The sequence below is a fragment of the Ixodes scapularis genome, unplaced genomic scaffold (genome assembly GCF_016920785.2).
Source record: "Ixodes scapularis isolate PalLabHiFi unplaced genomic scaffold, ASM1692078v2 PGA_scaffold3__209_contigs__length_174095766, whole genome shotgun sequence".
Taxonomy (NCBI): Eukaryota; Metazoa; Arthropoda; class Arachnida; order Ixodida; family Ixodidae; genus Ixodes; species Ixodes scapularis.
In genome coordinates this window covers 31,606,281-31,749,230 of record NW_024609868.1, presented here as the reverse complement: position 1 = coordinate 31,749,230, position 142,950 = coordinate 31,606,281, and the positions used below count along the sequence as shown (strand labels likewise).

At 45.3% G+C, this 142,950-nt stretch overlaps 5 protein-coding genes and 1 non-coding gene across 9 annotated transcripts; 3 read left to right on the top strand and 3 right to left on the bottom strand.

Annotated features, from left to right (window-relative positions):
* The first annotated feature begins 25,339 nt into the window (after nt 1–25,339).
* LOC8025468 (breast cancer anti-estrogen resistance protein 3 homolog) lies at nt 25,340–48,575 on the top strand. Of its 4 annotated transcripts, XM_042292369.1 has the most exons (9): nt 25,340–25,456; nt 25,952–26,067; nt 27,868–27,945; nt 38,413–38,548; nt 38,672–38,917; nt 40,782–41,033; nt 42,467–43,329; nt 44,115–44,283; nt 47,861–48,398. In XM_042292369.1, the coding sequence occupies exons 1-9, from the start codon at nt 25,349–25,351 to the stop codon at nt 48,389–48,391; spliced, it is 2,499 nt and encodes an 832-aa protein (XP_042148303.1). In that variant the 5' UTR covers nt 25,340–25,348; the 3' UTR covers nt 48,392–48,398. The 4 variants fall into 4 exon arrangements, with proteins under 4 accessions (XP_042148303.1, XP_040078534.2, XP_040354437.2 ...); XM_040222600.3 differs by lacking the exons at nt 25,340–25,456; nt 25,952–26,067 and having other exon boundaries at nt 27,872–27,945; nt 42,464–43,329; XM_040498503.2 differs by lacking the exons at nt 25,340–25,456; nt 25,952–26,067; nt 27,868–27,945 and adding an exon at nt 28,971–29,023 and having other exon boundaries at nt 42,464–43,329; nt 47,861–48,575.
* A 2,660-nt stretch (nt 48,576–51,235) lies between these two features.
* LOC8025469 (ubiquitin carboxyl-terminal hydrolase isozyme L5) lies at nt 51,236–66,552 on the bottom strand. The gene is made up of 11 exons (XM_029972807.4): nt 66,034–66,552; nt 65,739–65,802; nt 65,552–65,657; nt 61,420–61,545; nt 60,880–60,941; nt 57,206–57,336; nt 56,483–56,549; nt 55,722–55,821; nt 54,052–54,144; nt 53,841–53,939; nt 51,236–51,428 (listed from the first exon to the last, which is right to left on the bottom strand). Exons 1-11 carry the CDS (start codon nt 66,116–66,118, stop codon nt 51,378–51,380), a joined length of 984 nt encoding a protein of 327 aa, XP_029828667.3. The 5' UTR covers nt 66,119–66,552; the 3' UTR covers nt 51,236–51,377.
* Nucleotides 53,233–53,314, top strand: Trnas-aga. The gene has a single exon. It is a non-coding gene; the product is annotated as a tRNA-Ser (tRNA).
* A 3,751-nt stretch (nt 66,553–70,303) lies between the features above and the next one.
* Nucleotides 70,304–80,263, bottom strand: LOC8025480 (heparan sulfate 2-O-sulfotransferase 1). Its single transcript, XM_002409152.5, has 7 exons — nt 79,792–80,263; nt 79,262–79,533; nt 74,364–74,449; nt 74,000–74,138; nt 72,714–72,811; nt 72,172–72,329; nt 70,304–71,615 (listed from the first exon to the last, which is right to left on the bottom strand). Exons 1-7 carry the CDS (start codon nt 79,913–79,915, stop codon nt 71,392–71,394), a joined length of 1,101 nt encoding a protein of 366 aa, XP_002409196.2. The 5' UTR covers nt 79,916–80,263; the 3' UTR covers nt 70,304–71,391.
* A 237-nt stretch (nt 80,264–80,500) lies between these two features.
* Nucleotides 80,501–99,325, top strand: LOC8025471 (isovaleryl-CoA dehydrogenase, mitochondrial). The gene is made up of 12 exons (XM_002409153.5): nt 80,501–80,693; nt 80,978–81,067; nt 81,535–81,586; nt 88,022–88,191; nt 89,920–90,013; nt 91,192–91,328; nt 92,367–92,463; nt 93,665–93,758; nt 95,188–95,269; nt 95,865–95,969; nt 97,289–97,361; nt 98,511–99,325. The coding sequence occupies exons 1-12, from the start codon at nt 80,550–80,552 to the stop codon at nt 98,642–98,644; spliced, it is 1,272 nt and encodes a 423-aa protein (XP_002409197.4). The 5' UTR covers nt 80,501–80,549; the 3' UTR covers nt 98,645–99,325.
* Nucleotides 99,326–99,578: 253 nt separating this feature from the next.
* LOC8025472 lies at nt 99,579–119,955 on the bottom strand (the record flags this gene model as incomplete). Its single annotated transcript, XM_042292691.1, has 5 exons — nt 99,579–100,819; nt 104,187–104,392; nt 106,061–106,210; nt 116,156–116,450; nt 119,786–119,955. Coding segments are annotated over 5 exons (1,131 nt in total), but the record flags the coding sequence as incomplete, so codon positions are not given.
* Nucleotides 119,956–142,950: the final 22,995 nt, after the last annotated feature.

Genomic DNA, 142,950 nt, shown 5'->3' with positions numbered 1-142,950 from the left:
TTGATTTGGTATCTTCCGCGTTCTCGATTGTTGTCCGGTTCCGTCGAGATAAATTTGTGTTTGTTCGGTGCTCGTATTTGTCGACGGCTTTGTTTCTTTTATTTGTTTCCAACTTGTTTCGACAAGGCACATAAAATACTTACGTAGCACGCACACACACGCGCACGCACGCACTCAAGCACAAAGATCAGACAAACGTAAAGACTGCACGCTCGATAGACACGAGAAACACACATCGCAAGCTTGTCTATTTTTGTTGGCGAACAAGCGAAATAAAAACGGCGTTTGTCGCGCTAGAGACGGTTTCATAACGAATCCGTTTGCTGTATACTTTGTTATTAATTGTACGCTATCCACGAACGTACCTCTCTTGTTGAAGCCCGCAACAAGACTGCGTTCGGTCCTGTATCACTACTATGTGGTGCACGTTAAAGACCCCAGGCTAGCGGTTGTACTGCACTGGCGAAATTGCTCATCTACAACGAATGACTCGTCGCACCTTTGAAATGGCTCACATGCTGTATAAATATCCACACAGCCCCAATTACTATTGTTGCAGCCCGTGTAAATATAGAGCGTGCCCCCCCCCCCCCCCTTTTTTTTTTTACTTCAAATTTATATTACACATTGCCGTACACTCATTTTTCAAATGGGGTGCTAGCGGTCCGCACCAGATGCCTGGGCCGGCTTGCCATAAACAGCGTCTTAGCTGAAACTGAGCAGAGATGGCGAAATTACTTTCGATAAGTAATTAAATTACATTACTAATTAATTTTTGGAAAACGGCGAAGACGTAATTAAACTACGTTACAAATTACCGCAAACTAAAAGTAATGACATTGCATTACAATTACTTTCCAAAAGTAATGAAATTACTTTGACGTTACTTTTCAATACCTTGGCGCAGTAATTCGTGCTTATTTTATTCGCAGGATATGTACTAGAACACACCGTAACAGTCTCATGCGCTTCAAAGTGAAGCATACTCAACAGTCGTGCAGCTGGCTCAAGGGATGGAAGTGTTAAACATTTAGAACAGCTTCTTTCGATGTGACTCAAATACAGTCGACTCGCCGGTTTCGCTCTTCATTCAACGGTGAAGGTCCCTATGTTAAAGGATGATGATTCCGGCTTCCCTTTCGACTCGAACGAAGTCTGATCCTTTTCTCCCAAGAACGCTAGTTGACGGATACTCGCTCATCCTCTCGAGGAGTATCGTTCCAAGAAACCCGAAGAGCCACAGTTCTTGCGCGTTGTCACACTATGGACGTTTGTTGGGCAGAAGCGTCGCAAGTTGTGGAAAGGGATGGCGCGCGCTTCCTACAATTGGTACTTTTCCCGAGGAAAGGTAGAGATGCATACCGCGAGCGGCGCTTCAGCTTTGCTCGTTTGCCATCTTTTCTGACCAAAAGCATCCTTACTTGCCAAGGCTACGCACGAAACGTTCTGCGGCCTCGACGAGACATTTGGGAGGTATGATTTATTCCGGGCGTTTGTTTTTCGCGATGGCTTACCGTTTGACTTTGCTCGATAAAAGAGCAAGAAGGCTGGGGATCTACGTGCTGCCCTCTCAGGTCTTATTGACCTCACTCGTGATATGCCCGTCGCTCGCATTGTAGCGTACGAGCCATTCACCCGTATGTCGACAGTGCGGTGGAAGCTACGCGCTCGTTGAACCCGTCACACGTCTACATTTCGCCACGTAACGTCGCTCTCGTTTCTGCCCAGGCGCAGAGAAGGGGGATGAAAGGAAGGTGGTTGATTGGTTCCGGTGAGCTCGTAGCTCCCACCGCACGGTCAGCTTAAAGGGGCCCTGCAATGTTATTTAAGCGTCTACCCTTTTTGCGGTTTCCATGTCTCTTAGGGGTCGGGCAAGCCAGCGGGCATGGAGAGAGTAACTAAATATCAGTGCGTCATATTTGAACATGACGACATGGAAACCTCCTCCACCGACGAGGGCGACCCGCGGTACCGAAAGCGCGCAAAATGTGACGTCTTTGGTCCTGGACCTACTACTGGTCAGAGCCGCTAAAAGCTTCTTTTTAGTCGAAATACAAATTATAAGTGGCGCGAACCGTTTCAATTATTTATAAAAGTAGTTTTTGTTCAGTATTTTAGATCAAAAAAGAAACAAATGCAGTTTATAAAGTACGAAAACAAGAAAAGACCCGTCGACAAACCCGCCACCAAGCGGCGGAAAAGGCGGCGCATACTAGAAAATAGTAGTGGGATCAGGCGCCGACACGGAAAGGTCCCGGATGTACGCAGCGGCGCTGCGGTCGTATGGGCAGCAGGATCCGACCGGCTCCGAGCGTTCCGAAGGCCTTCGGCGAGAAGCTTTGTCTTGCGGATTGGCCGTTTTGCGGTATGGCAGCGCAAAGTAGCTCCCATTCTGAACTGATCTTTAGCGCGTGTTTGCTGTCGTTTGTGGCCATTGAGGTGCCATGCCGACTTAGTGTTTAACCGCGCAGCAAATGCAATGAGAGCCGCTCTGGCTGCCCGCTGCATACATCCTATCCAGAACACGCTTTAGTGGCGCCCTCTCGCGCCGTCAACACGGAGTGCGGTAGCCGTGAGCGCTCGATGAGCTCACTACTTCTTCTCTAGTTCACGGCCACTCTCGAGCAACCAAGGACGTCATGAGGGAGGTTATTTTTTGCTTGTTTTTGTAATTTTAATTTGCCTATAACTTTTAAAATAAAGGGAATTTCAAGAAAAGAAAAGTTTCACTAAGTTACTACGTTCAGTGCGCTCAGGTTCGGTGCAAATTAAAAATCCACAAAGTATAGTATAGTATCCAGAGAGACGGACCTATGGCGCTACGCCATAGGTCTGTCTCTCTGGAGTTCGTAAGTGGCCTTCCAGCGATGTCTTCACACGAAAGCTTTTCTCCGTCGCCTCTCGAGCCCGCCTGTGTGCGTCTGGCGTGTTCCTCGTACGAGGCTTTGCTTACAGATGACCTTCCTTTATTTGCTTTGATGTCTCTTTCAGGGCAATTCGCCATGCAAAATATGTTTTTGATATTTTTTTTTTAAAGCTTACTCGCGAACTGTTTCATTTGGAACAGAAGTCATTTCAAGAGTAATGAGTCATTTTCTCGAAATTACTGCCTGAAAGTAATTCATTACATTACTAAATTATTAAGCTAGAAAATTAATTCATTAGATTGCTTATTGCCACAGAAAGTAATTTAATGACTGTAATTTCATTACAGTAATATCGTTCCTGGCCTCCGTGGAGACTGGGTGAAGGAAGCCTGCCAAGGCTGGGGCGCTCGAGCGCTTCAGGCTCGATTTGAGACGCCACTCCGGTCGTGTGCTAGCTTTGGTAGTGCTTTCTTTCTCCCTGTCTTGGCTGAGACGCTGCTTCTAGAAAGCCGGTCATGTTTCAGAACGTACCGTTCGTTACCTTACTCATGTATGTAAGTGATTTTCTGAAAGCTTCAATGTTTCCCGGTATAGCTGGGGCTATTCATCTCCATGCATCCATGGGCCTCGTCGGCCGTCCATTGAAATATTTTCGACAATCGCCTATAAATAACGTTTGGAGGAGATAACTGAAAGCCTTTAAAACTTTGGCTTCTGGACCGTTCGGCGATGCGCATGCATAGTTTTGGACTAAAAGAAAAAAATACTATATATATATAGAGAGAGAGAATCTTTTTTTTTTTTTTTTCGGGGACACCTTGTGCGTAACAACAACGCTCCGCGATGGCCACACTCGAATCTCGGAACGGTCAAAAGTTGGATTTGAAAAGCTTTTTCGATTGTTTTGTTTAGATGCGCTGAACCGACGCCGCGCGAGTACGTGTAAGTAGCGGGTCGGCATGCAAATGCCAGTGCGCGTCTTATGTAGATGAAGTCGTGTGTGTGTTGCACTCCAATTCGAAGCGTGCCTGTGCGTTAAGACACGCGCCACATACGGACAAAGAAAATAAGAAGAAAAAAGCGAAAAAGAAAAAAACGCTGGTGGCGGCAAACCAGGACGGGCGGTTCACAGCAAAGGAAGACGCCTGCCTTTTTTAAATAAATAGTAAAAAAAATAAATTCAAATCCAGCTATTTTATGGAGTTTCCAGACCAGTAATGCGCCTTTCGGTCTTGGCCTGTGTGGTGCCGTCTGCGAAGGTCGGACACGTTTCGCGGCGCTGCATTCCTTCTACTTTTCTTGCGTCTTTCTTTTTTTGTATAGCTTTTTTTTGCGTCTCCTTTTAGTTTTAAGCTCTGTGGTGACTTATCCTACTTAGTAGCAAACCTTATTTCAGTCCATAGCTTGAACGCGGGTGAAGTCGTTGGAGAATCGGCCCTAGTTTATTAGGTTGTTGTCAATTCCTGCTTACCGATCGTGTTTCCTTACGGCTTAGCGGTACAGTAACTTTTTTTTCTGTGTGATGTCTTTTCCAACGAAACCGTCCCGTAACCAGCAGGAAATGCAGTAAATTTTGTTTGGAAGAGCGCTGGACGCCATATTTGAGCGGGTTGTTCACAACAGCGCAGGTTCAGAACGAGAACTGACTTACCGTCTGCAAAAGAAGGACAGCCTACTTGACGGTGTCGAATGCGCATGTTGGGGGATTTTGCATCAGCGCACGCTGAGCAACGTACAAACCTGATTCAGCCATAGGTGCCAAAAAAAAAAAAAAAAACCTGCAAATAACTTCTGGTCGGCGTCGTTTCAGTGTTTGCGCTTATGGCGCGTGCTAATTGCTCTCTTTCCAATGCGATGGACAAGCGCGCGCATCTGCTGTGGAGATCGCACGCTGGGCTGTGTATTCGTAAATATTCTGAAAAGCCTATGGTGCACTATTTCTCAAATATATTCATGGGAGTGGGATTTTTATAGACTGTTCCCAAGTTTTTCTTTCTGGTCTGCCATATCGACCTTTTTATTGTAACCTGGAAAAAGTACAGAACAATATGTACGAGATGTCGGCACCCCCCCCCCCCTTTTTTTTTCCCCTAATTTTTTTTTTGTAATTATTTATTTACGTATTTTGGAATCTGTTTCCGCCCAAATCATAGGCCAACACGTTTGCCCGCACCAGGTGTGGGCACTGCGCGTACGCACGAACCAGATTAGAGAGGAGTGAAGCGTCTGCGCATGCGCAGTACCGGCAGCGGCGCCACCGGTGTGCCGTGGCGTCACAGAGTTAAATCGGTGTATGGAACTAGCGGTATGATCCGGAGTTTCAGAACGAACCGCATTGTCGTATTCAAAAAGTTAAAGCGATTTTCGGAAAAGTTTAAAAGGTAAAATGGTGACCGATAAATCCCCGAATAAAACATGGGGCTGAATGGCGCTAACTACGGGAACGAGCCCCATTTTCCCATTGAAAATATCAGAAAAATCACTCGTAACCTTTATTATTATTATTATTATTATTATTATTACGAGATAACGGTTATTTTTGAAAATTTGGCATCGGGTCACGACCGTTAGCGCTACGTTGGGGCTGTAACTGACCGCTCAATAAAGCATAACTTATTTTTGAAAAAAAAAAAAAAAAAAGAAACAAGGTTGTGAGGGTTAGACGGGTTCTGTCTTCACCACGTATTTCTCAGGCATTTATGTCATAAATAAATTATGGCCTTTTATGCCATAATTTATGACATAAAATTATATCTAACACAAGTGATCACCAACGAAACCAGGTAAACTATCGTCACAAAAACCAGGTTCTATATTAAAAAAAAAAAAAAATTTTTTTTTTTATTAACATGTGTTAATTTTAATATTGTATTAAATGTTTCTTTTTTTTCTTTTTTTTTTTTTGCGAAGGGTATTGAAGTATATTAAACGTTTTTGAGAAGTGATTCTTTGCTCCTGCGCTATTTGAAATGAAACCACCCTAATATCTGTTACTGTTCGGCTGGCAGGTAAAGAAGGCAATGGTGCTACTTTCGCAGGACCTGTAGTGACTTTAGCAGCGTGGAATGCCAGCGATAAATGGGAACCCGTTCTGGCCATGTGCAACCCGAGAAAAACGCAATCAAATATTGGGCTCACTGGTAACGTAAAAATAATCAAATAAAAAAAAATGGCTAGGAGGTCAGTGAGAACTAAAAGCTGGTGTCGTGCAAGCGATGTCGTGTGGAGAAGCAACGTCAGGGCATGGATGGGGGTCGGCGTGTCGCCCTTTGAGGTCGCCATTTTTCACCCCTTGTCGTGAAGGCTGCTGCTGCTGCTGCCACGCTGAGTAGTTTCCTCGTTGCGGGTGCACCGCGTCAACTGCCGACGCTTGGAGCGAGAGCCGTGTCGAGTCATCGAGGTCTTTGCGGGGACGATAGTTCGGGCTGGCTTATGTACTACGTCGAGTCGTCGACGGGGAAAACGGGCTTTGATCGATCTGCCTTCGTGAGCTTCCTTTTTTTGTTCTTTTTGGGAACACCGCCTTTACAGAGGAGCCGACCGTTGTCACTGACAGAATGAGAACAACGGGGAGGAGTTTCACTCGTCCCGCCTCCAGCACGCGCTCGCTACCTTCGATCGCGCCTCGGCGTCCTCGAGAGCTTCGAGCGTGCACGCGCAGCCAAAGCGCGACGGAAGGCAACGAACGCGTGCTCTGGAGGCCGGACCTTCCAAAAAGCCGCCCTCACCTTTTCAGCGACAGAATGAGAACTCCGCCGTCCTGTCTGGCCGTCATGGCACGTCGCGTCAATGTCACATTCGCGCTTTGTACGAATTCCTCTTGATGACGCGGAGTTCATCGCTCAATTTATTGTCACGAGCCGATTTTTTTTTTTTTTTTTTCGAATGAGCACGAAGGGGTTAAGGTCGTCTGCTGCTTCTGAAAGAGCGGGACGTTCAAATAGGCCGATCAGGGGCCCCGCATTTACCCCGTGGTTTTGACTCCGTGCAGAAATGCCTATTCGCTCCCGGGAATTTCCGAGTTCCGCAGGGCGAGCCTCCGCTCCATCTGAAACCAGGAGTTACGGCGCGCTAATAACCCCACACACAGCCACGGATCCCCCAGAGAACATATATTTTTCACCAAATACTTTATTTTGCTTTTACAATCGGATAAAAATGTTTCGAGACACGGGAGCCCATTAGTGTGGTGGCTCCCGCCGAACGGAATCGCACGGTATGGCCATAAAACGAGGGCTATGAATTCGTACGGCGGTCTGGTTCGCTTCAAGACGGCCGATAAGGCGCTCGCTCCCACGCTCATTTATAGACGCGGCGGGCGTCGGCCCTCGTGACGCCACGGCGGCAGCTGCGTTCACTTGGGCCCGGAGAATATTCACCCGCCGAGGCGTTCGTTCAACCGCCCCGACAAAGGACAGCAGCCACGGCGGAACACGACGAAGGCCTCGTCCGTATAGGTCCATGTGGTTCGCAGAACCTAGAAATTCCGTCCCGATTAGGGTCTTCGGTGCACGGACGCATACACTAGGAATATGGAACTTTTCGCCCGCGCAAGACCTCGTGGGGACAATGTATCGACACAATTTACCACGTGAACTAGAGGCGGATTTATTGGTCAGGCTAAGGGAGACGGAGGGGGGCGGGCGGGGAGTCTGGGCTTTGGGTCTTGCTCTGCAAAGAGGTGTAACCCCACGGACAGATTTAATATCGCGGACAAATGTGACATGCCGGACAAAGATAGCTGCCATCTCACCTAGACAGAGCATTCCCCTTCCCTCCCCCCACAGATACAATTGTTTTTATGTAAAATAGTCGCCTTTGGGTCTGGGATGAAAAAGGCGGAGGGGGGGGCGAGGCGGTTGCCCCCCCCCCCCCCCCTCCCCCAATCCTGCCCTTGACATGGACGGAAGTAAAACGATATGATTGGTTGAATCCCTTTATTGTTATTGGAGGCTCGATGTGCTGATTATTGGGGGGAGAAAGAGGGGTGATTAAACTTAACCTGAAGTAGGGCAGGGCAATCGAACCTATTTCTGTATGTCGCGTCGTCTTTCTCGCCTCAGTGTCGTCGTTTGCAATCCTTCGCAGCGCACTTTAATCAAAGCACGGAAAATCCAACTATATAGCCCAACCCCTCCGCCCGGGGAAGACTCCAGGCAGTCTATACACTGCACTGGCCAAATTGTACAGCGTGTTCTGTTGCCGTTGTATATTACGCCAACAAACCATCTTAAAGGCCGACGACCGGACTCGAGATTCTGCAAGGCAGAACGGTGGACAGGGTAGAAGGGGAAGAGGTGGAAGCGAGGGAAAAGGGGAAAGCGCGAACTGGTCGTCGGTTTTAAAGCAAACCGTAAAAAACAAAATGGAACAAGTGCAGCAGAAACATTAATTGATTCTCAATTCGGAAGCGTCACGCGTGCCGCGGCAATGCCAGCGAAAATACCGCATTATCATAACACAGCGCAGCAGCAACTCATAATGCAAACCTAAATTCACGCTGTCTGAAATGTCGACACGCCCAATATTTCAGCTTTCGTCACCGTTCGTCACCTTTTTTGCCACATAATAGGGATTTTTGGTAGATCGCTTGGATACTTCCGATAACAATACCTGATAACGATATGATGCATGCGCAAAGGCGCCGTCGGGGTATCGGGTATCGTTATCGGAGGTATCGAAACGATCTACGAACATTCTACAATCGTCTATTTTCCCAATTTGTGCCATGCTCGCGTGCTGTCAGGAACAACATTCGGGCACTCTAGAGGGGTTCCCTGATCGCCTTTCAGCATGATCAGTAGTCAATATATTCCATAATACTCCCGGTCAGTTAATCGCTCACCCTAAGGTCCCCACAACGCGTCGCGCATGCGCGATGAAGCCCGCGTCATCGAAGCGCGTGAAACGATCTGATCAAGCTATTAGGGAGTTTTAGTATATCATTTCTCTAACTCTTATAAGGGTGCCCGCTACACCGTCGACACATTTGCGTGTGCATGGTATCGCTCTCGGATATCGTTATCGGAACAATCTACTAAGATTCCCCATTCACGCGCGTCGTGTCGTGGAGGCGTCTTCGGTATACAAAGACCGCAGCCGCTTCCGTTTCTCCGTTTGCTCGCGGACAAAACAAACGAGACAAGGACGAAGGGGGGAGACTGATTGTTGTTTGCGTCTGCGCTTGCGCGGCCAGTGTTTACGTAACGGGCCAACGCAACTCTCCTCAAGGGTAGACGACCTACGTCGACGTGCGCTAACCGCTGCATAAAGAAAAAGAAAAGAAAAGAAAAAAAAAAAAAACAAAAAAAAACAGACGGATTGTTTTTGGGTTCGTCTCCAATTCGATTTACGGCCGCAATCCCTCTCTCCCTCTCTCTATGCTTGTATTAAAGTTTTCTTCGTCCATGCATATGTTAAGCACAACTTATCCGGTTGCGCTTCTTTTCTTTCTCGCTTGGCTGTCTTCTTACAATGGCGGATCGATGTGTTTCGAAACTTGGCGTCGCTTTGGCCGGAAACCGTCGACGGGGGTCGTTTGGACCTGCGATTCGAGTGCGGTCGAGCAGTTGTGGTTTTATTTGGCCACGTTCCCGGAAAGCGTGTTTTGGTTTGAGCGAAAAATGTTGAGAACCGCGTCTATACACCGTGCTTGCAAGTCGCAAAGACTTAGCTACGTCCACATCCTCGCGGAAGCGGCTCTCGGCGCCTGTCCTGCCTGCGTCACACCAATAACATACGAAAAACTTTTGTCGAAACTCGAGGTTTCGGCTGGCTCGGCGCACATACGAACTTTTGGCAAAATTCGCCGAATTTCGACCTCTTAAACAACGTTGTCCGTCGTCTGCACAAAAATGTGACAATTGAAAAGATTGAACAATAGTCTGTTTTAAATATTAGGGAGTAATAACCAACCATATTAATAATTTATCTAATCTTTTTTTTTTCTTATTTTACGTGCAACAATATATTTGATGAGCTTGAAACCCGGTCAGGCGCCGCGCCAGCTCGAACGTCGGTCGAACGTCTCGTTAAATGTTTTGACAAGTCGAACCGGGTCGAACTCGAAGCACTACAGTTTCCATATGTGCGACTTCGGAATTGCTGCGTGTTTAACGTTAGCGTGATAGGGCACGGAGCCCGGATACGAATGTCGGTCGACGGATTGATCTGCATATGTATACTCGCGGACCCGCGCCGAGTGCTAGCGCAGTGCTTGTGAACAGTCTGTGACATCAATTCAACTAATTGTGTCTACGAGTGGCTATGTCGTTGTCAGTGTTGGATAAGCTTCCAGATGAAAACAGCACCGCTATAGTGCGTTTAAGTTTATATTAAATGCACACTGCCATCTGTGGCACACCGCATGTTTGACAATCAGGTTAGGGAGAGCTTAAGTTGAGGTGAAAGAAAAAGAACAATAAATTTGACCACTTTTTTTTTCTTCTTAATTTGTGTATTACTTGGCGGAAACGTCTCTTTTGAAAATAAAACCCTGCGCCATCCTTAGTGTTGTGCAAATATTCGAAATTTTGAATAGTAGTTTTGAAGAATGCACTATTCGATATTCGCTTCGAGATGAACTGCGATATTCGTATTTTTCGAGGTTTTGATTACAGCGGGTTAGCCCCGTTGAGGGCGCTTCTTGACGGACACCGGTGCACTGCGGAGAAGCAACACCCGCGGAGCTCACTTCCGCGAGTGTTGCTTCTCCGCAGTGCACCGGTGCTCGGTAAGAAGCGCACTCAACGGTGTAATCCGCCACTATCAAAACTTGGAAAAGTATGAACGTCGCAATTGAGTGCTTGGGAGAAACGCACACTTTCAAAGCGGGGCCGTGCACGCGCACGCCTTGTGTATTTAAAAAAGAAATGGAAATTTTGTGAATGTTGATATCTAGATTGCAGCATGCGTGTCGGTGGCTTGTTTAGTCACCATGCAGCCGGGTGTCAGGTGAGACCGACTGGGGAGGTCTTTCACTTGTTCCACCCCCAGTGTGCACTTCCTACCTTCGGTATTGCTTCGGCACCTCGTGCGTCTAGAACGCGCACGCGCTGCCAAAGCGCCACGGAAGGCGACGGGCGTTTGTTGGTGGGCGTGCATCCGAAAGAACTACGCCCCGCCGTTCTCATTCCTTAGGTGACCATACAGGGTCGTCGAGATAAATCCGGAAAATTCACCATATTCAGGAAAACACACGGAGGTAAAGATCAAATGAATATCGACAGTTTTCTGCGCTTTGCTCGTTCTGCCGTAGCGTCTTCCTGGCTGGCAGAGTATCTGAACGTCTCGGGAATGTTGTAAACTTCGTGTCCTCTTGTAGCCATACCACGCAATGATTGGCTGAGGCGACTTTCCGACGCAAAGCGATTGAAGGATTGCTGCCCTCCGGTCGTATATTCCCCGCTCATTTTTCAGCAAGTCGAGAGTTGTTTGTCGTGCGATGGTCCGCTGTCCAATCACGTGACCGCAGAAGCGCAATACGACCGGTTAACTTCACTGTATTGTTGAAAGACGAAATCTGAAGAAAAAGAAAAAGTTTGAATTTATCTCGACGACCCTCGACGACAGCATTTTCGCGCAAGTCAACCGTATGCAAGTATGCATGACCGTGAAACACTGAATCCTCTCCTCGTCCCTTTTCTCTTTCGCTCGGTCGTAATCTTTGCAAAACGTCACTTGTTGGGTGCTTAATGCTAACGCACTAGAAGTCTCGGACTACTTCACAGCCGAGAGGGGGAGAGAGAGACATCGAGAGAACACAGAGCTGCCCATTTCGTCCTTCGTCGCCGGCATTTCAAAAGAGACCGCGCTTTTTGTGCCCCCCCCCCCCCCCCCCCCCCTTCTTTTTATTGTTTCCGCTTCGCTTAGATTTGCCTTGTAAATTTGAACACTTAACCCCGCGCGCTTTCTTACTTATCGGTTCCTTTTACCTTTCACTCCCTGGAGCCGGAAAAAGGAAAGAAGAGGGAGAAAAAAAAAAGATAAAAAGAAAACTCAACACGGCGTTTGGGTTGGGATGAATTTCTTCCGCTTGCAGGTCAGAAAAGAAGAAGGAAAAAAAAAAAACGAATACTGTAAAAAAGAAAAGGAAAGAAATAAGAGACCTATAAAGTTTAGCCGCACTTTGGGGCTCCGTATTGGCACAAAACGGCTCGTAAAACTCTCGGTCGTCGTCGGGAGAGTCAAGGGCCCCTGGTTTCTTCTAAGGAAGACGTCTGACCGACCGTCGATAAACGCGGAAAAGAAAATTAGTCTCAAAGACACGCCTCAAAAACATAAAAAAAAAAAAAAAAAAAAAAACTTGGTTGTCAAGATCGGGTGTACAGGGCTGTTGGGAGAGTGTAGAGCAATTAAAGAGAGACGGAGGGGAGAGATCATTCAACCAGAAAAGAACATTCGCTGCAGGCTGTTCGCATACTCTTAAGACGTCTCCATTTTTTTTTTTTTCTTTTTCTTTCTTTTTTTGGTTTCGCAGAGATGTGAAGCTGGGAAGTCGAAATTCGCTGTCTTCGTACCCTCCTTTGTTTTTGCTTCGCGATTAATCGGAGGGCAGTGTTTGAACACGTGACCTCTGACATCCGCGGGAGAGGGAGAGTCAACATTTCGGAGATAACCTTTCGTTTTGTATACGTCTGCTTGCGTGCTCGCGTACTTGCTTGCGTGACATTCTGTTAGTTAAAACGAATGCTTATTGAGCGTCTGTTTTTTTCACGTTTAGATTTGCAGAAATGTTCAAGTATACGCTTCCGTCATTTATAACCCGTCCGACACAACAGAACCAACCGATATATATATATATATATATATATATATATATATATATATATATATATATATATATATATATATATATATAAAGATTGCCGTGTGTTTTAGCAGGAAATATCGCTCGCAGTTGTATAGTAGTTTCGAAACATCACGCGGCTAGCTAAACCCGATGGCGACTGCTTCGCATTAAAGCACATACGTATACATACAGAGACCCGCTCACACACGAACAACCTGACAGGAAGAAAGTACCTCGGAATTTATAGTCATCCTTGTGCGTCGGCACCGCACGAAACAAAACGACTCCTTGCGGCGCGCAGTAGGAAATCAATTACGACCGGATTTAAATCGGGAGGATCTACCTCCAGAAAACCCGACTTGAGCAGAAATAATTTTTTTTTTTTTTTTAGCTCTGATTTTTTTTTTTTTTTTTTTTTTTTTGCGCTTTTGCTTTCCGCAGCCCGCTGTAGCAGTATAGTGCGTATACCTAGAAATCTTCAAGTGTGCCCTTCGGTCATTTTCTGGTCTAACCCGTTTGCCGCTAAGAGAGAGGAAGAAAAAAAAAAAGAGCTTGGATGGGAAAATTTTGCGCGGGCAGCACGGGTGGTTGAGAGAGCTGGTGCTTCAGTGACAGCGGAGAGTATGACAGAAGCCACGGTTCGACCTCGCGACAAAGCGCGATATTTTGTAAGTATACGTAGCTCGCTCGACCATTAAAGAGAGGGTCAATCCGTGTTAATTGTAGCTTCTCGCATGGTTTGCCGCCGGAGGGCAAGGGCCGTGAGCTCCGCTCAAGTATCAACAAAATTAACGGCATTCGTTGCGTAAGATGCGATTTGTAAAGCGGAAGGGGAAAGGGGCGTTTGTACGCGTTTTGTGTTCTGTGTCGCTCTTTAAATTGTCAGTTCGGGATTGACACATTCTCTTGTGCGTTTTAACCGCTTAGTGAGGTGCCGCTGGAAACTAAATGTCTTTCCATTAATTCCGTACTGGAATTTTTACTCTTTTTGTGTGTGTGTGTGTTTTCTTTTTAGGAGAGTATTTACGCTTTGATTTTTTGTGGTACTTTCTCAATCATACCTCGTTCCAAACATTATCACGCAAGGCAGTTTTGCGGTAGTGTGAAACTTGCATAAATAAGGTTTTTTCCACGCGACGAGCGTCGTCTGACAAGTCGCTTGCGAAATAGCGCGTCGTCTGCAACTGCCCACGGCTGCCAAAGCCGTCTGTACTGTGAGTCGTCTGCTGCCATGCGTCTTCTGTTACTGAGCGTCGTCTTCGTCTGCTCTTGAGCGTTGTGTGCTACTGAGAGTCGTTTGCTGCTGAGCGTCGTCTGCTACTAAGCGTCGTTGACTAATCAGCGTCGTCTGCTGAAAAATAGGAACGCTTCGCTTTTCCGCGAGTAATTTTACACAAGCGGTGGGCACAATTGTTGTTGTGGAGTCAGTGGTTGTTCAAGTGGTCATAGTTTTCTATCACCTAAAGAGTTGCCCAACACGGAAAGGGGGCCACAACTTGCAACGCTTTCCTTAATAGAGGACTGACCGTGTAGGTATGCGCGCACACAAACACAAACACGCACCCTAGGAATGCCTATCGCCCATGCGCTGTCTCGCGTGGGTAGTTTTCGATCTTGTTCGAACGCGCGCTTATTATTAAGGCGAGTTCCCGGCTGCTGCCCGCCATTTTATCGCTTTATCACACTGGCGGCCTCTCCGGAAGCGGTAACCACGTCAGGAATGCCTACCTCTTGGTCGCGGCTTTCTCGGGGAGCGGCCGGTTTTTGTTTATTTTGTTTTGGAATTCATTTCGAGTTTTCTATCTGGTTGACTGCCCGTCTGTCCGATGCGATTTCCTGTCTGTTTTTGGTTCTTTTTCATTCGCCAAACTCGACCTTGGTTTTCAGAGAAGAAAAAGAAGGGGGTTATGTGTTGTGTAGCAACGAAATGGCTGTCAAGGTCTTCTTGGAAGTAGCAGCGGTGGTCACTAACAGTGGGCGTGGTGTGTCGTTTTTCATTCATGCGGAAGGGAAAGAAGCAGCTCGGCCTCCGTCCAATGCGCGGAGGCACTCAACATATATAGAGCAGGTCGCGAAATAGAACAGTGCGTCAGCAAGCGAAAGTTCCACAACGTCATCACTGCGTCGTGATGCACGGTAAAGTCCCCAGTAAAGCCACTAGTTCGCACGCAGTCACACTCCAGTATACGCCATTCCAATCTTTTACAGATCCACTGTCCTGCGTGCAATCTCCACAGCAGCTTTGCCATAGTTACTGGCGTCATTTTTTTCCGTTCAAAGTGAATTAGCACGTCTGCTGTTACGCGCGGTGGCGTGGAGTTGATGCTGGGTACCTCAATGGTGCTTGCTGGCTGCGCCTTGCTATACACCTTTTCCGTCTAACCTCGACCCAGCGCGTAACGTGCGTAGCCTCGACTCGGCGACTCGGCGCATAGCGGGAATAGTTCTTCCGGTTCTAACACTTCCGGTATGCGGGAGCAGGCCTAGCCCACAGCCTAGCCGGCTGGCAAGATGCTGAAGTGGTGCACGTTAAATGGGTTTTGAAGCTCTTGACAGCGAAGTCAGTTGTAATATGGTGGGTTAATACGTCGATGTATCATGTCCGCGCATATTTGGTCATCGGACTGCCACTGCGCAGTCGTTGGCTGCAGCAGCAATTTCCGAAAACGAAAGACAGCGCGCGACAAATTGTGCACCGAACACAAGAAGTCGCAAAGCGAATGCGGCTGTAACGTATACACTTTGCATCGCTTCCCCGCTGATATCAGCGGGGAAGCGCGATGCAATATCAGCACATAAAAAAAAAAAAAAAAAAGCAAATAGGCAGCATAGAAACGGACATCTACAAGTGCAGTAATAGGCCTCGACAAGTCAAATGTAGAACGAATTTGGCAGCTTGTGCAAATGTAAGACCCTGGGTGTAATGATTGTTATTGGCTACTCAAGTTTTGTTTTTCATTCCGTTCATTCCTACGAGGATGTGCACTATACTTTTGTGTGTTGCTCGGTAGCGACGCGCGTTAGAATACGTTAATGGAAACAATACGAAAAGAGGGCGCAAAATCGTCGTCGTCCTACCCCCCCCCCCCCCCCCCTTCCCCTTTCACCCCCGTCTCCTGAATAGTTCCGACGCATCTGGGCGTCATACGAAGTAGAGATGTCCCGGTAACTAGCGATCGTACCTCGACGGTGCACCATAACAATAAACCGTTCGGCCCGCGTCGCCAACTCCCATTCTGAGTATTTCTACGATTAAACAATGATACTTCTATGCCCAGGGTCGCCCTCGCTCGCGCATAGAAACCCTCCGTTAGCCATTCGCAGAAGGCTGTCATTCTTCACAAACAACAGCACGCGAAGAGTAAACACTGGTAAACGTACTCAGGAAAAGTGAACATGCCTCCGATTTCGATTACCGCGGCGACGCTGGCGACGAACCTCTCGGCGCTGTTGGCGCAACAACGGGCATGGCGCCAACAACATTAACTGTTTATTCGCCTTCATGGCGAAGGCGAATAAACACGCCAGAACACAAGAATAATTTACACTTTGAATAACAAACCAATTAAGAACTCACTAAAGGGAAAACAATGAAGATACGATGCACGGGGTCAATGGGGACTACGCGGGAGCTAGGAACAATAGGGAGTTTTCGTAGATCGTTTTCGCCGTCCCGCAAGGCCCTCCGCAATCCGCTACGATAGCGGGAACTCCACAGTCAGGGCTATCGGCGCGCAGGCGCAGTAGCGACTTCTTCGTTGCGGAACGCTTAGCGGAGGAAGTAGCGCGGTCTACGAAAACTCCCTAATAACGCTGCTCTCCGCATACCAAAATGGGCGCACAACAACCGTACGCCAGACGGCGCGGCTGTTGCTGCAAAACGCAAGATGGCGACGACTACGCGAAAAAGGTGTATAGAGTGGCGACGTCCTTTTGGAGGGCAAGCACCCTCGTTTCCTGACTGCAGACACCATTTGGCCTCCTGACTGGCGCCGGAAACAAACGCGAACTTGACAGAACGCGTGACGTTGAGAGCCCAGGAACATGCTGCATGGGGGAGGCAAGATGGCGGCTCCGCTAGCAGACGACAGAGTTGTTCCCGCCCTAGGAAGGCCGCCAGCAGCAACATTAGCAGCATTGAGACTCTGTAGCTGATGCTTTCTCCCGAAATGTTTACAGAAATGTCTGCTCCTTCATTAGCAGACGTTAGTGGCGGAACTCCGTGAATTTGACACCGTGAGAGCGCTGCTCAAGCGACATTCGTTTTGTGACTGAAGAAATGTAAAGAGCAGTATGTCAAATCTGGGAACAAAGAGAAGGCTCGTACTAAGCGTTGTCAAATTTTTTTTTTTTTTTTTTTTTTTTGTGAGGCAACGAGAAAATTGTTTGCTAACGCGGATGTCAGGGGCGGGGTGCGGTGCCGTGCGCTTACATCCAGATGCCGCCCGTTTTTATAATGAGTCGCCGCAATTTAGGTCGTGCACTGTATATATTTATTTGTTTGCTTATAGCGTTAGCAGCAGAATGCAGCCACTTCCGCGTTGTGCACAACGTAAAAAAAAGAAGAAATAGAAACGGATCGAAACAGTTGTTTTGGTTTTAGGAAAAACGAAATACTAAAAATAATTAAAATAAAAAAAAATTGAAAACGTTGGCATTCAATGCGTAATCTGAAAATAAGTCAACGGCACACGGTACTATATATATGTGGGCATCCGGGGAAATATCACATAACAGCTGTTTTGAAAGTTCGGAACGAACATATGAGAAGAAAAACTGAATTTACGTTTTGGGGTTAACGGTGCAGAAACTATTCCATTTTTGACGGGCGCCGTCGACGAAAGCATCTATTAAAGGGAAACTAGCAATTCTGTATTTGAGAAGAAGAAAAAAAAAAAAATCTATATCGTCTATATTTGGCCTCCAGGATCACAAACATCAAAATTATTTATTTATTTTTCTAATTTGGTGCATGGAGATTGCAGAAAATCATTTTCAAAGTACCGCTGAAGCCCCTCCTCCCAGAGCGTGACGACATATCGAGTTTTCGGAATCTCCGCTCTCGCGCATTTTCAGCACCCATCAAAGCTATATATATGCACGCGCACTCTTTTTACTTTCCAAGAAGGTAAACGTAAAATAAAAATACGTCACGACTGGTGTCGGTGCGGGGGAATACACCTGGCAAAGCTTGCAATTGCACGCGCTGCCCACACGAGCGACACACGCTTGACGGCCGGAAGAACGACTGGTCGGAGGTTTTTCGTGTTTTCTAGTGTTTAGTTACATCTTTGGGGGAAAGGAACCTGACATTCACATTCCCGGGATAAAACTACGCGAGAATCAAGCTTTATCTCGTTTTGTTTCAGCTTCTTTTGAATATTCGCAGCTATTTTCACGTGTTACATTTGTATCTAAAACACGCCGTGCTCTGTCGCGCGATGCGTTTGAAGTGTGCTGTTTCTCCCAAAAGAAGTCGACAAGGTCGCAATTGGTCTCGATATATTTTCTGATCAGGAGGCGCGTAACAAAAGAAAGTTTCGAATAAAAAAGACTAGGACAGCATCGCTGAACGAATTGGGGGCATTGTTTATAAGTTACGTACAAAACGTATTTGCCCATTGGAGCTGTCTGCACAAGCGCAAAATCCCACCTAACAAAAGCCTCTTTGAGTGCCCTTCGCAGGCAGCAGCACAGTGCAGAATGAGCGCGAGAACCCAGCATGGGGGCACCTTTCCGCATTCTAGGTTACTGCCGAACACAAAAGCTTACCGGATAGGTTGACGGCTCACCATACTGGTGCCGACACATTTAGCAGAAAAGAAAACTTGCGTGCCCGCAATTTCGATCTACGATTGGTCGGGCACACGCTGGACCCGAGCCCAATGCCGAGCAAGCTCTCCATGCGCACTTGGTCTTTTCGCATGCTCTGTGTTGGAGTATACTCCGTCCGCGGAGTAGACCTATGAACTTTCGAGACCGGTTATAACTAGGGTGTGAATATTCCGGTTTTAACCGAAAAACACCGATAAACATCCGTCGGTGACGAAAATACAAAATCGGTTAAAACCGGAAAACACCGGTGGTTGGATATTTTCGCCCTGGTTAAAAGCGAAAAACACCGGTTGTTGCACGTTTCCCACCTAGCGAAACCCTTTCCCCGTAGAGGTTCGTCAATTGTGTTATCTCGTGGATCCTGCATTCTTCAAGTGTCTATACATGGTTTGCACGTGACGTCAGTCCGCCTTCCTTTCGGAAGATAAGCTCTCACACGCCTTTCCCCCATTGTGTCGCCCATGGCCCCCTTTGTGGGAGAATTAACGCAGTGGAGGGTACGTTCTCACGTGCCCTTTCCCTATTGTGTCTGGCCAAGTAATATCGGTGCAGGCCATGTATTCAGAGGTTGCTGTGGTTCCTGGAAGACACTGCCAACATCCGTGTCGTCGTACAGGGCTACTGACCTTTCAGAGCTGAGATGCGTTCCTTGTTATCTCTCTAGTTTCCATGGGCTTTTGGGGAAACGAAAAAAGGGTTTTGTTGGCGGGGGAGTTTTTCGCTGTATATAAAAGGACCGTTCTGTAAGAAAATTTGCAGACGTGTTTGAGAAGGCGCGTCGCGTCTGCGGGTTTTCTCAACGTGAGACTTGCTTCCCTTCGTCGTCACGCGGAGTAGAAGGCCACCAGGATGGGAAGTAAGCGGATCAATCGTCGTTCTGGTTCCGCGTGCAAATTGTTAATCCGTGCATAAACGTGGAGCTGCTAGGGGGATTTGTTCCTTATGAAAGTATCTATCGGCTGGTCCTCCGAGACGAGCGCAAGCTGAGTGACCTAGGATCAGAGTTTCTTTGTTACCGCCAGTATGCTGTGACTAGCACCGTTGATCCAGTGTTATTTCGGAAACTGCATTTACCTGACTGGCCACTACTGTCCCAAGCCTCGCTTGTCATTTTGGGATTTCCTGTGTCCAGCGCAAATGTGGAGCGTGCGTTTTCCAAATTGCGGGTTGTGAACCGGAAGGAACGTGCTGCCATGACGGATGCAAGCCTCTCGAAGTATGCTTGCATCTACTATAATAACCAAGTGTGAGAAATATATGCTTCCTCGAGAAGTGTATGAAATATGTGAATAAAATTGGAGCTCTCTGTCTGTGATCAATCGCATTTTTTTCCACCGATAATCACCGATTTCAGCCTCGTCGTCATACGTTCCACCGAAATACACCGGTGTTTCGAAAATAAATAAACACCGAAAAACATCCGCCGATTTTTCTCACAAATAAACACCGGAAAGTAACATCCGCCGATTTTTCTCACAAATAAACACCGGAAAGTATGTACTTTCCGGTGTTTATTTGTGAGAAAAATCGGCGGATGTTTTTCGGTGTTTATTTATTTTCAAAACACCGGTGTATTTCGGTGGAACGTGTTACGACGAGGCTAAAATCGGTGATTATCGGTGAAAAAAAAAAGCGATTGATCACAGACAAAGAGTTCCAATTTTATTCACACAGTTCATACACTTCTTTTCTAGGAAGCAACTATTTCTCACACTTGGTTATCATAGTAGATGCCAAGCATATTTTCATGCTTGCATCTACACGCAAGGAACGTGCTGCCGTCATGGCAGCACGTTCCTTGCGGTTTGCAACCCGCAATTATGAAAACGCACGCTCCTGTACGACACGGACGTTGGCAGTGTCTTCCAGAAACCAGAGCAACCTCTGAATACATGGCTTGAACCGACATCACTTGGCCAGACACAATGAGGAAAAGGCACATGAGAGCCTACCCCCCACCGCGTTGATTTTTCCACAAAAGGGGGCCATGGGAGACGCAATAGGTGAAAGGCGTATGAGAGCTTAGCTTCCACTGCGTTCACTGGACGCTTTTGACCCCCAGAAAGGAGGGCGGACTGACGCCACCTGCAAGCCCTGTATAAACACTGGAAGAATGCAGGATCCACGAGATAACACGTTTGGCGAACCTCTACGGGGAAGGGGTTTCGCTAGGTCGGAAACTAGCAACGACCGGTGTTTTTCGGTTTTAACCAGGGCGAAAATAGCCAACCACCGGTGTTTTTCGGTTTTAACCGATTTTATATTTTAGCCACCGAAGGATGTTTATCGGTGTTTTTCGGTTAAAACCGGAAAATACACATTCTAGTTATAACGAAGTCAACGGGAATCGGAAATGACTTCGCTATATCCGCTATTTCGTTATAACCGACTTCGGTTATAACGAAGCGCAAAATGGAATCGGAAATTGTGATCGCTTCGCTGTAAAGCCGCTATTTCGTTATTGCCGACTTCGTTATAACCGGTCTGGGCAGTACGTATACACTTCTGTGCGCGCGCTAGCCTGTCATTTCACGTTTTATGTGTGGTTTTCTCCTCGTGTTGTGAGACTGGGCGGCTGAGCTGCAGCTGAGCCGCGTCTCTCTCTCTCTCTCCGGAGAGGAGTCTACGACGTTTTGGAATATAGTAGTTCTGCGAAGTGCAAGTACGCGCAGCCGGGGCGAGCGACGCCGTGCGCCGCCCCAGCAGCTGTCTGCCTGCGCGTACGGTTTTTCTTTTCTTCGTGACGTTGGAAGAATAAAAACGTAGGATATACGTTGCTTCGCACGACGTAGTACGTACATGTGTTCCTGCTGCCGCCGCCGCCGTAGCTGCTTTCGCCGAAGAAATCGTGCGTGGCACCGTTCAACGAGGAGTTTTCGAGCGAGTTCTTATGCTTTGCGTTGCTTCCTCAGACGGTTTCTTTTTTAATTATCTTTTTTTTTTTTAATGATTAGGTAACGCTTTGTATGTGACCCGTTTGTCAAGGTGCACGTAACCCCTGGAAGGTCGTGTCTCCATAACGGCGATCCTGACTAGCCTCCCTTCTTCGTCATTTATTTTTAACTTCTCTCTCTTTCTCTGGGAGTTCAGTGCGTGTTATGTATGGTCGGAGGGCTCTGCTGCTGTCTACGAGCTTGCGGAAGTTAGGTGTACATATAGGGTGTATTCACCGGCGGCCATAGCTGTGTGCGCGATTGCTGAGCGCGTGCTGATGGCGAACTTCCACAGTTATTTTGGCACGTGCACTCCACACCGTCAAGGTTGCCGGTCTTAGCAGCCTATTAATGTGAGCTCATTCTGAGCATGCGCCCTAAACAGCACCCACAAATATGGCGTCCAGTGAATAGACCCTATACTATATAGGACGCCTTCTTTGTCTGCAGCTGTGGTGTACTGTATACACATTGTTCGGATGGAGTCTGAAGATATTTTTTGTTCCGATTTCGAGGTTACATATTCGCGTTTATGTGCGGTTATATTAGTTGGATTATTTGTATACGCATAGTGGTGGTACCCGAATGGGTCGTGAAATTGGCCCTTTTTTACCCCAAGTGTCCAACTCATTTGGTTTGTATAGAATTCCAACGAAACGAAAACATGCGCTTTTATTTATAATTCAATTTTTAAACGCGTTGATTCTTTTTATTATTATTATTAAACGAAGAAGGCGTCAGCTCGATGTTTTCTACTATAAAGAAGAATGAATCTATGTCCGTCCAGTTACGCGCGACACTGTTAGCGCAATTCGCGACTTGGGCGCTTTTTCGCATTTTACTTAGAAACCAAAAAATAAAGATTCGAATAAATAAATAAAGTACTGGCGGGTATAAAAATCGGCTCCTTAGGTTAGTATCCCATCTGAGCACTTTCCACCACTATGGTAGTTTTGACGACAGCTACTCGATACCGAGAGCAAAATAGAGAAAACCGGCGATGGCTCGTTCGCGCTAACGGTGTCGCGGAGTGTGTATGATTAGATGCGCGGAGACGTATATATCACGTACAGGCTGCAGCCTCGAGCTGATGATAGAAGCGGACGCCGAGGCGTGTGGAACGAGAGTCGCGTTAACCGTAGTTGAAGGAACACCGGAAGAATAAGACGCAGGTTTGCCCTCGTCCCACCCGTGTCTTCATTCTTTCGGAATTCCTCAACTCAATCAACACGATCGTCAGTCTACATTGTTTTAACTATGTGTTTCGTTGAATCATCGATGGACACTAATCGACTTCGATCCTATATACGCGCTCTCCCCACAGTGTCTAATCGATCCGTGTGTAGTACGAAAATACATTGAGGCCACGCAGACGAATAGTCCACAAAAAATAAAAAATAAAAAAATAACGTAGGAGTTCTTTCCTCTTGTCGAGGTCGGCTGACAAGGCCCATCGGTCCATACCCTCGAAAAGGTCACGCTTTTTCCTCATGCTGCGCAACGCAATGTAGCAAAAAAAAAAAAAAAAACAAAAAAAAAAACAAACAAACAGAGGTACACGTTTGTGTCTTTGTTTTTTGCAAAGAAGTTGTGCGTTGTTCACTAATGCGTTAGGTTGTGCGTGGCTCGTTCAAGAAATCCGCGGTGAGGCCACTAATACCACCATACAAAAGGCAATCTGCAGACGGTGTCCGAACCATGTTTCTTCTTTGTCATGTTGGCCATACAAAATCTGTTTGCAGAAAATTTTGGAAACATACATATACATGCACGAAGCAAACGTGCTTTCGACCATGCTCGAGACGTCTCCTCTGATGCTTCTGTTATCATGTCTGCAATGAACACTATGTCTTTGGTGTGCGATTTTCGAGCAGTGTGGCTCTAACCCAGCGCCTCCCGTTTCGCCGTACTCCTGAAAGTGTGCTATTCGCGGAGACGCCATATTGGCCGCCATTTTGGGGCATGCATGACCCCCCGCTGCTAACTAAGCTCGTTTGGAGAGTGACCTTTCCCAATTCTGTCCATCTTGATGATGCTCTTAGCAATTGGGTTTGTCACCGTGCAAGAAGAGTCCGACGAAATGGCGCTCTGACGTTCACCCGAATAGTGTATACTTCCGGTCGTGTACTGGTCGCGCACGATGCGGCAAAGAGCGGAAAACAGCGTGCCATCTTTGCGTGGCTTCCGCATCTTGTACGCGTCGATCGTGCGTGGGGCTCGCCCGAAACGCCCTGCGACTGGACCCTAACAGCGACGAACACGAGCGAAGCCTGGGTCGATGAGAAAGCGAGTAGCGTCAGTGTGCACGGTCGCCCTCGTCTCGAGTGACGACCACGAGTGACAAGATGAATCGGGCAGAATAGAAACAAACAAGCAAACAAGAAAGGCGGACATGATGACAGAATTATCTGCGGAACCGTGTTAAGCACCTTCGAAGCATCTTTGCTACTTACATATATACAGGGTGTCACAAATGAAAATTTACACGGTCTTTTTTACCGCAAAAATAAACTAGGCATCGCCGAACGCTCATTCTCCGCCCAAAGGTAGAGCTAGAGGTCACAACCAGATGCCAAAGTTTCAGCCCGATCCGATAATTTAATCAAAAGTTATAAACGATTTTCTGAAAATTTCAATGGGAAAATGGCGGCCGACGGAGTTTTCGAACACATGGGGCTCTGTGGCACCAGAAACCGAAAACGGGGAAAAATGGGCTCCATTTTCCCATTGGAATTTTCAGAAAATCAGTTATAACTTTTGATTAAATTATCGGATCGGGCTGAAACTTTGGCATCTGGTTGTGACCTCTAGCACTACCTTTGGGCGGAGAATGAGCGTTCGGCGATGCCTAGTTTATTTTTGCGGTAAAAAAGACCGTGTAAGTTTTCATTTGTGACACCCTGTATATGTGTGCTTCGAACATATCTGCAGACTGTCTTTTGTGTGATGTATTATGCCCGAGTCCCACTAGAGCCACAAACAAAAGCAAACGACAGCGACACGCGTCAAACACGTGCAGCATGCTCACAATGGTACCTTCGGCAGGCGTTTAGTAATTCGGTGCTCGTGAAGTAAGCACGAGTGATTCCAAGCCTGTCAAAGATACCCTCGCGTGCACAATGCTCGTGTTCGAGCATATAGCCTCCTTTATTCTACAAAGCCTCTCGAATCGCGAAAGACTCTGGTTTGAGGCTTGTCGCTGTCGTTTGTATCTGTTTGTCGCTCTAGTGGGACTCTGGCATTAACTGGTGTGACCGCGACTTTAAGCGCCGGGGTCACACTGCTCGCACATCGCGCAAAAGACAGTCTGCAGACAGGGGTCACCGCAGTACTCGCGGTTCGAATGCCGCGTGCCTAGATTTTCTCCTCGAACTCACGGCCATGTGGCTTTCGAAGAACGGATCTCGCAATGACCCGCATTCGAATCTGCATGCACACTGTCTTTTGCATGATGTATAGACGCGCTTTGCACACGCGCGCCACATTACAGCCGCCATTGCTGACCTTCTCTCGTCTTACCCAGAGGCCGAGCCACTGAAGCAGGCCAGCCTCCGCGAAGGCCAATGCGGGGGAGAAGGACGCAGTGTAATCTAAAGTGGCAATAACCTGCCCTGCATGTGGTAATGATGAAGTGAGCATACTAAGAGGAAACAAAAAACTGAATGTCGGTTATGGCGGCGCCCGTGCACAGCTGCTGCATAGCGTAAATAAGCAGCGTGAGCGCGGTTTAAGGTTGTCTGGTGGCAGCATGCACCGCTGAGTTTGTGGTTGCCGGATCACGGGGGCCTTCTACCCACGATGACCAAACTAAACGTTAAACGCGATTTTTTTTTTCTTCACTGTACGTGATTGTAGAACGTAGTGTAAAACGTAAAGAAACGACCGATTGTATCATCCGGATTTTCGCAGGGTTCGATCCGGTGATGTCCGTGGACACCGGCGGCAAGCCCCACCTGGACATCGACGTATGGCTCCAGAACCTGGACCTGCCCCAGTATTCCGTGCTCTTCTGCAAGTACGGGGGCGTAGAGGTGAGTCGGATATAGTATACGCGTTCTATCGCGTCGGTACTATGCAGACCTGTTCCCGCACCTTTCCTCGTAGAACGTTATGTTTCTCCTGCCCTGTGGAACAAAATCTTCTTTACAGACAAAGCGACTGCCAACCGATCGTTGCCAATACTATTCTGTTATAAAAAGAAAAAGAAGCGTCTGTAAGAAAAGGCTAAAACTCTATTGATCAATAACAATAGTACGTATTCACCTTAGTATTCACTAGACACCATGTTTGAGGGCGCTCTTCACTGCACGTTCTTGAAACCAGCCCACGGCTGCCCCAAGTGCAGCAGTCTGGATGGCGCACAGTGGTACTGCACTCGCTAAATTTCTTATCTACGGTTGAGACACCAGACGCCCATTGGGGCTGACTAACTCTCCACTGGCTAAACATACACGCAACACAATTACTTTACTGTCGCCAGTCCAGCAGACTTGGTTGTACTATAATTCAGTGGTGTTCTTTTTCAGGAGATCCTGTGGATGTCCGAGAGGGACGTGAAGGAGCTGGGCGTACGGAATGGCGCCCACCGCGCCATCTTGGTGTCCTCCCTCATTGTCCTCAAAAGGAAGTACGACAAAGGTTCGTTCCCTAATTCTCTCTCCGAGTGCGCGCGCGCACCAGAAGGCAGAGATTAATTACCCCGAGCCTCGTGCGTGTTGTCAAGGATGGGGTTCGAAAACGGAGCTGTAAAGTGTCTAATTGGAACTACTTGAAAGTACCGAGATTAGTTATCAGAAACTATATAACTGCTTCTCAGATTAATCTGAAAGTTCAGTCCTTTGCAAATTTGCATGACTACAGGAACACGGGTGTAAACTGGGGGAAAGGAGTAGACGTCAGATCACCAAGCTCTGACTGGAATTATTGGTGGGTATGCGCAATTCATCATTCCAGTCACCGCTGGGCGCCCTAGAGCCTTCCCGCGCGCTCTTGGTTACTTCTCTCCCTCAGTTTCCACCCGCATTAGAGGAACTTATAATTTACTTAAATTACAGTTACTCGAACATATAATGGCAATTGACCGATTCACAGCTAGTCATGCCATCAGAGCTACGTGCGGTTATTGTCTCACGGTCTATCGTGAAAAGAGTGCCGCATCAAAACGGAGTCTCTGCAACTCTATACCCTAATTGCTTATTTGCCAACTCTCACAGCTCCCGTGAAAAGTATAGTCGTGTATATTTGTGAAAATACGGGGTGTTAGGAATCGTGGGTTTCGCTCCAAAATGAACCGGAAAAATCGGCGCCTGTGCCTAACGAGCTCAAAATTTTCACCAAATATATGTATGAATTGGGCATTTTACCCTCTGAAATTGTAGCTCCCCTTCTTGTGGAAAATTGGGCACTTTTGACGTTGTCAATGGCGAACGCCGATGCACACGACCGAGATAACCGAGCATAGAGTAAAGCCCCTTGATAAAAGCGTTTTTTACAAGTACCGCCAACCATTGTTGTGGAAGCGCTCGAGATACGTGCCATGAGCGGGTGCTCCGCCGCCATTCGCTTCCAAGGCCCGCTCATTTCAGTGCTGCGCCGCCATTTGCTTCCAAGGGCCGCTCGAGACATGGGCCTCGTGCACTCGCGCATTTGACGCTACTTGCAAGACAAACGCAAACACATCGAGGGGCTTTAGCATAGAGCTGGCATAGAGCGCCTTTTGGTGCCATCTCCCGGCAGGCGAAGCAAGCAGATGACGGTACCTGGTCGAAAAGAGACTGCCCCGTCGTATGCTTGAGATGGTGGCGGCATAAGTGCAACCGTCGGTTAACCTGTTCGTCTGTGTTTTATAATAGGAAAATAACTACACCTTGAAATTTCATACGGTAAAATGCGCCACTGAGATGCACCTTTGGTGAAATTTTAATATCGTGCAGGCTCTCCTTTTTCCAGATTATTTTAGAGGCTCACCCCAGGATTCATGACGCCCTATGTTATGACGTGTTTTGGAACGACGAGACTGCAAGCAAAAACGTTACAACACCATCTAAGCTCTCCAAATGCTGCGGAGTTTGCATTCGACGCAGATTCTGTAAATAAGGTATTCACAATAGCGCAGGCAGCGCAATATCTTACGAATATCAAGTAGAGGCTCCAGAGGTAAATCGAAATTTATTTACGCTAAGGGAAAACAGTTGTTGTTTCTTGAACGCAAATTAGTAAAAAAGGGTAAAAACTGGAATAATCAGGTAATTTTGACGTGTGATTAATATGTACTATAGTAGAGGCCCCAACACAGTTCGCGCTGTGGTGGTTCCCTGCCTGCATTAATATATTGATAAAAAAAGCTAAAAAAACTAAAAAAAAAAAAAAACCGCTCATGTGTTGCTGCTGTGTCGCTCAGAAAGTATCCCACTTCGTTTTTTTTTTTTCCTTTTTATTACAGGCAATCGCGTAAGTCGGTCGGCACTCTGCTCTCCTCTCGATATCGAAGCAGTGGCTCCCTCGTACAAGTGAAGGAAAAGTGAGTTCCGACACTTGGCATCTTGACCTTGGTGAGACCTAGAGTAAGTCTTCTCAAGCGGATTGCATACAGTTAGGTAGACCTATTTAAACTCTAGTTAAACCGAGCCATCTTCCGTTTTCGGCGGGCCCGTCGGGTTATTTGTAAATGGCGCCATGGGAAGTGAAACGTCACTTCTAATTTCCGCGCAAAGATGGCGCCACGTATGAAATGATCAAGTGTAACCGCTTTCAAAGAGATGGCGCCACAATACAGCCACAACCTCAGTGGTGTTCAATCTAAATCATAGATGGAGCCACCAGTTCCGCAAGCTTTGCGCGAGTTTCGGTTTCGCATAGCTGCCCTGAAAAATGACAATACCATCAGAGAATGGAAAATTTGTAAGTTGTAAAGTGTCCATGATCAAACCAGCGCCTTAATTATATATTAAAAAAAAATCAAGATAAATTTATATTCAGACTTGTTTTTGCTCTTGTTTTGTGTTTTTTTCGTCCACTAAGAGTTTCTATCTTCCAACTCTAGAATCGTAAGTACGAACACATGAACGCGCTCAGAACAAGGCGTCATCTAGCGGCTAAAAATGTAAACTAATGCCTAAAAAAGAAAAAAAAAACGCAATTAATCTAAACAAACAAAAATAGCAGACGAACGCTCCCCGAGCGTGTGTGGGGGTTGGGTCGGCCGCGTTGCTCGGTGGTCTTTGCCTGTGCGCTCTGCCTTCCCGCCGCCGTTGTTTGTTCCACGATCTTGCAAGCTCTTGTCGTCGATAACCGATCCACTCGTCTCCCAAGGGCGCGTCCATGCTGTTTCTAACGGCGAACCAATGCTGCGTGAGTTCGAGCGCGTACGACCGATGTTCGCCGCCGCCTACGTTTGAAGCCATGCAGGCGAGCGCGGGAGACGACGGCCAAGCATACGGCTAACCTGCTCTTTAGGACTATCGGTGATCAAGGCCCTTTTTTTTTTTTTTTGCGATGGTTATTTTGTTTTGGCGAGTTGCGTGAGTCAGTGACCGACGACGATGAACGTGTTTTGAGGCTGGACTTTCTCTTCGTACGAACCTGATCGACGTCAACTGGTAAGCTTGCTCACGTCATTTGCTGCTGCTGCTGCGGCCGGTGCATTTTTGTGCGCGATTTTTATTTTATCGGGACGGTTGGATTGTCGTTGGCTGGTCTTCTTTTCTAGGCGTTATTTTATGGGTAGCCTAATTTTTGCGGGCCGTTCGGAATGCCGGATTGAGCCGATTGAACGAGTTTGAAACCCCGGCGCTGTGCAGGGAAGCCAGCTTTGACGAGGAGTCATGAAAGCGACTTCGCTATGTTCCTTTCTTATGTTCTGGGATTCGGTCCGTTTTCTTGTTTTTTAATCGGGTTCTTTCGCACGACTTGCGAGTAAAACATTTAATTAATTTTAGTTTAAGTTGATTGCTGCATGCTGCACGTTATTTTATGTGGTAAAGCTAGTAGTGCTGGTCTGATATTAGACGTGCGATATGTTTGCTCTTCGTAATGTGTTGTTTGTCGGCTCTTGATCTCTTGATCACGATCCCACCATTCTTCCCTTTGTGTATTTTATATATGTATATGATGGATGCAGATTATTGCACAAAAGGGCCAACAGAAGCGAGAGATGATATACTATTGAATTAAATCATGCAGAATACCCCACGGATGTCTTTTTGATTCTAAATCAATCTCGTTCGTGCCTTTTGCTATGTTTTATTTTTTTCCAACTCGACGTTTCATGTCGATATATAAAATCACGTTGGTCATAAGCTTTCGATCCTGATTGCCCACACTCTTGAACTGTCAGGTTTGGGATCGCGTTGTACGATATTTCAGGTGGACGAATAACACGATGTAAAAGACAGAACTCAGGCGATGCAGTCTTTTCCTCTTTATGTTACAGGCTCAGCCTCTGCACTGTGTCGCAGTTTACTCTCGCTCAGTTTTATATATATATATATATATTTTTTTTTTTTTTTTTTTTTAATGGAGCAGCAACACATTAACTTCGGCGTGCAGTGTTTCCAAGGAACTAAAGCGTTGGATATTAATCCATTCACCGTTACGCGATACGCCCAAAGGAATATGTTTTGAATGTAGTGAACGAAAATATAACTTTAACGAAACTGGTCGAGGGAGTCTAAAGCCACAAATATACTTACACCCACTCACGACATAAAGAGAAAAAAATTACGTTATCGCGTTGACTTTTTTTTTTTTTTAATCCTAAATCAAACTCTTTTCCCGTTCCCCCCGATTCTCTTTTTTTTTTTTTTTCAGATTTTAGTTATTTGTTTCTGTGTATCGGAAGGCTCTCCGTTTATGCTATGGTCGGTGACAGGTCAAGAAAGAAGTGGAAGCTCATCCACCCCTTTCGACTTCAGCGAAACGAACGGTGGAGAGGATGTTGCCTCCTCTCCAGCGTACGCTCTGCTAAAGTGGAAAGAGGTGGGAGGAGCTTAGCTTCGTCAAGTGTTGAGTACTCAACCAATGATGCCATAGTAATTGGAGACAATGCAAAACAATCCCCTCCTCCCTCCCCCCCCCCCCCCCTCCCCCCAGTTCTTATTCTAAGAAAAGAAAAAAAACAGTTTAGAAATTCACGAACCTAACTGAGGTATGTCGCAACACATTACGGCATAAAAATACATAGAAGCTCGCTTATCGCCCGCGAAATCTTCTACAAGTACTGCGTGGCACACGATCCCGTCTAAAAACGCGCGGTTTCGAACCCTCTCACTGCAGAGCTTTTTGCTTCTGCCACCACGCGTCGTGAGAATGTGTCGAACGCGTCGTGAGAGAACTCGAACAGCACTCCGCTCCGTTGCACGGGGTCCACGGGATCAGACTTATTCCAAAACTCGATGCGCCTCATGGCGGCGTAATGCCACGTTATGCATTGTGGGAATCAGTGGGAAGCAAAAACCACACGCGTTCCCCTCCTGGCCCACAGGTTCCCAGAATGCAACGAGCACGGTGACGGATTTATCGAAGTATAGTCTGTCTGTGTTGGCATTCGGTAGGTGACGTAGGAGATTAAGCATTACGGCCTTGCGTTCAACCCCAAGCAACGTTACTAGAACACTCAGTTGAGAAACTCGCCGTCGAAACTTGGGCCGCTTTCGTCCACCGAGACCGAGCTAAATACGACAACAGCGCCACTCTTTATCATTTGTCGGTACTGTGGTCACCTTGAGCTTTTACAAAGCATGTGTTTGCATAAAAACAAACGGAAAAGACTCTTTTTGTATGAAATTTATTGGAGTTTTGTACAAAATGAAGGGCGCGTGATGTTTTTAAAATCTTTAGTTTGCAGGGTTTTGCGGCACAGTTATTATTGTTTTAATACAACCATGCCTCAGCGGTGCTTTCAGGTAGCGCATCCTGACCTAGGTGCATTTTAACTTCGGTTGTAAGTCGCGGCGCGTCCGCTGGGGAGACGGGGGTGGCACCCCTGTAACCTCTTCTGCTGTACCTGTTTCGGCACCAAAATGGCCGATTAAAGCCAAAATGGAAGTCCCGTGCAGTTCCTCGAGTGGCCGCTGTGGGGAAGTGGCAGTGTTGTGTTTGCCATTAGCTCGGTTCTCGTGGACAGATCGGGGCCACTTTTCAAAGCAGTCTCTACGGCAGTTTCCCAACTGAGTGTTTTAGTAACGTTAACCCCAAGTTAACAGTGCGATGAGAGCTAAGTGCTCGCCCGACCAGTCAACCGCTTGCCTCTCATCACGTAGTCCCGCTCTCTGCGCGTAATTGTGGGCGAGAGCGCGCACGTGGCGAAAGATGCTGCTCCAACGAGTCCGTAGCCTCCATCGCAATGTCAGTTTTGGCTGAAGGGCTGAAGTCACGGTGCAACGTGCTCTTCTTCATCAGTGTGGCTCACGACAGGAGGCTTTGCCCGGGCCGTGGAGTGCCCGAAAATGGCCGTGGGTCACGCACGCACGCGCGGCGGCGACGGCACTTCACGCTCCGAGTAGAGCGTCCCGTGAGTGTGTACCGTTTCGGGGAAAGGGGGGAGCAGAAAGGGTCCCCCCCCCCCCCCCCCCCCCCCCGGAGGGGAGAGAACGGTTCCGGCGTGTCACGCACGCATCGAGTAGCTCCAACAATCGCCAGGTTTCCAAGGCCAGGGGGTAGCTTGGCAGAAAAACGCATCAAGGACACGCAAATTATAGGCTCACTTTCTTTTTTTCTTTTCTTTTCTCTCCAAATATTATCGCCGCAAGAGGTGGGGAGCGCTCCCCTGGAAATGGAGAGGTCCCGGGTTCGATACCCGGACCAGGTGGATTTTTTCGGTCGCGCACTAGCTGTGTTTGGAGGTTTGTGTTTGTCCTTTGTCCCTCTTGTTCCCCTTCTCGAGGGATATTTGTCATACTTGTCCAGCACGCTTGCACCTTTGCATTTAATTGCATTATAATCATGACTGAAACCTCTGCTCGTCACCTTGCCGCGCGTGCTCCAATCCCGACCGGGCAGAAAGTGCTGTTGTCAAGGTCTCTAGACCCTGTAGTGGAGAGGTGAAGTCTGGCATATGGTAGGATCTTGTAGTATTACAGAGCTCTAGTAGTAGAGAGTTCTTGTGTGTGTACTGTTGTAGGAAGTAGCCGTTGTAGTGGAGGGGTGAAGCTTAGGTTACGGTAAGCTCTTGTGGTACAAAATTCTAGCAATAGAGAACTCTCGTGAGAACCGCGTGAGAGTTGATCCTCTTGGAGTGGAAGGGCGAAGATTAGGTAGGTTTAGGCCTTTGTAGTGCAAAAACTCGTACAGTAGAAAACTCTTGTAGTGAAAAACGCTTGTAGGGGGAAAAAGCTAGTGACCTGAGTAAAACCAAGGATGTGAGTTTGCACTCACGGTCCATGCTTCCGGAGTTCGATCTTGCTTGGTGCTTCCGTCATTGGTTAGCCGGCTCGTGGCCTCATTCGGCTCGCTGGTCGACCCATTTTATCTCCCCTTTGTTTTACCCGCATGCAGCGTGAATTGTAGAGAATTCCGGGGTGACTGGCCTGGCACGAACAATGGACCTGACCTCGATTCCGTCCCTGCCATTCGTCACGACGCCTCAACACAGTCCAGGTCACACAGTCGCCCGGTTGCGGACAAGCATTGCGCATGCGCAAAAAGCCAAAGGCATCCTTTTTTTTTTTTTTAACTGCATTGGTGTGATGTCAGGAACATTACTTTTTTAAACCGATGAACACGGCTGTCTTCAAGGATCGTGAGGAGGTGATCAGAAAGGGACACTGTTCCCATGAACACACGCGGTTATGTCCTCCGTGTGATTGGCAATGGCGGACCTCGCTGAGGCGAACATTCCAGAAATTGTGCTAGCATCTTTGACAAGAACTAGTCCATGTTCCTGTCGGGCTTCGGCCTAGAAGCTCTTGCTTACCAAAAACGCTAGCGTTCGTGTTCGGTTGGTTACAGTAAACGCCTGCTCTTTCTTTTTTTTTCCTTTTTTTGGAATGGGATTTACGGTGATCAGCACGGCGTTTTTGTTTCTCCCGCGAGCAGAATTCGTTGAGAATGCTCTGTCGAGCCAGTATTCGGGGGGAAATAAACTAAACTACCATAAAACAAACGTTTCGCAGCACGCTTTCGGCTGTTGACGGCCGAGAGATATCCGCTCTTTGAGCGATGTGCAGATGTTTTTTTTTTTTTTTTTTTTTTTTAAAAGCTGGGGGGGGGGGGGGGGGGTATTAATGAACGGGTAGCCTTGAGCAATAGCCAGTGTTGCAGATTTACCTTGTTAGCGTAACGCTGCGGCTTATTAGCCGGTAGATTATTGTTCATGTGTGTGTGGAGACGGCCCTTTCTACACGCACACACAGAAGAAACTAAGAAAACTGACGCGGAGGAAGTTTTGTTTTCTACTCTCCTTCTAACTCACGGGACCCACATGTGCCTCGTCATAATATTTTGAACCCACATTGCACGCCGCCATAGTTGCGCTCCCTGGTTTTGACGTCCTTTCGAAGTCCGGACGTATCACACCTTGTGTTCCACGATTAGTAATGCCATAAGCTTTTTTAAAGCGGAAAAATAAAAGCAAATTGAAATGTTAGCGTTTGAATCACTCTAAACGGGATTTTGCGGTGCGCGAACGCAACACTGCTCTGCTTCGTGTGAGTGTTTTTAACGAGCCTTTCTGGTTGTCATAACCAGAGACGCAGAGTTTACCGCGATGTTTGTACTGCTGCTCGCGCACAAAATCCCCAAAGAAACGTCAGTAGTCGATCGATCGATTCAATTTTCGGTGCCTATTTTATGTCCTATCTATTTGGCGCTGTATATCTGCTTTTCGCTAGATACAAAGAAAAAAAAACTGTATGAACAAGTACTATATTTTCATCCTAATTTCTTTGGGTCGCTTCGAACGATTTTTTTTTTTTTAATATTTAGTTAACGGTTTCCAAAAAAAAAGTATATATATATTACAGGGATGGGCAAAATACATGCAAATATGTATCGAAATACAAATACGCAATACTTCGTCAAAAATGTATTTAATTACAAATCTAATTACATTTATAAAAAAAGCATTTAAGTACAAGATACAAATACAACCAAATGTATTTGGTCTCCTCCAAATACTTTTCCAAATACATCCCTCAAAATTTGCGTCAGCGACTTCAGGGCACCTGCACCGGGTTTCTTTGTATCTCATTTTAATTTTGCATCGCACACTCGGGAGTTAGTGTGCGATAGTAACGTAATATAAATATAATCACAAAAACATGTAATCAGCTTGGACGTAATAGGTGAAAAAAGTACACAGCTTCGAGCAGCTTTTTTTTTCGATTACATTTTGGTATAGACCAACAAAGGACCGAGACGACCAAGACGCGCAGCACTAGCTAGAGAATTTTTTTATTGTTGCAACTCGCACCAGTTACGAAAATCTGGACGACCCCCGCATTTAGAATGTTCCTAGCAAAAATATGGATTGAAATCAGGCTGGAAAGCATCACAAGTTGTCACAGGCGCTTATTTAGCCAGTCTACATGTGAACGTCGATTTCGTCACTATTCTTGTGATTACGGCGCCGTAATCACAGTCACCAAACGCTTGTGCTTCATTGAGAGACACTGCATTCGGTGCAGAACATAGTTTTCTTCCTGCTGTGGACAGTGACAATAAATTTGAGGGGTGCATTTTCGCCCACAAAATTGTATTTAATTACAATTGTATTTTAAATACCCCCATTTTAGTATTTAATTACACACGTCAAATACATTACCCGATTTGTAATTAAATACAAATGCAAAATACACAAAGTATTTGAAATACTGCCCATCCATATATATATATATATATATATATATATATATATATATACATGTGTGTGTGTGTGTGTGTGTGTGTGTGTGTGTGCGTGCGTGCGCGCGCGTAAAGAAAAAAAAAAAGGAAAAGACGAGGGAAAAAGACGCACGTGAACGAGTCCGGAAGTAACCGAACCGGATCGCAGGGAAGCAAAGGCGGGTCTTTCGCATTGTTGTTGTTATCATTGCGTTTTCCGAACGCTACGTCGCATTGCTCGATGTTGCGCCAACGGAATTCAGACGGCCCGCCTCCCACCCCTGTATTTTTTTTTTTTTTTTTTCGCAGCAGCTACGGACGAGGTAAACAACAGAAAAAGTCGACCGGATCGGAGAAGAAAGCTCGCGCTCTTCCTCGCTTGTTTCGTTAATGTTTTTTCTTTGTTTAGATACCCTCTGTGTTTTTCTTTCGCCCGTGAACGGCGGAGCGGGAAAAGTTGAAAGGATCGGCAAGAGGGAAAGGGAAAGTGGAAAGAAACGGTGGAAAATAAGACGAGCGAAGGGGGACTGGCGGGGAGTGGGAAGAGGAGACGACGCGTGGAGGGCATGGAATGATAAAATGAAGCTGAAAGAGAACTTGGGATAAACGGAGGGTGAAAGGGGGGAAGGGGAGAATTGTGTTTTTCTTTTTCTCTTTTTTTGAGGGGGAGGAGGAGTTGCGCTCGAGAATGTGCAGCGTGGCGAGTCGAAGGGGTCAGTGCGTTGTCCTCTACTAAATAAGCACTCCATGCACGCGCGCTCGTACGCGCGTTTTGTAGCTTGTGACGATTCATTTTTCTCGTCCTCTAATAACTCCACTTAGAATCAGTTGCCATTTTGGGTATGCCATTATAGTTCCCGAATCTCGGACAGATATGAGAAGAATGCATACCCAGAGCTTGAGAAGGGAGACGGCGAGTTGAAAATAAACGTGACATTGGGCCGAATTATCTTTTGGCACCCTTCTTGCACTTCTATTGAGCTTTCCCCTTGGAGAGCAAGCTTTCGGGAACCCGTGTGTGTTTTGATGATTATACGCCTTTCTTTGAATCAGTCTTGGGTAAGTTACTTTTAAAAAGTAACTATGTTACTTTTCAGATACTTTTCTATAACACGAAACATTTAGGAAAAACTAGAAAACGCCCATCACCAAGTTTTATTGCATAAAATTAAAAAAGTATGCTTTTTACTTCATATTGTAACTTAGCAGAAGCTGCTTCTCGAAATTAGTGTCTGAAAGTTTCCCTTGTTTTTGGTGGCGAACACGTCTTTGCCCTTGCTGAACAGACAACGCGCAACCAGAGCAACGAGCAAACCTCAGGCAAATAGCAGTACATTTTGCCTCGACTGATGACACCACGCCGGAAAAAAGGCGCATATCAAAATACGAAGCATGAGCAGTGCAGATTAGTGGTGCTAATGAAAATACGAAACAATCGCAATGCCCTCGGCGTGTATTGTTGTTTTACGGCTCAAAAAAAAGAACAGCGGCAACATTGATAGTGCTTCAAGATACTAAGATGTAGGGTTGTGCGAATATTCTAAATTTCGAATAGTAGTTCCGAATAATACACTATTCGATATTCGCTTCGAACTTCGAGAAGAACTGTACTATTCGCGTTTTTCAAAGTGTTGATTGCCGCGGGTTGGCCCCGTTGAGTGCGCTTCTTACCAAGCACCAGTGCGCTGCGGAGAAGCAATACCCGCGGAAGCGAGCTTCGCGGTTGTTGCTTCTCCACATCGCACTGGTGCGTGGTAAGAAGCGCACTCAACGGGGTAACCCGCCGCGATAAACTTTGAAAAGTATGAATATCGTAATTGCGTGCTTGGAAGTAAAGCATACATTCAAAGCAGGATGGTGCACCTGTGCCGACTGTATTTGAAAATAAATGCAAACTTTGTGAATGTGTATATCTACATTAAAGTAAAAGTTTTAAAATTAAACTGTTATGCAAGAGTATACTATGTTAGGCAGAGATGCCCTTACAACCTGCGTTCATCATGCACAATTCATTCTTTTTTCACTCGAGATTAAAGAAAGAATATTTTATATAGCAAGATTTGTAAATTAACTCCATGGGGATTCATTTCGTGTCAAATTCGTTGTTTACTTGCCATCCCAAGACACCAGACCTTCTGAGGTCACAGTTCATAAATATAGATAGATTAAACTTAGCTTATAAATGAACAAGTGGAACAACCTTCACAAGTTTAGCTGGGTTTTCGTCTAAGCATTATGCAATGGTAGTGAAAGTCGTGGAAAAACTATTCGATATTCGAATCGAAAATATTCGGCCAAAACCACTATTCGCTTTGAATTCGCTTCGAACTCAAAATCCACTATTCGCACAGGACTACTAAGATGTAAGTGTCCAGTCACAAAGTACAAGCGCGCGCGTGAAGATAACTAAATTTTTTTTCCATCACAACTACGCGTGACTATACTATATTTGGGTCATGACTCGCGAGAAATAACGTATTTACAAGTTTGTGCAAGGCCAACTTAACACTCGAAACGTTAGAACAGACAATTTGGAAAATGCCAGGATTAGCTAGATTGTACTCGTTCAATGATATATTATTCATAAAAAACTGAAAAGTAATGACAAAAGTAACCTCGTTACTTTTATCGTTACCTAAGAAAAAGTAATAGAACTACAGTTACAAGTTACATTTTTAAAAAGTAACTCGTTATTGTTACAAGTTACCGAAGAGTAACAAAAGTACAGTAGCGCGATACTAGTAACGCGTTACGACTCACGACTGCTTTGAATGCATGTTTTTTTGCTGTTGTTTTCATACTTCGACGCTGTGAAGTAAAAAACTACTGATATCCTGGTCATCCTAAAGGATCGGGCGAACGTGCCCGAGTGTCACCACCTTGCTTAAGGCTTACGGCCTGGAACTTTCCTGTTTGACCTTGCATCAAATGATATAACATATTCCTGTGTTGGGCCTTACAAGGTTCATCATCAAATACACGGGCAGGACGGAAGATAAATCATTATTCAACGCAGGGCATACTTTTGTTTTCAGTTGCTTCAACTGCAGTCCTTCTTCCAGCAGCCATAAACTTCAACCTCGGAAGCAGCTTTCTTTTCCTATAATATGCTGTGAAAGGTCTGGCTACTCCATTGCACACATGAACGTCCTTTGTTGATCCCCCGCAGGCCCAGCAACCTGGTGGGGAAGACGGTATCCTACCCGAGTGTCCTGGTGCACTCCGCCATCACGTCCCCCGTGGTGTCACTCAAGCGCTGCAGTTCCAGTTCCTCTAGTACCGGTTCTAGTCACAGGTCCAGCATGGTAAGCAAGACCTCCTGAAACGAGTACCATACTTATTTGGTGACTTGGATATACAATAATGTTACTGAAACAGATACACACTCTGTGCGTCACAGCCGTACACTTTGGCAAACTGTGTTGCAGGAGCATCCAGTGACGGTTGAGACGTCTCCGGAGGACCTCAAGAAGGCGCTTGAGTGGGAGCTGGGCCTGGACAGCAGGGACATGCGCAGCCACGCCTGGTACCATGGCACCATCCCACGCCAGCGAGCCGAGGAACTCATGACGGCAGACGGCGGCTTCCTTGTCCGCGATTGCGTCTCTCGTCCCGGGGACTATGTTCTCACCTGTTGTTGGAAAGGGGCACCGCTGCATTTCGTCATCAACAAGGTATGCCTGTGTGTCCATTCATGTTAGAGATGCTAGAGAGTCCACAAACTGACCATTTGTACACAAACAAAGTTATGTTAAACAAACAAGGATATGCTATTGGCAGCACCACCAACTGTCGGAAGTGGCCACGAGCAGCGCGAAGGATAGCAGGCTATTGCAAGGCTAATGCAATAATGTTACGTAGCTATGGGAAAACTGGACTTATGCTGGTATTCTACTTACTATACATACCACTTGTCAGAGGCTTGCTTACGAAAAAGCAATCAGTCTTTCCTACGAGAAGACTATAGGCAGCGCTGCAAATCTGTAACTTTCTAGAAATGTCTACGAGCTCTGCAAAAGGTAAGCAAGCTATTGAAGGGCCATAACAGACATGCTACAGAGCCACGGCAAAACCAGAACAGCCTTTACGCTGCCATTCTATTGGACAGTCAGCCACAAAGGTTTACGAACCAGGCGAGCCATGGCCGAGCTGCATTACCACGCTGCCTTGCACCACAGTGCTCGTGGTCGAGTCTCGTAGTGCGCACACGCGCGTCCTTTGCTACTCGCAGACGCATGTCAACTCTCCCACTTCTGGCGGACACCATCTTAATCTCACTAATACGGCTCCGGACGCCGCTTCACCGTTGGCAGCCGTGCCGCAGCTGTATCTCGATGGCGCAATGAGTGACAGAAGCTGAGATATCAACTCCACCTCCCGCCGTATGGCATGGTACTGTATTGTTTTTCCCTGCTCCAGGAAAACAGCCAATCTGCCTTTTCCTTTTTTTGTTTTGTTTCCTTGTCAAGCAGTCAGTGACAACAATTAATCCAGAAAGTTATATATATTGCACAGTTTATTAAATAAAATATTAAAAGAATTAAAAAAAATTTGAGAAAGAAAAAAAGGTTTTAAAAAAATACATTATGGCCATCTTCCTGGTTATTGAGCTGGGAAAAACAATTCCATGCTGGATGTCGCAAGATAGATTTGGTATCGCAGCTTCTGCCAGCGGCTACCGAAGCATCGCCTGGCGCCGTATTCGTGAGGATAAGAATTAAGGTGTCAGCCGGAAGCGGGAGAGTTGACATGAATGTGAGTACAAAAAAACACGCATGCGCGCATTATGGGTCTCAACAACAGGCGCCGTGCCACAAGGTAGCTCAGTGATGCAGCTCGGCCACGGCTCGCATGGTCTGTAAACTTCTGTGGCCGACTGTACCGCTACAGTATGACAGTGCGTCAGAAGTTTGCTTACAAGAACACAATCTATGCCGAATTTGAGGAGAGACAAAAGAATAAGGCACAGGTGGCACGACATACACTTTCTTTCAACTAACAATAGTGCAATAAAGCCACAGCTATCTCTTTAGGAATCACACCCCAGAGTTCACGGCGGCTTTGTTCTACTGTTGCAGGTTGAAAGAAAGCGTACGCCGTCCCTTGTCTTTTCTTTCAGTGTTCCTTGGCTCAGCCAACACGCTCGTCAGTCTACATTGGCCAAATTTGAAGTGGGTGGAATATCACGCTCCTCAAGGTTTTAAGTTTCTTCCGTAGATTGCTACAATTAACTCTCCATATGCTCCGCAGGATAGTAGAGGTGCAGGCCTAGTTCACAAAAATGGCCTGTGTCATTTGTACAAAAAGCGATGTTGGGCTTCCGAATCCAAACAAAGGGGTCGCCAACAACCAATCGCCACCCATTTTTCTCTTTAAATTGCAGTTTTGTAAGAGTTTTGCTGCTCCAAGTAATCAGAGCAATTGTTTTGGCATTCTTTATCAACCGACTGACCGTTGCTGCTGCTCGAATCCCCGCTCTTGGGTAGCAGGTCTCCGGCCTTGTTGACGTGTCCCCGGTGCGGGGTGGCATGCACGCAGGTGGTCCTGCAGCCCTACACAGTGTACGAGCGGATCCAGTACCAGTTCGAGGACGACTGCTTCGACACAGTGCCAGACCTGGTCACCTTCTACGTGGGCAACAAGCGCCCCATCTCCGCCGCCTCCGGTGCGGTGGTGTCGCGACCTGTCAACCGCAGCATGCCGCTCTCCTACTATGCCACGCGATACGGCATTGAAGTCCACAATGCCAACTCGCTCGATTCGGTGGTGGCACCGCCCGGCGGCAACACGGTACGTTTGCATCTCACGTTTGCTTGCTCGTACCGAACTGGCTTTTCACGTTGTTGTGGGCGGTTTCCTTTGCAGATTGAATAGTCTCGGTTTAAATTGTTGCCTTTTTGGTGATTTGTTTAGTGTTAACAGTCTTTGATCCCTGTCTGTTTCCATCCAGATTGTCATCGTACCGACATAGGTTCGTCTAATCCTTGTACTGCAAGATGTAAATGTTAACGACCTCAGGTTAGCGGTCATGCTGCGGTGGTTGAATTGCCGAGTTACTGCGATACACCATGTACCATCTTAAGGGGAGACACTACCTTGAATTGCACTTTTTTTTTTTTTTTCAAAAATATTCATAATCAGAACTGCAGAGTTTTGGCATGTATGGATAACAAGGAACACTCTCACAAAGTCTTGTCAATGTGCACTGACAAATAATGTCAAAAATAATTATCCTTTGTATGTTGGTGAGGTGTGCTGCACTGCGTAGCACTCGTCATCCACAAGTGAAAATAACTGAAGTCAATATCAGTATATCAGAAGAATTTGAGGAAGACATCACATACACTGCTGGAAAGAATTTCTGTCATTTAACACGCAAAAAGAAATTTTTAAAATCTTATCTTGAAATTTCAAGGGCATATATCTCAGCTTCACTTTTTAGTGTCAAATATCAGTTCAGGGAAGCTATCATTTAATAATCAAATTATGCGTGCAGATATATTTTGGTTTTTCTATATCGAAATTTTCTGGAGAACACGACTGTGAACTTTCTGCATTTTTCTGCTCTTTTTTATGAAAAGTTTATTCTTTTAATCAAATGTACACCAAAAACAAAATTTTTTTCCATATTTTTTTTGTGAATAAATTTTATAATTTTCTAAATTTCTTTTCATAGTCGTCTGAAGCAAGTATTCTGCTGTATGTTCCACCAAAAAAACTGGCCATTTTCATTACCCTTTCTAAACGATAGCTTTCCTCAGCAGATACACATTTTATGATGAACTTTTATGTAACTCATCGTGGGATATATTTATAGGGTTGAAAATTTCCACGGCATCTTTGTTTAGTGCTATGAGTACACCCTGCAAATTTCATGCAAATAAGACAAACGGTTCAAAAGTTAGCCTTCCGGAGTAGTGTTCCCCCTTAAGGTAGACCAACTTCCCATTCTCTACACTTCCGTACAACATAATTTGACTTGACTAGTGCCAGGTTAAATTGTAGATGCTAGCAACCTTGATGAAACTAGTACGTCGTCACACGATGCAAGTTCGGTCATAGGTGGATAAACCTCGCCGACCACTTGTTTTCCTTGGAAGAAACTAAAATGCTCTTGCACGCTCATTGTGCCTGTGTCTGCACAGTTTTTTGCGCTGGGGTCGAGCCTCCTTGTAACAAACGACTAAGCACCCTCGTTTTTTGCCCGTTTCTCGAAACAGCAGCAGCTCCCACCGGAGCCGCAGCTCCCGCAAAAGATGCACCACCCGTTCGTCGCTGGCCTGCCACCCCACTCCCCACACACCCCGGCGTTTGGCACGCTGCGCGGGGTCCAGGGTTCGAACCCGGGTTCCAACTCCCACCAGCGGAGAGGCTTCATTCGCGTCGGCAGCGACCCCATGTTGAGCCCCACAATGGAACGCCGACCGTGGGACCACCATCGGCCGCTCTCAAGCACGGCCAGCTCCGAAGGCGCCTCAGCAAACGCCGACGCCGAGGACAGACCACCACCCAAACCGAGCCGCGTCCCGTCGAGGCGTCTCCAACAACGTCCCACCGGCACGCTTGGGAGAGCAAGCCGCAGCCACGACCAACCTACGGCCGCGCAGTACGTCAACAACAGCGAGGGGCAGGGACACGTGTACTCTGAACTTGCCGAAAACGGCATCTCGACGCATGCAGACGCGCGAGAGCCACACTCGCCTTCCGAAGTGAAGAAGAAGGTTGCGACGCCGCACCGAACCCCTCGCGGTCGCGTCTGTGCCACGGTCGCCACGCGGTGTTCGGACCCCGGCAAGATTGACCGCGTCGTGACGGTGCCAGAAGCGGATCCCGTATCAACGTTTGCGCCGGATGCATTCGCCACCACTTTGTTGCCGTCGGACAACAAGCCACTGGAGAAAAGTGCTATGGAGCGCGTGCGCGGAGTGTTGTTGGAGGGGGGGCCACGCGTGCTGGCGCACCACCTGACCAGGGTGGACCTGGATCTGCTGTTGGCGGAAAAGGACCGGGGCCTCGGCGTCATGTCTGGGCTCGAACTGTTGACCCTTCCGCAAGGGTCGAGGCTACGGAAAGACCTCTTGGAAAGGTGGGTGTGGTTCTTCTTGGATGCACCTTGAAAAAAATACCCCGTGCGTCTACTTTCCCGTAGAGTGCCAAAAAAAACTGTCCACTTCCGTAAAAGAGAAAATAAAAAATTGCATGAATGACGAGGCGGAAGAGGAGGTTTTGGTCTAGAAATGAAGTTTGAATGTGAATAGGAGCATCACGCGAGCGTGCGTCGCATTGAAGTTGGCATATTTCGGTGAGGGTATTTCTGGCCTTGTCGCATGCAGAGCTCACTCCGTATTCTACAGCAATTGGCTCTCCGAGGGATTTGAAGGAAAGTAGACGCACGGGCATTTTCTAGAGTATGCACGGCGTCCTTTGACTCTCATAATCGTATTTGGTATGTCCATTAAATGTCGAAACCGGTTAAGACATTAGTGTTCGAGCTGCATCGCAGCACCTTGCATTCCACTGCTATGCCTTGCACCAACCTCGATTGCCATAGCAACCTTCTTGTTGTGTAACGCCGTCGCTCACATATGTCTGATCCAGCTTTCATGAACTTATCTGTTATTCAGTTTATTGATTTTATTACCGATTCTGTACATGTCAGCTTACTCTGCATTCCCACAAAGCTCTACGCTTGGTGTGCTGTTTCTTCTATCTTCAGCATTCCTCACTTAGGTAGTTGCTTTATTTGATGTGCTGTTGACAGTTGGGTCTATGATGTCTTCCCAGTGAAAACTGAATGACAGTGCTCCTTTACACGTGGTGACCTCCAACAGTGTTAACATTGAGCTGCTCGTCTTTCACATGCGATTGCAGGACAGAGTGCCTCAAGCTGTTTGTGGCAGCAACGGTGCTGACGTGCACCGATGAGGCAGAGCGTGTGGAGCTGCTCAACAAGTGGATCCAGGTGGCCGGCGACACCAAGACAGCCCTGGGGAACCTGTACGGCTTCACGGGCATCATGCTGGGCCTTGCCATGCCGCAGGTGTGCACTCCCACGCGCCGAATGCTTTGCTTTTTTTTTGACCGAAAGGACTTAAAAGTGAAACCTTTTAGCTTTCTTTAGATTGAATTCCAATGTTACAGTTCAGCAGGTGAAGCTACTACTAAACTACGACATTATTAGGAAAATGTCGACTCGCTACATCTTGGCACCGATTTTCTGAGGCAAGTTTGTGGCGCAAAAAGCGTTTGGCACGCCCCTTGTGTCTTTATGGGGCGTTTTTATCGACAAGAATCTTCTCTGCCATTTTACTGTTTATGTAGCGCTACAGAACCCGGGGATCCTGGGCTCAATCACCACCCCTGCCAGTTTCGATCTGGATAAGCATTGTACCGGCGTGCGGTCATGTATCACTATTGCGTGATGCATGTTAAAGACCCCAAGCTAGCGGTTGTTTTGCATTTGCTAAATTTCTCATCTACAGCTGAGAGACAAGTTGCCCATTGAGGGAGACTAAGTTTACAATGTATAAACATACCCACACCCATTTTTTTGTTGTTGGAGATATGCAAAGAGTGAGCTCCCTTTGTATTTCCTTCACATCGTCAGACTTGGAAGACAGTAAGCCGCAGCTAAGAACAAAATGGCAGATTGGTATCCTGTCAAAATGCTGCCTTTTACTTTGAAGCCGATGGAGGCCACTGAAAAGCTGCTGCTATTCGGTCTTTTTTGTGCGAGCTACAGGAAGTTGTGCATGCTTTATGCATGCTTAGCGTGCACAAAGCCAGATTCAGCAGGTTACGTCTAAATCTCAAAGAAATTGCTCGTGGATGGGGTTTGAAAGCATAAAAACTTGCAATAGAATATTTTTTTTTACCTAGATTTTGCTGCAGAATTGTTTTCACGCCTGATGGGAGTACTGAAACACCGTAATAGAGTCTGCACACTTCTAATCATGGCCCCCGAATCCCGGAGAAAAAAAAATGGCTAAAATTTAAAGGGACCAGGAAATGACCTTTTTACTTCTGCCAGATAATGTTTACATTAAACCTTCAACGTTCACTGAATGCCGAACAGGCATCCGTTTTCGTCTTGGTTTATTAACTTCTACACAAAAAATTAATGAACTATCGACGTTTTTTTCTTTCCAACTGACCGCAAAACAAGTTGCGGCGTAATTTTGACGGTTGTGACATACTCTGGCACAGGAACCGAAAATTCTCTCGGCAGTAAGAGAATGGGAGCGTTAGCGGCGGCAAGTTGGTGGTGCGCCGGTAGGTTTTACCACGCTGATGGCACTGATGTCGCCGACGTATTTTTTGAATCAGCGCCTCTCATTGCCGCGGTAGCTATGAACACATCGCAGCTGAGGGAAATTCAATGAGATATCTTGCGCTACAGCGACAGCATGGGGCTATACTCCGTTTCACCTTATGTTGTACCACAGCAAAGCCTAGAAGCGCAAGCTCATAGCGTTGGCAGCTGCCCTTGGTGCACGAGAGCTTGTGCCGCCGAGGTGTGCCATAGAGCAAGGAGCTCGCGCTTCTAGCCTTTCCTGCAATACACTACAAGGTGAAACATAGTATAGTCCCGTACGCCGGTATGCCTGTTGGGAAGTGCGGCGAGCCTTCCGGTGAAGACTCCAGAAGTCAACCCAACTGTCATTGTTGATAAAAGGCGGCCCGTGTCAGTCGTTTGCAAAGCGATGTAGATGGAAACAAATTGCCGTGGCGTTTTTCGCGGCCTCAGAGATGCAGGAGCGAGCCGACGTTAAAAAAGATACATTTGAACTACGACAGTGTCAGCAAGAGTCACATAAATACCGGTTCACACTCAGAGCGGACGCGCGCGTTTGTTGGAAGTGCTGTATTCGCGCTGTTTGTAAGCGCTGCGGGACAGATCTTTTACGATTGCAACTCGATACTGACGCGACACTCGGCAAAGGAAGGTTGGACCGGCATTGCACGTAGCTCCCACGAACTGTTATATCTCGACAGTGACGTGCAGTCTGTCAAAATAAAAATCCATACGGCATTTATTTGAGCTCTATATCACACAAAACAAGAAGATAGAATCGATGAGAGTCCCTTTTCGACGACAGTGTTCGTCAACACTGCCTCGGAAAACAAGGAGATGACAAGGGCAAGAGATTGACCTCACCTCTTATCTAAAATTGAGGTCAGCCATCAAGCTATAATACAGGAAGGGTCCACAAGGGTCGCGCAGGCATATTCCATTCAGCACGCCAGCCGGTTGTGGGCAGACTGTCTTGGCCAAGTACCGTCGAAGCAATGCTGCGCCGAGTCGGACTGCCTGCTAGGCCTATATTCTGCGCATTCGCTTGATCGGAGTCTGTGGATTCGTGACCGTCATAGCTTTCCTCGGGTGTTTGTGGATCCGGCGTTCGTGTTAGTCGTTGTCCGTTTCAAGTACTTTTTTCTTGCTGCTTGAAGTCGGGACGTGCGAGAACACATAGAAAAATAAACGTTCGTTGGTCGTCACGACCAAGCAACGCTGTCGGCCCTACGGTCTTTTCCTTGCTTCGTTTACCACACGATAGATGGCGCTTGGCTCTCAGCATTATCAAATTTGGCAATTTTTGTCACATCTTTAATTATGCTACAAAATGTGGATCTGAATATTATTTATTAAAACTTTTAGGAAACATTCGTCGGCTATTTATTGTGATTGCGGTGCTGGTAGGGTAGGCTCTTACCCAATAGGCGACGTGGATTCGGCTGACGTGCTGCGGTTCCGCGGATGCATCGCAGCAAAGAAGGCGCAAAAGAGTCCAGTTTTCTTTTAAAAGTTCTATAGGAAAAAAGTTTTTTTGGCTCCCTAGTTTTGTTTCTTTTCACACCTTTTACGACTATCGGTGGATGGAACTCAATTTCAGAATCGTTTTATGGTCCCTTTAATTTCAAAATCTTCTTTCAAAATGAGAGAGCTTCGCTGGTTACATCGTCATTCCGTGACTGGTTTAACAGAACCGGTTATGATGCAAACTGCGACACGTACAGACCCGCCACGCTTCACCCACCCCTGCAAAGGAAAAAAACACATTACAACAACATAGCAGTAGGCAAAAAAACGCCTCTCTGCCTACGACATCACCATGCACAGGGATGTCACAAGTTCTTTAGACATAAGATGATAGGCCAATCTCACCAAGTATTTGGTGCATATGTGACACCGCAATAACTTTAGTCCACGGGGGCAGGCAGCAGTGCACAGGAAGGCTCGTGCCGTTTCGTGCTCCGCTCGTGCAGTCCCGCAGTGGGGTTGTCCTAAAGTTCCTTTTGTGCCTTATGGCAGTGGCGGCGTATCAAAACTGATCAATCAGATGGGTCTATGCAGAGCGCAAGTTCGTCTGCTTCTTTTGCAGAAGTCGGGGTGATGCCAGAACGCCGAGCTCTGGTTGGAGAATAATGGGTAGACCTCAAAGCAAGCTGCTTTGAGGTCTACCCACTATCCTTCAAACAGAGTCAATTGAAGCTAGGCTTTCTGTCATCACCACAACCCCTGCAAAAGGAGCAGACAAACTTGCGCTCCGCATTGGCTTTCAAAAATAAACAAGAGCTTGCTTCTGATAGGAGTGCCTTCCCCGCCGTGTCCGCAGATCTCTCGGCTGAAGACGACGTGGCTGACGCTCCGCCAGCGTCACACGGAGACCGCCCTCGCGTACGAGACCAAGCTTCGGCCGGCCCTGAAGCACATGCAGGAGTGCAGCAACCCACAAGCACCCAACACCTGCCTGCCCTATCTACTCTCCCTACTGCTCATCCTGGAGCACGATTTCGGCGATCTCGGCTGCGCCCAGAGCCGCAGGGGCTCCGACGCCTCCTCGCTCGAGCTCTTCCCCTGGGAACAGTCGACGGCAGACTACGGACTGCTCCTGCTCGTGTCGCATCTGGAACAGGGACGCTCGCTGGCACAGCAGTTGCCTACGCTCCGGCGCAATGGCCAGATCGTGCTGGAGGGCATCAAGACGGATGACATCGCGCTGGACGTGTTTCGGACCGAGCTGCACCTCCTGTTCCTCTGGGGCGCCAAGGGTGCAGCGGTGGCGGCCGGGGAGCGCCACTCGAAGCTGGGGCAGGTGTTGGGAGTGATGTCGGTGCGGTGCGAACCCACGGGGACGCCCGTGTGAACCGTCGCACGGGTTTTTGTGAACGGGCGTGCACGTTCGTGGAATTAATCGCGCGCGTTTGTGTGAGCGATCGCCGCTCTGCTCAGGTGCAACTTTCCGTGGCAATGCGGTCAAAGGTATGGGCACGCATGCCCTGTCCCAGACCAAGCATTGATTAAAGCTGCACGCGCGCTCTCCTCAGAAATTAAACAGAAAGTTACCCCAGAGTATAGTTAGACTAAAGGCCCTTTATGGCTGACGTGCAAATTATTTTTCAACCAGGGCAAAAATTTCTCACCCTTCAGATTTCCTCCTCTCCCACTGCTATCTTGACAGTGGGGGGCTCTTTTTGTTGCTGCATCTTCGATCCCAGATGTGCCTGTAGCTTATCCTGGCTCATCCAGCACCAAGGTGCAGTAACAAAAGGAGCCCCCCCCCCCCCCCCCCCTTTTCACCTTCAAGTTAAGTGTGGGAGAGGGATATGAAGGGTGGCAGAAACATTTTCACCCTGGTTGAAAAATATTTGGCAGGTCAGCTTTAATAAATTTACACTTCACGTTTTTACAAGTTAAGTTAACCGTTGTGGTGAGCACAAGCGAAACAAGTGCCACAAGCAAGTGCTTGGCCACTGTTTGCTTCCAAGTGCTGCACGAGGCACGGACCTCGTGCTTCGACACATTTAACGCTACTTGCCAGACAAACACATCGAGGGGCTTTAGGTTGGACTGGTGGTGCCAATGTGCAGATTGCAGAACTGCTCGCTACAAGAGAGACATCGAATGGAGACGGTGGTAAGGGGCATTCCTAGCCGAGGACATGGCAGCGAGCAAACTGAAAGACATTTTAAGCGCATACGTTACGCAATGAGTACGGCCTCAAAATCTCAAAGAGGAAAAGATTTTAATACTAGATTGCCCAGCCGTCAGATTTCCAAGCATTGGCTTCTTGCGGCTTCAGTTGTCCATTTTCATTTCAAGGTAGCAGTGTGAATGCTCCCACCTTGATTTGCTCTCCCACAGTTTGGAGAAGAATCAGAGTAACAAAAAAGTGTAGTAACGGATAGGTAGTGTTTGCTCGATTGGGCTGAATTTCTGCCGGCACTTTTCTGGCAGCTCGATGTGGTGTCCTCCTCCGAGTCGTCGTGCATCAACTCGTTTTTATACATACCAACCGTGCTGGAAAATGAACAGTTTAGGACTGGGAGTTTAGCTGGCTATAGGTCGATAGACAGACACTCTTGGCTCGTTGCACCCGGGGATTTAGCACATTTAAGGCCCGTTCACACTCTTGCGACCTCTTAAAACTGGGTTCCTTGAAACCTCTTACAACGAGGACACACTGGCGCCATCTATTGAGTAGCAGTGTAAACATGGCGGTCCGGCATCTTTTCTATTTCTCTCGCGCATTATCCTTCTTGGCTCGAAAATCTTTTGTCAACGTTATAAACGAGCCTTTCTTATAGGTATTACGCACATTTGGCCTTGGAAATACCGCAAAACCTTCGCTCTTGTGAAATGCAGTTCCAGGGTCACCGCATAGATGGCACTAGCGTGTTCTCTCGTCCTAAGAAATTTTAAGAGGTATTAACAAGTCTTGTCTCTCTCGGTCGTACTCGGTTGCAAGAGTGTGAACGGGCCTTTAACCTCAGAGGGGAGTGATACTTGCATCGTGGTGCGTGCAATGCATTTCGACTGTCGCGCTCCGCATCCCGTGCTGACCGTACATTGAAAGCAGTCCCGAAACGGCAACTAAATGCGTCACAGGACCCACAGTGTCTTGCTGCTGTACGTCGCAAACTCGGTGGTTGCTTGTAGGAGTCCTGGCAAAAGAACAATGAGGAAACACAAGAGTCGCAGTCATTTGCCTGGCTGCTTGGAGAGCGACTAATAGCAAGACGGGCATCTGTCGTGGTCCTCCTCTGCGGCATGGCACCACCAAAATCTGGTGCAGGCAATAGCATGACAGAAGCGTGACATCGGGCGGGAAAAAAAAAAAAAAAAAGAGAGAGAGAGAGAGAAAGTATTTGCTGAGATACGACGTTTATGGCATTAAGGCCGAAACGTTGCACAGGTCCAATTTGTTGATCCAATATTTGATATGTCACCAAAAACTGCCAATTTTTTCATTAAAAAAGAAAAAAGTTGACATGAAAGTTTAGAAGGGGGCAATAAACTCCCCCCCCCCCCCCCCCCCCCCCCCCCCCCCAAAGCGAGAATTTTGGATATGCACCATTCAGAGGCAATTTTCCAGTCACCATACTTCTTGCACCACACATAGCAACTCGTGCTTTGTAGCAGCTTTGGCCGGCGTCGCACGTTTGCATCCTTGAGAATGTCAAGTTGTAACATTTCGATGGCAGCTACTGTTTATAATGGCGATTATCTGACGTCACCCCCGTTAATACGCCACCAGCCATCCCCAATTGGATTGAGGTCAGTGCAACTACAGAGCACATGCCATCTCGAAGGCTGTGGCTGCCAAGATGTAGATGCAGTTTCTCAAGCTTAGGTAATCTGTACAGCATCGATACACTGTAGCTGGTATTTCACTACAGTCACTAATATATTATGTGCAATTTGTATACTGAAGACCATTTTTTTATGAAGCAGCACGGCTACTATGGCTATTTTTACGAATGTGGGGCTTTGGGGGGCGTTTTCAAATGGTATTGAGAGCGTCTTGATTTATACTCCGAAGGGTCTGATGAGTTGACTGAACTCTGGCTTGAGTGCAGCTAAGCATGAAGTGTCGATTTAAACGGTCTTGACCAAATGGGATGCTTGTTTTTCATGGTTTCACTGTTCTAGTCATGTGCATAAATGTTCTCATAGTGCTGTTCGTGTAAATAATAAACAGAAGCTGATGGATGAAAAAAAGAGCTGCATTTTTTTTTCTTTCTGCATACATGGTGTGCACTTCGTACAAGCTCCAGGGTTTTCTGAAACGGTTCTTTCGTTTTGGAGCTTTCGGAGGTAGCTACCATTTCAACAAGCAAATCAATGTGCCTTTATTTAGACTTCTCTCCTTGTCGTTTCTTCTCGAGTGCTTTTTCCTTTGCCTGTGAAGAAAAGAAAAGAGGGAGCTTGTCAAAAAATTTACTGCCTTTTTTTTTATTGATTATGCTACAGGGGTGGAACGGCTGCGCCATTTGCGCCAGAGGCATTTGTCTGCGCCATGTTGCGGAAACTGCGCCAAAGCCAGTACCTCGCGCCATTATGCTCCAAATCTCAAAACGTGCGCAAAAAAAATTGTATTTTGTCTTGGTTTCGGTTTCTATCGACTCGATTGGCAACAATGAGCGCGTTTAGCTTGGTCGGCCTTGCAATCCTTTGTTCTGTTTATTCTCCCTGTGTATCCCGAATCGGAAGCGCGCGCACACACACACACACACAAAAAAAAGAAACTTTGGGGTTGCATTCTAAGCGCTACACCACCTGCGACTGGATCGTTATTCTTCAACCATAAGCGGGGTCGAGTAGTAAAGCGTCAGATTGTCTGAGGCTCTGAGGCCCGGGATCCGCACGTCAGCCAGTTGAAAACAAATGAGCAAAATATGCGTTTAGTACTTCATCGTTAGAAGTTAGAACCACATTCCCGCAAGATAAATCGTGATTTTCTAGAACTGAAACGCGGTCCGATCCGAAACCTTGTCGACCAGCAGCTCTCACGCGAGCGATAGATCTGCTCGGCGTACTTTAACCTTGCTCCTGCTTATCGCCTCAAATACGATAACTCCGTTAATCGTAGTCTGCCGTCTGGATATTGAGTTGCACAATAGGATAAACTTGAAATTGGTTGCACTGTTCCTCCGCGCAACTACTCGTCCGTTGCTTAAACACGTCACATGGTTCACACATATAGAATTACTATGTCGAACACGTGTGGGTTGTGCGATAGGCAGTGCTGGTTTGCATTTTGAGCAGCTGAAAGCCACTCAGAAAATACTAAGGACACTATATATACATCTTCAGAAACATGGTACTTGCTTTCTGGTTCTCATTAAGACTCACAAAGTTTCAAGTTTTCGAATTTTTTACACTGTTATGCCTTCCACCTAGATCCCTAACCACTCATGTTAATCTGCGCTGCAAAGCATAATTGAAATTGCTCCTGTGATTGTCTAAGACAGAACCTGAAGGCTGCAATAAAAACTGATTTGAGCTGCTCCTAGCCTGCTCCAGAATGTAGTTTTAGCTGCTCCCAAGCTGCTCCAAAACAACTGTTTCAGCTGCTCCCGTGGCTGCTCCCAAGTACATTTCATGAGTTCCACCCCTGTGCTACAGAGTTCCACTGTTCACAGTTCCGTAGTGCTCAGTCTAATACAAGCAAGTTTTCATTGCAGTCAAATCCTATAACAATAGACAAGCCATAGAGTGCTTTGCAAATCAAACAAAAAAAATGACTGCATCTCCACGTGGTGAATGATGTTGATTGGGGCGAAGCTCTGGTGGTACTGATGGTGCCGATTTTTTTTATTGCTCATAGGTAGTGCTCAGTTCCGGGTTGCGTTTCGACTTCATTATTACTGCTTTGTGGTCGGTGAAATGCAGAGCCAGTGGTTCTTCTAGCGGATCAGCTTGGATCCGCTAAAAGCCATGGGAATGCATCTCCACCGCTTAAGTCAACGGTTCATGTCAGAAAGAGAATGTGTGGTATGGAACGTGGTTATATATGCATTTGAATGTGGCGCCCTCTCGTCTATAAACGTTGAGCCAATGCATGCAAAGTTTAACGCGATTATATACGCATTTGACCGCAGCGCCCTCTCCTGTATAGACGTTGAGCGGCTACATGCAACGTTTCATCCATGACATCCCCAGCTCTTTAGTTACTACCACATCTCGGAGCTTCCTACTCATCCCGCAGTCGTGGCCAAGTGGTTAAGGCGATGGACTAGAAATCCATTGGGGTCTCCCCGCACAGGTTCGAATCCTGTCGACTGCGAAAACATTTTTTTCTTTTTATGTGGGCACGGACGCCGGCTGGACGGACGGACAAGGCTAGACCCTAGGAAGCTTCGCCCCTAAAAAGAGCAGTTGAGGGCCAACAGCTTTCTTTTCATAGATAGAGATGTGGTCCTTCTCCTCCTCATTACGAGCATCAGGTTTCAATACTGGGAAAAGAGTCTAAAGTTGTCAGTTAATAGAAAAGTAAAAATAAACTCCAATTTCTTTTTTGTTTTACTTTTTTTTAGAGATTATAGTTGAAACTTTTAAAGCATGTCCTTGTTTATGCTTTAAATGTGGGGCTTTGTATTTGAGTACACCCCTTTTTAATAAATTTATCGCCATCCCTCACTCACTGAGGTGCGAACTTCGAAAAGCGTACATACTAAGCCAAGGATTATTTATCCTCAACTTGCACATTATTGCCGCTTCACGGTTACAATCGCTGGATGAGCATGAGTAATAACTTTAAAAAAATGCTAGCGAACTACAGATAACGAAAGATCTAGGTAGTAACTATCTACCTTTTCAACCAATGGCACCAGTTTCTTCTCTTCGGACAAGATCTTGAGTATCTCCATGATGAGCGGTAGGTAGTTGTGTTTTCTCCGGATGTTTTCTACCTGAAATGCAATGCGCACGCAAATAGCTTGTTACTATAGGGCTGACTGCTTACATCCAGGAAAGCATTCATGCCAGCAACCAAAGGCGCTTCGAGTAAACCAGTTACTGTACCTTGTAGCGCTTGCTCTTATTTTCCTCCTCTTGAATAAGCATGTGAAGCTTGCTGATTTCCGAGTGCAGGTCATCTGTTTCCATGGCTCCAGCCTAGAGAAAATAATTAGCTTTAACAAAACATTTGACTAGAAAAAAAAAACCTGTTTTACTTGAGTGATTGCTGGATGCCAGGAAGGACTGCTTTGTGGAACCAAGTGGACATTATTAAACTAAGTAAGCTAAAATGCTAATTTACCGAATAAAAAATTCCGAGGACACCTAAGCACTTCTTATGAGTTGTAAATGCAAAAGCATTAATGTCCAATTGAACGTCGCTGAGTGCTGGCGTGGACAGCCACGTTTCGCTACTGCCGAGGTTGTAGCCACTGACGATATAGATGCCTCGGGCGCCGCGATGTTCCTCGGCGCCGAGAGGGTCGGAGTGTGGCATTGGGCCTAGCAGACGGAGCGGGATTCTCCCACTCCTCTTCCTCCTCCACCACTCTCCCCCCCCCCCCCCCCCGGCCCGCCCTGACACAGCGGCAGTGCGTGCTCTCCCTTTTTTACTGGCACACCGAGCACAGCGCCAGAGGAGAGGGTTCTCTGTGGGGTGGCATTGCTTGGAACTAAAACGCGTGGCAGACATTTTAACTGCTGTTATTTTTAGTTGCACGTTTTTTGCGGTCACAGACAACGCCAGCTGCGCTCCATGGGCGTCAGCCATTTCTATTGCCTTTAGTAGCCAGGTTTTTGTGGTCACTGAGAAAGCCAGCTGCGTTCCATGGGACAGGTAATGCCTTTGCATTAAAACCAATCTATGTCTCACGTCGGTGAACAGCAAGAAGCATTTGCAATAGACCCTTTGCAAAACGTACAGCGCCACGACGGTTTTGGGAACCCTCGGTACAGATAGTAACGCACTTTCTCGTTGCGCCTCCGCAACTGCGCGCACGTCCCGGCAGCTACCGCCAGCAGCCGTTGCAGCCATCCCGCCCATCCGCCGAGTCTTACGTCGTTGGCGGCGTACCGTAGCTGTGGCAGCGTAAGGTATCGTGACAGGTGAACTTATTTGAATAGGTTATTCGTCATCACTTACCATCACGTATTGAAGTGTCACCGAATTCATTTAGTTCGCACCGCAACGGTAGCAAGGCTTGACCAGGTTCGACAAAGCGTTGGTGCAGCAAACGACAGAGCCGGTACAAAGGAGAGGGATGAGAAAGGGGCAGCCGCTGTTAGCTCGTCGCTTGCTCGACTCGGCTGCACCTGCTCGCGTATGCCACATGGTCACGTGGTAGCGGGAGGAGGGGCATACCGAGGACTCCCATTATTTGATTTTTGCAAAGGGTCTATTGGAAAATTCTCATAATGACACTCAACAGTTGAAGATGTGGTGCCGTGCAACGCAGTACAGTAGTGGCTCAACAGACGAAAGAATTTCACACCACATATCTCAATTGGGCAAGTATACATATTAAAGGGATGATAAAATTGATTTTCTTTTCACTTCGGACATGTTCAGAATAAACACTTCACGTCTATAAAGGATGGAAGAGGAATCAGCTTTGGTTTAGATGCACCGGGGATGCACTGGTCATTGCACAAAGTGTGCTTATGAGGTCCCTTTCTTTTTCGTCCTCAACTCGAACATTACCAATTCCATCCAAAAGGCAAAATAAATGACTCACGGCCAGCCGACTCGTCAGTGCGTCGAGCTGCTTCTGATACACCAGCTTGCGGTCCGTGATCATCGCCATGAGGTTGAAGTGAATCTCACCTTCGTTGTACCTGAAGCAAGACAAAACCATTCAAAGGTGGCCACATCTGTTTCCCAATTGCACATTGTTTCAGTAAGAACTTGCTCTGCTGATACAACTATTCCGCACAAACGAATGGAGCCCAGAAACATATTCTTGCCCTACAAAAAGTTAGACCGCACGGGTAGTCTTGAGTTAAAACCCTTCAACTTCAGCGTGTTGCAAACAAACCTAAAAATGAGGCCAATGAGATGTGTGTGTTAAATTGAAGCAGAACGAGCTACACCCCTTTCGTTCAGCTCGTATCAAGCTCGGGTTATGAAAAGTTTAACATATTTTTTCACACTTCTAAAAGAAAACTGAAAATTGACCTAACGACGACACTGGTAACGGTGATAAGGCGTGAAATTTTTACGGGGCGTTACCGAAGTCAATAGACGGAAGACATTTTCAGAAGTTTTATGCACACATAAATTAAAGAGACCCTACTACCGATCTTGTAGACTCGTCTGCTGACAGCCCTGGGGAACCACCACCCCCTCCCGATCAATTCTTTAAGTTCTCCCACATGTGCTGCAACCTTGATATTTTATCAGTATCCTAGAGCGACTTTCCGGCAAGGTTCCTAAAGCCTCCTGCGGACTTGTTTGGGCGCCTCAGAGAGTGTGAGGACGTTTGACACTCTTACTTACTGTTTTATCCTGCCCTCAATGACCGGCCTGACCATATCGATCCAATCAGCTTGCTGGGGGATTGGCCCTAAAGGGGAGTTAAACAGAAATACAGAAGGTCACACTGGCGTCAATTCTAAGGAGAGCGCTACAAGAATGCAAGCTTTAAACTGCAGGAAATTACCGGCAATCTGTACATGGGGGTAGTAGAGAAAGTATGCATTACAACACAACTGAACTGATTAAAGAATTGCATTTTCCTACAAAGACTGTACCCCAGTTTGGTCAAGGTAGATTGGTCTGGTAGTATAGAGTTTGGGGCTAGAGTCGAATCTCGTCAATTCATACTCGAGAGGGACCAAAAATTTGTTTGAGTAAAGCGAAGTTTGAATTACCGTGAGTTTCCTCCCATACAGACACATAGGATGGGACCTGCATGTTAGTTTGAATTATCCGCAAGTTTGAATTAACGAAATTCGACTGTATTTACGCTCACGATATATTACCATATGGATTTACACAAGTAGCCCCCTGTGTTTGCGACCTAAAAATTGTAAAAACAAAATGAACGGCACTAAAGTCTCTTAGCGAAACGTTGTCTGCCACTCCGAGGCTTCGGAGAGGTTCTTTTTCGAGTGCTTCCTTCCAGCTTTGGCTGCATTCATGTTTTGTCGGCAAGGTAATCGAGTGTACCATAAATGTTTCTCGCCAGTTCGTGCAAAATGCTGGCGAGAAGGGACTCACCGAGGTCGATGGGGCCGTCCTTGAGCCCGTCCAGCTCGTAGAGGCGGCCATCGATGGGCACGTAGCCTATGAAGTGGTACACGTCGTCGTCCTTGGAGCTCTGCTTCACATCAAACTCGAACATCTGCTGCCTAAAAAAAAGGAACGCAAAAACAGAAGTAAAGAATTGTGGCACAATGTCATGTGACGTCAGTTACATGTGACACTGATGTCATCGAGGCTATAGCTACCAGTAATGCTTTTTTTCTTCTTTCGACTACATCGTGTCCAATCTTTTTTAATGCGAAAGCATTAACTGTGTCATAGAGCGAGCCGATGTCATGAGCTTTGAAACCATGCAAAATGGCTCCTTAAATAGTGATGCGATTGGTCGTAGTCATTTTAGAGCAGCTATTGAAGCAGCCAAAAATTCATTTTGGAGAAGCAAAAAGAGCTTTTGAAGCATAACCGCACACTTTATTTTTATTTATATCACTGCAAATGTGAGGCGAAGAGATGGCAAATATTAGGAGGAGAACAAACACTAGCTGTTTAGTTGCGTGGGGAAGCACCAGACTTGGTAACAAGACGACTGATGAAGGACATCGCAAACTGCCGTGAATGATTATTTTAGGTACGAAATCTCACTGAACAAACGTTAAAATACAATCATTTTGATCACCTAGATTTATGTGTGTTTCCAAGTTCTAGGGTGGGTTGTAACAAAACTGCAATTTTTAATTCAGACAAAAAACAAAGCATAAAAAATAAACCAACAAAAGAGTCCACACATACTTTCTTGCACCACGTCTCGCTCTGGAGGAGTACCTTTCCCCTTAGCACACGGGTGCGATGCGGCGAAGCAAGACACGCAACATCGCAATGCCTCGTTCCCAAATGTCGCTTCACTGCAGTACGCCAATATGCGGTGAGAAGCAAACTCAAGAAAGCTAACTAACCCACCAGAACAGACCACGAGACTTATTGCGAAGCTTCCGAGTACTGGCAGTTCTTGGTGCGAAATAGTATGTTATTTGAGACGATTATTGGAAGTCCTGACAACCCGGACAAGCCTATCCTAATCATCCAGCCCTGTAGCGAGGCCTGCGGCTGTTATATTTTCAGTATTATTTAAGTGAACTAAAGTTCTGGCGCAATGTAGGTGCAAATTCCTCACATTTTGGTCAAATGTAGCAGGGTGTAGCAAGGTAAGCACTTTGGCACAGTTCGGCGCAAATGGCGCAGCAATCACATCACTGCTTAATGAAACCATGCGCAAAGCTAGCCAACGGCATTTTTTACACTTCGGTCCCATTGGCGGGCACCGGGCACGCGTAGACGAGGCTCCCATTGGCCGCAGCGCGTCAGTTTGTCTGATGTCATCCTGACTGTGTTATCACACTGTTGTGTTATCAGTGATCACAGCATTCACTGCCTCTTATCAGTTGGTTCCCCTCTTATCAGTTGGTTTCCCTCTTATCAGTTGGTTTCCCCCTTATCAGTTCCTTTCCCCCTTATCAGTTCGTTCCTTCTGCTGGGAACTATGTTGCTGTCTGTTCCTTGCGTGGCAAGGCACACGACAATTTGAATAATTGCTCACCCGATGGCGTTGTACTCCGCAGATTAAAGAGGGGAGCAAAGAGCGGCGTGCGTGCTTTCGCATTCACAACTCATGAGAAGTGCTTAGGTCTACCTCGAGCCTCTTTTATTTACAGTGACTTTGTATTGTTTCTCCAACAAAAATTCTGCATCAATGCGATATCTTATTTGACAAATGGTGCATCCTTCCATAGGTCCACAACCTGTTTAGGAGCACCAGGAAAGTCAAATAAATAAAAATAAATAAGTAGGCCATAGCTGTGTGTGCGACTGCCAAGCGCGTGCTGACGGCGAGCTTCCGCAGTTCTTTTGCAACCTGCATTCCGCACCATCAAGATTGCCGGTCTTAGTAGGCTATTAATGTGAGCTCGTTCTGAGCGTGCACTCTAGACATTGCCCTCAAATATGGCATCCAGTGAATACCCCCTATATGCCACAGGCACAAAATCCCAGAAGCTGGCCCTATAAATGCTGCGCATAAAAAAACAAGGTTTCAGGAGGTTCCATGTTCTCAGGGTTTGGAACGTACGAAAGAAAAAGAAGCTAAACCCAGTCTTTTCTAATATAATTTCAGTCTAAGATTTTTTATTTGTCATTTCAACAAGTCTAGAACAACTGGAGTCGAGTGGAGTTAAACATGGGCATTTGATTGATGAGCCCACATTTCGCCTGGCAAGCGATTTCGGCCGTTTCTGTACGAAGAGGGAAATAAAACAAACAAACATGATTACGTGTAAATGAAAAATAGATTCTCTCTTTTTGAAAGGGGCATATGAGCTGAGAAGTTTTTCTTGCAGTGCCAACCTCGTGACATCACGGTGATGACTGATGATTATTTGTGGCTTGTCCCCTTGAATCAGGCAGTTTAGGGACCTAGCATGTTTTCTTTTATCTCCTTTGCTACACCAGCAACCGCCAATTTTCTAGCCTTCTCTCGGTAGTCTCCAGTATTCCCCTCCACCCTCCATTGGCCATCAGGGTAGAGCCGGGGGTGCAGCAGGCCCCGAATCGAGTGCTCCTGCCAGCGCACGCTCACAGACTCCTCTGCCGAGATGCCAGGCGCGTGGGCATGTCCACCATCACTCAGCCGAGGGGTGCGCTAAAATGCTTTGCCTCACATAATGCCAATGCAGTGTACGCAACTGGGAGGTCCCTGCAACAACTATCGCTGTAAAAGTCTTTAAAAAAAATTAAGAGGCCTTTGCCTAAGAAACACTTAAATACCATCTTCTCTTTCCAATAAAAGAAATTTGAAATGAACCGCATCATCTGTTCGTGAGTTATATAACCTGATGGTCTTCCATAAAGAAAGCATTAAAAGCCGGCCGCTCATATACTCTCTTAAAGCCTGACCTACAAAAAGATTTTCTGCAAGGTAGGAAACTCCTGCTCGCTACCCTTCAAATTTTCCCCACTCCCACTGCTGTCCTGACTGAGGGGGACTTCTTTAGTTGGGGCTGGACAAGCCAATATCTTATCCCGGCTTATCCAGCCCCAAGAGGCAGCAACAAAAGGATTTCCCCGCCGTCAAGATAGCAGTAGGAGGGGGGGAAAGAGGATTAATGGCAAGGATGATTTTCCTACCTTGCAGAAAAACATTTCGTACGTCAGCCTTTAAGCGCAATAGTGTCCTAGAACAAAAAAAGCTCAACAAAGTTTTACTACATACAGCAATTGCATATAAATTTTCTCACAGCCAAGAAGAAGGGCTTCTCTGACGGAAGATTGAAAACAGTGCAGACATAAAAATGCTGACCAACAAAGGATGCAAGAGACAAAGTATTCATGTATCTCTAAAACTGTCACTAAAACCAGACAGACATACACACACCAACTGAAGTTCTCAAGCAAACACTTGGGCCTAGGGTGTCCGTGTCTTTGTACCGTATATTAATATTTACATTTCATTGTGCGTCCACCAACTTCCAACCTTTTGAACCTATATATGTGGCGACACCCTCGAGCAGTCGTTGCATTGTTCATTTACCTTCCCGAGTCTTTTAAATACGTAGATGCAGCGACATCCTCGAGCACCACAGTTAGTCCGACATGTGGAAAGAGAATGAAGCAAGCGCAGCAGGTACGGTTCTTCTCACCTCGAGAAGCTGTTGTGCACTTCCCTGATGACGTCCGAGTTGCTGAGTGTTAGGCCCTTCATCTGCACAATAAAAAAAAAAAAGTATTGTGGCAGACTTGTTTGCACAAACAATGCAGCACCATTACCGTGAGACACCAGGCATGGGCCTGCGTTTCAACAAGCGCCTAGTCCCTAATTTTTAAACACTCAAAATATGTACGAGCAAGAGACGTATCAAGCGCCAACCCCTTCGAATTTCCGAGCCCTCGTAACGCCCGCTTCTGCCAGAAGCCGTGGCAAAACGAAAAAGCTTAACGCGAGAGCATCGGCAGAAGGCAGGCTCAACGAGAGTGGCGCAGCAGCTTTACAAATTAGAGGTCCTCCCAGATCTTTATACCGCTCCTACGGCGTTCCGTCGGATGAAACAAAAGCTTACCCTGCTGCTTTTTTGCTCGGGACCCAACGATCGCCCATCCACACTTTTTTGGTGATTATCTCGAACTTTTGGATGGGCACTTGCTCGGTATTTTATGGGATTCTTAAAAAAGCTTGAACTTACCGTTGCGTCGAAACTCTGGCAGAAGTCCCTGAACGAAAGCAGCGTCTCTCCTAATGAGATGTCCGGATGCTTCACGTTCAGGAGGACGCTCAGGATGGCTTGCGTGGCACATGCATTGTTGATGACCTAGCAGAAGCATTTCGAGTGGCATCAGTCCCTTGAAGCGGCCCATGCCTATACTTCTTTCGTCGAAGTATAGGCACGAAACATCAAAACACCGATGTTTCGACGCATGTCGCTGTAATACCTCTATGGTGTCGCAAGCGATACTTTCACTGACAACGATTCTGCTGCCAGTGAGCAAAAATGACAGACCCTACTACTCTAACTTACCACAGAAATTGAGTTATTTACAAGTCATAAATGTAAATTCAAGAACATTTAAGACCGCCAGAAAAGAAATGCTAACATGAATTGGAAACTGCTAAAAATTCCACCTGCCGCAAAAAATGGCAATTTTTTCCGCTTGACTCGAAAAACAACTAAAGTTAGCAGGAAAACCACTATATCGGCAACACCGATGGAGAGGTATTTACTGGTGAAAATTATCTAGGGAGAAGTGAATGACGTTCAACTAGCACAGCTGGGGGTGGGCAGGACAGGAAAATTCCGAATCCTTCCCACGTGGCTCTGGCCCCAAGTCTCAGCCCTGTCACCCAGTGATCCCGGTGATGGGCTAACACCAACTAGGTTTGACCAGAGGAAAATCGGAGACTCCCTCGCCGGGGGCAGAAGGCGGGGGGTGATGTTTTGTTTTTTTGCCCGATCCCCAAACGGTCATCCTGGCAATATCCCCACCGCCGGGCGATAGTTGCAAAGAGGAAGCAAATAGACCACATGCTAAATCCCCGAAGTGCCCTGGCCCCCACTTGAGGAATCATTGGAATGGTGTTCCCACAGTTCCCTAGCGATCGTAAATTTGACCAATTCGATGCTTACACACTTTTGAATGTAATCTGGAGTCATCCTGAATGCACGTAGTGTAGATTGCAGAGATCCGTCATATCATCTGTAAAATTTCTCGTCAATGTCGGCGTTTTTGATACTGTGCATGCAATCCACCCTTCAACCTGGCTGAGCAGCCAAAATCTCTTACATTATTATCATTCTCGTACAGCTTCAAAGACGCTGATATGCTAAAATGCTACAAACAGCCCACCGACTCGAGCTAAATCCTGGTTTTGGTTGTTGCGAGTTCTTGGCTTTTTAAGTATTTCCTGCTAAAAACAACAGACATGAGAATAATGTTGTAAGAGGCTTATGCAACTCACCCAGGTTGAAGGGTGGATTGCACGCACAGTGTGAAAAATGCTGACGTTGGTGAGAACTTTTAAGAGTGATATGACAGGTCTGTGCAAAATTCATGATGCATATTCAGATGACTACGGTTTACAGTCAAGTGTAACAACTGAATTAGTCAAAATTACTGACCACCAGGGGACGGGAAAAACACTGTTCCCCCGATTCCTTGAGTGCAGGCCGGGGCGCTTGGGGGTTTGGCAAGTGTTCTATTGTCATAGAAGGGCAAGGGGAGGAATCATACTTTTGATTTCTAGTTTTCAGGCTAAGTGACACAAGCTAATGCCCGTTATAAGGAGTACAGCCATTAGCATCCATCCATTTCATCAAGGAGTCTCATTTCTTGGTGTCTACCTTGCGCAGGCACGTAAACTAGGGGGCAAAATCACATTAAGTAAATGGCGGAATACAAAAGGGCAGCAACGTAGGACACATTCTGAAAAAGAAAGCATAACTGTGACCAGTGTCCAAATTAACATCCTCTCTACTGTAGTAAAGTTGACATTTGGGCAAGTTGGTAATCCAACATATTGAGGTATTTAGCGCACAAGGTAGAGAGAGGAAGGACAGGGCAAAAACGAATACTCTCTACTGTATCTACACGAACCCCAACCCTAAACGAGAAAACCGACGGACTTTCCCTTTTTGCCTCCCCATTCGTTTGAATAATATTTGGTGTACACAACACACGGATGCACCGAGGGAGGGGCAGCTATTCCTGTCATTTTGCCTGTAAACATACAAACGAGATTTTTGTATGGATAAATGGAAATATTTTTTATTACTCAGGCAGCACAGCGTCAAATCGCAAAAATTGTGCCGATACCATTTTGATGCAGCCGATATCGGATGGATCGTGTCGACGCCATCCTGACATACCATACTCTTTGCCGTTTTTTGTTCAGCGTGGGGAGCGTCATTTGTGAAGATCGGCTATGTTGGCCAAGTAATCGAATTTCTTGACCAACTCAAAACCGAGGTTGAAAAAATAAAAACAAACATAAGCAAAACGGAATGTCCTTACCTTTAGCCTGAGAAGGACAGACAAAGCAAGCAGAAAGCACATAGCTGCATTGTCTATCCCCTTTTGTTAAGCCTCCCCAACTTCTGTGTCGTCCAGTAGCTGTGAGCGAACGCGACGGCTGCTTCGAGCAAATCAAAGGGTTGGTGCGACATGCGACTGCCCTCCGTAGGACAAAATCACTTAGACGAACATTTGTCAGGTGACGCGCTGATGGGATCACTGGGGCCATAGTCTTCACCGCCTGCCAAGTTATGGATATCGGTATAGGGGCCATGCAGGTCTGGTTTCCGAAATCCGCTCTTCAGTGTTCTGTTGCATATGCGGCTGTGGTTTTTCGTCGAAAACGGCCGGAATACATCCATGCCAACTTTTTGGTAATGGGCGTTTTCTTCGTCGGAGTCCGTGGAATTCTTGTGCTGTGTTTCGTAAACGCGCTTCTACAAAGAACTGCACATCGGTGACAGCAAGGCTTCTGTTGAATGTGGGAGACAGTCTTCTTTCTCGACTTTGTGTTTGCATTGCCCTGTGCTGCCCTAGTCGGATATCACGGATTACATCATGTTGCTGTTTATTCGTAAGTACTGTGCTTGTTAGAGTACCGTATTTTCCGGACTATAGTCCGCACCCGGTGTATAGTCCACAGGGGGAAATTTGGGGTCAAAAATAAAAGATTTTGCTTAGATAGCCCGCACTCGGTGCATAGTCCGCACCTGGTGCTTAGTCGCCACGAAAATCTTCTCATAGACGGCACACGTTTACAGATGTCTGCTTTTTAGCTCACAATAAAGCCTATAATGTGCATAAATCATCATTAACATACACTTTCGTGCACAAAATTCGTCACGTCTCGTCATAGTAAACGATCTTGAAAAACATAACTCCTGTATAGTCCGCACGCGTAGATAGTCCGCACAGCCAGAAATTTCAACTTTTAAACATATATAGTCCGCGGACTATGGCCCGGAAAATATGGTAGTCCTGCTTCCGTCTCAATAGATAGTTTTAGTATATTGTTTCGATACCTTCGATACCCCTGATAACTATACAATGTACACGCAAGGGCGACGGCGGGGTATCGGGTATCGTTATCATCGGAACAATCTACTAGAACTCTCCAATCCTTATGGTCCTTCGTGCTTAATTTATGAACTTTGCTTGGCATGAAAACAGTGCAATCCTATTTAATAAAGAACAAGCTGTGTGTAATGGCAGTGGTTTAATAAACTTTTGCGAGACTGAAAACAATTCATTTGTCCATGTATGCAAGCAATGTGCGCCTGCAATTAACGTGCTCGCCAGTACTGCCGATACAAAGCGAGCGCATAGGCGACGTCCAGCCAATACAGAGCAGATGCATGTGCAACACCTGGCCAACAGTCCGACCTGGGCAGTTCTCGCACGATATTCCGCCGAGACTAGGAAGTGCCAATACCTGTTGGATGTCGGGACGTGGTGCAAAACCGCACATTCGGCCGATATTGGAGCCGGCTTTCGGCCAACATTGCCACGACACTGGCCAAGCATCACCATGCTGCTTGGGTATTTATTGTATCTAGCCCAGTAATAACTCAAAGCACACAATGTACCATATTATGTTATTATGACACCAATGATCCCACGTTTAAAGCCACTAATGACCACCGACACAGTGCAATGAAATAATGTGCAAATTGTATGAATCATAATCTATATAAAAAATATATACATATTTTTTATTCCATGCGTGTGTGTGTGTGCGTTTCGAAACTATCGGGCTCTGGGTGTTAAATATATCTGGTCAAGATAGGCATGCAGATGGTACTAACATACCTGCTTGGCGAAAAATATTTTGTCCAAACGGTTGTCTTGAACGACAGAACCGCTGGGCTCCTCATTCTTATACCACTTGAACAGGAATATGAGGCCATGAACGGGTCTGCGGCGAAAACAAAGATTAACAAAAACGCTTGTCATCAACAAAAATTTCGAGAAAAAAGAAAACGCACGTAATGCTTACTTTAGCTTCTCGAAGCTATCGCGATCCAAGCTCCACAATTCTTCCACCTGGACTCCTTTCACACCTGCATGTGAAACATGAGTTGGGGTTCACACACTGAGAATACGCAAAGCGTAAAACACAGACAGGTATGTTCCGAGCACACACGCAGTCTGCTGCACAGCGTGAGCGTGCAGAAAACACGGTCAGCATGCGGAGGCGTTTTTTTGGAGCAAAAAGGCAGCGTTGAATTTTGTAAAATGCTGTCGCATAAGGTAACAGTTATTATTGCAACTCAGTATAGAAGGTAACTCACCAAAACCTTTAATTAATTCCGTAAAAACGCCGGGATCGCTTTCGATGAGGCACCAGTCGCCCGCGCTGCCCGTGCCAGCCGCCATTTTCAAACTTCATGTTGTTAGCGTAAGCTGGAAGAAATGGCGATGCATTCAGAATAGGACAAAGTTGATTTTAATTTTAACTTTTAATTATATGCTATCAGCACATATTTAAATGCGTAGTTATAAAATAAATATGCCTATTTTAAAAGCTTATGTTGACTCATGTTGCCTCAGGTCTTTGGGGGTGGATAAATTGGATAAATGGACACTTATGGACACGGATAAATGGACACAAAACAAGGAGGATAGAAGCGTAGGAGAGGTCTTGACGCCAGCCGTGTAGACTCCACAAGCCATGCTCCCCATGCTCCCTTGACCACTCAGTTGGGAAACTGCCATAGATACTGCTCTGAAAAAGTGGCCCCGATCTGTCCTCGAGAATCGAGCTAATGGCGAACACAACGCCGCCATTTCTGTCATAGCGGCCACTCGAGGAACTGGACGTGACGAATAGATACAGCTGAAGAGGTTACATGCAACGTTATTTGGTTACAGGGGCGCCACCCCCGCCTCCCAGTCCCCAGCGGACGCGCAGCGTCTTACGGTCTTATTATCGAAGTTAAAATGCACCTAGGTCGGGACGCGCTACCTGAAAGCACCGCTGAGGCAAGGTTGTATAAAAACAATATTAATTGTGCCGCAAAACCTTGCAAACTAAAAATTATAAAAACATCACGCACCCTTCATTTTGTACTAAACTCGAATAAATTTCATACAAAAAGAGTCTTTTCCGTTTGTTTTTATGTAAAAACATGCTTTCTAAAAGCTCAAGGTGACCACAGGTGACAGTGCAGACAAATGATAAAGAGTGGCGCTGTTGTCGCATTTAGCTCGGTCTCGGTGGACGCCAGCGGCCCAGGTTTCGACGGCGAGTTTCCCAACTGAGGGTTCTAGTAACGTTGCTAAAATTTAACTTTTTAATTTAAACAGTAGCTTGCGCATCTTAAAAGGGGTAATTAAAGTACAAGCACGGAATTGACATATGCGGGAGGCATTTTCAGTAAGAACAGGGTGTCACAAAAGAAAATTTACAGCTTTTTTTTCACCACATAAATAAACTAGGCATCGCCGAACACTCATTCTCCACCCAAAGGTAGCTCTAGAGGTCACAACCCGATGCCAAAGTTTGAGCGCGATCTGGGACCGATACCTTAATCAAAAGTTGCAAGTGATTTTCTGAAAATTTCAATGGGAAAATGGCGCCCGACAGAGTGTTCGAATACATGGGGCTCTATTGGGGAGGAGGACAGACCGTGACGCCCCAAGCGATTAACTTTAGAACTACACGGATGGGGACAACAAATACAATGACTCAGCGCTCGGCCGACATAACCGAACGCGGCGTCAGCGTTTGGCTGGAGTTCGTGTTCTCAGGTGAGGGGGAGGAGGGGCTCTTTTGTTTCCACTACGGTCTGCATGAGCAATGCCGCATGCACGGTCCCAGCTCAGCACAAAAGCCGAAGTGGGTCAAGCTCGCATTCTCTGAGGATAGATCCGGCACCTAACGTCGTTTCGTCGATTGTTAGTATTTTTTACATTAAACTGGCACCCCGCGCTCTTTCGTAGAAGATGACATGGACATGCCCATTAGGCCTCTCGGCATGTTCACAGGCCTTGTGTTGAGTAAACACCGAGCGTGGGGAAAACAAACGGGTCAGAGCGCCCCCTATAGTTCGATCTCCTGCCCAATGGCACCAGAAACCGAAAATGGGCGAAAATGGGCTCCATGTTTCCATCGAAATTTTCAGAAAATCACTTATAACTTTTGAATAAGGTATCAGTTTGGGCTGAAATTTCTTTGGCATCTGGTAGGGAGGCTCGCATCTGGTTGTGACCTCTGGCGCTACCTTTGGACAGAGAATGAGCGTTTGGCACAACGGCACAACATTGGTTTGGTGATGCCTAGTTTATTTTTGCGGTGAAGAAAACCCTGTAAATTTTCTTTTGTGACACCCTGTATACATGTAAGGGTCTATCTCAAATTCTCGACACAGTGCCATTTATCGGAAAGTTCCGCGTACGCTCGGAGAGGCTTGATATCGCTGTCGGGTGGAATTTTTTCACAACCCAGAATGAGGATACTTCAATTTCTTCTGCCAGTACAAGCACGTGCAATGCAAAGCTTCCACGCCTTATGAAAATTAACATAACCGCGTGGGTAGCACGTGCACTAGCCAGGGTGAGGAAAATAAAAGCGCCCCTAGCGAGCTTTTCACCGTGAATATGCGGACCGCAACTTCGTCAGCGTCATTTTGCAGGGGTTGTGGAAACGTCAGAACACCGAGGTCTGATTGGTTCTGAATAAAGGATAATGGACAGACCTCGAGGCAGGTGGCTTTGAGGTCCTACCCACTATCCCAACTATCCTTCAATCGAAGCCAATCGGAGCTCAGCATCTTTCCGACATCACTGCGACTTTTGTGCAAGAAGCAGCAGACAACTTGCTCTCTGCATAGCACGAAGGTAATTGCAGCTACAAAGTCAAATACACAGTTCAGTTTTCAGACGAGTCGCACGCGACGCATAGATGACATGCTTGTGTTAAGTCGGTTAAAGCGCTGGATATCCTGACTTATTCCAAGTGCTGCCATCGTTTGATCGTGCCACGGGACGCGTCACCATTTTTGGCTCATGGCGCATCCCACATCCAGATGCGCATGCTCGTATTAGTCTGCTGTGGCTGCCTGTGACGCGCCATTGTTTGTGAGCACGCTCCTCCAGCGCTGCGCCGCCACAGGAAACTAGATTGGTGGCGACGCTTCGCCATTTTTGGCTCAAGTGCGTCCCAGCATGCACCACCTTGGCGGTACTTGTTTATAAAATCCATCCAGCGCTTTAAAGTTGGTGTCCTTATTTTAATTACGACGTCTCCTGGCTTTTGGAGTATTTTTGCATTTAAAGGGATTCTGCAATTCTGTCTAAATATCAACCACGTTCTGACCACACCACGGGGACACACATTTTTGCTCAGAGACACCGAAACATTATTTAAAAGGAATAAATGGAATGTCGCTGCATCACTATGCAGTTAAAAGCAGCGCCGCTTTGCAGAAGTACGGCGGCAAGCTGCGTGTGTGCGCGAGTCCTGTCGAACTGGATCTCCCTTTTTAGCTCGGACTATTCAACTCCTCGGAGAGGGGAGTTGCAATTAAGAACGGCCATGTTGTAATGCACATTGACAAAGCCAAGTGGCGGAGCTCATAATCACGCCAAGCCCCAAGCAGCTTTGCCTGTATTGGACCAACTGCGATGTCAATTGACTCAGCTCCCTTGATGCATTGCTGGAATCTGTCCTTTGGAACAAAAAATATTTTGTTCAAAATACAAGCGTGCGATTGTCATTAGCAGATCGAGCTGATCATGCTTAACTTATTTCTGGACGTGAGACATATATTTTAAGTTTCGATTCAGTAAACTTCGACTAAAGAACACTATTTCTGAAGCAAACTTAGAAAGTTAGGCCTGATTGGCATGATTTCGTTCTACTGTCTTAGACATTCGGTGCAATCTGAAGTGCACTTAAATATTCTTTCAGGTGGTTTGAATACTGTGCCAGTAGCTGGCTGGTGATGAACAGCATTGCTGAGGCGCAGAACCTTCTATCGACGGTGGCAATCCGTTCATCGAACGACGTTTCATTGACAGATTGTTTCATCGACACATGATGTTTCATTGACAAATTGTTTCAACGACAGCTCAGATTAGCTTTTTTTTCTGTAATAAGCTGCATGAGACTGTCGCCGCAAAGCGGCGTGAATAGAGTCCGGGGGGGGGGGGGTTAACGCGCATTCTAGTGATACACGTGTGACGGAATGTCCCTACAGCGTGCTAACAGGTGTCGACGAAATATTGTGTCGGCAAAATGTGTGCCCATGAAAAGTTGTCCACAAAACGTAATTCCATGAAATGAGTCTCGACGAAATGATAGGGACCCTTCCACCAAATGTAGTTTGTATGCTCGGCGCTTGTTGCATCTTTATCTGCAAAAGGTCCAGATCCATCTCTCAAAGTGCGCCTTCATTCTTTTTATCTTTATCTGCAAAAGGTCCAGATCCATCTCTCAAAATGTGCCTTCATTCTTTGACTATTTTTCTTCGGGTTCCTTGTTGCAGAGCTTATCAACACACAAGTCAATTCAAACGTTGAACTGTGAGGTTTTCCAGCATTCCACTCCAGACAAAATCCTCCAGGACACAAATCCATCTTCATTACAAAAATACACATCAAGAATAGAGATTCAAAAGACATAGAACTTCGTAAACAAAGATTTCAACAGCTCACAAGTCACACAAGCTTAAAACATGAGAATCTGTTTTTTTTGTTTGTTTTTTTGGAACAATGAAAATATTGGGGACTTGCACTGCAGACCAACCGAGGCTATCAACAATGCCCAAAGCCTGCAAGATGGAGAGTCCACTCAAGGTTCGAACTTTCCACTTTGAGCTTCGGAGACTGAAATGAAACCTCAATGCCACACAGGCGGGCAGCAGTGTCACTTTGTAATATTTTACACAAGTATGAAAAAAAAATTAACATATTGCCAAGCACACTTGTACATGTTGTCTATTCAAGTTATGTCAAGCTGAGCTGAAATTCTTGAAAGCCCACAGTGGCAGAGCCATTTGTTACTCCAATTTCACAATAAAAAACATCAATTGTAGTACAGCTCCTGCAGCCCTAGCATCACATTCTTATTGCAACATGCTCCACACAAATCACAACGTCCCCTCCACGACTAAGCAATAAATATCCATGGAACACTGAACTCAAACATGCCTATTAAGCAGCGTAAAGTTAGAACAAAAGCGTCAGCGATTTCTTTATTGCCATAAGATAAAAATATAAATATAAAACCTTTAACGCGACCCTGGAAATGTTAACGGAAAAAAAGCCTTTCCTCAAATGAAATCATAAATAATGTCTGAAGGAATGAAGGCAAAACTGTTTGGAGACACTAAAATGACAACAAGTAAATAGACCTTTTGCCAAACAACCGAAGCAGCCAGGGGAATGCTGGGATTGTACATGAACTTGCGTTACCTGCATAAAAGATTCGGAGTGAATATTCAGAATAAGGCATTGACGAACGGAAGTGCAAAGCAGAATTTGTTTTAGGTTTTTGCTTTAAAACCATTACTGCAGCAGGTGCCAGCAGGCACAGCATGTGTAACTACACCTGCAGCATGCTCCTTCGTGCTTAGGTAATTAAGCAAACATGAGGCTAATTAGTAGTCAAACAATGCACGCAATTAGCTAGCCTTGGGACACACAGTTCACTTGGGACGAATCTTTTCGTAGAAGAACTGCTGTCCTAGTTCAGTGGCTTCGCCACCATTTTGAGTTGCAAGCGTCCGTTTCCTCACGAAGTCAAACTGCTCGGCAGCAAACTCGTAGAATTCATTCTCCATCTGCCAAATTCGGGACTTCTTGAAGCTCTCTACGGTCTCGTCAGATGGATCTTGCTTGTTGAAGGTCTTCCGCAGATGCGCCTTCTTGCCTGCGTTCAATGGCAGAAAAGTGGTAGGCCGCGCCAAGTTTCTACCTCCGATCTGAATGATTTTGTGTCGAGATATTCAAGGGCCCAAAGAATCCCGATTCAAAGACCCAAAGAATCCCGATTTTTTGCAAAACTTGAGGAATCATGGAAAGAAGATGGTAGCCAGAAATGTCCCAACTTGAGTCTCAGATTCTTGGTACTATTTACAAAAAAAAAATTCAGCTAAATGAGTGCCTCAAATTATTTCGGTAAGTTGTTGGGCGAGTACTAAAAAGGATGCAAACTAATTTGACTTTTTTTTTTGGTAAATTTTACACACCTAAATAAAATATAAATGGGCAACAGCTGAAAAAATTTAAAACTTGTCATATGTCAACTGGTCATTAGTGTCACAGGTTCCACCACATAAATTCGCAGATGGCAGCACTCCATCTGCAGAAATGTGGGACATCTCCAATTATATAATTAAAAAAAAATACAGTTTGGCCAACAACAGCTGTTGCATTCAGATTGAAACAGCTGCTATTACTGGGAGGTAAAAATGCCAAATACATGCCTGTCAGGAATTTGGCAGTGGCTCCTTTGAATATCCGAGGAAAGGACACCTCCAGCAGTGACACAAAATCCTGCAGTTCCTCCGTAAGTCCCACAGCAAAGTAGCTATTGATCAGGTTGTGCTTTGCCTGCTCCAGTGCCCAGAGGTTTCCAGGAATCCTAGATTAAGTCAAGGAAGCAAGCGAGAACAGATGTCAGAAACGTGCCATAACACAACTTCCACACCTGTCTCGAGGTGTTTTAACAAACTTATTGACACATGCATAGCAGTTTGGAGAGGACTATAAAATGCACATAAACAAAAATTGCCAAAGATGCAAAAAGAAAGAAGAAAAAAGCAACAAATGAGCTACTGTAAAATACCGGGCAAGCACCCACTGAAAATTTAGAGATAATCACAAAAAAATGGGGGATGGGCACTTGTCTGGTCATCAATCTTACACATAAATATACTGCGCATATTTTCTCAGATCTCACAAATTTGGGTATGGGCGCTTAGTGTGGAATGGGCGGATGCGCGGCATTCTACGGTAATTATTGTACCAGCATTCAGATGCGTGACCACAGAAGAAGGGAACTTGGAGCCATAGCCTCTCTTCAGCGCAGTCGACCCCTTTCTTCAGCACGCATTCGTCGAAGGTCTGAAAGTGCAACGCCAGTTGTTACGAAGACGTGGATTTAGAAGCATTACCATTTCTAAGGAGCAGGACATACTTATGACAAAACCCATATATTTCTGGGCAAGTAAGTCAAGTTGGATGTCCAGACATAAGAATCCAACTGCCACCGCAAATTTTCGTTTATGAACAATGAGGTTGACAATAACATCTCTGGCACGCCATTCTGCCAAATGAAGGCAGTCTTAGGCCTCATTCACACAGCCGGCACCTCTCCCAACCCGGCACCGTCACGGGACCACGCCGGGGCGGGGACGCGACGGCAGGGTGTCCGAACAGGCCGCACAAGCAAAGCGACGGAGGCCGCGACGGCAGGATTGAATTGGATCGGATTGCTTATTTATTCAACTGAATTTACGAAATAAAGAGATAATTGTGCCTGAACATTAGTGTGCATGTTTCTTTTTTCATAAATTAGGGATTTGCGTCTGCTATTAGCAATTCCGCCGAAAAGGAACAAGAAATGTAACACAACAAGCGTTGGCCCAATGTTGGCGACCGAACGATAAAAAATCTGCCAAACTTAGCGAAACTTTTCTATTTTGTGATTGGTCGGTCTTCAATGGGGGCGGGACTCCGTCACTCGCAGGGACGCCGGTGCCGTAGAGCAGCTCCCTACGTCACTTTCCGGCGAAAACCGAGCCAAAAATCCTCTCCCCTGACAAGAACGCCCCTTGCGACGGTGACGGGATGGGAGAAACGCCGGCTCTGTGAATGAGGCTTCAGCATTGTCACGTTCGTGGCGGAGTTGGCAACGCAAGCAGCTGCTTGGACTTGGGTTTGGGCTAGTTGGTTGTACATAGCTAACTTTGCAGCGCAGCACAGTTAACCACGCAGCTGCCACGTGGAGGAACAGAATTCATACCCTGCTCAGCCTGGTTCCTTTCTTTTATCATCCAAAGTTCTTCTAAAAAGTTCTAGCCCATTCTAGGCTGCCATCGTGTGTCCTGGTTCAGAACATTCCTGAACCCACCGCATGTATAAGAGCACTGGTAATGCACTACTTTGGGTCGGTTGCCCCTCCGTTTCAGGCGCAAGATGTCGGTACCTTTCCCTTTCAAGCTTGAAGGCGCAAGTTGGCCTCATTAAACTATTACATATTCTTTTTAGTTGCAACGTAAGTTTTTGATTCTATCTGTGACAACATCTTACCATTTTGTTTCCCTGCCTTCTGCGAACCAGGTAAGGCCGGAAGTCGTCGCCGTGCCGCAGGAAATAGAAATATGATACTAGCCGGTCCAGGGGCTTCCTGATTATGTTGATGTAGATTGGCTTGCGTTTGACGCCGTATCTAAGAAGAAAAGATTGAACAATCCCAAAAAATTGCGCTTGCTTTTCAGCACCTTTCTCTTAGAAGGGGGTCAGTGTTTTTATCTGTAGAAGAATTTGAGCTTCTACAAGTATGGTACATAAGCTGCCCAAAAGTTCCAGCAGCTTTGCACTTACGATTAAATATTTGAATTTACGGGCATATTACGACTCGATTAACTAAAATAGAAGCAGGGAGGAGACTCACTTTGCAAAATCGAGGAACGCCACATGACCATGATAAATGGCAGGTTTCATGGCTTTCCAGAGGCTGACATTGTAAACAAACCGTATCTGAAAAAAAAAAACAAGAAAAAACAAGCAAATAATGGGCAAAATAGACTTGCATCAACCAGAATCAACAAGACATTCAATGGGCAAAGTAGACAGGCATCAACCAAAATCGGTCCAAATTTGAGAGCTTGTTTTGACAAGTCAAAGCAGTTCTGTGTAGTGTCCATTCTTTCCTTTATTTTGCTCTGTGCTCTTTTTAAATAAAGCAGTATGTGCTCCAATTTTTGTCTCGCATAATGTCGCTACTCGCAAACTCTGGGATGCTGCGAGGACAACATGCAGAAGAGATAGAATAATGTTAACATGCAGGAGATGCAGCTGCAGGTCAGTGTAAGCAACAATCCTTTGACGCGAGCAATAGAAAAAAATATTGAAAACCTGGCAATAATTTACCAAAAAATACCATCCGTACACTGATATTTAAAAAAAAACAACCTGCGGCGCTATTCAGCGGCTAAAATAGGAACTATCGATATGTTTCTGGATCTCCGTTTCTGCGGGCGAGGCAGCGTTCCCCAAGCATCATCCTGTTGTCCACAGCGTCGCAGACAAAATAAATAACCACACTTTTTTTGTTGCGTGTACGACTGTCTCAACGGCTGAACGAATAAAGCTGAGAAGCTCTTTGTGAAATTCTGGCGATTTCTGGGCAAGCTGTAGAAAGGAGCCGGCTAAGCGTCGGCGGCAAAGAATTGCAGCGGCTCCAAGGTGTAACTCGCCACATAAGCTCCATTTCTTTTTTTATTAATTTTTACTTAGTAGTTTTTACGATGCAGATTTGCTTGTAGGAGTCGCCGGCCACCGTTTTCTGGTGCAAAGCCCTGGTGGCAGTCCATGAACGGAGAAGCTAGAAGTCCATAGCACCTACTTCGTGGGGAATGAATTGAGCCTCGCCACCCTGCCTATATCGCCACAGTCTTTCTAAACGTGAAAGAAAGAAAAGGCGACCCAACGGCGTTGACAAAATTTTAAGAAATGCATGGACGGTTAGCGTGGCTGCTGTACTTGACACGAAAAATATGAGTCCCTGAAATTTGTCTTGAATCAAAGACCTTCTCTATCTTGAAACCCCCAAAATATGTAAAGTGTGTATTTCTTTTTGCCAGCTAAGGTGTTAGCATTTTTTTTTCTTTATAAATGAATTCTAAGCACTTTTTTGTGTTGTTTGCATTTGTTTATGCTTCTTGATTTGTTGTACAAATCAAAAAGCATGAAGCACAATTCAAGAAGTTTGTTAACTCTATTTGGCTCGTCGACGACAGCTGCAATGATTGTTTTACCCGGGCTCAAAGTGCAGGTCTGGACAAAATCGCCAGCGCGATTCCGCGTTGTGCCAGTCACGCACGTTGGCTTTGCGAGTGTGATTTGCGGCCAGATCAGGGAGTTACTCTATATAATTTCAGCCTCATCACTTACCACAACAAGATTCGAAACTCTGCAGACACGGCATCTTCGATGCAGAAGGTGCATTGAGGGGGGAAAATACAGTCTAGGAAAACTCAACTCACCACTAGGCTCAGGCAGCCTCAAAAGTTGCCCGGGTAAAATGTCACGCTTCAAACAAAGAAAGACGGTGCAAACGGTTGTCGAATCATCTGCACGAAACAGCCACGACTTCACCTACCCGCTGGGTAGCTGTGGTGTGAATTATCCCCTCTTCTACAGAAAACAGGTCAATGCCAGCATAAAGCTGCTTTGCTAGTCTGAAACGTTTTGCTTTAAAATATATTAGTGTCATTTATTTGGTTGAGTAACAAAAGCACGCCGCATGGCCACTCCCGCACTCCTGTAATCCGCCGCTTCCGCATGGGCAGATATCATTAGTTCCTAAACCAACCATGGGAGGTGCTGATGGCACGAGTGACAGTGGTGCCATAACGGCACACACGAAGCGTAGAAGGAATTGCATAATCCACATGCCATACGTGCCAAAAGTCAAGTCACTGCATGTGCTAAGTGCAGGAAACAAACGGATCAGCTCCCAAAAAAAGCAAGCCCGTCATGCGACCAACAGAGCTCAAGTTTTCCATATTAATCATGTCATCGAAGACACAGAAGAACTATACACATCCCAAAGAGAGGACATTCCTATAATGTATCTGGCATAAATAATAACTATTGATTCCAACGTTGGTCGCCTATGAGATACCACCCAGACTAGTAAGTTTTCTGATGCAGTAGGTCACTTGAAATATTTTTAAGAGAACATGCTATATGGTACAATGAGGAAATACAGTTTGGAATGCCTGTGGCAGTAATGATGTTCTGACACTTTCTAGTGTAAATTTTAAGACTTTTCAGGGTAATAACTTAAACAATAATATGAGTCACACAACACAATACAAGTTCAACATAAGCATTAGCCATTTGGCAGTTCAACACTAAAACTTTTCACTTTATGACGTTAAATCTCAAACCAACTTTTGGTACAAAAAAAAACAACGGATCATGTGACGACACAACACCTTGTCATCTGATAAAAGATGAGGAGGCCCACGCGTGATTAAATGAGCCTCGCCTCTCGCAATTAAAACAGTAGGGATTTGGGTCTGAAGCTGGTCTGACGTCCCTAAAAAATGGTGACTCGGACGTGATAAGGCATTAGCCGTTGCGTTGTTTCTCCCTTTAATGTGCTGAAGGTCAACGGCGAATTCAGATATATATAGGCCAGATATCAAATTTCTTGTGTGCCTGTGACAAAATGAAAGGCCTCCAATTTCTCGTGGACACTGGCGTGGAAGTCGGCGTGTTGCCTGTTACCCCTTTAGACCGCAAGCTGCAATAGGCATTACTGGTGCTTTGTTGAAGGCAGAGAGTTTCATGTCCTGACCGACCACTAGCCAGTCACTTTTGCATTCAAAAGAAACCACAGCACCTACTCTACACAAGAAATTCGAAATCTGGTCTATATATCTGAATTCACCGTCGACCTTCGGCACATTAAAGACAAAAACAATGCAGCGGCAGATGCCTTATCACGCCCAGGTCACCAATTTGTAGGAACGTCTGACCAGCTCCAAATCCAAATGGGCCTCTATCAGAGCTTGGCCACAAACTCTGACAAGAGGTTGCTCGAAACATTTTTGGGGGCTCCAGGACCATCACTTCGTCGTCCCGCCAGCGCCTGGCGTGTCTCTTGGTCCGCGCAACTATGTTTGTTCTCTTGTGTCTCGTTTTGTCTTTCATCATTCTGAACGCATCTTTCTGTCGTCACTTCGCATGCAATTTTTTATTCGAAATGGCACAGGACGACTCTGGAGGAATAACGAAAGCTACTGTCTATGATACAGATGATCATCTTTACGCCTTCAAAGATGGATAGACCGCCGAAGCCACATCGGTTTCGACCGTCGACTCGAAGTCGCTTAATCGTCACTTTGGTGTCGCGTCGTTCAAACAATTAAAAAAGGGGTCGGCTTTTAAGACAGAGTGTTATGTAAGGAAAGTGATGGTGACCAGTTTTGATCCCAACCCAACTATCCACCTTATCCGGAGCTTGTGAGCTCCGTTCGAGGCCCGGCCACTACAAACAGTTGATTTCGCTCTCCTTGTGCGCTTAAGTTGTTCAAGCTTATTGCGTGCCGTCCCTTAGTCATCCTGTGTCTGCGCGAACACACGGGGCATCGCCGTACCCGGGAATGCGTAAACAAAACTTGGACAGGGTGAAATCCGGGCGGTCTCGATATTGTGAAGGCTCGCCTGCACTGTCAAAAAGTAAGGAATGGTATGTTAGAAACAATTGCTCTTTGAATACAGCACGTTTACAAACCTCCGACGAAGTGGGCCCTGCAAACAGGAGAGTTCACGATTAGTTGCCAAGGCGTCTCGTCAGGGTTCTGTCGCCGTGGGACTTGAATCCCTTTCGCAGATTGTAAATCTGTTGCCAGTGACTGATATTTTCTTCTTTTTATTTTTTTTCACTTTTAACTCGGTAAGACGCGAATGTGTACAGCACACGCCTGAAGAATGGAAATCTTTATTCAGTTATTCTTTACTTGAGTACCGGGTACAGCATCATTATGTTACACCTCACATGTACGCTTACTGACTTTTAGTTAAAATCAGAATGTCCCGCCATCATGTTGAGGGCCCGGCCACCTAATACGGGGAATTCGCGTCATAGGCTTCTAAAACGGGGGCTTTTGAAGGTGGAGCAAAAGGGGCGGTGTGTTTGACATCGAGTGCTTTTGTGCCCCACCCGCAAAAGGCTGCTGGAGCTCTAGAACATTTTGCGCTTGAACCATTTCTGTCGCTATTTGTACAACTAAACAGCTGTGCAGTGGTGAGGCATGACGACTATGAAACCAAGAAACGAGAATAGTGGAGGGATCAAGCCAAAACAGCATGGCCTGAGCAACTGAAGAAAAAAGAGCCCCCAAAAATGATGCCTTTCCCTATCCTCCCCTCTCTCAGAGTTGGCGTATGCGCCCAGTGATCTATGAAAAAGGCCCATTCCAATTGTTTTCATCCCGAGATCGCGGGGCTCATTTAATTACACGTGAGCTTCCTTATCTTTTATCAGATGACAAGGTGCTGTGTCGACACAGATAAGTTAGAAAACAAAAAAAAACCAGAACTGCTACTTGGGGTCAACTTTCTGTGGCAACACAGTCAAAAGTAGTCAAAAGTACAAAAGTAGTCAAAAGTCGTGCACTTTGAGAGCCGATTGAAGCTGTGCACGCGCGCTCCTTGAAACTCACTCCTACACAGTTTCGATCGGCGCTCAAAGTGTGCGAGCGCACGCGCTCTTGCTTGTGACTGCATTGCCACAAAAGGCTGACCCAGAGTATAGTAGGGTTAGCAGTAGTTCACCTGATCAGGCAGTGACATCACATGCATGTTCTTTGACGTGTTCAGGTGTAGCACGTGAAACTTGTTCACACCGCACAGGTCATAGGCAACTCCCATGAAGCTCGTGCTGCCCGTCTTGGGTACTCGGTTGTAGATGATCACCAGGTCGTCCATAGTCCCTTCGGGAAGGCCGAAGTCGTCCAACGGAGGGTCTGTCCGACTTTCTTGCACGGGCGGAAAGTCGTGCAGACGCTCATTCAAGAATACAAGCTGAAGTCTGCCCACGGTTTCCGCTGCAAAAAGTATTAAACAAGCATTAGCTCATTACGTGCCCGTGTTGGAAAGGTACGAAATCATTGATCCTTCTTCGCAACGCCAGAGCTAGCCAGGGCGGTCAAGACGTCGCGAACACCGCCACCTGTTTCAACAGAGTACTACGTTGCTTGCATCGAAAGGTGACATCGAAGCAACGGATGAGAGTTCATCTTGTGCTGCTAGCTAAGAAGTGAATTCAGTCGATCATGCGTCAGAAACGATGCGTCAGTACTTACTAAGTTTGAGCCTTGTGGCCTCGAGCACAGAAACCCTATTTTCAAAGCGGATGAAGAGGCAGACGAAACACACCAGCGCACAGAATAAGATAACAAACTTCCACTGGAAGAATCTCGCAATCATCTTGTTAATTAGGGCAGCGGCGAGGCGAGCAAATGAAAGCACGCAGTTAGACTCTGCAGGAACTTGAAGTTGTAAACACCGAGTCCCAGACCCCACATCGCGTGAGGTCCGCCGTGCTGCTGAAAATTGGTCTCGTTATTACTGCCGTGTTGCTGCAAGCGAGCAGGCGAGCTACTTTGAGAAGTAACTGAAGTAAAAACAAATCAGAAAACAGTTATTTTCATCAAAGTTAATGTCCAAGCTAAAACGCAAACAGAAAAAACGATTGTTTTGGGAAGATATCGATCTATGACCATAACTTGGCCAGCTTGCTTGGCTTAGCTATGATTCGCTTGGACTTTGGTGAATTGGGTCGTTGGGTTGGACCAGTTGGACAACTTGAACTCCTTTTTTTTTTTAGACCACCTGAGACTGGGTGGAAGAAACACAACGACGTTTCTCAGGTGGTCTAAAAAAATCAAAAATCAAAATGGTAAACCTACACCAGCTCGCCCATAGAGATCATACATAGCTCGCCTGCGCCCAACGTTGCCTGCGCCCTAACTGTTTTTCATTGAACTCTTTGAACGGCTTGAATTCGATTTCTCACAGGAGCTGGCAACTATACACATCACCGGCAACTTTGGTCAACAACATGGCGGCATCCACGACTTCTTGGAGCGGACTTCTCCGTTTAGGAAAGTTACTGGCACGTTCGCCTAGCCGGTTAACAATTAGAACATGTTCCTATTATCCCATTTCGGATGTTATGTACGGATTAACCAGCGAACAGCAAGAGGTATGTACATACAAAAGAAAAGTGTTTTCTGTGCTTCGTCGACTGGTGTACCCGTATGGCGACCTCGGAGGCACATTTTGCCAAATAATCATTAATCGATCAATTGTCATCCTTAATGCATTACGGCGAAGCGTATAATAACAACGGACGCCTTTCGGTAAGGAAGTCGTGATACTTGTAATACATTGTGCTATTTTAATTCCTCACGTTGGCTCATTTTCTCCAGCCTGCTGTCCCCGACGTATCGATGGAAAGCTGACCTTTCGCTCTCTTTCTTTGCCCAGCTTCGAGAAGCAGCGTTCAACTTTGCGCAAAAGGAGTTGGCCCCTCACGCGCAAGCGATTGACAAGAGTAACCACTTTCCAGAATTCCGTGTAAGTCAACCTTTCTGCTGTTTTTGTTTTTCGTCTCTCGGGAACAGTAAATTTTCCGTAGTTAGAGGCGCAGAGCTTTAATCAACACTCAATCTTGAAGGGGGTGCCCGTTTTCGTGTCTTTGAGTGAATTACCCCGAGTTTAGTCGTCTCTGGCTGACATACTTTACCGCTAGCTCTACCCCAGAGTTGTCAATTATTTCAGTACAACTTGGAGCAGTATTTCGCTTCGGCTAATTCAGCAATACGGTCTAACTTTGTTTGTCACTTCGAACTCTGTCCCCAATGGCTGTTGCAAAGGGGTGACCTCTGTCACTCTTCTAGCTTTTGATCTTGGTTTTGTCTGAGAGGATAGGAGTGGAGGAAAGAAAGAGCTTGAGCTCTTTTACACAATTAACGTCAAACGTCAGGGTGTGATTGACTAAGGGGATAGTAGAGTGTTTAATGCTATGACCTTGCTCGTTCCAGGACTTTTGGAAGAAGCTTGGGGACATGGGCTTTATGGGCATCACTGTACCAGGTGTGCGCATTTTACTGTGTCTCTGAACGTATCATTCCCATCTGGTGTTCCATACTCCGTCCCTACTTTAAAATCTTCCCAATTATCAAGCTACAAGCAGAATGTGCTTTTAAATGTTGCAAGTAAGTACAGCTGTGCAATGTTCTAAAAATATCACGGGAGAGTCTACTCGAGGGCAGGGCAGTGACATATGATGGAGTGCTGCGGTGATATCAGCGAAAGTGAGCGAGCGTGTGCAAAGCTGTTACTTGAACTGATAAGCGCTGTGCGACACTGCACACTCGTGATATTGTTAAATAAATTGCAAAGCTGTACATCAAGTTGGTATCACAAGGTTCGTGTTACTGTGCTGTCATTTCCAAGCTTAGCCCTGGTTGAGATATGTTCTTTCTTGGGATAACTTTATAAACCTTGCATTATGCTAAGTTTTAAAGGGGTCATGCAACTGAGTTTGTGAAACATAAATTCCAAATCTTGAGATCTTACTTACCGTAAAACACTGCAGATGCGCCCACATCGTACGAGCGCCCGCCATTAACGTTTTCTAAGCTTGGAGAATTCTGCAAATTGTATTTTAAATAGCAACTTTGCTTCATTTTTTGTTTTTGAAAAACACAATCCAGTCTTCTTCAGGATCACTTAGGAAGACTACGCGTCAAATATCACGACCTAGTTCTGTCTAAATGTTTCTTACACTGTCTGGCAAACTTTGCAATTCGCCAGGTTGCCGAAATCGGCTGACTCGAGCGGGCGTATTGAGGCAACCAACAGCGCAGTCAACGCTACGGCGTGGGCATAGCCAATATTGGGCTAAATGTTATCACCATTGCCCCTTTTTGCTTGTTTTTACTTCTCTTGGCAAGCTTAATGGGTGACACCAGCATTGTTTCCTTTCGGTGCTCAGCAATGTCCATGTGATTGGCATAACGCGCCTGTGCAGTGCGCTTCTTGGGAGCTGTCTGGCCGTTCCGTCGTGGTCCCGTCGTTACCGCCATCTCCCGCGTTACAACCGCCGTTGTCTTCTCACTGCTTGTAATTATTGTCTCTCGGAGTTTCCTTAACACTGCGGACACTATGTGCGCAAGCTTATGCTGCAGTTGTGCAGACGCCATTGAATGTCATAGATACCAAAACATAATGAAAACGTGGTGACACTTGTGCCTGGCACACGTTCACCCAAATCCCGCCCATCGTTGCATATAGGATTACGCGACGTCTCGTGCCACGTGATAGCCATGTTCTTAGCAGCCCGAGGCCAATGTTGCCGGACAAAGTCAAAGTTTTGGTTTTGATTTCTGCTCGTGATTAAAATTAGATTTAACAGCATATGTATGTCCCATTTTTTGTGAAGCAAATGATGTACCGTAAAATCCCAAGAGATGCCCCACCCCCAAAAGATAGCCCACCCCCTTTTTTTGGCTTGATTTGCCATATTTTTCTATCTAAACACCGAAAGATAGCCCACTCCTAGTAATCATAGTGTTGGGGTCAATGTTGGCCTCGGCGTAAATGCGGCTGGTTAGCTATATGGTTTGATATAAGCGAGCTTTGCTGATTGGGATGTACAGTCAGTCGTCTTTGCTTCGTTGCTCCTCGCCACCATAAGAAGCTTAGAAAGGACATGACCTAAAAATAGCAAATTTTTTTTACTTTTCTTGGTTTTACACCAAAAGTTCACCCACTCCATATTTTTACCCGATTTGCTCTTGATGCTAGTTGGGCTATCTCTCGGGATTTTACAGTAGTGTCGTTTACAAGTGCTTTTTCATGCGAAATCACTCATTATCCTGAAATCTTCGGAATTGAGCGGAGTTGCCCTTGAAGCGCCCACCCCTCTTACAAAGCAATCGCATCAGCCGAAAATATTCACCCCGTTACAGCGGCCATGCAATTGCCAACGGCAATGACGAGGGTGTCCGCTTTTTTGCGTTGGAAAGAGAAAAACTACTTGTGATTGACCTCCTATTCTGCACTGACTCAGAAGAAATTTTTCTGGGTTCAGTGGCGTTGAATAGGTTCTTGTGTTTTCCCGTCATTAGTCGTGCGAAAATAAATGTGCTTTCTCCGGTTCTGTTCACCCTGCCTTCAAAGCTCTAATGTTGACAGCCATTTTGATATTTACCAATTTGACCAGACAACTGCCCATGTCTAGATTCACCCGGTTTTCAGCAGAAGTTGGGTGGGCACTTCCCCGTTATTTTACGGTAGGTTTTTCTAAACATTTGTATCCTCCTCTAGACTTTTTTTCCAGTGACAAATAGGAAAAAATGTCCCGGCACTAGTTTTGAACTGGTACATCAGGCATAAGGTTAGATTTGTGTTAAAGGCAGACCTATAACCTCTGTTTTCTGCAGAGAAGATAATTCTCTTAGCGGTCCCCTCTTCTAAGCTGTGAGAGGAGCCAAGTTCAGGAAAAGTAAAAAGTGGAGTGTACATCTGCCTTTAACTGTTTTTTTTTGTTTTTTTTTTTTGTGGAAGTTTTGGCATTTATCACTTTTATCTGTTTTCTTAGCTCTACTGAATTATTGTGCAGTGTGTGTGAAAGATTAATACCATGTAGTTGGCAACAACATGCCATGCTTGTTTGAATGAGAACGAGTCTGAATTGCCCATTAATTTAAGACGTGAACAGTTGTTCTTAATTCAAGCTTTAAAAGGTCTCGGATCAACAGAAAAGCGAGTCATCACTTAAGTCTTATATATTTATATACCTTGAGGTCCCGTTTGTGGCTATTACACTGGGGAGAGTCTAAATACAATTTAGAAATTCTGTAGATTGCATAATAAAAACGGTAAAAAACAAAGCATGTACATGCATACAACTTAGATCACAAAAATCTACAGTTCTTATTACAGTTTTAAGTTTAATTATATGAATTATAAAACGGTAAGCATTTCATGAAATTTGGTGGTGTGAGTTTCCGTAACAACCTTATTTGGCAAGATTCTATTACGGAATTGCAAACAATAATGTTGAATTTGCAAAAAAACAAAATTATCATCATTACATTATTACTTTAGAACCAAATTCCTCCTGTAGAGCTATGCATTGCTATCACACTTCACATTTGGTCGATGAAGGTGGTTATGTTTCATCAGCGACACAGTGCCGGCAGGAGCAGCGAGTGCTCTGCTTTCATGCACATTGTTCAGGCACATCTGTTTCTAACTTTGTGTCATTACTCTCGGGGGAAAACAATGAATAAACTATATGTGCACAATAAACCAGACCTGGAAAATTTGCTTGCTTGCACGGTTGATCACTGCCAGTCGGCCTACGCTTTTGGAGAGCTTCACAAGAACTATGCTGTAAAAATGTTGGCAGGAAGTTGGCGATGCAGCTTACGAGAGAAACTACGGCAATGCGAACCTGAAGAGAGTTATAAAACATGAACACTAAAACTCGACGGAATGCCTATCGTATATTCATTGTGAATTAAAGTCTGTCAGCTCAGTTTTTTTGGGGGACAGGTTAATATGCTCACCATCCTTATTTGAAATCGAAACAAAAACAACACTTGTTGGAGATGAAGTGGTTATGAATTTTGTCTGATCATTAGTCTTCTGAGCACAAAGTAATGTGTGGACTTACATATTGTTTTTATTAGTACTGATGTTTCTCTATTTAAAAAAAGATTAATTGTTGCGAGTGCTCTTTGCACTTGCCGAATTTTTGTGATATTTTAGTTTTCCTGATGTTTGCTCATAGTGCACAATCACCCCGGCAATGCATTCCTTAAATGTGAATAGTAAAATATTGACTTCAATATTTTGATAAAATGATATGGAAATAGCATGCCCCTAGTCGGCCACGTCTTTCCACTTTAGCGGAGCAAATGCTGGAGAGGAGGTCACCTCCTCTCCAGCATTTGCTCTGCTAAGGTGGGAGGAGGTAGGAGGGGAGTTTCCCCTGAATTCTTAATCTGTCGCCGACTATAGTGGTTGAGAAGGCCAGGGAAATACATCTTCTTTTCGCAACCCCGTAATTGAGCCTTCCAGAATGCTTTCTTTGGGGTCGTCGGCACTTATACTTTGTCTCGGCTGAGGTCCAGACACAGCCGACACTACGAGGTAATGGGGCCAATAAAGCAGCATCAAAGGCGCAAATCACAAAAGGGACTCAAATCGAAACCGAAAACCGTTTAGGAACAACACTTTTTTAGTAACCGTAACTGGAACATAACCGTTATTTGAAATTTATGAAAATCGTAACTGAACCGTAAACTATTTATCGGTAAATGATACAAACCAATATTATTCAATAATATAAATATTTGTTTTTCTCGAGGATGAACTTGAAATGTCGTGGCCATTTGACAGAGTTACCGTCAGCGAGTTGTGCATCTGGTAACACATTTCCGTTCAATCTGAATTTAGGATTAAGAATATTTAGTTGGAATCAGTGTCTCTATTTATAAGTCTCTATTTCTAAATCTGCCACACTCCTTCAATCGCTGCTATATAAATGCTAAATTTTTCTAGCATCACAAAATCGGACAGCGAGAAATGTGCACTTTTATAACTACATGCATTTGCTTAGCAATAGCAAACATGTGTAGGTGTAACAGTGCACAACAACGAAGACTATGGAAAGGAACAAACAACACAGTACATATTTTTACATCTTTCTGTGTTGTTAATTTTTTTCCTTAGTCTTCCTTATTTTGCATTCTTGCATTTACAATATTTTTGATTTTCAGCTTTATTACCTTATTCTACATAGCAGCATTTTACTAGAGGAGGGCTATACTTCTGCTCCTTCCTTCAGCATGGGCAAAGTCTCTTCTTCATATCTTCAGTTGAAACAAACTGTAGTGACGAGAAGTTGCGATTGGTTCTTCCAGCACCCAGTGGAAACTTTCTGAGGGTTGTTTACAAATGCTGCCGAACAACAAAATAGCAATGTTTATTTTCATTTCTATTATATAGAATGTGTTCATCCCCGAGTAGCAGGGGTAACATGTATCCTTGGGTTACAAATTATATAATGCAAATAGATGTAGTGAACAAGTTTTGGAGGTAGAAACGTGTGCAACTTTTGACCAATTAGAAGTACTAAGACGTTTTTGAGTTTCTGTTATTGTGATTGTACTGTTGTTGGATATCTGGGACTACTTTAAACCATTTATTATGAAATGAATGTCTAGCATTTCAATAAAACAAATTATTGGAGAAACAGAAATAAAAAAAGGATTTTAAGAATGTGTAATTGGTAACCGAAACCGTAAAAGTTATAACGGTAAAAGAAGAAAAACGAAACCGATATCAACAGGAAACGGTAACCATAACCGAAATATAAATTTCAGTCTGAATCCCTGAGTCGCTAGTCCTTTTCTTTTTGTGATTAATTTAGCGATGATAGAACTCGTGACGAACACCAAATGGTGTACTTTTGATGCTGTCTGATCAGTTTTATCAGCGCATAGTTTCGGCTGCGTCCGGGCTTACGGTGCAATAGAGTATAATAAGCTTACATCATACGCAGTTCGTGGTCTTCACTCCCGGTTTCAGTTTGAAAGGACATCAAAATAATTTCTTTCCTCTCGACCACGATTTCTGGTGCATAAGCACATTTTTTTTTTTAATACATTTCCATCTGTGCATTTTATAAAACAATATGTCTTTTATTAAAATATAATTATGAACCTTTATTACTAAATTTGCTGCAGGAGTAATCTTTCTCGTTCGACTAATTACAAAAATGTTGAAACTGGCACTCGCTTGCCCATATGTCGCAATCGCATTGCACACGTGCGGGTTTACCAAGGCAGTTTTGCCTCGCCGACCTTGCAAACATTTAAGTGGAACTTAATACAAACGTGCGACTTATCTACCAGCTTTGATGTGAATACGGCCACTTATGGGGCAATGTAACTTAGTCAATGATGTAACTAAGAGACCAGAAACTACAGTAGTATGGTGAAAAATAATTTGCTTCGTTTTGCTTTTCGGTGGATAAGCCTAAAGGGGGCATGGAGTAGCAAAACACGAAAAAGAAAGAACTGCTGCAGCCTGTATGTAGTTGTATTGGCCCCACAAGACGTCATTCGGGGACCCAGCATCGTCCTTAGGCGAAAATCGTAAATGGGAGAGAAGGTTTGCTCTGTTGCCAACAACAAGCTTCTGTTTTACAGTCCCTTCAGCTTAAGTTTAGAGTTGGTCTTGTTTTGCTGGGCAACTAGTCCTCAACATGAAGGTAAACCTGAGACTGGGGAAGGAAAAACAAAAATGCAAAGGAAGACAGAAAAAGAACAGGCAACGTCTTGTTGAGACGTTGCCCGTTCTTTTACTGTCTTCCTATGTGTTTTTCTTTTCCTACCCCAGTCTCAGGTTTACCATCGTGTTCAAGTTACACCAGCTCGCCTGCGCTCTGACTATTTGTTCAGCTAGTCTCGTTCCTAGAGTAATCAAGGCACCCCAATCTCTCTCTTTCAGTGGAGTACGGCGGCCTCGGAGCCGGTTACTTGGAGCACTGCCTCGTTGAAGAGGAACTCAGCAGAGCTGCAGGCGGCATAGCTCTCAGCTACGGGGCACATTCGAACCTCTGCATCAACCAGATATACCGGAATGGAACTGAAGAGCAGAAGAGGAAATACCTCCCCAAGGTGCATTTGAGCACAGATTCTTTCGCCCCTTTTTCACCCCTAATAACTAGGGCTGGTGTCGATTAAACATTTTTGTACGATTAGCCACCGCCTTTTAATTAATTAATTAATCAATTAATTTTTTTGTTATAAATATATGTTAAACGGCACAATATAAAATTTTGATTATAAATCAACCTCGATATGTAGGTGAGAACAGTTCAAAGACACACTCACAAATTATTCAGCTGCACGAGGCATAGAGGTTTGTCTATGTTTTCTGTCAAGAGCAACTTTTTTTTTTGTCTGTTCACAATAGTATTTCAAGGCGTTGAGGTGGCCAGAACAATTTCTGCACCTTGTCTGGAGTTACAAATCTCGCCCCTACAGTTTACTTTAGGTTAAAATTTCACCCAAAGTTTGCCCTGCATACAGGTGTACTTCTCCACGTCTGTGCAGTGAAAGCGTTTAATATTTTTGGTTTGTCAAAATTTTACCGATCAACCCGGTTAAAAAATTTATCGTGGCTAAAGCATTAATTGTTCAATGGGTAGGTTAATCAATTAATTACCCAGTCCTACAAATAATAGCATGTACAAGATGTTGCTCTTGAAATGTTCCAAGGACTGTGTCATCAAGCTGCACTAGTCTCGCTTCTTACATAGCTGCAGAGATGAGGCGTAGGGTTCCGTGTTTTTGAATAAATCCGGAAAAACTCAAAAAAGTACCCGCCAATACAATTTTAGTCAATTCGGATTTATCGGATTAACTCCAAATTTCAAGGTACCAATAAAAAAATAAAAAAACGGTATTTTACAATTAAAATAGTTCAGCGCTATCAAACATAGCAAGGCCGGACCGACAGATGTTGATACCCGTTAATCTCGTTGCTGGGCGACGTCCGGCTTGCATGGTTCTTCTCCCCTCCAGCATGACGGATGCGTGTAGCTCGAGACCGCATGCTCCTATGGCTTCGTTGGCTCTTTCCATGATTGTAATTGTGCTTAAAGTATTCTTTCTGATACTTTCCGAGGAAAGCTGAACTCCCGACTTCAAAGTACATTCCCCAAATTTGGTGTTCTTAAATTTGTAGCACAAAATGATGCTTTGTTAACTCTAAAACTACTTGACTTTATCCAAAAATTCGCTGCTATTTCCGAAAACAAGCGATGCACCCCTGATTACCCCTGGGGCAATGCACACCAGTTAAAAAATCACTTTATAGGGTAATAAAATGTCATCATGAAAGATTGTGTTAAAATGTGCTTGTACTTTACTTTAAAAGTACTACATTGTATTTATAGTACTTTACTTTGAGTACATTGTGCCCAGTGCTGTGGCGACACAAGGGGGGTGCGGAGTGGGGGAACAGCCTGGGTGCAGCGCTTCGGGGGTTGTCGTGGCGGGCCGCGAGAGGCGGGGGCAGGGAGGGAGGGGGTGTTGCGGCGGGCGACAAGCGGGAGGGGAAGGGGGGCCAGGGGGGGGGGGGGGGGTGCAGCTGCGTGCCACCGCCCCGGTTGCCGCTGACCCTAGTGACGCCACTGACCCAGTGTACTTACTACTTTACTCTAACTACATCTCCTCTCATTTACTCTGTACTTTACTTCTGGTACTTTTTTGATATACCTCACCCAACACTGGTTTAAGTACATCTATTTGTTGTTGTTGTTTTTTTCCTATTTATATACTTTTTTTTCCCTCAAAAGTTGCGTCTTGTCTGTATGAACCTCGTCCTTTTTGTGTTTTCAGCTGATCAGCGGGGAGCACGTTGGGGCTCTGGCAATGAGTGAAGCTGGGTCCGGTTCAGACGTGGCTTCCATGAAGCTTTCGGCCCAGAAAGATGGTAGATATTTTGACCCGTTTTGCAGCTCTAGCTACTAGGGATGAAGCAAAACACCCGAGGTTGGGCTTCAGAGTGTTTTGGGAGATATCCTAACTCTTTTGTCACGAAAGTTTGGCATTGTTGTTTCAGATGGCTTTGCCGTACCTTGTGAGAGTCCTGTTTAAACAGTGATAGGGTGGAAATATTGAAATTGTGACATTCCAGTTTATGGAATTGGGGGTAGTACATTGTTTCAATTTCCGTACCTATAGAATTTCTACACAGTTTGCCAAGAGACTTTTAAATTCGTGGTCCTTTGTTTAAAGGGTATAAAAGGTCCAAACTGATGGTCCTTGTCCAGCTCGTTTGCACCTTTTCATTTAATTGCATTATAATCAAAACTGATGGTCCTTGTTGTTTTGGGGTGCTTTTATACTTTCTAAACTCTGAACCAAATAGGGCAATTAGCCACCTTTTATGGTCCTGGCACCAAGCTTTGTCACACTAAACTTGTTGAGTGGGTCCCAAGTATATGTGCAATATTTTCCGGTCTTTAAGTCACATTGTTTTTACGTCGCAGCCCCCTATAAACAGCTGTTTTTGCCAAAAAGTTTGTATACAAGTCATACTAATATTATGTGTATTTGTACAGTAGGTGTGACAAAACTGCGTTGATAAGCCTGCATATCTGTATTGTGATCACACTATATGAGCAAGCATGGGACAGTTTCAGTCTCCTCGCCAACAAATCAAACAAGAAACATAACTCCGCGGCAATTTCGCTTAGTAGTTACGGGCGGTACTCTTTGGGAAAAAATGCATATAAATCCTACCGTCGTATGAGACACAACTACGGCAATTTCGGGAAAAAAACTGCGACTTTTACGCTGGAAAATACAATAAGTGCATTTTCCAGCGTACGACACAACACTAAACTTTTTGCATTCTCCAAACCTTTGCAATTTCGAATGTGTGTATCTGGCCATTCTATATGTTTTTCTGGCCTGTCTATGCCTCTTCGGCTGTTTTTGTAGGCCTGAGCCTCGGGGAAACCGATGGTGATTGAGGCTCCCTACCCACTTGGTAATCAACCCCCTTTCGTATCCAGTTTCTGTCTGCATAATGATTCGTAAGAACTTCAGATTGTCAGGCTACTTGGAGACCCTTTGATGATAAGTTCTCGGTGTCGGATGTTTCAGGCGACCACTACATCCTCAATGGAACAAAGTTCTGGATCACCAATGGCCCGCTCGCCGATGTCCTTTTCGTGTACGCTCGGACAAACCCCAGTGCTGCCAAGCCTCAACATGGAATCAGCGCATTTATTATTGAAAAGGTAGCAAGCCACACGTTCTGTGCCATTATTGGAGGTCGTTGTTTTGTCTTGTCCTGTCTGGGTCAGACGACATGGAAACTAAATTCCACTGGATACCTTTCTGATTCACCGAGCTCTCACAAAATTAATATAAAAATGTCTGTGTATTGTATTACTTTTACCACTTGTTGCATTGCTTCTGTGGTGAAAATGTTTAAAATCCTTGACTTAGGTACTGGCAAACTGGGCTGCTGAAAATGTTGTTTCGAGGGGTTTGAAATCTTTTTGTGCTAACGGGAAATTTTTAACCTCTAGGTCTTTCATAGCGAATTCTCGGTATTTATTCTATTCCAAGTAGATTGGTAGTGCAAAAATGCTGAAAAATACTTCAAGGCTTTGCCCCTGCAGATATATGTCGTATTTGTCTCATCCAGCTCTCTCTTGTCCTCTGTTCTTGCCAGGCACGTAGCCAGGATTTTGTTTCAGGGGGGGGGGGGGGGGGGGGAAGGGGGGGGGGGCGGGCTTTATCGGCACCCCCCCCCCCCCCTGTCTATGTGCCTGGTGATGATGATTATAAATAGTCTTCATCTTATTTGTGCACCAAGCCGCCTCATTGTGTCTGAGGCAAACTTCTGGTCTGTAGATTCGAGCGTTTCAATTTATTGCACCAGTATGTAGACACTGAAACTCTGGGTTTGGTTGTATTTTAAAGTCCCTAGGCAGTCCAGATTAATCTTTTATCCTTTGCTCGCTGGGGGCATGCTGGATTCACTTTGTTATATTTGAACATAAGCCCCCTATAGGCTAGTTACATGTTCAATTCACTGAATGAATAACTAACAACTAACAATGAATAACTACCAACTAGCCCAACTTTCCACTCTACTGCAGTTCAATTCACGCCCTGCCGATGTTTACTCGGTACATTTTTACAATATTCCACTCACTGCAGGAAAACCAATTGGTGTTTGATTCGGTTTTTGTGTTGGAAGTCATTTAGCATTCAATGCCCGCATCTATGTAAAAAAAGGGCTCCGTGTTTATCTCTTTGTTTCCTAGAACACCCCGGGATTCAGCATAGGGCAGCAGCTGGACAAGCTGGGCATGAGGGGCTCGCCAACCTCGGAACTCGTTTTTGAAGACTGCAGGATTCCCGGTTCGGACCTTATTCTTGCAAAAAGTGTCTTATCTTTGAAACATAGCTTGTTCCTATCTGCCTATGTGAACTGGGCTCACTGCTTGATTGCTTAGTGAGAGTGGTGATAGTATTACAGTTTAAACCGGTAGTATTTTGCCGGTGCCCACATGAAAAATTCACAGCTTTCGGATGGCTTCATACTACCAAAATATCCAGAGAGGCAGCCTACCTAAAAGCAAGAGCAGATAACTAACTTTCGGTGAGCGATCAAAAAAAAAAAAAAAAAAAAAGCTGTTTTTGTATTTTGTGTTCTGCCAAACTTGTTTTCACGTTGAGGGCCATTGGAGCATTGACACTGTCCTTTCCAGTCAGCATTGTTTGCTTGTCGCCCACCGTAGCTAACTAACCCCATTTCGGCCGAGGTCACCATTGGCCAGGGCACTGAAATTACTAAAACTGGGCTATCTTTCAATGTCTTAAAAAAAAATATCTAATGTAAAAAAATATAAGTAAGTTTATTTTGGGGGCTGTGGCATCTTTCGAGATATTATGGTACACATGCATAATATCACTTGGTGTAGCTTGCATCAAATAGAAGGCATATCATATGGGAGAGAAAAGTCAGCAAGCTTATACTTTTGATAATTGAAACAAAAACAAGAAACAGTAACATTTATTGTTTCAAGAACAGAGTGAGACTCAAAACCAAGGACAACTAGATTTTGATAGAGGAACAGCTTGCAGGATTCTAGCACTAGTCTCTGTTGCAACTCAAGAACCAAGGGCGAGGGTAAGACGGGCCAGGGAGGAGGAAACAGATGGAACGTTGGAGAAGAGAGGAGGAAACCTCCGTCTCTCTTTAGCGTTCCGTCTGCTTCATCCTCCGGCCCGTCTTGCACTCGCCCTTCGTTCTTGAGTTGCAATGGACTATAGTCATGCTGTCCTCTTGTCAAAGGGCCATGCTGTGTAATTTGATTTCTTCAGCCATGGCCTCTGTGCCTGAACAACAAACAGCTGCCGCAATCGGTTCTTCTTGCAATCCACAACCGCCTAACAGCTGAAGGATTTTTTACCGCGAAATACATTATTCGTCAACATTGCGGCTCTCTTTATTCAAGTCACCCAAAGTTTTATTGTGGTGCAGTTAAATTCAGCAGCAGAAGTTGCATTTTGCAATTCATACTGCTTGAGCTGAACTGTATTTTTTATGAACTTTCAGCGAAAAACCTGGTCGGCGAGCTCAACAAAGGGATGTATGTTCTCATGAGTGGACTTGACTATGAACGACTGGTTCTTGCGGCTGGGCCTGTTGGGTGAGCCTTTGTCGGTTTCTTGCATTACAGGCGACTACTTCAGGGTTTCGAATGAATGGCTGTTAGAAATTTGCACTTGTGGAACAAAAAAGACGTTCTTTGAAGGGGCACAGCTGAATTGAACAGAAAAAGTGTATGTTCAGTGTGATCACTGCTCGTAACAGTAGTGCCAAAGCACTTTGCTTCTTCAGACAAGAATCTGTCAGAGGTCGGGGACAGAAATAATTGTGGGGAAGGAAGTAGGAAGAGAGTAACTGGAGGGGGAGACAAGGAAAAAGGGTCCATGGGAAATAGTCTAGAAACAGTAGCTAAAAAAAATACTTTTAGGTAAAAAGTGTGCTTCTGTTTCATAAGAAAATTTGTGCACACGTGTTGCGCTAACATTCTCTTTAGTATTATCACTCGGGGTTTGTTGGATACCTAGAATTTTGTGGTGGGTAAACCTTTGGGAATGTTTCTAGAGGCAGGATGAGTGGTGCCAGTTATGTGATGGTGTTTTCAATATGGAAAGCCTTAGGCTTATGAGTGAGTTAAAAACAAGGCACACAATACAAATTATGAAATTTTTAAGGTGCCCAAAAAGCAGATTCTGTATGTTATACTCCATCTCACTAGTTCTGTTTTCAGTGCAGGCGAAGGTAACGGCGAGCACTAGGAGGGTGGGATGGGAGAGGAGGGTGATGGAGGGCGAGGGGAGAAAGGGAGAACACTAGGAACGTTAGAGAGGAGAGGAGCTTTCTCTCCTCGTCCCCACCCCAGCCTTCCTAGTGCTTGCCCCATTCTGCCCTCGCCTGGCGTTGCCTTCGCCTGTGCTGCACGCTACTAGTGACACGGAGTATAGATGTCGCAGGTCCTAAGACTACTGTCCGAAAGAGCTAGATGTGCTGAAATACTTGGCCCGCATGCCAAAAATGAACTTGCTTTTTCAGAATTCAGCATTTGACTAAATAATTTTGAAGAAAATAGTCACTAACTCTGAATTTGTTTCATACTGCCTTTATGTGGCAACTGCAGTCAAGTCCCATTTATCTGAACCCGCTTTGGGCTGTATTTGAACGGTTTGGATGACGAACTACAGTGCGACCCACTGATAACAATGTACCGCTTATAGCAACCAGTTTCCAGAGTTTCCAAACTTGAAAGGATCAGATTCAAGTCCAGATACAACAGTAATCGGTTATAACGATTGAAGTTTCGAGTTTTCTCATTATCAGTATAACTGGGTGGCACTGTGTTTGGTTCAGAGGTCTGTTTACAGCAAAACCGTTTCATTAAGCAGAAATTTAGCTTTAAGAGTTTCCTTGCCCTTATTGGAAGCCACCAGTAGCTGAGTCATACTTTATTGAACTTCCATGCTTTCTAGTCGATAGAGCTGCACTTTATTATGCCACAGTGTGTACAGGACAATGTGTGTTTTTTTTTCTTCTAGTATTATGCAAGCCAGCTGCGACATAGCTTTCGAATACGTTCACACTCGCAAACAGTTTGGCAAGCCAATCGGCTCATTTCAAGTGAGTGCATCAAGGCTTCTTATCTTTACTCTGCTCAACTTTCTCTTTTGACACAAACTCATAGTTTTTACTTTGTGTGATTACATGTCAGTCCCAGACACTTTAGAAATGACAAGATAGGTTGTCATTTACTGGGGCCACTTGTGCTGTACATACACGGTATTGGACAGCGAACCTGTAGCTCGAGAAAGTGTGCAGCAATTGAAATGGGGCAAATACAGTCTATCCTTGTTCTATTTCTTTCAGTAATGAAAAAGACACAAACTAAAGGTGCAACAAATTTTGCTACTCTGCTAATAAGCTCCTCTAATTTTGTCGGGTGCCTTCCCTCTTGCATTGCCGACGACTCGGCCACCTTTAGCTGATGCAAGAACATAAGGTGGCCACGGCATCAGTTAGGTGACAGGGAGTGCTTGTGCTTAGCGTGTGGTATGTGCGAAATGATGCAACAAGAATTATTAGCCACCTGTTTTTTCGCACATTGAGATAGAAACGAGGTTTTGCAGTGGCGCCGCAGCAGTGCTTGGCTCGCTTTACATTCTTTTGAGATGATGCCAGATGATAACAACTTCACTGTTTCTGTTCCTGGATGCAGCTTCTCCAGGGGAAGATAGCTGACATGTACACCACATTGAACGCCTGCCGGTCCTACCTGTACAGCACGGCGAGGGCAGTCGATCAAGGCCACGTCCTGTCCAAGGTGACGCTTTGCTAGTTCTTCTGTTTGGCTGCCCTTGAAGTCGCTCTATTAGTGTTTTTGTCTTTTTACCTTTATGGTCATGCAGGCTGTTCTACACTTTTATCGTGTACGTGATTGTGAGGTAAAACATTGTTCATCATTGCCGTTTGTTCTTTCCAATTGCTGTCGCCGTGTGTGTAAACGTAAATGCTATTACCTGCCTGCAAAACGCCTGCAGCATTGACTATTGGACACTTTCGATTTCAACTTGCATTTGGTTCAGATACCTCATGCTTTTGCGTAACTGCATTGTTTGGTGGTGTTCGATCGTGTGCTAGTAGTGAACATGCCATCTTGTTGCCTGCTAAATCTGGCACTCGACAAGCCAAATGTTGTCGTAGGCCGTTCGAGGCCCTGCAAGCGAATAAATAACTGGGAGGGTCTAATAAGACTATGAACATGTTCAGTATTTTAGTCTGGCTTAAAGGGGGACACTGGTTAGAGATTTAGCTTCTGAACTACTCAGGTGGTCGGAACGAAATTAGCAGGAGAGATTTAACATAAGGTGTTGGTGTATTGTGCAAACTTTCAGCTCTCTAGGACTATTCTACATACCTGCGTAAGATGTGTCATTTTTTGTTAAGAAATCTATGATATGCAAATGAACCTATTAAGCACCTTTTTGACTGCTCGAATATAAAGTGGGGGATGTGGGACTTCATGCTATCTTGTTTTTATAACTCAAATGTAAATATTCCACGAAGAGCCATTACCTCAAAATATGAGATGTGTCTCTGTTCTATGTCCATTATTGAAAACAGATTTTTCTCAATGAGGAGTTCTACTTAAAACAAAATAAAGTATATACGGTAGCCCGATTCCTCAGTAAATTTCAGTTCAGAAACATCTTAATTCTGGTATCGGAAAACTCTTACCTTTGAACAAGATTCCTTCGTATGAAATTTGCAGCACAAAGTGGAACTGCAGAAAATGCATTTGAACATTGAACTCCTTTCCTTTGTTAATGCCTTGCACTGTGTTGAAAATATTTTATATCAACATAACTATTTGGCATATGGTTATCGAAATTGGTGTAAGGGTGTATAATTAGTTTCTAAAAGCAAAAAACTCAAAATTAAAAAAATTAATAAAAAGAAAGTGAAATGCAGGTTTATGTTCCCCCTTAATGAAGTGAATGATTTGTTATCTTGACAGTCTGCACAACTTTGTGGTTTCTTTTTAATGCATGTACCAAGACAAGGGGCCTGTTGGGTATTCTTGGACTTGAAATAAGATTGTATTGAACCATTGATAGCAAATGATTGATTATGCTTTTACAGGATTGCGCTGGAGTCATCCTCTACTGTGCTGAGAAGGCGACACAAGTAGCTCTGGATGCCATTCAGTGTCTAGGTAGGGGAGGGGCACTTTCTTTTTGCTATGATTTTTATATATAATGTGACTCGGTCTAAATTTGTTTCACATTTTCTTTGTTTGATTAGTTATCAAGTCTGGGAATCTGCTAAAATTTGATCATAAGCTGCATAACTTTTTCATATTTAATTTTCATTTAATTTAATTCATATTTAATATTTGAACTTAACTTGCAGAAGAAAATGTGTGTGTGCACCAATCTTGTTTGTGCTATGCATGGTGTATTCCTGCCGGCTTTCACCGCATGATGTAGATTTGTTTTTTTTTTCCCCTAAATGTCATGCTGTAGAAGTATATTATTAATAAGTGCTCAAAGCAACAAAGTTAGCTCGAACACCTTATTGCTAGCTATTCCTGTCTTTTCTGCGTGCCTGGAAGGCTACTATCAAAACTTCTGGTTTGATCGAAGTGTGAAGGACATTCATCTCGTGTTCTACAGTTCAACCCACTAATAACAATAATGAAAAAACCCGAAATTTCAATCCTTATAATCGATTATCGTTGTATCTGGACTAGAAATTGATCATTTTCAGTCTAGAAACTCTAGAAACTGATAGTTATAAGTGTTACATCGCTATATGTAGTATCGTTATAAGTGGGTTGCACTGTGGTTCTAGCTCTCTATCACGCGCTGCACGCTATAGTCAGTTTTGCACGAACTCTGAGTGCAGCGCATGCTACAATAGGACAGAGCCGATCATGTGTCGTCACGGCACTCGTCGGCTTTGTGTATCTGCTATGACTGCATAGACCAATCGCACGCAGTGATTGCGATGTGATCCTGCACTCTCTTTTGTGCATGATTTGTTTAGCCCTCGATAGCAAATTCACAAAATTGAGCGCCATGACAATGCACTTTTCGCACTGCTTGATTGGCTCTATCGATTGTGCTCATACTTAGTGTGAAAGAATGCATAGTTCAGGCTCTTTGGGAGCTATTTCGAACCAATATAAACGATAGCTGGAGTTACGAGCACACTGCATAGTCACTAAGGGTCCAGCAGGACATGCGCTTTATTGAAGTCTGATGATGTTTTCCTTCTGAAGAAACCAATATTTCGGGAGAATGCAGACAATAATATAGAGTGATGTGCTTAAGTGATCTTTCAAACGTTATGCACCTCACAGGTGGTAATGGGTACATCAACGACTACCCCACCGGTCGCCTCCTGCGCGACGCCAAGCTATACGAGATTGGAGCTGGCACAAGCGAAATTCGAAGGCTGATCATTGGTAGGACAATCAACGAGGAGTATAAATGAAGCCCCGTCTACTTCAATGGCCAGGGATGTTCCCGAAGAACTGTTCCTCTATAGGACTGGAATGAAAGAGAAGATTATTTTATTGGAATTCTGTGCAAGTGTAATTTTGTCTTGCCTTCATCTATTCTTTTTTCTTTAATTTGGCTTTGGTTGACCTTTTTGACAATATCAGTTTCTCAGGCCCCTGTGGCCCACTATTACTGCATTTTTCTAGTGGAGGAGGGACTTTATTATTTGTGTTTGATTGTGGTCCCTGAATGTCAATTTGATTGAATGAGATTTTTGGATGGCTTCATTGGTTAGGTTGTAGTGTTTTTGGAAAGAGATTATGTTACAATGTTGCATTTTTGCCAGTCACAACAGCTTCTATGGCATTTAGGTCAACATTTTTTAAAATTATTTATGGGGATCATCCACTGTCGAGGTTACAGTACAGTAGAGTAGAGGGTAAAAGTACTAAAAGTGGAAGTGTCTATTTCTCCACTTGTACCATTCCTCTGCATTTTGTGTGACTAGCTTATTTTGTGACCGAACTTATGGCTTTTATTATGCATCAGCAAGTCGTGTTGTGTGCTAGCTGAATCTTATTTGAATTATGTAGGTGTTTGTACAAATGTTAATGGAGCATTCACTAAAAACACCTGGAATTCAGAATAAAACTTTGTTGAGATTTAATTATTACATGTAGTGATTGTGCCTTTTTTTTAGATAACTCTGCATTTCTTTTTTGTCTGTTCAGGCTGCCTTGGCAGTTGCGCAATAATATTTCGAGATTTCAATAAATCGAAGTATTATCATGCTTTGAAGTTTCCAAGAGCACCATCCTTTTGTAGGTCCTTTAAGCTTTAGTTTCTTTCCTGAACAAACAAAATAAAATGTGCAAGGCACTTTGATGTGAGTATCTATTGAAATAGTAGCAAAACGGGTTGTGCCATCTCTTTGACATCTGGTTTTTATTCCAATAAATTACTGTACAGCAACAAATAACCTGCATACAGTAGAACACTCCATTCCGTTATTGGGAAACTAGACAGAGCTATTTGAAATAAATAAGGCAGCAGGTGCTTTTGAGTGAAAGAAAAGATATCACACTTTTCGTAATGCAAAATGTACAGACTCAAAAACAACAGTGGAAGCCATGCTTCTGTTTCTAGCGTTTTGTAGCGTTACACTAAGAGTGGTTCCCTTCAAATGCCGGCTCGTGCTGAATATAAAGGCAGCTGTTAAAAATCCGTAATCTTGTAACTAATTCGATGATTTGTAAGGCTTGGGGAAAACCACGATGCATTCGATAAGAGAAATTCACAATCGCACACTCACTGATAGAACTGACGGCAGACATCAGTATGTCGAAAAGAGGTCACGCTCACACATGCAAAGAAAAAAAAAGCACATAGAAAAGACAGCTTTAGTGTTTGCCTAGACAGACGGCAATACATACGACATGGAAGATTTATTTCAATGCAGGTTCCAATTCAATGGTAAAATTTTCCTTCAAACGCTTCTACGCTTTTACGGTTTCTACGCAAGTGGATCGGATTCGCGATGGTGGAGATGGGTTGAGCAAGTACATTTACAGAAAATTCAGTTTGCTTTTGTTAGTGCTTTCATAGCAAGCGAGAGGGAAAATCACACTTCCCCAAGAGCCATTTTTCTGCAAGGTGGCAATAGCTGCTCAAATTCCATCTCCGCGTCATGGCTTTCTTTTAGCGCACCTCTCCAGAAACGATTTTGTTACGTGGGTTCTTCGCTTGTACTCTGACTCTGAATCGCAGGTGCACTTAGATTAAAAAAAAAAAAAAAAAAAGAATCATCGACGCGCATCGAAAAACGCACGGGCATTGGCAAACGCCCTGGTAGCTCGCCTACAGAAGTTTGGGCGTCATGACGGTCGACATGATCGTCTTGAAGCTGTTGGACTGCTGGATCCTTCCCTTGGGTGCTCCGAAGGCGTTGATGCTGTGTCCGTCCGACTGAATTGTGTAGAGCTGATTCTGCACGGGCCTGTGCTCCTTGAGCTCGGTCTTTTTGATGTCTCGCCACTCCTCGCCGTGGATCATTCGGTAGGTGGGGGACATGGTGATGTCTGCCGGGTTGCCCATCTTGGTGCCTGGCTTCAGGGTACCCAGTGCGTCCCCTCTGGGGGACATCTGCTGGGGGCTGGGGCTTCCCGATCTAGCGTTTGTTGCCCAAGAAAGAGAGATCGATAAAAATACTTCATGTCGGGTTAGTTGAGCAATGCTTGGCGCTGCCAGTGAACGAATCATAGGTCCCTTTCGCTACCCCCATATGTTGAGACTCGGAAATAACGTTTCGACGTGGGCTTGCTAGAGTAAAGTCATTAATTGAAAGTCTGGTATATGCCACTAAGCTTTGCATCAGCACTGTACAAGACTCGTAAAAGCGCATGTTTCATGGAAACCACTGGTAACTAATTAACGCAAAATAAAAATTGCATGGTGTAATCTTGTCTTTATGACACGGTTTAAATGGTTTCGTTCTATGTTTGCTCCAGGATATTCATACATTTTTGCCTTGTGAAACATCAATATTTGTTTTCGTATTCGAGCATTTTCAACTTGTCCCCCTTTTCCTTTCAGGTCTGCTTTAAAGAGAGAGCTCCTTCTTCAGACATGCTTTAGAAAAATGCAAACGTAATTTTACGTCGTTTCCTGAATTGGACTTACAAAAATAATATTCCGTGGGAATGCCAACACATTTTAATGAAAGAAAATTTTCTACTCAACAATTTCAATCTACATTTAACATTTTTACATCGACCTTTGAGTTCATGTTGGTTTTTACATACCCACAAATAATCAAATATGAGTGCCACTTTGCATTGAATCAAGGAGAAAAGCTCGCCGGAGAAAGGCTCACCGGAGAAAAGCTCACCGCAAAACCGGCGGATGCGGAGAAAAGCTCACCGGCCATTAAGCATATGCGGAGAAAAGCTCACCGATTTTTTTTTTCTCCTTTTTATATAGAGGTTGTTGGATCACGCGTAACATATGCCAATTTATTATCATTAAAAATCGCCGGCTTTGTAAAAAAGAAAATGTCAATTTTTGTATATTGCTCCCAAAACAATAATTGCGGGTGAGTGTTTTCTGTGGCTTACCCTCTAAGCAACGAAAGCCTAACTGAAAACTTTATGAACTTGAAGAACAGGAAAAAGTTCGAAAACTTAATAATGTCTGCCTGAAACCTAAGAATCCAAACTGTAAATGCCGAAAATCCTAAAGTGCATGCGCAACAGCGCGGTGCCTGAAATTCTCTTTGAAGCTTTTGTTAACCTTTGAAAACCGGAAAAGATAGTCAGTTGGACATCGAGGCTTCTTTTTTCCACAGACATGCACGTTTTCTAGCCGTTCGCGCTGGTGTTTCCACACGTTGCCTTTGTGTGCTAGTGCCCTTCTACGGCGAGCCACCCATGACCTTCAGAGCTGCACACTGGCACGGTTGTTACTGGTGACCTATATGAGAAGTGGTCCTCTGTAAGGTAGCGAATAGGGCGAGTTGGTAAAGGTCATGCATGATGAAAACCGCTCGAACGACGACTACGGAGTGAAGACAACAAACCCGACAGGACGAAGCTGTTCTCGCAACTAAAGTTTTGTTAGTGAAATTAACAGAAAGAAAACAGCGTAGCCGACACTGATCATATAAAGAAACACCTGCTTATCTATTAGGCACTACACAATATTTAGAGCTGAAATGGTTCACACACCGCTATTCATGTTAGCTCGCAAAGAACAAACCTCTTTATCTGACAGAGCTACTGGCGGTGCACTGTCAGCTGTCAATAAAGCGTTGTCTTTCTTTTTTTTTTTTTTTTTTTTACCGGTGTATGATGTTCTGATTTTATACTTGCGGCTTTTTAATATGCAAAATAGGTGATTACAAATTTCTGAGGAATTAGTAAATATGCCCAATGAACTTCAAGAATATTACAAAGAAGATGACATATTTTTAATGAAGTGACGAATGCGAATTGTGTTAAATTGCCACGTTTGACACAGAATCCTCCAAGTTAAAAAAAATCGGTGAGCTTTTCTCCGCATCCGCTCAAAGGCCGGTGAGCTTTTCTCCGCATCCGCTCAAAGGCCGGTGAGCTTTTCTCCGCATCTGCCGGTTTTGCGTGAGCTTTTCTCCGGTGAGCTTTTCTCCCCTGCCCCTTTGCTTTAACCCACTAAACATTACATTTCTTAACAAGTATTTTTTAAGATGGCCACCGTGTGACCAAGATGTTGACTTCATAATGACCTGGTAAGTCAAAGGGATCGTTGACCATTTGAAAGGACCGCTGCCGTCATCTGTTGCGTCGTTGCGTCACCCAGGTGTCTTTCATTTGCAGACGTCCACCATAGGTAAGGAAATTGTGTTCATAATTGTTTACTCTTAATTCTTTGGAATTTTGGTACACGATATAGGCACCACCTTAGGCCACTTTTGTACATAACCTTAGTTCGATACATTAAGAAACCGATCTACGTGGTCCCTTCAAAGGGCCAACTGTCAAATTGACACACGCTGTAGTTACAAAAACCATGCTTCTACTGTGTTAGTCTACCTTGCAGATGGAAGTGTCGCTGAGGGCAAGTTTTCCGCGCGATGTGGATGATGCAACGAAATAGTATTTTCAAAAATACATCTCTATGATACCAGCATCCTCAGCGGTCTAGGGTAAGGTGACAAACAATTTATTACATTCGTAATGACATGAAAAATGTAGTTGTGCGCATGTTTCCACTAAATGTATGATTTTAGTTCGACTTAAAATGAGATGAGCGAGCAGGAACGTCTCTCACGTTAAGTCGGAACTTGCAGAAGGTAGGAATATTAGATGCAAGCATATGATATCGGTTAACAACACTGCACGTGGAGTGAGTACAGACCTGATCACTGTGCTTGCACTTAATATCGCTTCCTTGAGAAGTTCGGCAAGGCTATTTTGCCTAGGAAAAATAATAGATCTGAGACATCTGGTAGTGCTTGCCAGTCTTACATTTCACAAACTCAGGTCTATCTGGTGGTTCATCATCCGGGTCTAGAGGCTATCAAGGGCATAGTTTGAGATCATCCAGATCTAGAAGCTATCACGGACATGGTCTGACATCATCCGGACATAATTTGAGATCATCCAGATCTAGAAGCAATTAAGGACATAGTTTGAGATTATCCAAATCTACAAGCTATTAAGGACATAGTTTGAGATCACCCAGGTCTAGAAGACAATGGTTGAACACTTCGTTGCAATATAAAAGACATCATTATTTCAAATATAATTTATTTATTGAATACTCCTAAAGGGGTATGCTGAATTAATATAAGTTGTCTCTTTCTTTGTAAATGTTTTCATTATATGACCTTGAAAATATTTTTGAGTCAAGTGACGACACTTAACTGCACTAGCATAGCAGACACAATCCAGCTGCAAACACTAACGTCCAAGCGACAAGCTCATGTTTTATTTTACTCGCCACGACCAAGCACTAAGCTACGTGTAAAGTGGCACTGGACAATCGGGATCCCCACTCACGGCTGTAGGTTGTTGGGGCTGAGTTTGATGCCCGTTTGGGCGCTCAGCGTGTCAGCAACGTTCTGGTTGGAGTAGAGATGGTACGGCGAGTTGTACTGACGGTGCACGATCTTGGGTCCGGTGTCACTGCCCCCGGATCCCGCTGGCATTCCAAAGCTGGGCGAGCTGGAGCCCGAAGCGGCCTGGTTCACGGTCTCCTGAACTTTCTACGCGGACAAAAAGATATATAAGTTAATGCGGGTGGCAACTCAAGGGGGTAGTGCGAGGGAAAGAAAGGTGGGCGAAAAGGAAATGGACGCAACGCTGGGGAGGGGAGGGGCTTTCCTCCTCCCATCGCCAGCGTTGCGTCCATTTCTGCCACTCCCACCTTCGTGTCCCTCGCCCTACCTTCTTAACCTGCAACATACTATAGCTTATTAGATGAGCAGCATAAATAGTTTTTTTTCGTATCTTTTGTATGCTAAATAATGTATGGAATATAATATAAGCTGTCTCGCGCAGCTAAGCGCCGGTACTCTAATACCCCTGCGACGCGGGAATTTCAATGAGTGGATCCGCAGTAATGGCGTTTTTGATTTTACCTCTTTGGGATGCTACGATTATTGTACGCACCACGTGAATCAAGAATCAGTTTCCATGTACACTCCGCTAATATATAGGACGCGATCAAGGATCCTCGAGCGCGGGCAAAGCATTGAAGGGAAATATATCTGCGCTGCGGTTGGTCAGCGTTCACTTTCCCGGCCTCCCTGCCGTGACAGCCGATTCGAAGAAACAGAGAAGACATATATTTATTTTGGTCGAATTTGTATATGAAAAAGGGTAACCTAGTGCCACTAAATAAGCTACGCTTCAGAGTAACGACACTTGGCCATATTGTGGCTTAAAATCATGGCTGCCAGTTATCAGAAGCTTTATCTGAAATCACAAGAAACCCTTCTCCGTCTTCCAAAAAGGTTTAAACAGTTCGCGACAGAGCAAAGCAATATTACATGAGCTTCCTAACACCGAATCTAATGCGGAGGAGGTCGCACTATTGAATCATGACGATGGGCAGTTGCGTCTGTTCTGCACAAGCCCCAAAATGGCGGCGCCCACAACAATGTCGGGGAACGGAGTGCCGATACTCTAAGCGCAGCTCATTTAGTGACTCTAGGGTAACCCATGCAAGCAGACTGTTTTTTTTTTCCAAACTTTTTGTTATAATATGTTACATAAAAAGATGAAGTGTAAACATCTTTTGAGTATACCCTCAAAATCAAAGGTGGTTCGATTATTGGCGAACTAGCGCGTGTCACGAATTATTAGTTATTCCTGTAGTTTTAAGGCCCCTCAGATGCAATTACAAAAATCCGTTGACAGTTGACACAGAACTTTTTGTACTGCTGTCAGCATATGAAGCTCTTTTCTTATTTTTTTTTTCTTTTTTTCTTCCTAAAGCTCGCTATTAGCAATTTTTATTCATGCGTTTGACTTGCCACATTGGACACAAGTCCTTCGGCCACGAAACAGTTGCCAATTAAATGAAATTATCATAGGCGAGGGAATATATATATATATATACCCCTCGCCCTCTGATTCCCGCCTTATATATATATTCCCGGCTTCGCCAGGGGTCAAACCTCTGACGAAATTCGGGGAAACAACAGCAACGGACGGATTTATTTCGAGGTTTCGCCAGAGTCAGGCCTTCGTCTGTTCCTGACGAAGGCCGGATTCCGGCCGAAACGTCGAAATAAATTTGGCCGTTGTTATATCACCGAAGGTTCTCGATTCCAGTGTGCCTACGCCATCGGACCCCACGCCACCATGCCTATGTATAAATATATATATATAGAGAGAGAGAGGGAGAGTGAGTATGGCGTTCCATTCACCCTAGCAATCGCCTCAGGATTGTTCATTCCGTCCGCTGGCATCTTCATCGTCGTGAAGTAAGGTTCTTTAACGTGACGCAGGTACGAGCCGATCGTCACGTCTCGCCTTGGCTTGGCCGTCGGGGTGATCAGAGGCGTGGTCCGGTAAGTCTGCAGCACAAAGAAAAAAAAGATCGACGTTATACTTTGCTCCACAAGTGGTCAGAGCGCGGTCAAAGGCTAGAAGAAACACAAACATGCAGACTAAAAGCGCGAGGTCTTGGCGTGACGCTGTTCCTTTGACGCTAGTTCATTGACCCCATTGCCTCGTAGCGTTGGCTATGCTCCGACTTAGTTTGAAATGGACTATAGTAGAGGTACGGCAATGAAATCTTATGTTGACTACCTTTTTTGTGTGTCATTCTACCATAAGTAGGATTCCGTGTTTTCAGAGTTTATTGTTCGCCAAACTCGTGGTCGTTTTTCGGAGTTTTTTTTTTTTTTTTTGCCGAAAAGTCGGAGTTTATTTTTCTTCGATTCCCAATTCTCAGAAATTCGGAGCTTAATTCTGCAGTATTCTTAACAGAAAAATATCTGGGCGAAACCTGTGCAGATGCAAAAGAACGCGTTTGTAACGATTAATATTTCTTCAGCTGGATTTGGCGTTGGCGCCATTGCCGTTGGCGATGCTAATTTGTCCCACTACAAAAGTTGCAAACAACTATTGCTTCGATCCTGAAGGCAGTCGCTGGGAAGCTCGCATTCATCCCATCCTATATCCATCAACCTACGCAGCGGCTGCGCGGCGTGGTAAAGGGTGTGTAATATAAAGGCTTCAACTGCCCGCCGCTTCTTCCCCCCCTTCGATGAAATCTGTATGGTTCATCGCTTTCACTGTTACAAAAACACAACCCTTCCTACCTTTATGAGGAACAAATAGTATGGCCCAATTTGGAAACCGGGAGAGCGGCTTTTTTTTGGTCGAGACCCGAAATGCCGGTTGTTCCGATGAACCTTGACGAGATAAGCGGTAGGATTCCTTCTGCCAATGGTCCGAGATTTGAAAGAAAACGGGGGTGACATTTTCTCAAGACCATTGACCCTGTGCGCTGTCCAAAATTAATGGTAAAACACTGTTTTCTAGTTCTTTTTTTTTTACGTGATTATATTAAAGTTTGGAGTTTATCGTATAAATCTCAATTGGAAAAAAAATTTATCGGCAGGTGTTTTCGGAGTTTTTGGATTTATCTGAAAACACGGAACCCTACTCATAATATATATCCGAACTGGTACTTCTTAGTGGTCCTGTGGTGAGCTTTTTATGTTCACACACCATTAGAAAACCAGGTGATTACACTACTAAAAAGGGATACAAAGGGGAGGCTAGGAGAAGCCTTGGAAGCTGCCTCCACTGCGGAAGAAAAGTCACGAAACCAGCGACTTCCAAGGTCCTGTTCTCAAGAATGTAACCTTTCTTATGATCCAAGCGAGGGTAAGACGAAGAGTATAGTTCTGGTTTTGCATCACGGTGCGCGTGGCAGTCGAATAATGCGGCCCATGTGCGTCATACTTTTAAAAAAGGAATGACTGGAAAGTTATTTTTAAGGTCGACGCGGAACTTCGGATTTTCCTGCACGAAAATTAATTACCTAAGTGCCCTCATGTCCCAAACTTGAGTATAGCGAAGAAGGGAGAAAAGATACAAAGAGAAGACACAGTCTACCGCGCTGTGCGCTCGGAAGAGAGAGCACATATCGCTCTCATGACGCCAACATTGTACCAAACATCCAGTTCTCCTTTTGAACAACGAAACTAATAACTCAGCCCCGCATCCCTGCTAGGCCGTTACGGTAAGCATGTGGGAATTTGATTAAAGCATGTGGGAATTTGATAAACGTTCGATTATCAATTCGAATAAAGTTTGATTCGATTTGACTTTCGTGTCGAACACTGAGGATAATCTGTTGCGGTTGCAACATAAGATCTGCGGCACAAACTCCGCCTCCAGCGCAAGCTTTTCACCTTCTTTCTTCAAAAATACCTTGAACCGCACAGATGGCCAAGGGGGATAGTTTTTGCATGCATACGAAAACATTAACAGTGAGAAAAAAGCAACATAGAAACAACAACACGACAGTTGTTTTAACAAACATTACTCGATACATGCGACCATGTGAATCGATAACACTCAACCCACGAGCAGCCAAAGCACCACGGAAGGCAACGAAGGTATGCTGAAAGCGGAGCTCCTACTCCAGATCTTATGTTGCAACAGACTGTGGGAATTCTTTTAAATATTTCTTACTGTCCGAGATATGTTTGGAGTGGGCAGGACTGTTTGCTCCGTTAAGTGCGCGTCTCGTCGGATACCGATGCACTGCGGGAAAGCGACAGTCGCGGCATGGAGATTGCGCTCAGTGCCAGTTGTGAGTCTTGTGACAATCGTGCGAAGCGTAGCGTACTTTTTTATGTTAAGATGAAACGTTCTTTGCCTAGCTGTTCGGCATTTCGTGAAACCTGGATAAAAGCGTGACCGCGAGGCTCGACGCTGATTGATCGACGGGTGGGAGAAGAGGAGTGAGGTGCTAGACGCTGATTGGTTAATGGGAAGGTCATATGACCAGAGGGGTAGGCGAGGAGGAGCTCGACCACCTGTGCGCACCGAGGGAGAGGAGCTCGAGAGTATGTAAGGCTTTGGAAGATCACCGGGTTTATCAGAGTCGCGCGTGGGTCTCTGGGATCTGTAGTGCGCAAAGTTTCAACCTTTAAAACAAACCGTTCAAATTTCTACTGAAAAACAAGTATGTTATAACATTATTTCAGTAAAACACTATTAGGCTCGCGTTTGATTTTGTATTTACGCTTTCCGTTTACACGTGCTCGTGAGATGTCTTCCATCGCTTAGCATAGTTTGAAAAAGAAACTGTCTCCTGGAGCTTTTTAAACAAAAGTATAGTGGCTCTTACGCAATGTTGACAAAATTCTCGTTGTTGTGGCTGGTGACTAGCCGCTCATTTACACTGGAAGCGGATCCGCGTTCGCGAAGCGGTTGCGAACGCGGTTGTATAAAGATCCAGTACAATTGCACGCGCACTTGATGTCATCGAGTGCGCGTGTACTCGTATCACCCACATCACTAGAAGGATGCGTGAAGGACTCCAGAGAACGAAAAACAATCGAAAGAAGATAACATTAAATGTATGGGGATCGGCCTGCCCTATCGGTTGGTTGAAAAATAAAAGTAAGAATAAAGCATTCTAACTTTGTTTTTTTCATTTTCATTTATTATTTTCTCAAGGCCCGAAGGTATTACTGAGAGGAGGGGAATTATACATCAATATAAATTGAACAATGAAAACAAAACGAAAAAAACAAAAACACATGGCACAGAATCGCTATGAAACATTATTCAGGACATCAGTGATGCCGGTTTTTAAATCAGCAGCGCCAGTAAGAGCGACTACGGACGCGGGAAGGCGATTCCAGTCGACGGAGGTCAAGGGTAGGAAGGAGGCATAAAAAGTGGAAGTGATGCAGTAGAGGATTCCCACTTTTAGTGGATGATCGGTACGTGGCGATATGTATGATAGTTCTGAAAATAGTGAGGTTCGAAGTGATGGTTAGAGTGATAAATCTTGCGAAATAAGCAGAGGCGAGCTATTTTTCTACGAAAGGAGAGGTTGGGCAAATATAGAGACGCTTTCATGGAGGTGACGCTGGCTGTACGGTGATAGTTAGAAAGTATAAAACGTGCGGAGCGATTTTAAATGGATTCAATGGATGGTGCCAGGGATGCTGGCTCCTCACGTTTTCCAAAACGGGGCAAACACGCAAGGAGCCAGGTTAGTTTTACTACCCAGGAGGGTTGGGGTGTGTGGTACTGGTCTTAGGACACGAATTAAATGGCAACACCGAATAAATTAACTATATCACGCTGTCACAGATATATGGTACACTGAAAGAAACCAAAATAAAAAAAATACAAACACTTTATACGTTTAAGGTTATTTGCTGAAGATTAGGACTGGTTTGCGTTTAGAAATGTTCCTACTCCATGAGCGCGATGATTCAATTTACACAAAGTTTAGAGGTACATACAGACCAAGAAAAGACCCATAAAAGCTGAAGAAGGCGAACGAGGAGGACGAAGGACAAACACAAAACTCCAAACACAGCTAGGTGACTGGCGCGCGGCGGAAAACAAATCCTCCTGTTCCTGGTATCGAACCAGCGACCTCTCCATTTGAATGGAGTGTTCTACCAACTGAGCTAACCAGAAGTAAGACGTCAGTAGAACAAACGGATTTTATCAGCTGCCACCAGCCTAACACCGACAAGGGTGAACGGCCTGTATTTTGAGGTTACGATAATAATGCAATTAATGCAAAGGTGCAAGCGAGCTGGACAAGAATGACCTCTGCATTAATTGATGGCAGCTGATAAAATCCATTTGTTCCACAGACGTCTAAGTTCTGGTTAGCTGAGTAAGAATGGAAAAAAAAAATTCTGGCTTAACTCAGTTGGTAGAGTGCTCCACTGGAAATGGAGTGTTCCGTGGTTCGATACAAGGACCAGGCGGATTTTTTTCGGTCGCACCCCATGTCACCTAGCTGTGTTTGGAGATTTGTGTATGTCCTTTGTCCCCCTTGATTCCCATCTCCAGGGATTATTATTGTCATTTTTGTCCAGCTCGCTTGCACCTTTGCATTATTTGAATTAACACCATAAAAATTTTTTTTTTCTCTTCGCAGTTGCTATATTGTGTAGTGTGACACAAGCACCGATAATGAGCTAGCAGCTTAATTTCCAAGTCTCAAAAATAAGGGTGATATATTTTCGTTTCTTCGAAAAGCCTCGGGCATTAATTTCATGCGTTCACAGTCACATATATATTGTGGAACATCCCGTCCGAAAACACGGCAGCCGAATGCCGCTCACGGAGTGGACACTACCTCTGCGTCATCGCTCGGCTTAAGTGCGTCTCACACACTTGCGTTGAGTTCGACCGAGGGCGAGGGTTGCTATGGCAAAAGGCTGCGTCTGCTCCAACAAAACGGGGCAAACACCGGTTTTGTTGGAGCCGACGCTGCTGTTGCCATAGCAACCGATCGGACTCACGCAAGTGTGTGAATCGCCCTTTATTCCCAGGTGCACACAATGCGCCGTCGGCAATTTGGGCCCGCAGTCACACGCGACACATTGACGTTCCCATGATTCGTTGCGCACTCCGCGCGCGGCATTTTGGGATTTTTGCAAAAGGTGTAATCCCCGAACAAGTCCACCTTTTTTTTTTTTTTTATTCCTTCAAGGCGCAGTGATACGAGTCTCAAGAACGCACACCACCGGCTTAGTTTCCTCTCTGTCTCTCTCTGGGGCCGGGTCAGCGTTTCCTGGCGGCCCTCCAGCCCTTGAAGGTACCCTCTCTATCTTTAGTATTCTGAGCTTCTTTTTATTATTATTATTTCTTTCTTTCTTCTCGCGTCTTTGATCTTTCAGTCTTCTGAAGCGCAACCGCGAGAGAGCAGAAGACAAAGAGGCGATAAATTCATGTATACGTGTTGTCGGCTGGCTCCCAGAAAGAAAAGAAAAAAAAAAAATATCTGTTAGTTCTGGCGTTGAGTCGTCATACGTCTTTCGAGTTAAGACGCTCCCCTAAAACTCTATTTTCTTTTTTTTTTATCTCACCTCGTGCCGACGTGTTTGTCTAGCCTCGTTCGAGTTCCGTGGACGGCTTTGGTTTAGAGTGCGTGTATACGGATGGTCATCCATAATATACCAATGGTTGCATGCTAGACGCCTTTCGAGCTTGTCTTCAATCCTACAGTATTGGGCATCTAAGTATAGATGTTTGCCAGTAGGGCCTCTGGGCGCCGCCATCTTGTTGTTAGCGTGGGTAGATCGTGCGATAGTCAAGCATTGCTGAGATGTACCCACAGTTTCCAGACTGGCGCCCGAACAAAAGGTTTTTCATCCACGGTGGCCAGACTAGCCCTCGAAGCACGGCTGCTTGCAAACGTCTATATTTAGTTGGTAAAACGCGAAACGTACACGCGCAGACTTGTTTAAAGAAACTCAACTAGTGGAGCGATTCTTGCTTAGTCGGTGTTATAACAATGGTTCTAAATGCTCCCTCATTCATACTCCCTACAGTCATCCCCGGTGCAGGGTTGCCAGCCTGAACCTACATTCAGGTTAACCTCTCCGTCCTTTCTTTATAAACCTATATCTATTCTCTTCTTGGAGTGATATCCTACACTTTGAGGAGTACCAAATTACACTGTTTCGTGTAGCACGCCACGACTGAAGACGCGTGTTGATTTCAGGGAAAAAAGGACGTCATGATGCAGAGGCGGTGCTGCTTATTGTCACTGCGCACGCGCAGATTTTATTTTGTATTTTGTATATACTGCCAGTATTCACTTTGAACTCCAAAGCAGGGGGTCGTACAAGTGTAACCGTGCACCGTATACCAAGGTAACCATGGATAAATAACAGGACAGTAAATTAGCTACGCGGCAAAGTGCTAATATAGAGCATCATTAAAAGTAGCAAGTGACACCGAATTAACAACACCTTTGATACGCTTGTTCCATTCATTCACACAGTATCTGGAAAGGAGGCTTTACACGAAGTGGCTCTACAGAACGGTTCAGTGAGATATGGTGTTTGTTTCGTGTGGGCCTGGTTTCATTAAATGCCATGTAATGGCAAAAACACAAACGCAAATTGCCTTGGAACACATTGAAATTTTTTTTTTTTTTAACGCGGTTTAGTTTTTTTTGTGTTGCTAAATCGCACAATCCAGGCAAAACATATAAGTCGGAAATTGAAGATATGAAACTATATTGATTATACACAAATCGCACTGCTTTCTTTTGAACTGCCTCAAGCATATTGATTAAAGACTTAGTAGGGGGGGGGGGGGGGGGTTTCCAGACAACAGTCTCGTACTCTAACATGGGTCTCGTAATAGTTTTAGAGGCGCGACTTAGTTTCAAAAGTGCAGTGGCAAAGATTGCGTTTCAAAACCACAGTTTCTGCATAGCTCTTTTTAGATATTTTGTTTATATGGGCGTTCCAATTTCGATCTAAAGTGGTTAAGACACCGAGATATCGTAATTGATCAACAGACACCAGTGGTTTGGCGTTTATAGAATACGAGAAAGGCAAAGGTATATGTTTACGCATTACAGTCATTTGAACACACTTATTGGAGTTGAAAACCATTTTCCACATTCTACACTACGAAGGAATCAAAGAGAGACAGCGATTAAGTGATTCTTGGTCTGACAGACTCTTTACACTAGAAAATAAAACACAATCGTGGGCGAAAAAGCGACACCGAGTGGTCGGATTATCTATTTTCAAGTCTGATAAATATTAAAAAGAAGAGTGGCCCAAGAACCGATCCTTGGGGCACACCCGATAAGACACGATTCAGGCGAGAAAACACCACCAACACTTACACACTGTGGTCTATTTGTTAGATAAGGATCGAGCTAATGTAATATGTGCTTGTTAGTGATAATACAACGCAACTTACATAACAGTTTTTGATGGGAAACGCGATCAAAAGCTTTCGCGAAATCTAGAAATATTACGTCAGTTTGACCGCCTGCATCAATGGTGGCCGAAAATTCGTGTATCGTGGGAACTAATTGAGTTGCTGTGTCCATCCCGCGTCTGAACCCATGCTGTTCATCCTGAAAAAAATGATCAATTCTTGAAGAATACAATCAGATGCGTAAAAATTACATGTTCAAGTACTTTACGTCGTAGACAAAAGATAAATAGGTATGTAATTGGCGATACAGTGACTGTCACCTGATTTAAATATAGGTAATACTGTGGGAATTTTCCACTCGTCGAGTACGGTGCCTGTGCTGAGGCTATGGCAGTAAATCAAGCGCAGGAACTTAGCTGACCATTCGGCGTACCTAAAGAGAAAAATGTTTGGTGTATTATCAAGGATGGCCGACAAAACGCCTTCCTCGGAAATAGTAAATTCAGGTATAGTTCTACGAGGAACATTATATTCAGGAACTATCCCTTGATCGACAGTAAATACAGAAAGAAAATAGTCATTAAAGGCGTTAGAAGTCAATTGGTTCCCATTAGAAGTGCCACCTGAACAGATTCATGCCCTTAAAAATAGACATGTTTACTTTTGACAATTCTTCAAAATTGCCGGGGTTACTACAGAAATAACTATGTAACGTGACATTAACGAAATTTTATTTATCGGTTTTGATTGTCGCCTCTTACTGCCTGTGCAAAGAGGGTATGGAATAAGTTTTATGTGGATTGCCAATTTTGTGAGCTCGACGTAGTCTGCGTTTCAAATAGAGAATATAATGTGTGATCCATGGGTTGTGCCTTTTCACCCTCTTGATACGCAACGGAACATTTCTCTGGATGCAATATTCTACCGTATATCTAAACCACGACCACAAATCATTCGTTGAACAGTTTGCAGTTTTAAACACATCATAGAACTGAGAAAATCTTTCCTCTAAAGTATCCAGAATGTGAGCATCATTCGCACGATTGAAATCACGAAATTGCTTAACGTTAATGGTAGCAGACGGCTTACAGGCCACGGTAAGAGTGCAAGAAACAAGAGAGTGATCAGAAATGCCTTCAAGTATTTCGCAGCAGGTGTCCTGCCGAGCGATCTTAGAGGAAACGAAAACCAAGTCGAGTAGACTCTCACAGGCGTTAGTAGACCCTGTACTTTACCTCTCGTAAAAACTGGATCCTGCGCACGGTTACCTGATGTTGGAACTGCCTCTTGCCGTTTGCTGAGCCCCATTCGTATCGAACTCGCAGTCAGTGGCTCTTTAAGGTTCTTTGTTGGGAAGGAGACGCGCTGGGAGTGTAACATGGCTCCCTCTTTGTGTTTTGCAAAAACTGTATCCTTCCGAACTGAAGGGTTGAAAGCAAATGACTCCACTACAAAAGATACGCACACTTTAAAAAAATAGTGTCTGTGTTCGCTTTCCTGCAGAACACGAAGGCAGCCAGTCAATCCCGGCGCACAACACAAGGAACACAGCGACCGATGAAGCTCAGAATACGAATATACATATAAAAAATAGGATATGCGCAGGGTCATGCTCATTGTAGTTGCGCATGTCGTTTTCTTTTTTTTTTTTTTTTTGTTGTACATTTTGCGCTTTGTCATTCGCTGGGAGATTCTATTCGTAAAACTACAAAAGAGGCAGCGCCATTCAGCGGAAAAGACGCGAAGAAGGGAAATGGGGAGCTACCATCTGTCCTAGTGCGCAAGGGAAACTGTATCAGCCTGGCGGTAAAAAAGTGAAACAGAGGAACATAGGAGCGGAATGGGGAAAACATGCATGCCGTTTGAGTCGCGAACTGTTCTCCGCGATTGGCTCTCTCTGTGCTCAACAGGAAAGCGATCTTGCAGGTGTTAATTGTAATGAGTTATACCCGAGACTGTGGTAAGAAGAGGGAAACAACAAACAGTTCAAGAGACCGAAAAAAGGACAAGCCGACGTCTCACTTGTTTTCCTTCTCTTAGATCGCGCTGCAGAACTCAGGCATCTTGGGTTCAATCCCCACCCCTGCCCATTTCAATCTAGTAGATGAGCGTCGTACTGGTGTGCGATCGTGTATCACTACTCTGTGGTGCACGTTAAAGACCCCAGTCCAGCAGACGTACTGCACTAGCTAAATTTCTCGGCTTTAGTGGGTAGCGATGTCGCCATGTTCTGGCAGGCGAACCTCCCGCTGTGTAAGCAACTAATGACTAATTCTCCTAACCCCCGAGTGGAGTGGCGCGGAGACACACTATGCTCCGTCTCCCAAATACGTTTTTGTCGCCATCTCAACACCTCCCAGATATAAGGAGGCCGTAGTGGTGATTTTTCAATGCCACCTTAAGAAGCCGAACCAGGAGCACGGATCAGATACGAGTTCTGCGTCAGCGTTCGTCTGACACTCATGTCCTCGCTGATTGGAGACGAGTCACGGCCGAACAGTGACGCAATACTCCTCTGTCACCTCGTTCGCCACCTCTGGCAGACGGGGCTAATTCAGCACTATGGCCTTCTGGTCTATGTGGTGTCGCCTCTCTTGCCGCGGAGCTCTCACCTGGCTGGTGATCTTGGCCTGCTCCTTGAGGGAGTCGATCTTGTTTTCGACCATTTGCTCGGGTACCAGGAAGCCCTGGCGCAGTTCGTACGAGTAGCCCCCGTCCTGGGGACCACCCATCTGGGGCACGCTCACGTTCTGCGTGGTGATGGTCACGCCGGGGCTCTGGGGCGACGCGTACGACGGGGGCCCCGCCGGCCGGAACGTGGCCCCTGCCAGGGGGTGGCCGCCGCCCACGGTGCCGGGGGCCTTCGGGGTCGTCGGGGTCGACGCCGGGGAGTAGGGACCTGGCGCCCTGCAGCACGGGTTGGCCATGTCATGTGACCCATGGCGTACTCATTTATCTCTAGACGTGGATTGCACTCACGTCACATCAGCGGCCATTGCCGTGGCCTTGCTGCCGAACGCGTACCGTCCGCAGCATGCAAGTAGCGATGACCACCAGCATGGTGCAATGACGTCACGTGAAATCCACGATGGAAGAAGAGAGACGCGTCTGAACGACGCCGCCTCGCCACGGAGCAAGTGTGGCCAAAGTTCGCTCGCATTTCTGACAAACAACGTGAGATGGCGCTTCGTGCAACGGGCTGCGCGACCAATCCTGCACGAAGGCCCCAAACCGACAGTGCTCCTGTCGGGAGGTGCGCGAAGCCGGGGCAACATTTTTGCCGCCTTGGCTGGCCTTATTCAGACACCTCTATCTTCTTCCACCGTGGACGGGACTTTAGTAGGGGAGTAGGTATACACCTTTCCAGGGTTTATCATCGAGGAAAAAAATGCCGAGACGGTGGGCTGTGGACGCTTGCGCAACGGCGTGTGTCGTTTCCCAGAAGAAAGCTTCTGCGCATGCTCAATTGTGCTCCACAGCCCTATTGACAAAGATGGCAAACACTTTCAGAATGACCGCTCGTCGCCTTCCCGCTCGCCCGAATTTCCACGTTACCTCGTTTTTCTTTTGGCCAAAGCAATTTCTGGGCCTCGTGTCTTTGTTTTGGTTTTGTTCTTTTTAATCAAGTAAAAGTTATACAAATGATGTCTTGGCTTCTGCTTTAGCGGTGCTGCCACTCCTCTGCACTTGAAAATAAATTCTCTCTAATCACTTCATTATTTGCCAAATTTTCTCCTCCGTAGATCGCTGTGATTGGCTCTCCGCCCGATCTGTTTTGAAGTAGACGGGCGGCCATCCTTTAGGTATGTATTTACATTGTATTGAGGATTGGAGGTTCAGCCAAAGCACGGAGGTAGTCAAATCTATTTAAAACAATTAAAAAAATTAGAGATAGAGGGTGTTTTTGCGAAAGCTTTAAAAAAAATCCCAAAGACTATGCTGTTCGGGATAAAAAGAAACTCTTTGCGGGTACAACCTACCAGGTTTGGCAAACGTCAAGGACTGCATAAAAATACTAATTACTAATTAGCAAAAAACAAAATAATTAACTACAAGTTACTAATTGCTAAGCACCATCGAAAACCACTAAATCAACTATTTCTAAAATAGTATAAGGCAGTGGCAAAAAGTTCACGTCGTTCCGTAAAAACGCTCAATTTTGACGCGTTTAGTGGTTTATGTTTTTTATAGGGGGTATTCCCTGGACGCCATATTTGAGGGTGCTGTTTAGAGCTCATGCTCAGAACGAGCTCTCATTAATAAGCTCCTAAGACCGGCAACCTTGGTGGTGTGGGCTGCACGTTGCAAGAGAACTGTGGAAGCTCGCCACCAGTACGCGCTCAGCATTCGCGCACACAGCTATGGCCGCCAGGGAATACTGCCTATGGGAGCGCATCCCAGCGCCCGCGGTCCTGCTCTCCAGTGGCCGAGACGCGCACACGTGTATGAGGTGGGGAGGGGACGGGAGGGGAGGTGGTGGTTTCGCGCCGCGACCACAGGGGAGCAGGACCGCGGACGCGAAGATGCGCTCCAATAAAAAACCGAAACCTAGAAAGAAACACATCCAAACTGACCGCTTTTTCAGTACGCCGTAAAATGCTGCCCCTGCCTTATATCCTTCTAGAGTTGATTTAGTGGTTTTCGATGACGCTTAGCAAGTTTCTTAGTGGAACCATATGTTTATTTTCACTAATTAAAATATAATTAGTAAATTTTAGTAAATTAAATTGCTAAATTGTTTTTTTTTTTTTTTTTGCATTTTTTGAAGTCCGCCAAGGCTGGTAGTTTGTTCCCGCAAATAGTTTCTTTTTATCTCGAACAGCATATTTTTAGGTTTTTTTTTTTTTTTAAGCTTTCGCAGAAACACCGCCGTTTGCCAACACACTCTCTAGGAAAGCTGGAGTACGTGTTTTCCGGCATAATACTTGAGAGGGCCAATCGCTGCAATCTACGATACTCGCCCAATGACGAAGCTGAAAATAAGTTTTAAACCCCCCTCCTCCAAAAAAAAGAAAAAAAGAAAAAAAGGTTTGCGTTGTGACAGATGAGAATGACGTTTATGGGCCTCCCATATGATTTGCGGGCAAGGGGACTTTCCAGATAGAGTGCAGACGCAGCTAAAGTCTTTTAGCGAAACGACGGTTGCCACTCTCAGGGCTTCCAGAGGTCGCTTCAGGCGGCTTGCCTTAACGATTGGGGGAAACAAAAAAGGGGCAGGAAAAGTAGAAACGGAGAACAGAAAAAAAAAAAAAAAATATATATATATATATATACAGACATCAAATTAACAAGGAGCTCTCTCAACGTCGGATGCTACTCATGAAACGTAGCCAGCGTTTGGCGGCAATCGACATATGACAAAAAAGTTGTCGCGTGTGCGCTAAAAAAGCACATTGCTAGCGCCCCCTGCTTGGTTGGAAGGTAAATGGGTTTGTGCGCCGTTCCAAGGCTGCAACGGAAGCGAAAGCTGCGTCGTGGGACGCTTTGTTTGTCATAATGCCAACGCACTGTCACTGTGTCGCATACGGCTGCACTAATAAATTTTACACAAAAGAGAAAACGTCAATTTTATTTATTTATTTTTTTCTAAGAGGGGAGAGGAAGCTAGACGGTCCCACAATGGCAGCCGAACGAGCAAAGAGGGATCTGCAGCGCGCATTTTGTCACGGGTACGTCGATTTTGTAAGCCTCTGACGAGGTTTGTGTGAATGTATTGATATTGATTGATATTTATCTGAGCTCAATGAGAGCCGCTACACGTTATTACACGTTGAAACAAATGGCTGGAACATACTGCGAGTACTCGCTTTACGTCACACGTGTATCAATCCAGACCATGCACCGTGAGGACCCGTTTTCCAACCGTTTTGCACGAGTTTTACAAATCGTGGGTTGTCAATACTTTTCGAGCTATCTTAGGCAGGCACATAGGACTTTTCGCAGAGAGAACGTTCAAAAGTCAAGTCGGTAGAGACCTCCGAGTAGCACCTCTCTTTCCTCATCATACATGGGGCATTCACAAACCAGATGGCATTGCTAGGTATTCAACTTGTGCGTAATGTTCGCAGTGACTACCTTCTCAACATAATGAAGGTACTTTTTTTTTGTTATTTTTAAATACAGCGCTGAGTCACTCTTTCAGTCGTCCGTCAAAGGTTTCTCATACCCTATGTTACACGGGGCAACCTTAATCGCAGTTTAAGTGTGACTGCGTAAGGGTGAGGCGGCGAGCAGCTGCTCACCTCTGTATGAGAAGGTTGAGGTGGTTTCCGCTGTTTCGAATGAGTTCGGTCGCTTCGTTGTGGGTCATTCGCGCCGTGTCGCGTTCGCCGATCTTGAGCACGAGGTCGCCCCGGTGGAGTTCGCCTTCGGACGGGCTGCCCAGGAAGACCTGCGACAGAACGACGACAATTCAGTCTTAATCGAAACACCGTCCGCGAATGTGGAAACGACCGAAATACGCCCGTTTAAATGCGCAAATGCGACAAAAGAAAGAAAAAAGCGATGTCGTTTAACATCTGAGATTGCGGTGCAGAAAAGGAAAGACTTTTAGTCGAATGAAGAACTCACCTGCGCACTCAGCCATAAAAAAAAGTGTGTGTGTGTGTGTGTGTGTGTGCGTGCGTGTGCATGTGTTTTGCTGTCGCTAGTTTTTTTTCTTCTTTTTTTATGGTCGCAGGCAGCTTAAGAAACGCGGGGCGTGGCTTATGATGTTTCCTTGCTTCGTGATTGGTCTTTACTGCTCTCATCCTCGTATGCCGCACTCTGATAGGCTGCGGGGCGATAATGAGAGGCTCGTGACTCGCCACACCCTACGTTTCTGAAACTGTCACTGGCAATGGTACTCCTAAAAAAAGAAGAAAAAGAAGCAAGTTACAACTTTACAAATAAAATGTAATTAGGTACACTGGCAGTCACATTACTACCAATGCATTTAGAAGCAGTTAGATTTATTGTGAAAAGCAATTAATTACGTTTCAATTACGTTTGAAGTATCTCAATACATAGAAGTATACGATTGATACCAGTGGTTCAGTTTTCAACGCGGAAAAGATAATGGCGCCACTTTGTTTTGATGAAGTTTTGTGCTTATGATACACTGTCAGGAAGTGACGACGTGTATTGCTGATGTTGAGGCTTAAGCAATTTGAATTTGCGTATTTGTCGAGATCAGTGTGGGAAGTAATGGTATTTGATCTAAATTACAATTTACTCTCAAATGTAACCGTAGGTCGTATAGTGATACAGTCACTTACTGTAACTTACCTCAACTTCTGAATTTAGTTACTTACTCTAACTCCCGAAGTTAGTTACTTACTGTAACTTCTGAAATTAGTTACTTACTGTAACTTCGGAACTTCAGGAGTATACTTAGTGAAATTTTAACTAATCAAAATACATTCAGTTTGGTTACTTTAGAACTCTGTTCTGATAGGTGGGCGCAGTGAGCGATGGCCACAGTCTCGTAAAATAACTCTGTTTCTTGTTTTGTTTTTATTCTTACAAAGTTTTTTGCGTTGTTCTGGTCAGATCCACAAACCGACGGCTGAGACTAAACTAAATCATATAAACTCAGTATTAAAAAAAAGAAGAAGTGAAAACTGGTGCATAGAAGCAACTTCGTTCGCACAGCATGACACTACAATATTATGCCAAATCTTCGCATCTATAAAATACCTGAAAATGTCTTTGAATGCAATATTTTATTTCCAGAACGGCTTTGTGCTATTCCGTGGCGCACAGCAATTGAAAGGACGCCAAAACGCACGTCGAAATGCATTCGAAAACACAGTGCGCGACGCTTGTGTGACCGGGCCCGTGTTAGGGCGCATATTTAAGAAAATCACTGAATTTCGTTTAGCCTGGTGTGAATTGTCAAACATTAAATATCGTAAGACTTTTAACTGCGACTTTCTCCACTTTTTGAAGCATGGTGTAAGGCGCAAAAAAAAGCGCCACTCGCAACTATATTTGAAAAGTGCAGAAAAGAAAGAAATACATATCTCGTCACTTTCCTCATGTCTGCGCATGCGCTTGGCCGGAAGTTACTCAGTTTTTTTTTTTCAGCCACTTACAAAAACTTGTCAAAAAATTTTATCTCCGCGTTATATGGTGAAATGAATGTATCGCTTACGCCTTGTGTGCCCCTTTTCCTGATAAAGTCTGCCTCTATTAACTGGCGTACTTTCTCGCTCTTTCCCTTACCCAGAATCGTTTTATCGGGAAGACGCGGCTCACACTTACATTTCCTGCAGCGTTCAGGCAAATGTGCCACATCCTTCGTCTTTAATTTTTGCTCGTGCTCCCTTAGTCAGTCATACGCACACCTTCCCGTTTCTCCTACGAAGGACTTTCCACCAGGTAAGGGGGACGCATTCAACATATGGCCTAACATGCTTTGTGGTGCAACCTCGCCTTATACCGCCGCCACTGGTAATACGAGAGCGGAGTTGGCCGAGTTTGCTCGGAGCTCAAAAAACGAGCGGTACACCGAAGTGGTTCGCCACCTTCTTGAGGTTGTGCGACATTTGATGCACATACGGTACCACCTCAGGCCTTATTTCGCTCAGTGCCGTTTGCGTCTTTCCCGTACTTGTATGTCCTTTTAATTTTTGAAGGGTGCCTTCTATTACATTCGTTACTACCGTTTCAGGGTAGCCCGCTGACAATTGAGTTTGGTCACTCGGTTCTTAAAGCTTGTCTGCATCCAATGCGCACATGACTTTCTGGCGGCCGACTCTAGGCATAGCATGGCGTTTCCTCTTTCTACTACCTTGGAATGCGCGAAACCATAGGGCAGGAGTACGTTCCGGGACCGTGGGGAATACATGCAACACGTGCGTTCTTCTAGGACCTTAAAACTCAAATCTAAAAACTGTAGATTACCCTGCTTACGCAGTTCATGGGTGAAAGTTAATCCATTCCCATGTTATCTAAAAGCCTCTACCACTGGATTCACCTCCTCAGGGTACGTCAAAGACGATCGTTCATTAAAAACAATAAAAAAAATCATCTACGTATCTAAAAACTTTAAAAGCGTTAAACTCACTAAGAATCTTTTCGAGCGCCCGATCTATTAGCGATGTGCACGACCAAAAGCGTCGCTGCGGTCAGTTTTCCACGATTGGCCAAACCATGGGCATATGAGCATTCTTAGATTGTCAACTTTGACGGTGTTAGTTTCGGATTGCGATGGCTTCTAGTTTCCACTGTGCTTTTTAAACACACCACCTACCTCGTCGTCGCACCTGATGTTAAGTAGTCAGAATAAGAACTGGTGACGTCACTGCGAGGCAAATCCCAGTCGTGACGTCACGGATAGAAACCATAGGAGGGCGCCACCGAAACATCTCGGCGCTAATTGTTGCTAAAAAAGTATTACACAGTATGGCAGCCTCGCACGACGCAATGCAGATGCCTCTTTTTTAAAGAAAAAGCTGGTTGTCAAACGAAATAAAGGTGCTGTTAAGATACGGTTCTAGTACGGTAACAAAGTTAACGGTCACTCCTGCCTCATTTTGGAAAGGATTGACGCCACTGTCATCTATACATGTCCTTATGCGGACATGTATAGGAATGACGCCACTCACAGTGGCGTCATTCCTTTTGAAATTGGTGTGTGTGTGTGTGTGTGTTCTTCGCTGTTCTTATCCTTGAACGCCGCAATCTCATTGGCTGAGGAGCGATAATGAAATGCTCAGAACTCGCCGCACCCTGCGTTTCTTGAGCTGTCAGTGACTCCATGTGGAGCGCAAGTTGGTCTGCTTCTTGTGCAGGGGTTGCAGTTACGTCATAACTTTGAGCTCTGATTGGCCATGATGGGAGGATAGTGGGTAGACCCCAATGCTAGCTTCCTTGAGGTCTACTCGCTATCCTTCCGATCGGAGCCAATTAGAGCGCGGCGTTCTGACGTCACCGAAACAGACGAACTTGCAGACGAAAAGCAGACGAACTTGCACTCCACACAGTTTGCAAGAAGCTCGAGTGGTACAGTATTTTAGAAAATTATGTCTAGAGAACTGCATTTAAAAGGCAGGCTTCACCATGCGCTGATGCTTCGCTCTTTTGGAAAAATAAAATGTTGTTCTTTTGCGCACGCGCAGTGTTTACAGATTTTGTGGGCATACACGCTGGTTTGTAAACAATGAATCGAGGTATGGTTGAGGGCCATACAGTCGCCGACAGCTTGAAGGGACCATGAAATTAATTTTGGGATGAGAAAAATCATTTTAGACTGGGATTTAAAAAAAATATTAGTACACGAAGGTAGGGAACCCAAAACCCGCTTTTAGGTACGAAATTTCGAAAAAAATATAGCGGACTATTTCGTACCTCCATTCCTTCGAAAGTGATACATCCGCGGTACCAAAGCACGTCAGCCGACCCCCGCTTACGCATTGGACACAAACACTGCGTCACTCGGACGTGTGCGCTCGTCAACAATGAATCCGTCGACGAATATTTGGATTCGCGTTCGTGGCCAATAAGTGCCGCTATGGCACTCGTCATCACTTGCATTTTTCCTTTCACTTAATTTATTTCTGGCTTTGAAGAGACGGGCAGTACAGCAAAGAGACCGAAGGTCCATACCGGGTGCCCCTGCGAAAACCCAAATAAAAACAAATAAAAAAAACTTGCTAGTGACCAGCACGCTGCGGAACTTGCGAATGACAAGTTCCACGGCATGCTTAAAAAAGCACGGCGGGAGCTTGAGGTCATCAACTCCGGTGCCCAATCATGTCACGACCACGTGATTCCTCATTTCGCTTTTGAGTTGAGAATTAAAGCAAGGGAGCAACAAGTTGAAGAATCATTTCGTGGTCCCTTTTACGCCTTGCTGCAACAACGTCATTGGCTACCGAACAAGAATAATATTATTAGGATTCGCCGCGTCCTGCGTTTTTTAAGCTGTCACTAACTGTAGTAAAAAAAAAAAAAAAAAGTAAAACGAATAACGAGCTTTTGTTGTTTTCCTTTTTGCTATTCTCTTCTTCCCTTAGAGGAGGCTCTATAGCAAATGGCGTTGGCATAACCTCAGTGCAAATAGCAGCGGCTAGAGCGCATCGGCGCCTGCACAGGCAACAGCTGCCGGCATTCTTTTGCCGCCCTCAGGTCCTGATAGGACCCCGTCGGCGCTGTCACGAGGTCTGTGACTCTGTGCATAACGCGGCCGTTGTTTATAGAGCGAAAATAAAGCAAATGTGGGCCGGAAGGATCACGAGCCCGGAACCCTTGTTTTGATTCCCTTTGTGCGAACGCGGCGTTCGGTTTACGTGCTTGTTTTTCGTCTCTCGGAGCTGCCGGAAGTGCCCTCTCTCGGTTTCAAGATCCCGGGATAGTCCACTGCTGAGGGACCCAGTCAGCCTGGCATTTCTTTCTTACTTTATTTAATGCTGTCGTTTTTGTTTTTAATCGCTAGTGAGGTTGCGTGGCTGCTAAATTGTACTAGAAGGAAGCGGTGCTGTGACCCAGCCTAGATTTCCGTGAGAAGTACCTATTAAGCATTAAAATAGAAGACAAACCGCATAGAAAACTCATAACGTTGAAAAATGTTAGAGGGGGAGAGAGAGAGAGAGAGACCGAGACGAAGAGCGCATATATGATGTTGCGCAGTGTTGGCGGTGACGCGTTACATGTAACGGCGTTACATGTAACGGCGTTACCGGTACACCGCGTTATTTTTCTATCCCGTGAATGTGAATAGGAACATCGTTTTCCCCGAAGATGTAAATAAATACGAGAAAACACGAAAACCCTCCGACTAGTTGTTACGTCATAAAATGATCTTAGGGCAACGAGGTAGAGGGGCTTAGAGCGATAAACCGGGGTTCCGGTCTGCACTCGAAAGTGACCCCCATAAGGAGGCTGCCATTGTACGCAAATTTGACCACACGTCACATGACCAAACCAAATACGTGACGTCACAGGAAAGATGGCAGCGCCCATGCAGCGGCTGGCCCCAGCTGGGCCAGAGCTTGTCGGATGCTTTGTTGGTTGTCGTTCGTCTCGGCGAGTTGATTTCAAACGCGGAAGCCGTCATATGAGGCCGGTCGAAAGCGAGTTCAGAGTTCAGCGTGGTGTTTGACGTAGGTATAACGTGAAAATACGGAGAAACGGTGTGCATTTCGCTGGTGACCGACCGGGATATTGCCACGGAAAAGACAATCTGACCTACGTTGCTCGGACCTCGGATTGATTCGGATACCGCTTGGATAAAATTTAAGGCGACGTTTCTGTGCTCTCGTTGACCATCGGAATCTTCGAGGTTTGCAGTGAAGCGTGTGCAATATATTTGGATACACAGTTTAGCGACGGAAATTGCCTGAGTCGTGCTTGGCGGTGTGCAATCGCGGTGCAGCTTCGATCAAATGACCGAGGGCTCACTTCGGTTGTGCGGCGCACCGGAAGACTGCCTTGAAGGTGGTAGTTCCCGTGCCATGCTGAATGATGCTGTGCTGCTTACAAATTGTTCCGGCGTAGAAGGGCACTTTCACGGAGCACAGGTGTGCGGCGCACCGAAGAGCTGCCTTCAAGCTGGCAGTTCCTGTGCCATGCTTTAGGTGATGCTGTGCTGCTTCCGAAATTGTTCCGGCGTAGACGTGCACTTTCACGGAGCACAGGTGTTGCACTTGGTATTGATCCCGCTGGTCTGTCGCACGTTTCGTCAACACAAACGTTTCATCCACACTCGTTACGCGAATTGCAAGCTGTCCGGACATTTCACCGAGCGTGTTACGTACCCAGCTCACGCCGCTTTGTGGCAACAGTCGCAGTGGCTCATTACCAGAAAAGTGGTCCCACATCCATTTCAGTTCAGTTCGTCCACGGCAGTCGCCAAACCCCGAAGGAGAGGATTTATTCAGACAGAATGCCACTAAAGCAATGCAGCTTCTTCAGTGGTCAGGATAGATTCTCTTCTGCTAGTTTTGATATATTGTCACGGATCCTTGTTCCAGTCCTATCTTCTATCAATATTCACTATTCTGGGACACTGCAGGTCATGCTCAGCTGTAATCGTATGTTTAGGTGGAGGTACTGGGCCCTTTACCCGTTGCCCTTCACTCTGTGTGAACCCGGCAGCTCTTCAGCCGAGTTACCCGATAATGGGACACGGCTGGCGGACTATTCTGTGTCTTATACCCCTGTCGAGCCGTAGGCAAAGTCCTGACCCGAGCCTGGCAGAACAACCGCAAGACGACCGAGTACCACAAGGAGTAACCTCGGAAATACACCACGAAGCACCTGAAATCCGAGCCAGTTGCCGCTACCAGGAAAAACCACCGGAATTCGGTCTCCTGTCAGAAAATCCGAAGCTGACTAAGCCAACAATGACAAACCTGTAGCAGCAAACCGTGTCCCCTCCCACCATTGTTTGCATGCCCGTCGCAAATCACACTCCGACGCTTTTTCACGCAAGCTGTATGAAGACGTCAAGGACTGGATTGAACAATATGACAGTGTCACCCGCCACATTGGGTGGACAGACAACCAGCTCCTGCAGAACCTATACTTCTCGTGGAAGCAACTGCCGGCGCTGGTCTGAGAACCATGGATCCTCCTTAACGTCATGGGAAGTTGGCAAGATTAACTGAAGCGCGCATCCGTCAGCCAACATCAACGAAAGAGAGCCGCATTCTTGATTCTGTCCAGGACACTGCCCCGATGAGAGCGCCGCCGCACTCGTGGAGGATGTTTTGCGCTTGATCGAGCGCCCACGCCCACGCCGACCTTGATGCTACAGAAGACAAGAACCTAAGAATCCCATGCGCCTCACGTGAGGGACAACACCTTCGGCAGCCTTGTCCGCAACCCCCCAACAACAGTCGAAGTGTTTATATCACTGAGGCTTCCAACATGGAATGTGCACTGCATGCCCGAGCCTGCCACTATGAACAACTTCCCGGCGTCTCGACACTTGAGTTGTCCAGCTACTACTTCGACACCAGCCTCCCAGGCATCCACGACATCACCCACGACGTTGTCTGGGAGGAGATCAGGAAGCTACTTCCTGCCATCAGTCGCCCGGCTTTTATTTTGATTGCCGAGATTGTTTCGGAACAAGTTTGACAGGTATTTCAACCGAGACTTCTGCGAGCGAAGCGGCATCTGACAAACCAAGGGCAACTTACGCCATAATGGCACGACGACCGCACCGCCTGCCCCTTAGTATTCAATGCCAATTCAATGAGACACTCTAACGCTGAAGCATTCCCGACATTGTGTGTAGGACTTTGCTCAACAAAGTACACCGAGGAAAACGTAGGTGATGCGAATGTGCGACCGAAAACCACTTTGCTACCATGCATGAAGCCTACCATATGTCTACCAAAGCAGCCCTACCAATGAATTGGTCGGCGAGGGTTCGAGCCAAACGACCCTCGATTCCGTCTTGAGGAGCGACCACGGGAGATTAAGGATTACCTTCGGCGACCTTTGTCCCTGATGCCGAAGGTGCTGAATCGAAGATTCTGAATCCCTGATTAACCCAAAGCTCCTCATGTCCATCACCTCAACAAGAGGTAAGCACGACAAAGCAGGTGAGCGGCGATGCAGTGACAGTGGATTTGGTGTCGGTTGTCGTCCAAGGACAATACCTAAAAATTTGCTGACACCAATTTTCTGTGTCCACTCCACGAAGCACACAATTTCCAACTTTGAGGGAGAATGCCCCTGAGTAACTTGAAGGAATAGAATGGTTGGTTGCTCTCAAAAGTGACCTGCAAGCATCACCAGACTTGGATAGCAAACAAAAATTGTTGCCAGCTTTCAAGTCAACGGTACAGCAAAAGGCACAGCCACGTAAGCAATACATGCCCGAACTTGCTACATTGATGCCGAAAACTACCAGTAAAATTTTCGGGTTAGAAGCCAGCCCTGCAGCTTCAGTGCACATGACGTATGATTACAAGACAGCATCAGTCGGTCAAAGTTGCCACTCGACCAAATTGAACACCGACGTGCCAGGTGCGTCATCCGACAACAAGGTCCACAGGTACTACGACTGAACGCCTGACACGAGACTGTCGCAGAAAGAACTCGTTATGGAACCATTTACTAAGAATCAATAATTTTGTAATCAAGTGGAAATAAACATATTTGATACACTAACCAGATAAACATATTTCCGCTTGCCTTCATGCCTTGAGAGTCTACACACCGAGAATTGTGCCCATTGCACGCTCTGGACCTTACGAGGACACTCGCTTCTCTGACCCTTCAATATTAATTAAGGGGTCATGCCAGACTGGCAGACTTCTTGCAAGGCGCTGCACTCAATCTACCTTTCCTGAACATGTGGTGCATCCGAAAACCAACTCCAGTGATGTGAAAATGTTATTCATTAATTTATTCCTTCCAGGGGCCTTCGTAGGTATTGCAGAGAGGATACTTAAAACTACACACATGATAATAGCATTAAAGCACACTGCTGTAACTTGTTAATTGGAAAAACAAACACACCTCTGAGCGTATAGTTTAATAGTATGTGTTGATGCATTGTTATATAGCATGACACTTCCTATATGTGTGACACAATAGACCCTTTGCAGAACCTTATCAAGCAACACAACCGTCACCATTTTTTTCGTGTGCAAAGCACACGAATGGGCCCCAGTTCACGTCGAACGCCAATGCAGCATTCGAGTCCAATAGGTGCTGAGCCGAATTCACAGGGATGGCGGACATAACATTCTTGTCGAACAAATACCCAAAGTATGAAAGCCTGGGGTAATTACAGTAGTAGCTACTGTAATTTGTTTCATCAGAATTTGGCAGACAGCAAAGGCTACGGTTTTGGTGAGTCAATACACACATTGGAGAGAGGCACATGACAGCATATCACCAGAGTGCTCGTCTGCACAGATTTGTCACACACCTTCGCTCCGTCTCTCTTATTGGCTCGAGGGGGCTGTGGCGGTTGGCCTTTTCCAAGTTACGGTGATGCGAAGTATAGACAGCCCACACTTTTAAAAAGAGTCTATTGAAGAGACCGAAAGGAATGGTAGTCAACATTTTTCAACAAGACTGCTCTCCAGGCAAGGGATGAACACAAATATGAATCATCTTATCCAGGTAATTAGAACAATTAAATAATTGACCGACTAACACAATGCACTCTTGATGGAAAAGAGTATAGCTGCAATAAATCCTACAAAACAGAAAAAATGCGCAGTTAATCTATGCATGCACCAAAACAGTTGTTCTTATAGCAAGTCGAATAGCTTTGAAGCAGGTGCCTGCAACGATTTATTCTTCCCCATACTCAATAAAACGCCAACCTCGTAGCTGAAAATAAGGGTGCACTTCGCACTCACACACACAAAAAAAGAAAAAAAGGAAGAAAAGCGATCGAATGTAGAATCGTGGATTAGCACAAAAGGTTAAAATCGCAGGAGCTTCCTCGCTAAAAGTTGCTATGGTTGTTCGGTGACGGAGGGCTGAAACAACTTCCCTTAGGCCCTAACGCGACGTATACATTTCGCGTAGATTCTTTGATAATTCAACGTTCAAACAAAGCTAAGAGAATGCGAAAATTTCATGTTAAAAGCACTCAAAGTTCTATCGATCCTCGGACACATCCCGGAATCCAAGCACCGGTACGGCGATGCAGAGCTGATGCTGTCTCACAGGCGTTAATATCCAGATGATCCAAAGCGATCTTGCGCAAAAACGGTATAAAGTCTCATTCCTTCATATTTTCACATTATACCTGCGTCAGCAAGCACGAAGGAGCCCGAAGTCGTCGGAAAGCAGCTGCACATCACGGCTACCGCGCACCGAACAAACTCGCATCCGCCAGCTCTGGGCGCTGCCATCTTACCTGTGACGTCACGGCTCTTGGGAGGTCACGTGACGAGTGGTCACATTTGCGTAAAATATGGCGGCAACCGGGCGGGTGCCACTTCCGAACTTCCGGTTTATCACTCTAAGCCCCTCTACCTCGTTGTCTTAGGGCCGCCAAGCGCGTGTCGCTCGTGTGGGCAGCGCGTGCAATTGCAAGCTTGCCAGTTAGAGACCTTTTTCGTGCACTCTCGTCCCCAGCTGCCTAATGGACATATCCGGTATGGGCGGCGAAAACATAATAAAACGTTTCAACCTGCAAATAGTAAAAAAATAGAGGGGAGGCAAAACGAGAATGTGTGACGGTTACCCTTATATCCTAAATGCCTTCTATTGGCGTGGCGACGGCAAAACAATGTTTTCGCCCATACTGGAAAACGCTAATTCAAGATGGCGGCGCCCTCGTGAAAAAGGTCTATATTCCCCCGCACTGACACCCGTCGTGACGCCTTTTCCTGACATTTTCTCTGAAAATAGTAAGAGTACGCTTGCATTGTTTTGATAGACGCTGAAGATATGCGAGAGCGGAGATTCCGAATATTCATTTTGACGCAACGCTCCTAGAAGAGCGAAGCTTCAGCGGTACTTTGAAATTTATTTTCTGCAGCCTCTGTGCACCAAATTGAAAGAAGTGATCTCGATATTCGTGACCCGGGAGACCAAGTGAAGACTTGTAACGTCAAAACAGTAAAATGGTTTAATTCACAAATAAAAGGCACGCAAAAGTGACGTGCGATACGTTTTATCAGTAACGGTACCGCGTTCCCTTTTTAGAGAGTTTTAGCAGATCGTTCCGATACTTCCGATAACGATAGCCGATGACGATGCGATGCATGCACAAAGGCGTCGGCGGAGTATCGATTATCGTTAGCGGAATCACCGGAACAATCTTCTAAAACTTTATTTTTATGTAACGAAAGTCGGTAACGCGTTCCTCTTGTATGCAAGCAACGAGTTACGTATTTCGTCACTTTTTTTCGGTAATGCCTACAACTTTGATCGTATAGTTTTATTGCCACAGAATGGCGCCGAACACTGTCTCTATACTCAAACGTCGACATGTTGATCACACAACGAATACTACCGTTGCTTAAAGGGGCACTGCAAGGGGGAAAAGAAAAACCAAATGCTGCTTCGAAGGGCGTGCCTATCAGTGTCAAACACAAGCGTTCAGTGACGACATTGGTCCAGAGCGTAGATAATGATGACATAGAATTCTAGAGGTATAGACAATTGCAAGCATGGCGCCACAAGTGGTGCCCCATGCGTGCAAGCGCGTGCAACGCGCGGGTGAACGTAGCTTTGGCAAGCTCGTAATCGCACGGGTGTGCCTGCTCGAGCAGAGACATGGCGGCGGCCAGTCGCCCAGCTTGCAATCGTCTATAGACTGGCTGAATAGGTGCACGTGACCCTTCTGATCCTTTCAAGCACGTGATTCTCACTCAGAGTTTTGCTTGGAACACCCGTAAATCGGCGGGGCGTTCACATCTACATAACTGGATGTTAATTTCTAACAATTAGGAAGCTCGCGCATGGTTGTTGCACGCTCGTGTCGTTTCGGTTCTCAATGAACCGATCTCACTAAGCGTCGGGCGCATGCGTGATGCCGCCATAACTTTAGTTCGCAGGAGGCAGGCAGCAGTGCACGAGACGGCTCGTGCCGCCTCGTGCTCTGCATGTGCAAGAACTCCAGTCAGATTGTCGCAAGCGCAGAGATACTGAAAGTTCCCTCGATGCATTGCTGCAGCGGCGGCGTAACCAAACTGGCTGCTGAGATCGGTGTAGCGATTCAGACCAATAACGTCATCAACAATAAAAAAAAAACGTGCTAAACATTTTTAACTTATTTCACCTATTATGTTTAAAATACATCAGATTTCTGCTTTATCCTATTTTTATGTGCTGCTAGAGTCCCACACACTTGTTCGAGTGAACGCGATGCAAATTAAAAAAAAAAATGGCCAGAAGCGCTTTGCAGGTCCCCTTTAGGCCGCAGTCGCATACAAAAGACACGGTGTTAGTTTCAGACATGATGAAGGAATTATCTGCGTACACGCCTTAAACATGTTCATGTTTGTTTCATACATGCCTCGAACATGTCCGCAGACAAGTTTTGCTGGACCATCATGTGACAGGGGAAACCATCATACGAAGAAGAGACACACCGCATACAGTGTATGTAAACTTTATCTTGTATGATGTAGTGTGACCACCCGCGGGTGAAGGGGTATACTTAAGTTTCCTAGTTGTGCATCGAGCCCTATCTACTCGCCGAAAAAAAAAATCTGAAACTCTCACAGTAAAAGCATTCACGGTCTCTTCTGCGAGCATATCAAAGGCAGAGGGCAGTGGGCCGCCACGCAACAAAATGGCCGTCATCATTACAAGAGTGTAACAACCATTCAGTCTCTGCAATCAGCATGGATATGCCGGGCTTCAAAATAGACGCTTTGCGCTTTTTTTGCTTTTGTTTTTGTTGCGGTGTTGGCTGACAGCATACTTCGTCTTCCAAGTGGACGAGCTACGGCAGGTCGAGACACGACCAGGTGCATGCAACTATTCCTGGAATGTGACTTGAAAGTTGGCTAACGAGAGAGAGTTGTCGAGTTGGCAGGCTCACTCGTGTGCTAACATGTGCTTTCCGTTTGAGAACAGTGCATTCTAACCGTAGGTGTTGTTACTAGGGTGCCTTCATGTGCTCATTACTTTGGTTGAGGACATCACACCGGTTGGCTCGCGGCGATTTTGTTTCTTTTTTTTTTTTTTTCTTTTTTTGTTCTGGAACGCGTGAAAAATCGTTTTCAGGTATGAGCTTTTGGCATTGGCTGTGTTACGGTTGCATTTTGCTACCGTCTATTTATCTGTATTCTGTCCGTGAGCACGTCCTGTCGGCATCAGGTACTACCGTGAGTAACATCACTTTAAAGGATCCGTGTAACGATTTTTTTCAATTTCGCTAAATACTACTCAGAATCACTCCGTAACGTTAATAACTGAATGAACTTGCGTTAGTTTTTCTTTTTAGGTAATGGTAGTCGCCAAAACAATTCGAGAAATATGAGCACCGTTCATCCCTCAACTTGGAGCCAAAACAAGCGGCCACGTGGCCTGGCACCTATCCTATGCCGACAAATTCACGCGCTGGGGTTGGCAATGTAGAAAACGCGTGCTGGACTCCAGGCAATGTTAGAGTTGGGCTACTCTCACCACCTGAGTGGTTGGGCACGAGCCACTACCCGAGTTTCCGCTGAGGCATTGATTGTTACGAGCCAACGTCGAATGCTCAAGTAGTTCTGGTGTCCAATCCATGAGCCGCGCTCGACCGTCGTCAGGCGGGTGGTTTCGATCCCACAATTACGCCGTCAAGCGCTGCGAAGGCAAGACTGTAAGGAATCGTCCCGTTTTATCCTCGTAATCTCACCACGACAAATAAGCTCCCGAATCAGTGGCGGTCTGTGCGAGTATACTTGGGGCAGACTAGGAGCAGTACGCCTCCGCAAAGTCATGAACATTCTAACCCGATATCGTTTCATGACCCCTTTAAAAAGAGCGTTGAAGCACCCTACCTGCAACGCCACGTAGCCCATGTGACCACATTACAGTAAGGGTTCATAGCTCATGGATACGTGCATGCTCAGCTGCACGCCCGTATGCACGAAATGCACTTGAAAAGTGTCCTGCTCGATTACTTTTCCTGCCGAACACGCAGAATCACTATCATCTAATGAGCGCGCCCAGTCAATGGCAAGGCTCCACATACCTCAGTGATTGACCCACCGCCAATCATTGCATCCTCAACGCTTGATTGGTTTAGCCGGCTGATGTTCGTGGTGTCGGCGGTATATTCTCGTCGTCTGATTGGCTCATCCAGCCAGAAAGCTCCACAACGCAAGGTGTTTCACGGTGCATGATTGCATGAGCTGAGAAATCTGAACTGTCGACTCACCCGCAAATTACCTGGGAGCTCCAATTGCTGCACTGTGTTAAGGGAGCTCAGCGAATTAGGAAACTAAAACAACGTTTAGATCTAAGAAAACAAAAATAGTTTGTGATGTTGCACTGTGGATATGACCTTCAGCCAGACTCAATACCGCAACGCAGACAGTATTTTTTTTTTTTTTTAAGTCTAGACATATTTTTAGCCTTGTCATTGACCGACTCCGAGATGATTTGCGGGAAAGTTATAACTTCCTGACTAATTCTTTATCCCCTAGAAGCTCGGCATAGCATTCATCTTGTACACAGTTGGTCGCATCACTAAAAGAACACAAAGTATCCTCACTCTGGGTTTGCTAGAAAAATCCGCCAAATGGCGTCTCCGAAAGTTCTCGGCGTCGTTTCCGACGGACGTGTTATGCTGACTGCCGCCGAAGACTCGTGACTCCATCAGAGCTGTCAATTCACGCGGAGGAACCGAACTGACAGCAGGAATCGCGCACGTCTGACTTCACCGTATGCCAAAAGTACGGATTTTGCCTGCGTCAACGATGAGTCGATCGCGGAATTTGTCTTTGCGACTGTGTTATTCTGGTGGGACATAGTTGGCTTGACGCTCGTCCCTCAGCAGAGATGTAACCTTGTTCGACGCGGTTTCTGTCATTGCTGTTTCCGACATCGCCGCTGTTTCTGTCATTGCTGTTTCTGCCATTGCAGTTTCTGTCATGGCAGTGCCTTGGCGTCCGGCGTTGCGTCTGCAGCGATTTCGTTGGAGCAGATCCAACAAAATCTCGGGGGATGTTATTTCTGCTTCATTTTTTGTCCCCTCGCGCCGTGTCTTAGCGGGCGTGATCGACGACTTGTCGTACATTTAACGTGCGTTTGACTCGTTGTCACTCCGACGCTGAATATTTACAAACCGTGCGCTCCATCATCTGAAGACGGCGGCGCGCTAAACAGTTTTCCGCGAACCGACTTTTTTTTTTGTCGGTGTTTTTTGTTTGTTTTTATATTATTTTTAAATTAGCGTGTGAGGTTATTCATTTGCTGACCTCCAGTTGGTTAGGTATAATCTATGAAAGTTGAGGATAAAGGTATGTAAATATATTAAATATATTAATGGAGTATGATGGATAGCTGGAACGGTTGCTCAATACATCGTACATATTTATTCCAGGAAAATATTTTTCAGCGTGTAACAAATATGAAAACGCGTGTTTTTATATTTGTTTGTTGAATTTTTTGTTACTACTAAAGTTGCTGTTTTCACTTAAACCTTACCACATATTGATATAGAAATATTTCCCATTCAAGCTTTCCTTTGTATATAGAGAAGTAATCAAAATCGGAGCTTACGTCAACCTCTCGATACCCCTGAAGAATAATACTTGCTGAAAATTCCCACAGGGAATATTCAGATACCTATAATTTCCGACGGGAACAAGTTGAGCTAGTTGGTTAAACACATTTGGTGGCACAAGGTGAACATAAAAAGGAAGGACAAAGAAGATAGAGGAAAGGACAAACTGCCGCTGGACTGTCAACTATTTAAATAAAAAGCAAAACATCGCAATATTTGCGATACAACTGGAGACTGCGAAGTGCTATTTCTGAGAGCAGATAATCTGCTATTTCTGTTGTTTATCGACCACCGGATGGCAGTATTGGGATTTTTTTATGTTTTTCGAAAGGCTCTTGGGATTCGGTAGTGATAATAATTTTAGTGTGATAATCGGTGGGGATTGCCATATCAGTATGCTAGTTAATAGCACACCTAAAAACGAGTTTGAAGTATTACTTGCCACGTATGGATATTTTAATACGATAACCAGACCAACACGAATCACTGTTCACGAAGAAACTCCTAATAGACCTTTTTCATTACAAATATTGATGATACACGTCTAAGAAGAAGAATGTTTAGCACCCATATCAGCGATCATCTCCCGATATTTATTTGCATAAAAGAAGGTCTTCACCCAAAACGAGACATTTGGTCATTAAGACAATTTCAAAACATAACGCCTGACAATCTTGATATGTTTCGCAACGATATTGTAAGCGCGAGTTGGAATGATGTTCTAACAGAGACTGATCCCAATATAGCGTATAACACTTTTTTTAATAGGTTTCAGGCGACCTATGTGAAGGATTTCCCCTATAAGATATGTAACCGCTGCGTAAAATTCGAAAGCCGTAGATTACCCCGAACCTTCTATCAAAAATTATTGTAAAAAAATTAGCTATTTCATAACTTTAACAAAACTAGAAATCAAGAGGATTTAAAAAAGTTCAAATTTTATAGAAACTAGCTGTCAAAAGAATTACGAAAAGCTAGGGAACGTTATTACAATAACAGTTTTAACTCGACCATTAGAAATGTTGAGGTCACTCGGAAAAAAGTGAATACGATTTTACGGGGTTGTCAAAAAGATGAACGCCTAGAGAATATGTATATAAACGGCGAAGAAATAAAGAATACTGCTTTAGCTGATATGTTTAATGACCATTTTGTAAATTTAGGGAAGATAAATTACGATGATGATGCTTGTAGGTATATTGAAAAGAGAAGTGCAAATTCATTTTTTTTTTGGATCCGGTTGACGATTCGAAGGTTTTTAAAGCATTTATGAATTCAAATAATACTCGTAGCCGAGATCTAGATGATATACAGACTAGAAAAAATCGTAAGATTAGACCTGTGAAATACGTTTTAGACTTAATTATGCCTTATTTGTTTAACTTATGTATATCTGAAGGTGTATTCCCTGAGCGTATGCAGATAGCAGAAGTTTCTGTACTGCATAAGAAAGGTGATAAAAATTATATAAATAATTATAGACCAGTTTCCATACTGCCTGTTTTTTCAAAGAGGCTAGAAAAAACTTAATCAAACACCTCTCAAAATTTTTCGATAAGGTGAGTACGCGTAATGACGCGCGACCGAAACGCGACCGAATAATATTAAATTTTGCTTCGCAGGGACAATGCCAGAACTTGAGATCTATAGGCCTATGCGGACCGCAGGTTCGTCTCTTTTGCAGGGGTTGTGGTGACGTCAGAACGCCAAACTCTGATTGGCCTTGAAAGAGGGATAGTGGGTAAACCTCAGTGCTAACTGCCTTGAGGTCTACCCACTATTCTTCAATCAGAGCCAATCAGGGCTCGGTGTTCTGACGTCACCACAACCCTGGCAAAAGAAGCAGACGAACTTGCGCTCCGCATTCTACAAGTCGTTTGCCATGATCATCTAGAAGACAAGTCCTGCGCACGACGTCATCGTTGGTGGACCCCCGACCCGCCCCAAGCGGCAAACACATCGAAGCTCGACAAGAGAAGACGCAAAGCGGCCGACGCGTGCGTCTTGGCTTCGCCGCGCGCTGGCGTCGCACTCGTTGTGAGCCGCAGCAAAACGCGTTGGCGGCGACGCTGACGCGAGCTAGGCGGCCCTGCAAAAGAAGAAGGCGAACTTGCGCTCCGGGTGTCTTCTGCCCGCAGAAGTTAAAAAGCACTGCTGATGCGCAAAAAAAAAAGAAAAAAAAAAGAAAAAAATTAAATTGAAGCATTTGCGCATGCTTTATTCCCACCAGCAGCGTCACCGCCTCGACGTGACGCCAGAGACACGAATCGGTGCGTGCCGGACGATCCCTTCCACTTGCTCGCCATTTTATTCTGGGTCCTTTCCTCGTCCTTCCTATTTTCTAACAGCCCGTGGCGTAACCCTACGGCGATTGTGTCACCCGCGCGGGGGACGGTCGCTGTCGGGTGGTGGGCGTCTCGAGAACTCTGATCGTCGACAACGTGGCAGACGGTCGACTCGGCAGCGGAAGACGCGTGCGGGGCTCGGGTTTCGGCCGCTGCTATTTGGGTCGGGTCGGCATTGAAACGATGCCCGAAATACTCCGACCAGCTCTCTCTCTCTTTTTCTCCGGCGTGCTGAGGCTCGCGTTCGGTTTGCGTTGGTTTGCACGCCGGAAACGCGAACACCGGTTACCGCGTCGACGTGCGGACGGCATACGCGTCGCCGCTAACGCCGACACGTCTTACCGCAGACGCTGGCGCACCACGAGCGGTGTTTGTTATTACTAAATCACTTACTTTACCCTTTTTGTCGGCGTTACGGTTTCGTTTTGAGACGCTCCGTCTGCGGCCGAAAACGAAATTAAAATCTATACGTTTCTCGGGAAAAAAAAACAACAAAAAAACAACAACAACAACAAAAAAAGAACAGAGAAAAAGGAAAAGGAACAAGGGTGCGTCTCCGCGAACGGAGCCGAAAGTTGGCCCGTGTGCTGATGAGGACGAAACTTGACTTTGAGTTTGAGTTGCGACGTCTAGAAGTCTTAGTTTTTTCTCGTTTTTTTTTTTTTCCCCAGTCGTAAATCGTCGTCGAATTTCTTGACACTTCATCTTGTTTTTTTTTTGTTTTTTTTTATTGGCAAAATCAATCTGCCATATCGGCCCCTTTTTTTGTGGTGGTTACTTTTCTTGTACGAATGTATTCCACAAGTCGTTTTCACTCCTTTTGGATATCGTAAACTATTAAAATTTTCTGTAATACCTCTTTTCTTTTTTTTTTTGCTTCCAAAGGTTTGAGGTTACAACGAATCCCACTTAGAAGTGCGGTGAGGCACCTTTCAAATCACATCAAGTTTATTTGTTGTCACATTTTAGATGACAACAGGGACTTGGACAAAAAGCTGCTAAAAAGCAGCTTGACAAAGGTCCCAGCCCCGTGCAGTTCGCGACAGTTTTAAACACAATTTGACAACTAAAACTTAGACTTTCGAATGTTGCAGCGCCATCGTGATGAACTGTCAAATATTGCGCCGTAAAGAAGGTTCAATGTAGCAGTTAATTTTTTTTTCTTTTATAGTTATACTAGGTCTGACTACATTTGAACGCAACTATTTCAACATTGATACGTAGGCACAAAATAAGCATCTTTCTCTGAATTAAAAGTGGCATAGAGTTTCGTAAAGGCCTGTTCACACATACAGCGGAGTGCTGTAAGCACATCGCTGACTGTGCGCTAAGCGTATGCTGACGGGAGCGTTCACCACATTTGTATCGCACCATCAAAACTGTTGCTCATGGCAGACGATAAGTAGCTGACGACACGTGAACAGCGTTATGTCAGCACTCAACTGCATGTGGGAACTTGCCTTTACAACAAAAAAATATAGTGAAAAATTCAATTTGCCTGTGCAAAACAACATGTTTCTTTATTATAAGTTTGGCTTATATCCTAGTTACTAGTGCTTTTAGCTGTCATTAAGCCAAAGACCGTTACCATCTCCCACCTGCCATTGAGCTCAACTGAGTTGTCCGGTGTTACACGGTACATAGGCCTAACCACCGGAGTTGAGATGCGTGTCGAGGGACACAGTTGAAAGTTGAAGCCGAAACGAAACCAAGACTGATGGCACATTATCGTTTTTTTTTTAATTTTTAAATAGCGATGCAAATGAACATACGCACACATTCATTCATTAAAACTGAAAACAAAAAAAAAACGTTTTTTTTTTTTATTTTAGAGTGAAGAAACGACAATCAGAAAGATTCACACGAATTCAAGCGAACGAGGAACGAATGTCTTATCGGCACCGACATTACAATGGCCGCCCTCGCCGAGCTTTGACTTTCACGATGTGCCGTGATCGTTCTAGCGGCAGCTATGGCACCGAATCAGTGCCCCGAATCAGTGCCCCGAATCATACCTCCTCCCAGAGTCGTATATGGCCATTCAACGAGAAGGCGCCACTGGCCGAAATTCAAATGTGGCTGGTTGGCCACATTTGAATTTTCACAAATTCAAATGTGGCCAACCAGAAGCCGGAAATAATACCCTGGTGGTGGCCGCGAGAAACAAACGTAATAAGTGCGTCGGAGTAACTCTCGATGACTGAAAATATGGTGCACCGGATGTTTCAATCACGGTCATCCAAAATCATGGGGGAAGAGTGCGACTAGCAAAACGATCAACATAATCCGTACGCCAAGCGCCGAAGGCCGGGAATCTGCCGTCCGAGCGGTCACATTCTGTCCGAGCCATAGAGTTATGACAATAAACGCTAGAGGCTCAACCGGCACTAGTGTCTACGGGACTTCCGATTGCAAATGGAAGCAGACAGCAAACAGTCTATTTTTTCAGCCTTCCTGTGTATTCATATGGGGAAACGTACGTGATATTTTTCTTTTCGCCAGGGAATAATAGAAATCAGCGTAGTTTCTTTACTCGTAACGGGTACTGTGTAACTTTACTCAGATTATAAAAGTGTAATTTATTTAGTTATTGAGTTTTTTGTTTCTGTTTTTGTTACTGAGCGACGTTTAAAACAACAATTTAGTCCCGGGTCTATGTTATACAGCATATAAGCTATCAAATGTCAATACAAGCTATCAATCAATGAATACAAGCTATCAATGATTATTCATGCACAGTTTGTTACTAACAAACTGTGCATGAACTAACGTGCTCTTCGTTCCATAACTTCGTGCTTTGTTCTTGTCGTCTGTTTTGATTGTTTGATTTGGCATATATTAGCATCCCTTTGAAGTTCCTGCATTCCTTTTTCGAGTTAGTGTCTTTTTGTGTTTTGGGCGTGTTTGCTTTGTGTGCGTTTGTCGGTTTATGTTGAGGGAGGGTACTCTGTGAAGTGGGCGAGGAGGTCTTTTGAACTGTTTTGGAGGTCGGTGATGTGTATATAAGACGATGGTTGTTAAATAAATTTTCAAGCTGTGTTAGAGACTTCGTTGTACTGTCCGTTTTTTTTTTATTTTTCCTTCGTCTCAGGGTTATTATAGAATCCTTTTGATATTTTGTGAAGCTGATTCACTTTGTGTGCGCAATGAATTATAAGGAAAAACGCTCAATCTGACACATATTTTTGTACATCCGATTGTAAAACGTTCTAAACTTTTTATGCTGTCACAACACTAAGCAATATTTTCTCTTATAATCGAGCGCGAAGAGAAAACGCGTTTGCGTTTTTCCATAGGAATGCAATACCGGAAGTCAAATTTAGACTGCTTGCTGTCTGCTTCAAAATGCAAGAGCACACTAGCGCCAGCTGAGCCTCTGGCGTTTATTGTAATAACTCTATGGTCCGAGCAAAACAGAGTTGAGCGGCGCATTCGTTTTTAAAATTTTTCTGCATGATCATGATGAAAACATCACGTGCTCTCTATTTTCAACCATGAAGGGTTACTACACTTGATTCTTACGCTCTTATTAAAACCATATACCAACATATACCTTTGATTAAAACAGTTTCTCGCTACCACCACTAGGAGATTCTTTTAGGCTTCTGGTTGGCCAAGAGAGCATGTCAAGCCCACTTCCTCCGTCTGGGGCGCACCCTGGCTCTGCCCGCGCCTCCCATTGACCAAACTCTCTCTATACACGGCTCTGCCTTTTCCCACTGACCTCTATGACAATTGCTGAATTGCGCATCCCCGCTTAGTCACTGCAGCGCGAGTGCGGCCACCGAACAGCCATCTTGCATCGAAAAAAATTGCGTTTTCGGAGTGTTGCGGAGGCTGGCGGCAGCGTGCAGAAGACACGTTTTCTACTCGTGCGTTGTCATTCGCCAAATAAGTTTTTTTAAAACCCTATATAAGCCGTGAGACTTGCCGTTGAGAACACTTGGAAATTTTTAGGGAAGCGCAGTGCCGCAGGAAAAAGGCACAACTCGTCGAAAGCAAGTTTCGCCGGTCTCGCGGCGTGTTCAAAGCTTGGCACGCCAAAGCGCTGCGTCTCCGTGCCTTCGCACCAGTGGCGTAGCCAGGAATTTTTTTTCGGGAGGGGCTGAGGTGGCTGGGATGTCCATGACTTGGGTTGCGGAGATGGGGAGGGGGTAAAAATGCACGCGTATATTATAGGGTAGGCTGGATTTCGGGGAAGGGGGGGGGGGGGGCTGAAGCAGTCTCCGAGTTCCTACTCCAGCATAATTTTCATTAAACGTCCTTACCTCGTGATGCTAATAAAAAAAAAAAAAATATATATATATATATATACATATATATATATATATATATATATATATATATATATATATGTATATATATATATGTATATATATATATATATATATAGATGGTTTCATTTTGATTCAGGCAACGAGGTGCAGTAGTATTTTTTATTTTGCCTCATGATGCTGATAATATATATATATATATATATATATATATATGGGCGGTTTCATTTGAATTCAGGCAACGTGGTGCAGTCGTATTTCTTATTTTGCCTCAAACTTTTATATATCGTGGTGCATGTTCCAAGAAGAAAAATTATCTTCAGTATAATGTCCTGACATCTTCAGTTTCTGATTAAAAAAAATATCAAAGAAGCGGGAAAGAACGATGAGGTTTTGACAATTGTCGTGTGTGGCATTTTTTAATCACTCTCAATCTCAAAGTATTCAAAAGAGAGCGTCTATATTTTTTCCATGTGATATATATGCAAGTAGGAAAGACGACATTAGAACTACTATTTATTATTCGTCGCTCCAATGTTTGTAAAATTCCCCAAACATGCCTCCTGGAACAACTGTGAACTAAACTGCGGATTTGTTTTTAGTCGACTATGTTTAGTATCGCTTTTCAAATAATACCACGTGTAGAACCTTTC

What these genes read in the sequence shown, in the direction of transcription:
- LOC8025469 (XM_029972807.4), bottom strand. Translation starts at nt 66,118, where the DNA reads ATGGCGGCTGGCACGGGCAGCGCGGGCGACTGGTGCCTCATCGAAAGC. An exon ending in GATAGCTTCGAGAAGCTAAA is followed by an intron (nt 65,658 to 65,738) that starts GTAAGCATTACG and finishes TTTTCGCCGCAG; the next exon opens with ACCCGTTCATGGCCTCATAT. An exon ending in ATTGAGGGCAGGATAAAACA is followed by an intron (nt 55,822 to 56,482) that starts GTAAGTAAGAGT and finishes GTCTTGCTTCAG; the next exon opens with GTACAACGAAGGTGAGATTC.
- LOC8025480 (XM_002409152.5), bottom strand. Translation starts at nt 79,915, where the DNA reads ATGATTGCGAGATTCTTCCAGTGGAAGTTTGTTATCTTATTCTGTGCG. An exon ending in TGATGTCACTGCCTGATCAG is followed by an intron (nt 74,450 to 79,261) that starts GTGAACTACTGC and finishes TTTTTTTTTCAG; the next exon opens with ATACGGTTTGTTTACAATGT. An exon ending in GAAGGCAGGGAAACAAAATG is followed by an intron (nt 72,812 to 73,999) that starts GTAAGATGTTGT and finishes TTGCACTTTCAG; the next exon opens with ACCTTCGACGAATGCGTGCT.
- LOC8025471 (XM_002409153.5), top strand. Translation starts at nt 80,550, where the DNA reads ATGGCGGCATCCACGACTTCTTGGAGCGGACTTCTCCGTTTAGGAAAG. An exon ending in AGAGGAAATACCTCCCCAAG is followed by an intron (nt 88,192 to 89,919) that starts GTGCATTTGAGC and finishes TTGTGTTTTCAG; the next exon opens with CTGATCAGCGGGGAGCACGT. An exon ending in GGATGCCATTCAGTGTCTAG is followed by an intron (nt 97,362 to 98,510) that starts GTAGGGGAGGGG and finishes TGCACCTCACAG; the next exon opens with GTGGTAATGGGTACATCAAC.
- LOC8025468 (XM_042292369.1), top strand. Translation starts at nt 25,349, where the DNA reads ATGTCCGTGGACACCGGCGGCAAGCCCCACCTGGACATCGACGTATGG. An exon ending in AGGAAGTACGACAAAGGTTC is followed by an intron (nt 26,068 to 27,867) that starts GTTCCCTAATTC and finishes TTTTTATTACAG; the next exon opens with GCAATCGCGTAAGTCGGTCG. An exon ending in TGCATTTCGTCATCAACAAG is followed by an intron (nt 38,918 to 40,781) that starts GTATGCCTGTGT and finishes GCATGCACGCAG; the next exon opens with GTGGTCCTGCAGCCCTACAC.